Source organism: Cygnus atratus, chromosome 5 (genome assembly GCF_013377495.2).
Source record: "Cygnus atratus isolate AKBS03 ecotype Queensland, Australia chromosome 5, CAtr_DNAZoo_HiC_assembly, whole genome shotgun sequence".
Taxonomy (NCBI): Eukaryota; Metazoa; Chordata; class Aves; order Anseriformes; family Anatidae; genus Cygnus; species Cygnus atratus.
Genome location: NC_066366.1, coordinates 15,851,186 through 15,991,135, shown reverse-complemented (window position 1 = coordinate 15,991,135; position 139,950 = coordinate 15,851,186). Strand labels below are relative to the sequence as shown.

Sequence of the window (139,950 nt, the reverse complement as noted above, 5' to 3'; positions counted from 1 at the left end):
TTTTGCATTGCCCTGTGGTGAAGACCTGGTGCTTCAGCACGTGCTCAGCCTGAGGACTGAGGTCTGCCCTTGCAGTCCTTTTACATCTGCTCACGGGACTGCTGGGCAGTGCCCTGCTGTTGGAAGGTAACTCAAGCAGATAAAGGCCATCACTGAACTTTTCTGGGACATTCTCACAGCCCAGCGTCTGCCAATGGTTCTATGGCAACAGGGGGTGAGGCAGTCTTGTATGGATTTTGTACCCTCGTGTATGACAGGTTTTGTCCTCTGGCTTGTGGCAATGGAGCTGGTCTGGGTTCCTGCACTGCTGTGACTTGACCAGCTTCTTGGTTCTCCTGTCCCACCAGAGATACCCTGCCTGTCATGTCTTTAGGTGGCCGGTGGGAAGAAGGAAGCAAGTGTCATCTCTTCAGAGGCAGCAGGTTGAAGAAGTCTCTCCCAGCAGTACATCAGCTATGGCTTGGTAGCACCAGACATCCCTGGGGGTTGAGGCACCGCTTACCCTGTCTTAATGCAGTGATTTTTCATAGTCAGTGGCCCGTGCAGATAGAAGTAGTAGGATTCTTCTCTGTAAGAAGCCTGGGTTCAGGCTGATTATCAGCGTGTTAGTTACGACGTGTTTGTGTTTTTCAAGTGTCTTGTTTTATCCGGTAGGAAATTATAGCTTTGGCTGTAGTCTGGTGAGTCTAGGAGTCACAGCCTAAGGAAGAACCTTTCAAATCCAGGATCTAAAACTATAAAACATCTGGGATGGTTACTGCTGAGTTAATGGCCCAGTGAAGAAACAAATCACTGTATGCCACTTCATGCTTCTCATCTGCCTGATCTCTGTTTTTCCCCGGCAGTCATGCTGCCCTCACTAATCAAATGCAATCCAATATAATCAAATGCAATGCAATAGTCTCCTTTTCCTCCTCAGGCTGGGTTTATTTTTCATCCTGTGCTACAGAACAAGGGGGCACATGGACATGAAGCTGAATTCATTGCTCTCCATCTGGGTCAGCAAGAAATGACTCGGATCTTTTCCTAGATCAATGAATTGCCATCATGTCCCCGCGACCTTGCACTCCCTGGTAGAGACAAGAAAAACGATCCTTCGTCTTCTGTGTGGCACTGGTACTGTGGCTGAAAAACGCTCCCCTTTTTATGCCTGCATATTTTATGGCATTGTGCGTTTTTCTACATGGGCTGTGTGACGGCCCTCTCGTTAATCAAATGTGTGCCCGCCTGTGAACCGCCAGCCCGGAGCAGTCTCTGCTAGGTTTGACCCCACTGAAGGTGGGATAGAGCGGCTGGTGATTCTGCGATGGTGTCCAGTAGTAACATCGTGTTTCTTTGAGAGCTGAACACTTGGATAAATAAGTGAATCCGTTGAGGATTAGCCTGGTTATTTAACAGCCTGTCTTTGAAATGTGTGAAGCATTTATTCTTCTTTGGTCTGCAAGTCGAGCAGTGATTCTCAGTTAAAGGTAAAAGGGGAGGGGAAAGAATCGAGAAATTGGCATTGGGGTGCTTTTAGGTGGGTCTCTGAAAAACGTCAAAGAATAGCACTTTGTTATTTTCCAGTTGATGAAGTTGGTTCCAAGGCTATTAATTTTTGAATGTTGAATGCCCTGCTAAATACATCCACCCCACAAATGAGGCAGCTAATGAAACAAACAGATGGCAATCTGAATAGAGTAAAAGTACATAATAAAGATGTGCTTTGAAATAGCCAGACAGAGCAAATTATGCAGGAGGTTGGGAGAAGGAAGGCGATGGAAAACTGAGAACAAACCACCACCACTCTTCGTGTTATTCACCAAATGGACCAGCATGCAAGTGGGAAGGTGTTTGATAATCTTTCATAATCTGATATTCAAAAAGAGACATTTTGTTCTGTCCTGAAAATGTTGGGGTGATAGATAGGGAAATAGAGGCATGTCCAAGCACGGGGGTCAGGCAGTGTCTGTGCATCTCGTTGCTGTCCTGGGGGCTGCGTGTATTAGCAATGACATTTGTTTACTTTCTATTTTGAGCATCGCCTGGTGGGGGGGGAAATTGTTTGCCTCTATTGCCAAACTAATGCAATTTGAAATGTTGTGCTAGAGATACTGGGAGGCCTGGGGCAAATGCTAAAACTGCGATCCTCTGAATATTAGACTGTGTTATAGCAAGCAGAACACCTTTCTCCTGGAGTCAAGAAGAGGGCTGGGAGAGCATGGCCCCTGGGCTGGCTGCCTCATTCACTCCCCTCTCCTACTCCCTCCACACCATCTCTGGGCTGCTCCTGCTCCGTGCCAGCAGGCAGGCTGGTGCTGCAACGCGTTGGTCTTCCAGCTCTACTTTCTGGAGACCGCAGAGCGCTTTATGAGCTATGTATTAAGATTTATAAGTCTCTGTGAGGAGGCAGAATGACAAGAAGAAATAATTTACTTACTTCCAGGTCCAAAGTAAAAGCAGGTAGTGGACTGTGCCCTAAGACTGCAGGACATGGCAGTGGGGAAGCCCGTGAGGGATGCTGTAGCTGCTTCCCTCAGCGGTTGTGCTCCTGGAGCAATGGAGCACCTCCCTTTTATGGCCACTTTCCTAGCTCACTGCAGCCCGCTTTGCTGGCCCGTACCACGGTGCTGGAGGCAGTTACTGAGCTGCTGGGCACTTTGGGAAGTTACAAGCGATTCACTTGGACTACGATGAAATTCCTCAGGGTGGGAAGAGGAGAGGTGACACCATTGTTTCAGGCGTAGCTACTAAGGCTGGGAGGGAAAGAATGAGATTTAGAAGTATGTTTAGCTACAGATTAACCCCCTCCCTCATCTGCACTCAGCTACATGGAGGGTGACAAGCAAATCAATAGCCAAGACAAGCACATCTCCAAAGCTTTGTTATTTCAGCATCTGACATTGTGATACATCCAGTAAAAATTAATTGTTCTCTTCTGTTGGCTGAAGTCTCCGCAGCACCCTCATTAGCACACAGCCAAATTTTTCTTTGTTCTGTCCTGCTGGACTAGAAATCTGTTTTGTTTGCTTGGCTTTTGTTTGCTGTGAACAAAAGGCTTCCTTGTGTCTGTGGTGCCTCATTGCACCCTGAAGGGTGGAGGAAGGCAGAGCCCTGTTCAGCGCCTCCGTAATCATCAAAGGACAGTTTTGCAGCCTGCCTGGAAGCATCACCTTGCACCTTCCCTTGCTCTGTGGCAAGTTCCCTGGTTTCCTCCTGCACCCTTTTCTCTGATCGTTAAAATTGTTAGGATCACGTCTCCCACAGCGGAAATAAATAGGAGCCCCGGCTGGCCTGATAGCCCAGCTTGCTGCAACTCAGTTCTGTGCCAAAACAACTGTGACAGCTGCTCACTCTCGCAGAGAAACTTTAGTATCACGTTGTGCTTTCTGCTAGGTTTACTGAATAATAAATATGTAACTTAAGAGCAAATTCCTCATGTCCTCAGCACACGCATCCACTGCTCTCGCTGGAGAGAACTGAAACAACAAGCTAGCTGTGGCTTGAAATCACACAGACTGCTGTGCAGTCCCTTACAGAGAACTAAAGCATTTCAGCTTCTGTGAAAGCAAGGAAGAAGTGACGGGTCCAGCTTTTATCCTGGTGTATCTCACAGGCAGAGAGAGGAGCCACAGCCTGAGCTGTGGGAGCAGGACAGGACCAGTGGATCCTGGCTGGCGTTTCAGTTGCCCGCGTTGTCTGTGTGCCCCTTGGAGAAGAGGGATCACAACAGGAGATCTCCGAAAGCACCCATGGGATTTGGAATTGCAAAGTGTGTTCCAAAGGGTGCTGCTGCCCTGTGCACGCTGAATACACCAGTGCTAAAGCTCTGCCTTCCTACAGGCTGTGTAAAAACTTAGGTTGCCTGCCGTGGTTTTGAGGACAAAAGCTGTGATATTGAGCACCGGGATATCTGAATGTCTAGGCCAAAACACAATTAAGACACGGTTGTTTTTCATTACAAGGAATTAGCTTTTTGCTGATCTGTGCATCGTGAGCCCAATACTGCTGACAGAGACAAGAGAGCTTGCTTTTAGCTAAAGCGAGGTCTCCAATTTACCCCTGCTTTCGCTGCCTGCCATGTGCAGCGCAGTGGGAGCTGAGGCATCCAAGTAGCCGTCAATTAGTAAGAAGTGTTGCTACCTTTTTGGAAACGATAGGGAATCATCACAGTAATGCCTAAAAGTGAATTTTGCTATGCTTTAGAAGACAATTGGTTCACCAGCTCTGAGTATGGTAAAACCTCCAGATAATGTTATTTGAGGCTGGTTTTATTGCCTAGGCTTTCCTAGAGGTTTGGGTGTGGTGCAGTGGTTTTTAACCCCTTCATTTAAGCTTGTCTTGCTTAGACAAACCTTTTTGTGGTCTTCCAGAGCCTTTGCAAAGGGATGGGGCCAGGCAGAAGGACTCCAGGACAGCTAGGACCTCTCCAGTCTTCCAGAAGCATTCCTGCACAGCTCCCCAAGGATGCGTGGCTGCCCTCTGGGATTGCAGGTGAGAAGGAGCCTCTGCGGTGCAGAGAGGAGTGCTGCCAAAAACCTTTTACTGAGGTAGAGGCTTGGAGGATGTCCATAGGACAGGTGCAGTGGGCCTGGGAGCTGAGCTGGAGTCGAGGAAGGCGGTAAAGCTGTGGCCAATGTAAATCACTCCATTTCTGAGTGTCCTCTCTGTAAAACCTTCTCATCTCAGTGCCTTTGAGAGGAGGTGTCTGTTAACAATTACATGGCACACAGGTTAAAACGTGATGGTTTGTGCGGGTAAACCCTGCTGTGTGTTTGGAGAGGCTGGACAAGAAACACTTGGGGCTGCATCCTAACGCTAACCCTTGGGAGGCTGCAGTTCGTTCAGTGTCAAAGTGGAGGGAGCGTTGTTAATCAGGTGGGTATGACCGGTTGTATTTCACAGTGCCCTTTCAAGCAGCCTCGGACGCTGTGAGGGGAGGCATGAGAGGAAACTTCAAACATGTAAAAGGCTGCTGAAAAGAGGGAGAGGATCATTTGTTCTCCCACTGCCTGGATGGGACAAGTAGAAATTGGCTAAAAATTCAGATCCAGGCTGGCGACCAGGGAACATAGCTTTGTTTAATAATAATAATTAAAAAAGTAGAGGGGCACAGGGTTGGGAAGTGTTTAATACCAGTGCAGAGGAAGAGGCGTCAGAAATGACCTTTTATCAGTCTCCTGCTGGAGTTGGTCTGTGGAGACCATCGGCCCAGCTTTCTGCCAGCTTTGATGTGGAGAGATGAGAGATCACGCTCATCCACTGACCCTGTCCTCGTGGTACATTTGCTGGGGAGTCATTTGTGGAGAGACTTCCATGCTTAGGTGCTGTTTTGCTGTTCTTTCTAAACTTTCCCTTGCTTCATGCCTCTCGGCTTACGGTGTGGAAGAAACAGAGAACTCTCTCTCAGCAACCTTTCAGTAACTTTGAGCAGTTTCTAGCCTGGCCTCGTGACACACAGGCAGCTGTTTATTTATAAAGGAAGTTATGCAGACATGGCAAGGAGTTGGCCATTGACCCTTGCAAAGTGTTGTAATAAACTGGTGATGGAAGAAGGATAGGAAAAAATCAAAGCAAATCTTTACATCAAAGGCAGAGAGAGGAGCTGCAATTAACATGGTCAGATGTGGGAGATTCAGCAGGGGAGAGAGCCGGTACCAGAATCTGCACTGATGTCCCCCCTGTCCAGACCCTATCAATCTTGCCAGGGAATTTGACAGGCGAGGGAAGTCAAAGAGCAGCTGAGGGATTCTGAAATCAAAGGACTTTGAAAGCTGGATCAGAGAATGGAGCGCAATTTTCCCATCTGCTTTGAATTTATTGTTGCTAATGAGGAAGCAGCCTCTGGTCTGAGTGAGCATGTTGGACCAGAGGGGTCACTCGACATTTCCATCACATTCAAAGGAGGGTATCGGGGGACTTCTTCCTCCAAGTTAACCCTTTCACTGTTAAGCACATACAAACGAGCAATGTAGAGTGAGATGGCAAAAGGGCAAAACATGTTTACTACTTTGGATTCCCAAACCACAGGGTCCTGTTTGGGTGCCTGACCGGTGGGAGCTCCTGCAGGCGGAGCTGAAAACCCCAGCATCAGTCCCTCCTGCTCACCAACTCAGAAGCGTATCTGTTCCTTCTGCTCTGTTGCCGATGTTTGCCATGTTCAGTCTTTTTCTGCAGAGCCAAAATTACAGGGCTGTGAATCCAAGACCTGCAAGTACCTTTGCTCTGTAACGTGTAATTTATGCACAAAGCTGGAAATGGTTGAGCTGACCACGTATTTGCATCCAGGCTCCACATCCCCTTCAGGTCAGGTGCTGTCCCTGTGAGCAGAATGTGTGTGACCAGGGAAGACCTCTCTTCTCCGCCCCCCCTGCTGTGTTTTCTAAGCAACAGGGACTGCACAGTGTGTGGGTGCAGGAGCAGATGAGAAAATTGGCTGATGAGCCTGAGGCGAGCGTTGGAGCTAATTGTGAGGCCTTTCGCATCCCATGAGAGTTAATCTTGAAATTGGCTGTTTTACATACCAGACGCTGACTTCTCCATCCCCAGATTCCCCAAAACCTTTCTGTGCTTCCTGGCCTTTGCTGCCCACTCATGCTGCTGCCATCACATTTGATGTTCTCTGGCTCCTCCTGATAAAGCTGAAGGCACCAAAAGCCGCGGGGATCTGCTCGCAGAGGTGGTGATCCTTGCCCTGGGCTGAGCCAGTTGTCGCCCTGGGCTGCCACTCACCTGCAGGGCAGGAGCGCTGGCAGAGACTCGCAGAGCTGCAGATCTTCAGCAGGGGACAGAGCGTGCAAGGCAAAATGTTGGTACGAGAGCTGGCTCCCTGGCATACTCTAGGAGCTTGTTCATGCAAGCTGAGGAGCTTTTGTTGCAACAGGGGCTCGGTCGCATGCACACAAACTCCATCTTGTCTTCTGAGCGCTGCAGAGCTCTGAGCCCAGCTGGCTGCTGGGATGGATGGTGGTTGCAAACATTAGTTCAGGGTTTGAATTTGGGAAACTTGCAGAGTGGGTGCCTGGGTGCTTTGAGTGGGTTCACCTCCTGTAAATCCTTTTCTGTTAAAACATGTTAAAACATAGCACGCGGTGAGGCAGATCAGCCCCAGCCATTCAGGAGACACAGCATGGCCTTACCTGGCACTTCCAACCCAACCAGGTCCTGTCTGAATGAGGCATGTCAGAGGCAGTTCATTTTGAGAGACAAAAGTGGTTTCCCAGGTTTCTAATTCTCTCTGGCTCCCTCTTCTGAAAACACTGTGGGTTACTTTTGATTACTTTTCTTTGTCTTACAGAAAGAATTTTTGGGTACTGTTGTTTCTGCTTTAGTTCTTTGTTTCCCTTACGCCATGCCGCTGCAGTGATGTGCTTATCAAACATACAAAACGTGCTGATGTGATTGCTTACTTAACTGTGGTGGGCTGACTGGCTGAACCGGGAGATTTTCATGAGCTTAAAGCTCATTACTCTGACATTACTGACATTACTCTTTAAGGAATCATTCACGAGTAGTCTCAGTTTGCAATCAAACTAAGGTGCGTGACAGTGTCTGCTGTGCCCTTTCCTTCTTACTGCTCTTCTGAAAGACTTTCCCTTTCCTGAGGTATTTCTTCCCTGGTTGTCTCCTTGACTGTCAGGGTATGTGGTTTTAGGGTGATCCATCATCCAGGTTCAGCAGCACTGTGCTGGGTCTCTTAACAGCGCTGCTGAGGCTAGATCAGTGGATTGTGATCATGTAGGAAATACCAAACAGAAAAAGGTCCCAGAGTGGATGCAGGATGCTGGGGCCATTGGTTGCTGTGATATTTAGGATTACGTTTTCAAGTGAAACGTTGGGAATTGGCGAGACTATGAGTTTTCAAGGACATTGTATCTACTGGGAATGTTTAAACCCAGAAATATACAGTTGATAACGTAACAGGATTAAGGCTTGTTGCATCAGAATCAGCACAATTTTGTTGCCAACTAATAGCTAGGCACAAAAGCCCTTATGCAGCAGTTAATGGTCCTATCTGGAGACCTTCCTGCTTACAGCCCACTAAATTGCAAATACTGACTCCTGGTGTCAAAAACTTGTCTCTGAGCTGCCACCCAGCTTGCTGCTGCTGTACCAGCTGGAGGCAGAGCTGACTGAACCAGGCACCGAAACCCATGGGCGCAGACGCATCCTCTGCATGCGCCTAGCACTGCGTGCCTCGGGGGGATCTGACCTTTCAGGGGCAGGCTAGAATTAGTGGGTATATTTTTAATACTAGCTGTGTTTTTTCTGGCGATCTATAGGTATCGATCCTCGAAGCCAAAGGTTTGTCTAAGTCTAATTTTGGTCAGGTGCTAGCAATCCACGAATGTGCTTTGAAATAGCAGCATGGTGTAGGCCAAATCTCAGCCTTCTTGCCATCGCTGGGCTGACTGCCTGATGTCTTCTGTCTCGTTGCTCACAAAGTGTAGTAAAATTGATCCTTCTCCTTCATCCCTCCCTCTCTTTTTTTTCTTTAACGCTCCTAGAGCCAATTAAAAGGAAAGCTGTGGTAATCAGAGCGGCGTTGGTGCTGTCGCTCCCTTACTGCCGAGAGCCCCGTGCTGACCGCAGTCATGGCACAGATGTGCAAAGCTGGGATTAACATCAACAAGTCCCTGGTCCCAGTGGCAGGACTGCCCTCAGAGCAGGCTCCAAACCGCCACGAATGTGCTAGCAACAGGGCAGAGGGCAGCCAGGGAGGCGGCTTGGTCTGTTCTGTGATGTGCTTGGGGCTCCTGGTGGAGCGCTCCCGAGGACGTGAGGGGAGGACGAGAGGCAGAAGCAGTCTGAGGAGCCGTATCAAGGTTTTAAAAGAGCTTGTGACATTTTCTGCCCAAGTCGAGACACAATAGATCTCGAGGGGATAGTAATGGACCCATAAACCTCTTTGTGGGCCAGCCCTAATAAAGGACAACACCTGAGCATAACTGGTTCATTGCAGGCCTTTCTCTGCCAGGTGTGGGATTTCCAAACAGCGTAAATGTGGTAATAAAAGTGGGTTAATAAGGCAATAAATGGCAATCATGAAGTCCCTGGTTGACTTCAGAAAAAAAAAAAGAATCTGTATTTCTGTTTCACCTAGAATGGCTGAGATCTTGTGAGGTCCCTGCCCTTCTCCACCACTGAGGTGCTGCTGGATCTGCAGGCTCTGCAGGCCCCTCCCAAAGGCCTGCTGAGGCTATACCCCCCTCCAGGACAGATTAATCCTGTAGCAAATCCCACAGCAAAGGGCAGGAAACCAGGCAGCTCCAGCCGAACCACCCTGGGCAACAGGGACCTAGCTGTGTGGATGACATTTCTGCCCGTGAGTCAATCTGTATCATCCAGGCTCAGAGCACTCGGAGGCACCACAGCCCCCGCTGCTCTGCAGGGGCACATGCATCACAGGCAGGAGAACCAGGAGAATTCAAATACACAAAATTTCTTACAACCCAGCCAATTCATCTCCCCAGTCACAGATAAGTGAAAGGAGAGGGCAAGGCCAAAGCACAAGAAGCACTGGAGGTAGGGAGAAGAGCAGAGGCTGTATTCAGGAGAACCATCTCGATGGTTGCTGCTTGCTGAAAGCAGCTGCCAGTTTACCTGGAAGGTCTGAAATTGAGATGAGGCAAACGGGGCCTCTTCCGAAACAAACAAATGTGCTGCTACTTCACTGTGGCCTCTATTCACAGCTTCCTTCTGAAGCTTTTCCATATGAATGAGGTGGAAGGACAAACTTGTAAAGTGGGTCAGGGAGAGGTGAAGACTTGCTCTCAGCTATAAACCCCAGCAGGACACGATTCCTTTGAGGAACATTATAATAATGATTTAGGTTTAAGTTCAGGAGTCAAAGCCTGTTGTATTTTCAAAGCTGTGTGGTGCTGTGCTTCTAAGGAACCGGAGAGAGTGATAAATTCTGCACAACACTGTTTTCTTTGTAGGCAGCAGAAAATAATTTCTGCTGCCTGCTCTGTCACAGGGAACACAATGCTCTGGCATTGACATTTTTTCTTGGCAGTATGCTCAGTACTCTTGTAAGTCCCTTTGCCTACACACTTCAAGAGGCTTAATACCAAGTGGATTGGTTAATTATCCCATCTCCCCTAAAATAGGTGTGACTGGCTTTCTACCTGCTAGGCAGGAGACAGAGAGATCAGGTGAGCCATGGCAGAGACAGGCACGCAGCTCAGAAGTCTGCACTTCCACTACCACCAAGGCTGCCCTCTGCAGTTTTCCTGAGGCCCCGGAGGTGACATCAAGTCCCCCAGTCCTGCATGAAGGCCAGGCCCAGCATTGCACACCGCTGATGTGCCTGGGGAGCTGCAGCTCCCCCCCGGGCACATTTTGTTCCCTCATCCAGAGCTGCAGGAGGCGTGCAGAGCTCTGGGTAAAACCAGGCTGAGGGCCAGAGCTGCACCCGTGCCCGCCATCAGAACAGCCCTGTGCTAGATGGTGCTCCCTCCCCAAACGCCTGCTAATGTTAAGCTGCCTCTGCTTAATGATGAGGATCATTAGTGACTGGGGTATTTATTTGGTATGCAGTCATCATCCCCAAAGCTATTTCCCTCTCTTTGGAGAATTACCAATAAATTGAATTCATCACCTGAAAGTCAAGTTCATTTTCAGTCACTAGCAGACTTCATAGCTCTTTTCATTGCTTCAATGGAGGCGTTAAGAGAGTCTGTGTATTTTTTTTTTATTTTGAATGTTGGTACTTTGCATTTATTATTATTGAATTCTTGAAATAGGATGATGTCCTTTCACTGCCAGAGTGCGGTCTGCTCTGGAGTGGAGGATGACAGTGCATTTTGATAGAGAATGATTTGTTGGAGGTGTTGAGGAAGAAGTTTTAACCAAAAATGCTACAAAAATTACTTCTCTCGTTGGGAATAGTCCTGGGACCCCTTCTGATCCTGCAGGCTGGCTGAGCCCGGAGGGAGGGTTATCGCAAGTCTATCAGAAGCATCTGAAGTTCCAACCAAAGGGCTCCATGCCTCTGAAAATGGGACTGCTGCTCCGTGAGCTGTCTCTGGAGACTCAATCTATCCATTACACTGCATAGATCTGTCTTACTTATCTAGCAAAAGATAAAAGACCGCTGCTGTGTCAAGCAACTAGAAAGCCTGAAATCTGATCCTGAAATAACTGAACTGTCTTGTTGATGCATCACAAACAACAGACAGGATCCTTGTTGTTATTGATGGGAGTACTGGGGGCAGCAGCGGCACGCTATGAAGACAAGGTCTCTGCCTCAGAGAACCTGCAGTCTAAAGAGGTGCTGGGCAAACTGGGACAAAAAACGAGAATGACAGGTGCACCTTGATTAGACTTTTTACTTAGGTTTGCTTCTCTTTCTTTCTTTCTTTCTTTCTTTCTTTTTTTTTTTTTTTAGGCATAGGAAAGGTTTTTAATTTGTTTCTTCCCTGAGGACAAGGTAAAAACGTGTACAGCTTTCATTTCACTTTGAGGGTCTTTACTTTCCTGGGAGCTGTTACCACACCCACAAGGGCAGCTTTGAACACGTCTATTTTAGTGCCTTTCGTGTTAGCCAGGAACTTCTAAGTTGGCACCAAAATGAGAAATGAGGTCACTGGAAAGCAATGGATAGAGACTGTAAATAAGATTGCTTACAGGGCTGATGTTGCAGACGAGTGATGGTGATGTTTGAAGTTTACCATCTGTGCCCAGGAAGAGGAAAGCATTCCGAGAGACAGATGGTCAAGTGCGCTTTCATGCTGTCCTTCTCAGAGAGGGGGAAAAAAAAGGTTGTCTTTAAATCCACGTTTCAGCTTTGTGTTGTGCAGTGCACTCAGTCATGATTTTGTGTTTCTTTTATTTCATTCTGATCTTCTGATTATTTATTTGTCAGCAGACATGTCTTTACAAAGGCGCTCAGCTGTCTGTTGACATCCAAGTCAAACTTTCTAGATTTTCCATGACTTTCTGCCTTTCTGGTTTAGCAGAGCATGGACTAACAGTGACTGTTATTAGTGGATTTCCCCCCCAAATATAATCAAAAGTAAGGGTCATGTGTCTTTGTGGACAGATAAATGAGGTAACTGCAGAAACAGGCGTGGGAATGAGGCTCTGAGGCCTAAATCCCACAAAGTGCTAAGGAACCAGAGTACTTCTGACAGTGCGTAACACGCTGATTCCGCTTGTGAATCTGCAAATGAACTTTATTATCCAGGCTGAGCCCTGCTGCTATGCAGAGCAGAGGCACGGCTCAGCAAGTCTTGCTGACTTGTATAGTGCTTTGTGTGGAAGCAGTGATGAAATTTGCCTCAAGTCTTCCTGGTACAGAATGGGGTCTTGGACACCTCTGGAGCTACAGGCACTGATACAGTTGTAAAGATGTCAGCGTTTTCCAATTAGCCCGATTCCCTGTCAGTGCAAAGGCCAGGCACTGGTGTACTTTAGCCTTCTCATTTAGGTTTCTTATCTCATTCTTACAGCATGGTCCAGAGTGTCAAAGCAAATTTGATATTTATTTTTTTTGTAAGAAACTAGAAAGCCTACTGCAAGGCCCAGATTTTCAATGTAAAGTTTTGTCTGCATCTTATTTGCATGGCTGAGTTATAACACTCTAAATTACAAACAGAAGCACTGGCAGACTCTAGCTAACAGCTCTAATGGATGCTATTATATTTCTGCTGCTAGCTGGCACTGAACCTTCACTATCTCATCAGCATAAAGGGACGCTGTCAACTTGAAAAATTGTGTCTTCCTTGGAGGGAAAAAAAGCTATACCTACAATTGTTCCAAGCCTTTGCAACAGCAGTAACTAGGAGAGAAAAAGGAGGGGAAGGAGATTCGAGTTAATTATCTCTGCTCAGTGCGTTTACTTGGGGCATTTGACAGCACTTTGTGGTGAGTCAGTGTTGCTGGTGTGCTTTAGCACCTCCTCTCCAACCAGCAAGACGATGCCTTTTGGGGAGGGGGATACTGTTGTCCCCGGCCTTGTGTTAACAACAGCAAAAGCGAGGTGACATCAGGAAAATGTGCCCATACACAGAGAACAGAGGTCAGCTATGTAGGATGCCGTTCATTGTGCTCAGTACAGGGTTCAAAAATGGTTTGCAACATGCTTGGGTGAGAAGGAACTCTCCCCCACAGCCCCTCATCTGACCTCCTTCTCCAGACATGGTTTTTGCAGCACTCTCTTTGCTGCCATTTAACGACAAAACTGGCATTGTTTGAGGCGGGCCAGTTCTGAAATATTCCAAGTTCTTGGCATCTCTTTAGATACAACACTTATCTTTTCCTTGTGATCCCAAACCTGTCCCTGGAGGAATTTGCATCTAACCTGGCTTAAAAAAAAAAAAAAAAAAAAAAAAAAAGGAAAGAAAAAAGGACGGATTCTTGCTTCTTTGTGATCAAATGACTGGTGTGCTGCAGGGAACCGTCGGCTACTACCATCCCTGCCGGCATCCCGTGAAGCGTGCGCTGCTGCCTTCCCCGCAGCTGTGTTAGCAGATGACAGACCTTTTGCTAACCTGTGCCTGATATCCCCGTCGCCTCTGTTTTGCTGCTGGAGTAAATGGCTCTGTCGGGGATATTGCAGGCACCGATTGCTCCCAGCCCAGGCTGCTGCTGCCTGCGGGAACCGCGGTGGGACAGCGAGGGGAGACCAAGCTCGCCATCTGCTGTGGAAAAGACACATATGCGTGCAGGAAAGTTTTGTGTCTTTCCTTCCTTTCATTCTCGCTCTTTTCTTTGTCAAAGGCTGACTGTAGGAGAAGGTGATTCTCAAACATTTAAAATGGCAAGCGCTGCTTAGTGACTGCCCTGTGGAGCACAGGGAAATTACAAAAGCTACAGCAGATGATCTAGTTGCTGACTAGTCACAGTAAAACAAAAACACCTTAGTTTTCATTGTGTGTCGCTTCAAAAACTGGTGCCTCCCACGAGGCTTGGCAGGGTATTTATGGATTTTTGGGTGTAACTCCAAAATTCATGAGCATGTTCTCATCAGGCTTGCTACAAAAGTCCCTTTGCTGGGGTCTGCGAGGTTTTACTCACCAACGTTGTAATGCAGGTGTAGTGCTCACACACAGGGGCCCTATGGATGCAAACTTAGAGTTGTTTGAAAATGCTGGGCAGGATTACTGGATTCCGGGGTGGGGGGAACAGGTCTCAGACTGGAATGCTGCAGGACTGTGCTAGTGCAGTGATACTCCTGACATGGGTGTTGGAAGGTGGTGAACCAACGGGATACTAAATTACATAACCTCTTAATCGAGTTACATCTCGAAGGTGACAGTTATTCAATCAAACGAGTCCCAAATGTCCCAACCATTATTAACCGTTTATATTAAAAATAGAAAAGTCAGCCACAGGCACAAGGGCTGCGTAGATGGGGGGGGAAATACAAAGATTAGTGCAATTACTGTGTCACAAAATAAGAGTTTCTGACTAAGGGGTCGAGAAGTTAGAAAAGGAACTGGGGAGGTGGGATTTCCAGTGCTGCTACTGATTTACTGCAACCTTGCGCACCTACGTTTATCCCTCTACAGCTTAGTGAGATTAATCTTTTAAGGAATATGTGCTAAAGATTAGCAAAATCTTTAACCAGGTTACTTTTGTAGGGTTTTTGCTGTTGTTTTTATTGAAATATTCTTTAGCCTGTAAACAAAATTATTAGGACTCAGAATTACTACAGTCATAAAGCAGCTGAGGAAATGATGCTGCTAAATATGTTGTTCCTAATACCAAGAACTGACATTAAGCACAGCTTCTGTGATATTTGAAAGAGAGAGTTCATTTAACAAGAGATCTCTCTCAGATTTGCTATCAAAAAGGCCTGTTTCAGCCCTTATCTGGTCAAGGGGCCTGTCATATATTGTTAAATATAAACTATTATCTCCACTGAAATAATGAGATACCAAACGTGTTGTGAAACTAACATATTTCACTTAGGACAAAACTCCAAACGTGTCATTGTGTTACCAGTAATGTTTTTGAGTGAAAGAGTAACACCTCAGTTAAATACAAAGCAAAAACTTTGTATAGGTGATAGTTTTGGACGAGCTTAAACGCGCAAATTTCATACATGGAACCCAAAATTTAAATGCAGAGTAACTATTATAGCTTTACCAAACTATTATGAGTCTTGTAAATTCCTCTGCTACTTTAAAACAATGTTTAAAGAGCATTATGATTCCTAGCTTCCACAACTGAAGGCCTTTCTCTTAAGTTCTTCATGCTTTCACCCACATCATCTATAGAATTTTTAGCCTGAACGCCCTAATGTATAAATTTCCGTTCTGTCACTTTGTGATAAGAAGAAACAAAATTTCATTTTATGGAAGTAGAATTTCATGTTTTAATGCTTTTCCAACACTTTGATACAGCTAGGTCCAACACAATGTCTGAATTTAAATTGTAATTTCATAATTCAATGTGCATACTTGTATTTTACAAACAAATTTTTCACTAAGAGAAATTTGCTTAGAGATAACCCATTTTTACTTTGCTTGGTGTAACTAAGTTTTCACTTGACAAACAGTGTATGTGTAGGTGGTGTTTTCTACTTATCAAATAATACTGGAGTTTTTAAGCTCCACTTCACAATGAGAGCTTGGGTTTTCCTGGGAGGAGGCGTTCACTCAAGTGATTCACTTATGACAGCTCCATTCTTTATTAATGCCCTTGGACCAGACTTCTCCAGAAATGAACAACTGTGGTGACCCCATCCAAGGGAGATGCAAAGTGTAAGTAATAAAGAATAGCCACTGTGATGCTGAAAGGCACAGAAAATAGAGCTTACACTGCTTAGTTGTCACAAGTGCAGGGGAATTTCACTGCTATCTCTAGGCATAAGGGAAAAAGGGAAAGCTGGAAGAGAACTAAGCTAAAGAGGAAAGTGTTGGCACAGGAACAAGCTGGTAATGAACTCATGTTGAACACATTTAGGCTAGCTTTCCAACCATCAGCAGTATGTGGAGGGAAGCTAAAAAACTGATTTTAAGAGAGCAATCGTTATGGAAAAAATCAAATAATTGCCTGGAAGAGCGGGCATGCTATTTTCTCTCTGTGTAGCAGTCTCCATAGCTAGGACTTTAGGAACATTTAATGAAGTACTCTTGCTGGTTGGGTAATGACAGTCCTACTCAGCCTCTCGTGCTTTAAACAGCTTTTTCTGAGTGGTAAGTCTCAGCTCTTCTTGGCAAATGTGCTAAGAACCAACAAGAAAATGCCTAACACTTCATGCAAAGATTTGAAGGGAAGCTCTCTTGTAGCCTCCTACATCTTGAGCTGGAAAATACTGGCATCTCCTTGCAGAATGACTTGAGATATACCTCTTGAAGTCATTAGATGTTTGGCATACCTCTGATTCAGTGGGGAACCTCCTTTATTAAATCTCCATGAGCACTTTTTAGCTACCTGCAGATAGGGCTACTCTGACACAGGGACAGCCTCTTCAGTTCTAAGACTTTTCCTCACAGCTATTCTGTAGCTGTGTAATGGGTTTGTATGAGGACTCTGCACCTATCAGTTCTTCATTTCATTAGTCCTTACAATATTTTGGCTTTAACTTCAAGATTTACCTCAAAGTTTTCCTCTGTGTATTGACCTCCTCTGCTCCTCTAATATTATGAGTGCTTCATGTCATTATTCACCTCCTCAGTTGTTCCTACACCTTCTAAGATAAACAGCATGATATATTTGAGACTTTTAAGGTTAGGCTAGAAAGCAACGAAACTTCCTCAGATTGAAGAAGTCAGTTATAAACATTATCCATAGCTTGAAACTTGTGGAACAGATTCTTGAGCATCTGTCTTCTGCCTTTGGATTTCCCTATTAAATAGGAAGTTTACTGGGTGATCTTGACAGTGCAAGTATTATGAACTTCACTAAGTGGACCCTAACACAGGGCTTGTCATACAGCTTGATGCACAAGCTGTATTACCTCAATCTTTTAAAAGCACGGATTTTATTTACATCTATATTCTAGCCTGCATGGAGATGTATAAAAATAAATAACAAAGCACTGTAGCTTATGTACACATCCCACTTGATTTCATGTTTGCAAACACAAGAGATAATATTTTGTCTTGAAGGAGAGCCAAATGTTTTATGAAAGGTGGGACTTCACCATAAACAAAGCATTTGGATACAGTGTTCCAGTTCGGTGCCTTATACAAGATCATCAGAGAGATGAGCCTGAATTTTGTTCATTTTCTGTGCTTACTTCCCCATACAACGCACATATCTGTAAAAGTTTAGGTCAGGGTCATCACCTGTACCTAGCACAGAGCTGGTACCTGTGCTAAAAGGTGCCCTGAGATGTTACTAAAATGGGATAGAAGACAGTTTAAAAGATGAATCTATTTGAACAGGAAATAAAGAGCCCCTCTTCAGCAACAAAAGTGAACATCCATTACATCAGCCTAGAAACTAGGCACCATCACAAAAAGGCTGAGGTAACCCAGGACAACATCTCTTTTACACAGAAAAGGACTCCAAAAATCAATTAGCAGTTTGCTTTTTAATTAAATGGAGATTTATACAAACAAACATCAGAACACTTTGGGGAAATATAGGCACCAATTGCCATAGAAAGGTTTCCTACACCACAGACAAAGGCCATCAATTCTTTACTTTCCCAGTCTGTTTTCTTCTGCAGGGAAAGCAAAGCTCAAAGTCTAATAAACCCAAACATGAATTATCTGATCTCCTTTATTCTTTTCAGACAGAAGGAGGAAATTACTTGCTGCTAAAGATGTACAGACTAGTCATTTTGCAAATGGTGCTATGAAGCTGATCAGAAGGGAATGTGTTGTAGCATAATTGCCCTATTTCAAAGCATTATCCTGTAATAACAGTCTGCAGCATGGCTGTGCTTCATTGAAAGGGAGAGAGTAAAGGGAGAGAGTGCTACATCTAGCATGCACCTCAGTGCATGCACATTCCAGAGGGAAGTACCCTCCTTGTCTGCTAATGCTGGAAGGCAGCCCATTAACCAGCTTGAGCCTTTTAGATCCTAATTTCAGGGCAGGGAGATAGCACTTGCTTCATTGGTTGCAGCTATTTGCTATTTCCAATTATGACCCTTGTGATTAAACCAAGCTCTGAGCCCTTAAATCCTTTTCCAAAATACAGACCAATTTTTGTTCAACAACAGTATGAAAACACTTTCTGGCACCAGGCCAAAGGAATGTTTAAGAGTTAGCTTTTCAAAAGCTATCTTCTTAATTCAAAAAAGAAATATTCTTAATTTTGTTTGGTTAAAACATAAACCATGTTATACAAAACAAGGCTGCAACTTAGGAAAGCTGTAGGTGTAGAATACTTCCTTTCCTGGTTGCTGGAATTCACGTCCTTGGGTATTCATTTGTTTGCAACAGCGGAAAGTTGGTCCCGGATCCTTCCTAGACCTTCTAACATAGTGTCCAGTGTTTCTTTACTCAGTTCCACAGTCAGTGCAGAAACAACAGGACTATTTCCACATAAGGCAGCATCTTCCTGAATCTGAAAACAGGAATGGAGTTAGGTGTATGAAAAATCCACTGATGTTTTTTCCAGCGCCACTAGGAAAGTCGGTGCTTAATGGACAGATTAAGAGAAAACTTGGCATCCAGCTCCATCCTGAAGCCCAGAACCCATCTCCTTGCTGTGTGCCTTTACCAGTGAAGTGCACTCCCTTTAACAGAGTGCCAGTAAGCACATAGAGCCGTCAATGTGGGGGAATTCTGAAGAGACTCATGGCAGGAAGCCGCATCCCTATCAGAAGCATCTTAGCAGATACCCCACACAACACGTAATCACATCCCACACACAGATTGTTCCTCCTCCTCTGAAGCCTACCCATCCCATTTTTACTGGTTTGGGGGAATCAAGAGTTCTGTAGAATATGAGCAGTAAGCTTGGCTATAGTCCCCGAATGACAGATGTGGACAGTGATGGAAATTATTAGTAATCAGAAGACATCTCCCAACTACCATATTCAGCTAAACATACTGCTGAGTGACTTAGAACTAAAAGCCAATGGCTTGTCTGTAATTTATCTTTCTTTCCATAGAGAACAATGATGACTAGGCAGAAGTATGCTGCTTTCTCTCATCATCATGCAAAGAAATCTCTCCTTCAGCACAAGAAGATGGCTTTCATCTTAGAGATCATTCCCAGGTTCTGTTGTATGTCAAAATCATCTCTGAGAAAGCCTGTTAATTGTTCAGGGCCTCTCTGCTCCCACCCTTCAGGCAGTAAGCAATCACCAGATGCCAAACTATTTTGTGCTGCCACTGGTAAATCAGGTGTTAGACACAGTTATTTTGGTCCTGTACAGGTACTGACATTACCTTTAACTGCAGCAGGCACGTAGGGACTGCCATTCTGTTGATTGTGTCTGACGATGTCTTGATGTCCACCCTCCAGTCCATGTCAACCAGCCGAGGCAAGGAGACTAAGGGATTAAAATACAGGGATCAGTTAGGCGTGGCAGCACATGACGACTCCAAAACCCATGACTGTCACCATAAACACGCCTCTCCACTAACAGAATCCTGCTGGCCCTGTGAAAAATGTACGGTTTTAGTGCTACTACCTGGCTTCACGTTATTTTTATGTTGTAATAAGCCAGTCAACAAGGCCTCCACATGACACTTGAATAACAAACAGGATTCTCCATCATCACAAGCAAGGATGCTAAAATGCAAGACAAGCACAGCTAAATTCAAAGCAGCTAAGAGAAGAGGAGCAATAAGATATCTTCACCTCTTCATACCCTGCCTGCAAGATTCAGTGTTTAAGCATGAGTTACTCTGGGACCTACTATACTCTGTTCTGTAACTGGCAAGAAAGTACATAGGAATCCTAAAAAACAAGCAATACAGAACCGGGAAACCAGAATCTTCACACATCCTGCCCGCTTGTTAAAAATACTGAAGATGTAATTTCAGTTTTATCCTAGTTAGATCTCGCATAAGAGAAGTCATTCAGGAGTCTGATGCAGTACTGACATCCATAGTTCTGGGGCTGGAAATTCCATCAGCCTTCCAATGGGAAGGAACAGGTCCAACTTGGTTGCCCTGCCAAGAAACTTGTGCAGCTATCCCTTGCTGAGAAGAGATGGGGATAGTCACTTGTGATGGCATGTACTGAACGGAGTACTGCACATTGCACTGTGGACCCTTGTCATTTCCACTTTGGAGCTGTTGCATTTATAAGACACAGAACACCTCTCGCATCTTTTTCAACTCAATTTTCTGGTAAAAGCTGAGCTACGCTTCTTGTGTTCAGAAGTGCAGCATCCAATTTCCTGCAAAAACCAGTAAATTCTCACTAGAACAAAGTCTACACTAGGGACATGGGAACAATGACAAACCCTCTCAGTTTGAAAACCGCATTTGCAGCTAGCAGGCTTAACTACTTTGTCAGAACTATGTCAGAACAAATGAGAACCAGGCACACAAGGAAACATTGTTCCTGTGTAGCTCAGGCTTTTGAAATGAGTCTGAAAGAAAGGTAGGACCAACCCCATAAAAAGATCTGTATAGAGATGATAGTTTAAGAATAAACTCAGTTTAAAATCTCAGCTGTGGCGCTTGGTAAGTTTGAGCATATTTGCAAAGCCTTGGCAAATAACTGCTGGCAATCAGGTTTGATATCTATTTAAGGGCATCAGAGGTGGATGAAGAAGCAAAGACTAAACCTGCACTGAGTGCTGCAGAAAGAACTGTCCCAACAGGCAACTACAGCCTGTCTGGATTCTGCATGCCATAAGGTGCCTAGTTTCCTCTCCCCAGGGGCTGATCCCATCTGATCGCTAGCTTTCCTTCTGATTCCTGGTGCTCAGAGGAATTTCTCTTTATCTGGGGAAAGGTTCCTCCTCCCCTCAGAACTCCAGGGGGCACTGCAGAATTGGCTGCCTTGCTCTTGTATTTGGAAGAAATTCCAGTTTACCGTCCATCAGGGCCAGCACTTGGCAGTATTTGCAACAACATAAAATGCATCTGTTTAGTCTTGTATGTTAATTTGCAAAGATTGATTGCTGGCAGCTTGGAGGGACAGGAAACCATCCACATTTTTAGATTAACACAGAAAAATCAGTTGGAATGTCAGTTCTTTAAAACACTGCCTTGGCCCCCGTGTAATATGTGTTGGGTATTTCATGAATATAACATTAAAATAATCCATCATTTCTTAAAAAAATTAATCTCATTACAACAGGGCTAAATATTCATCTAATAAATATAAAAACATGCATCTCAGAGCAAAGCTCCAAGAGCCATACACCTAGCCTTGCTTCTCCTTTGTGAAGGCCTAGCTAGTGTGTCACTGGCATATCATGCTTGTTCTCATTTCCTCTAAGGCATGATAGTGTTAAGGATACAGGAAAAAGCACTGCGTGTCTTGGTAACGCCAGAACAATGTTTAGACTAAGCAACTGCTGTATTTACTGTGTTAGCATTATGCAATAGCTTCCTCCCCCTCCCTATTTTTCTACCATTTATACTATTAAGACTTTTGAGGGACAGTGGTTTTCCGGGTCTTGCTGTACTGTTTACTTCTTGGACATTATCTTCTCTGCAGGCTAAGAGAAAGGCCAAGAGGATCTATGCAGACCTCAGAGTATTCTTATTATGAATCAGCTCTCATTTCTAAGTGCTACAGCTGAAAAGAAAACCTCTTAAGGGAAAAAACAAACCAGTATAGCTGTGTGGAACACTTAACTAGAATGTAACTCACTGGCTGATGCTACTGATAACATTTGCACTGCTTAACTACATCACGCTTTAGAAAGGTGAGGAAAAAGCAAGTTATGAGTATGTGCCACATCTGGAGAGATGTGCGGAAGAGAAAGAATGCACAGAAGTGACTAAATGCGCACAGATAAGGCATTCCCCAATATGTACGTATGCTTTGCAGCTCATAGTTGTTAACTATGGACATCATTTAAAGACCTGAATGGGGAGGTCAGAGTGCTTCATATTCAGAAGTTTGCAGTGTGGACATGGCAACTATTTGCCATTCTGCAATGTAGCAACAGATTGAGCATTAAATGAAATTGCTTGAGGACTGGAAACAATTTAGCACAGTAGCACAGAACTGAATACAAACTTACTGGCCTCTCCTAAGCTCTATGATCCTGCAAGCATACAGCTTCATCTAAGGCAAACAGCGGTATCTTTTGTGCTACACTGCACTGAAACATGCTGCTATGCTCTATTCTAAACTCCAAGCTCTCTCAAATGATCTCAGGAGCATTAATTACATCCGGATGTGAGATACTACTTACTCTGACTTGCTTGTGCCTCATTCCTCCAAGCAGAGCTGTGAAAAGAAGAGAAAAAATGGTATCAGCAACACTTTAAAAAAATAAAAAATAAAGGTAGCGAAAGCATTCAGGGTGGTTTGTCTCTGATAGGAACGCTCCTATAACCAGGGCTCCAGCAGTCAGCAGAACCCCCAGATCTGCAGGGCTGCTCTCCAGCCTCCCGTCCCCAAGTTCGTACACATAGCCAGGGTTGCCCTGTCCCTTTTTAAGGCAAAAGTGCTTTTACGTTATGTGAATTAGGTCCACACCCATTCCAAAAGCCTTGGGAAAGCCCTCCGTGCACACTGCAGCATTGTTTGCCATTCCACGCAGGTGATGTACTTCATTCAACTCAGCTCATCCCGGGCGGTGTGATTAAGCCTGCAGCATACACAAGACTGCCAGAACCAAAACTGAATGCTGCCAACTACCCACATACCAAACCACACAAACACACTTTAACTTTCCAACCAAAAGCAGATGGCAGGTAGGTAACACTCACATATTCTCCAAGATTATCTTAGTTAAAAGGTTTTTCAGGTTTTGGTGGAAGTTTTCTGGAAAGAGAGCGAGGATATCTTCTGCCCTTGTCAAGCCGCGGTACACGACGTGCCTGGTGAGGCTGTGCAAGGCAGACACCAGCTGTAGGAAAGGAAGATGGGAAAAGGACTCCGCAGGGCTGAAAAGCATCGCGTACAGCACAGGACGGGACTCAGTGCCCACACAAGAGGATATCTGCGAGGATATCTGTGCAGCCAGGGCACTGCACACCCCAGGACAGCGACAGCTTTAGCAGGTAGGGAGCCCCACTGCTCTCCCGTCCCACGAGGAGCCCCCTGCCCCTCACGCACGCCCCCTCCGCATCCCTTTACCGCCGGACCCCGGGCGGAGGATCGCCTTCACCGAGCACCTCTCGTTAGGGGCTCCTACCTGCGCGGCCTCCTCGGGGCTGGCGGCGATGGCGGGGCAGGCGCGCTGCGCCAGCGGGCCGAGGCCGGCGGGCGGGCTGGAGAAGCACTCCTGGCACAGCTGCCGCACGGCCTCCTTCGACGGCGCCTGCCGGGGAGCAAAGCGGGACGCGCTCAGCCGCGGCCCGGCAGGAAGCAGCCCCCGCCGCCGGGCTGGGCGCCGCCTCCCCCGGCGGCAGCAGCAGCGCGGCGGCCCCGCGGCCCGCTCACCTTCAGCAGGCTCTGCAGGGCGGCGAACTCCCCCTCACGCAGCGCCGCCATCTTGGCGCCCTCAGCGGGGGCGGGCCCCGCGCCTCCCCTCCCGCCCCGCCGCCATCTTGTTGGGGCGGTGCGGGGCGATAGGGCCGGGCACGCCGGGCGCTGTAGTCCTGCCGCCGGGGCCAGGCGGAGTAACAAGTTCAGGGGCTGCGCTTTTCCTCGGGTTCCTTGCGTGCGTTGACACACACAGGCTAAAAGTGAAAGCTGTGAAATATTTAAGCCTCAGCTCCACGTCCGTAAAACAAGCTGCTGCGACAATTATTGGAGCTGAAATGCAGGATAATGTTTTGCACCAAATTGGTGTGCATCCTGTGTAAAATTTTACAGACCCACGCAACTACAGTACCCTTTTTGAAATACCTGAAGTGATACCTTTTTTCACCATTCAGTGCAATGAAGAGTGAAACCAGACACAGAGCTTAAGCCATGTGTAGCGGCTTAGACTCCCTTACCACAAGGGTAAGGGTGACACCGAGAGGTGCCAGCAAGCTTCACGCCCATCTCCTTGGCTGACTGCAGGCCACTTGCACTCTGAACTCATGGTGTCTGCTCCATGCTGAGAGAGGAAATGACTTGGGACAGCAGTGGGAGGATGGTATTGTGGAGGCCCAGAGCTCGCCTGTGGCGTGCTGCCATGCAGCTCCAAGGAGCAAGAGCTTGCGCTGAGGGGACCGGTCTCCGTTCTTCGAGTGCCTGCAAGCATTTGGCCAAAGTCTGCTCTGGAGCATGTGCAAGGTAGGATGTGTACCATGTGAATGGTGCATGAGTTGGGCTTGAGATCAGAGCCTCAGGTACCTGACAGTGCAGTCATGACCTGTGTCAACAGTGAGATCGCTGGGGTAAGAGTAAGCCCTAAATACTCTGCTTCTCCCTCTCTGATTTAATCAATTTTTTACTGTCAGTGCAAATCCCTTTGTTGGATGCAGAGTTTAGCAGTAAACACTCTATTTTCAGCCAGTGGGAACTGGAGGCAAAAGATTTATCATGGCATTGCTGCAATGATATGGACCATTACCTTAGTAAACTGTGTACGTTTTACGCTTTGTAAAAGATATTCAAATAAATCCTCTTTCTGAGAGAGATATTGTCTCTTTTTTGTCTTGTATAATTCACAGCACATCTGGTACCAGGATATCTGTGTAATCTATGGGCTTTCTCATCACCTTTTCTGTCAAAACATCTTCATTTTCATTTGCATTGTTCTCCTGTAGGCAGAATAATACATGGTAAGAAATGCTAATGGGATGTCATTTGCATTGGGCTCCACAGGTTTGGCAAAGAAAAGGGATGCCTCTCGCAGAGGAACTTATTTTACTTTCTCATGCTGGGAAACCTTCAAGGGCAGAAGAATCCAAAGGGATAGTATTTTATTTTCTATCATTTTTCAGGAGGAACAGGAAATGAGTCTCAGGGGGTACAATTTTGGGGGTATGAGTTTACCATCTGTAGCCTCTTCAAATTACTTAGTATGATTGACCAGTTCAGAGAGCTGCAATATACTTGTGCTGCTTTCTCTAGCACTGTGTTACCAATAAGTTTAACCCAGCGCAGGCAGTACATTATGGAAGGCTGAAGGTCTGCCATATGGAGTCTTCTTGATGGAGATGCCTTCCTGGGAGAACCGATGCGCTGCTGAATTTAGGTGGTAGGACTAAGTGGGCAGTGAGTCTTGTGGATGCCATTTGCTTATCCAGGTGATAGAACTATATAGCTCCTTACTTAGATCAGAAAAGGAAAACTAGCTACACAGGATCAGATTACAGGAACTGTGACATTGTCTATTCCTTCCCAAGAGGAAGAACCTGAAAGATTTGATGATGGTCTCTCTTCCACTGGTGCCACAGCTATCATTTCCCACCTACACAAATACAGCAGTATCTGCAAGCTACACATTAGAACAGACCAGAAGGTGAAGGGAAGGAGCTCCTAGTTTTTGTTTGCAAAATTAAAGGTTTGCAAAGTAAGCGATCTAAACAATTGCATCGCAAAGGAAAAAAATGTAGCAGTGGTTAGAGGTCAGGATTTAAGAGCCAGGAAACTGGAATCGTGTCTTTCTGATTCTGCTTCAGCTTTCACATGAAGCTAGGTAGCTTCATTTTTGTCACCTGAATGACAGGAAGGTAATGTAACTTCTGTGTTACGTAAAGCCCTGCATTAACAAATGCGGGCATTTATTAACATCAGCAGTGAATTTAGAGGTTGTGAAAGCATAAACTGAATGAAAGTGGTATAAAAAGGCAGCACTATGTTACAATCTCTGGGCAAATAAGCCTAAAGGGAAACAGGAGAACTGAATACAGGATATCACTTAATATTGTAATTGTATCAATGATCTCTTAAATTCTTCCTGCTTGTTTTGTTTACAAACCCATAAAACTAGCATTTTCTACAATCAGAGGTAAGCAGAATTTTTCTAACTGTTAAAGCTTCTGAAATGCCATCTCCAGCTGAGGAAGACAGTCACTAAGTTTTGGCAGGGCTCTTCTAAAGCAATCACTTTAAAACACTTACATGAAAGTCAGATTGATTTTAATGCCTAGTTAAGGACTTAATTGTACAGAATAACTTTGTCAGACAAATAGGTGGAGGGCTGCAAAGGGCGGCTGGGGGCGGGGAGCAGAGGGAGTAGATAACTATTATTGCTGTGAAGAAGTATGTGGCAAGGGAGAACATTTACCTGTGAGCCACGTATTCAGAACAAAGATTTTGCCTGCCAGTAAACACTGCTGGCATCATGTTGGATTTGTTCTCCAGTCCACCTCCTATTGTTGTCATTTCCTCACTGTGGGAACCTTCTAATTATGAGGAAATAATGACAGGTTTGATTTAATATCAAAATCAAAGTGCTCCTTGTGTAGCACATGGGTGGTCAGAAGCCAACAGAAGTGCTTAGTAAACATGCTTTATCTGAGGATGAGTAAATTTTTGTTTCAGTTTGGTTTGGTTTTGTCACCGTTTTTCCTTCCTTTGCTACTGTCTGTAGCTGTCCGCAAGGACCAGACCTCCAAAGTCAGATTTCCTGAAGCAGTAGAGGGTGAAGAGTGAGGTTGCATCATGTGAGAAAAGCCGGTCCTGTGATCAGTGTGCTTATCACGAAGTTTTTGAGAAACACCAGCTCAGTTATCTGCTCTGCCAGAGGCAATTCTCTCTGAGTTTGAAAAAAAAATCAGTTAAAGCAATGAGACAGATTGGATGACCTTCCTAGGTCTTCTCACAGCCCTTTTTTTCCATGATTTCATGTCTGCATCACCCAGTGGGACCCAGCTGGGAGCTCTGAGGCTGCCGGTGCTGTAGCACAGCACTCTGTGCAGGAATTGGCTTGGATCTCAGGCTTCTGTTTGTCCAGTCACTGAGTTTGAAAACTAAGCTCTGCTTCTGTGTAGGGCAAATTCACTTGTGCCTAGGTCTGGGTGATACAGCTGTAGTGCTGACTGATTTGGAGCTCTTTTGGTTGAGCCAGCCAGTGTACCTACAAATTGTCCTCCTTCAAATAGTGCAGATATATCCATATAAAAAAATATGCAGGCAACAACAGTTCAGGGGACTGGATAATTAAGCAGCTTGTGAGCCTCTTAGACACTGGTGATAACTGAATTCAACATCTCCCAAATGTGGGGATGTGGGTGTATGGGTATACATACTTGTTACTTGCTGCTAGTGTAACCTCTATTCCCAGCCGTGTTAAAAAGTAAAAAGAAAAAAAAAGCAACAACAAACAAAAACATGTCAGAACTGGTAATTCATATGGGGAGAGAGGATTGGTGACCTTTTTGGCTGGGAATGACTTGAATGAGAAGGGAGGTGAGGCGGGAAAGGATGAATTTGGAAGGGTAGGTGGGAGGTTTCTGGTGGGAATTGGAGACCTCCTGGGGCTTGGAGTAGGAGAATAGTTATTCATTTGCCTTTTTACTTAAAATAGCAAATTATCTTTGTTTTCTGTATCTACTGTTACCTGGCTAGCAGGCTTCATGGTCATGAGAGTCTTTGTGTCCTCACAAATTCATGTAGTTGTAAGAGCAACATGGGTAATTACATGGGGCAAGAAACAGCCATGGGGAATTGCCTTGTTATCAGAAGCATATGCAGCTCTCTCCACTGGTCTCTGAGGTATTTAAATATCTCTGAGGTAATTAAATATTCCTACCTGGAAAATACTGGGAGGGAAGTTGCCTGTCTGCCCTTTGTCTTTTTTTTTTTTTTTTTTTTTTTTTTTCATGGTGGGAAACTGCTGACCTGTTTTTTACAGAAAGAGAGAGAAAGGAGGGGGAGCTAACGGGAAGAACTGGGTATATCTCACATATGAAGCACTGCAAGAACTATGTGTATTTCACATCCAAAGTATTTCTCTTATACAGAAGTCAACTATGGTGACAGAATAAATTCCATGAAACCGCAAGACAAAATCAAGAGATGGAAAACTGAATGGAAGAATTTCAGTAAGTCAGTGTAAAACATGCTTTGTATTTTTAGACATAGCTATATAACTCCAATGACAGATAAACATTTTGCAAAAATGTCATCTTTGTTATAGTCCATCAACTAGAGCAAGCACCCAAAATAAATGTATCTGAGAGGGAATGTGTTGGGAGGAAAAAGTCAGTCTTGCTGTTCCTAACAAGGTAAAAAATAGACATAATAAAGCAAGCAAATAACTTGACAAAACCCATTTCTGCCAGCTTTTTTTCTTCTCTTTCTTTTCTTTTTTTTTTTTTCTTTCCCTTAAGATGTAAAAAAGGAAAGGAATAAATTTAGCTTCCTTACAATTTTTGGTTGTAGAACTTTAACCTTTTATACTCCAGGAAAAGATGCTGACAGTTCTAGCTCACTTTGGCTGTTCAAGGCTCCGTCAGAGAGAAATCCTTGGGATAATAAGGTCCTGATGGGAAGAACCGTTAGGCTTTTCCCTGCAGTTGTAGCCTATATTCACATGGAGCAGAACAATGGTTTCTTCTTTGTGGGCTTTCTGCTGCAAGGCAGGGCTGTGCTGTGTAACCGCACCCTGCTGGGTGTGTGCAATTTCTCTGCTGCAAGGAAAAGTGAAGCTGTTCTCCTGCCTTGCCTAAGAAGAGCTCCATAGTAGGTGATTCTGGATTACACAGCAAGTGAGATAAAGTGTGAGAGACATCTTTTCCTTAGTTACTTCTGCATTATTTGTGTTTTTAACAGTGTTTCTTTAGCAACAAATGAGCAAATAATAGGAAAGAAATTTTCACAGAGCATGCATGCATACTTGGGCTTACTAGTACTAGCTGCCTGCTTGTCATCATATTCTCCAAACAGGACTTTCCTGAAATGTCTCCAACTTTCTAAAGTCCCATTTATACCATCTTACATTTTGATGGACATGTTAGCCTTTCCATTGCAGGGCTATGACAGAAGTTTCTTTTACAGTTGTTGTTACTGGGAATCATGCTTAGATGTTTTACTGGTAGGGCAAATTTCCCCCTAGATGTCTGGCTACATCTATACTAGTAAACTAAACAGTGACAAAGAACATTCCTGAGGCCATTACTGTTAAATTTCTCGTGCTGTTCTTGGCATTGTTTCCCCTCATACTGACTGTCGCTCTCCCAAGCAGCTCCAGGGTATGGGTCAGGAGTTAGCACGGACTAGGAAGTAACCCCAGTGAGCAGTATGCATATGGCCACCCAGCCAAAGAGGCTGAGAGCCACACTGATGAAAACTGTCCCATGTCAGTTGGTGTCTGCAACAGAAACCACTCCAGAGCATGTTTAATTTACTAGCAGTAGGATTAATTTACTAGCACAAATCGAATTTTCACATACTTATCTTCACTTCTTTTGCTCCAGTTGCAATGAGCTTTCCAGAAGACTTGATCTCTGTTTAGTCCACCTAACCCACTACATGAATATCAGTCAACAGAAGCTACAACAGTCCTCCTAAGCTCTTGTGCCTAAGGGCAGAGAGAGACTGCAACACGTAAGCGGGCATGAAAGGTTAAAATCCAGGACTTTAATCCTCAGATTATGAAACCCATGTTATTTTAGGCATGTTGGCAGAGCCCTGTAGGGGAGCCCAACAGTGCAGTGTGAGGCATTTTTTCTACCCATGGGTTATCAGCCTGCAGGCTGACTACGTGGATTAAAAATAAAATAAAATAAAATAAAATAAAATAAAATAAAAATGGTCTTGTATCAAAAAAAAAAAAGAAAAGAAAAAGAAAAAGAGAAAGAGAAAGAAAAAGGGGGCTTTGCTTGTACCTTTTTCTTTTACTTACATTCATGTCACAAGCTAAGAAGCTGGTACAACATCAACACCATCCTAATACCCATAAGAAAAATCATATTCTTAGTAATAAAATTGCTTATCCTTTTCTAATTTGGAAGAGAGAGGTCTTGGCTTTTAAATTAATGCAGCAGAGGCATGGCATCATGTATATGTCAGTTGAACTGGAGGTAGACTACATGGTGACCAAGAGAAAATCTCTGTTCCCCAGCCAGATGGCAAATAAGTCCTGCAGAATTTCAAGGCACAGGATTTTAGGATGGCCACCTATCTGCCTGTCAGCAGTTACCAGCTCACAGAAGAGTCATCAGGAGAAATGCCTGTTTGCGCGGCATCCACTGCAGTGCAGGCTGACACAGCTTCAGGACACCTTTGTCACCAGCAAAAGGACTTGAGGGAATGGCCTGGAACTGTGACAGGGGAGGCACAGGGTGGGTGTTAGGAAAAAGTTCTTCACTGAGAGGGTGGTCGGGCACTGGGACAGACTCCCCAAGAAAGCTGTAACAGCACCAAGCCTGCTGGAGTTCAAGAAGCATTTGGACAATGCTCTCAGACACATGGTCTGATTTTTGGGTGGTCCTGTGTAGAGCAAGGAGTTGGACTCAATGATTCTTGTGTGTCTCTTCCAACTTGGGATGTTCGGTGATTCTGAAGCTGGATAGGAGATATTGCATGGGGGTATCTGAGCATCAGGCATACCTTCCCTGCTGGCAAGGCTTCTGCAGTAATAGCTGTTTCCTATAGAGGGTGAGAGGTTTGGAGTTATAATTTCTCAGGACACTACAGCAAGATTTGTTACAGCTTGCTTGCCAAAGTCCTTAGATTTCTCCTAGGTAAATGACACACAAAACTAATTGTATCTACTTCTGTGATACATTTTGAGATTTAAAGATAGAAAACAACAGGCAAGTACTAAGTATGGCTGTCTTTTTGAAACAAAGCAGTTAAAAATATTGAAAAGTTATGCAAATAAGGCTACTTGACAGCAACCTTTGAATGTACATTGATTTAAAAACCTTTGCAGGCACAAAACCAAGGATCTTGTATTTAGTATTTTGACACATACTTCTTCAATTCAGAGACATTGATTGGTCTGCATGATTCAGGAAAAAATCTGTTTTGATCACTGCACCTGACAGATAATCCTTGCCTTAAGGACTTGTCTATGTTAGACTCTTTTCCTCTTGAAATTTCCACTTTTTATTTTTATTTATTATTTATATATTTTTATTATTATCTGGTGAATCCAGATTTTGTGAGCGTAAGAGTAGGGTAGAACCATTGGAGGCACATTGTTGGCATTAGCAGCGTTGGCCTGACTCTGCATGGCTTTGTGCCCTGTGCATTGTCAGAGTCTGTCATTTGTTCCAGTGGCTAAAAGAGGTCCAAGTAGTGTAGAACTGAGATCTTTCCTGGGCGCACTGATGTGGCATTTGGCTCCAGCTCTGCACACTAGATAGCTGTCATCCTGGCAGGTTTTGAATGTTCTTATGAATTTTTTAGGGATGGACTAAAACCACATGGTTATTACTCAGGTTTGTACTCCTCAGAGTCAATTCTCAGTCATCTTTTTCAGATGACAGTATTCCTTCTTCCCTGGCCTCTCTGCTGAAGCAGCTAGTGCCTTCCCAGTTTCAATTGCTGATACTTGAGACTCTTCAGATGGGACTGCTAATTAGAGGATGAGACCACTGCTGACAGATGTGATCTGTAAAGCTCTGTGCTAACAGATACTCTCCATGTGCTGTGTAAGTGTGTGGACACTTGTCTGTATTAAAACTGGAAACTGAGCAGCTTAACACTGTTGTGAAGAAGCCACTGCACGTTAGTCGTTCATCTAAGGTATTTTCTCCCCCCTGCTGCAATACAGTCCCTATGAAATTTGACAGACAGGTTGGACTGTGTCAGTTCTTGAGATTTATGAATGTGTTCAAACAGCAAAGTATCATAAGAGCTAAAGGAAGCTGAACATTTTGCAGCAGAAAGCATTTGGCCAAGCATAATACCAAGCCTTTACGACTTTCTTTATCCAAGATCTCATCCAGACTTAACAACTATCCATTAATGTTCACAAAACTCCTGGGAGAAAATTTCATGCAACGTATCTTACAGCAGTGGAGCTTCATTTGCTTTTTTAAAGCTAATTAAAGCATTCTTTGAAACATTTTCCCCGAGGTGTTCGCAACCCCGACAGTGTAGCAGAGTCAGAACTGGCAAGACAGAAGGAGCAAACCACCAGGGACAAAAGTGAGACATTTAATCTCTCTTGTAAAAACAAAGAAGCAAACAAACCACAGAGCTGGCAAAGGATAAATACAAAGTTTAAAATTCATGGAAGGGGACATTTCTCTCCTTTTAAATGTATTAGCCTGTTGATGTCGCTCAGCGTGACTTGGCCGTGCTGAGGTTGGGCGGTGAAGCAAAAGCCAACACCAGTATGGGCTCCCAGCCTCCCCCTTTAATGTGGCCACTGCCCCACCCTGCCAGTCACAGTATGGAGGAGAAGGCAGAAAGGGAAAGGCTCAAACCTGTCAAAGTTCATTGGTTAGCTGCAGCTGCCAGCAGCTGCCAGAAAGGGCTCCTTCAAGGCTGATATGTAAAACAGCAAAACTCAAACGTGCTTTTCAGTTGCATGGTTTCTTTCTTCCAACAGAGGCACTTACCTTCAGCAGGCAAGTGGTTAGTAGGTCCTATCACTGGAAAACATTACTAGCAGGAGAGTAGTTTCTGTGTAGACAGTCCCAGCCACTCTGGGGACCTCTAGCCAGTTTAGGCTTCAAAACTGAGTGAAACATCAAGGACTGACTCTGAGAATGCAGCGATGCCAGTATCAACAAACAGACTGTAGAAATATTTCATCAGTTTAGAATTCTGTATTCATTACAAAGTCTTGCTACAGCACAGCCCTTTGGAGTCAGCTGCAGGCACAAACCAAGGTTATGATAATACAACCTGTAATCTCTGCTTAACCATTTTTATTCTGCTCAAGTTTCTTGCTTTCTTTCCACTTTTCCAGTCTAAACCCCACTTGATGACTGTCTTCTGCATTGCCTGCCTTAACCACTGGATGCCAGGGGGCCTCCCAGCAGGGAGCCTCTCATGCACCAACTCATCCTCCTGTGATGGGAATGCTGCCTGCAGGTAAGCAAAGGCATGTGAATACACCAGTGCAGTGTTCTTCAAAGCAAGATGTAGGGCGTAGAGAGCACAGAACTACTCGTTTTTGTAATGTGAATCGCTTGTAAATTTGCAGGGCACTGTACAAAATGCTCCAAGGAAGAGGCCAGTGTTCAACCACTTCATCTAGATGTGGTTGTGCTCAGCTTGTGCTTGTGATAAACGCAGGCTGTTAGGTGCACTGTGGGCAGTGGCAGAGAGAGCTGGCCTCACACACTTATAAGCTTCAAGAAATTGGCTGGTCTTGTGGCTAAGACTGCCTGCAGAGCTGTGAGGTAATGACAGCCGTAAAGTTGTGATCTTGGCTGCAACAAGAAACCCATCAGCTCATTTTGTATCAGAACAGGTGACAGAAGAGTCACCATTACTTTAAATTGCATCTTGGTAAGGAAAAGGATTCATATCCCATTATTAAGGAGTCAATCAGGCCCCTTTGGTTGCAATTCCTGCCTTTTATTGATTTCAAATTGCAATTACAAAGGGCTTATTTTTGTCTAATGAGTTGGAATTGTCTTTTCGTTCTGTGTTAATATACCAACTAGTTCAAAGAAGTCCAAGTTTAAGCAATAAGAAATAATAATCAAGAAACACATAAAACCTCAATTTATTTCAATAATACCTTCATCACACATATGAAACAACAGCAACAAAAAAGAAAACAATCAAAAAGAAGTTTCTTTCTCTAATTGTTTTGGGTGGCTTAAAACCCAGACAAGATGAGGTACACCCCATACACTCAGAAAAATCTCTGTAGAAATGCCTCAAAACAGAAAAGAAGTACTGTAAATACTAAGAAACCAGAATATAAATGATATCCTTCTTTCTTCTGCTCTACCTCATCACAGCCACATTCTTAAATTGCCAAGGCATCATAAGGGTAAATGTCAAGATAAATGCTGTAAAAATGTCCTTCCCTCTGTTATTAACATCACCATGGACTATTAAAATTAAAGGGCACTTTAAAACATAATTGATTTTTCATTATTTATCTGCTATTGCTTAGGTGTGGGTAGTGAATCCCCAGAGGGGGTGTTTCATATATACTAGGTATATCAGATATTTCACCTTTGACCTTTTAGAAATAGCACAAATGTAGTTGTGTTTGTGCACCTACAGTTTCAGGACATGAGCCAGCCTCTAGCAGATGAGACTACAAAAAGAAGCTTCCTGTAGGCAATCTATTTGTTATTGTCTTCTGCCAATTTTTATACATTTTTCTAAAATATCTATTAGTGACCATGGTGTCACTAGCGCTGTGATGAATGCTGTGGATTACTGTCCACTCAGTCATGGAAACTCCTAGCTCAAGTTATCCTGGGGCAAGAGCTGACCTTGAGCTTCTTGAACCTGCCATGGCTGGCCAGTTGTGTCTACAGCCTTTGGGTTTATGCCTGTTTGCACACATACGCTGGGAATAAGGGCTGAATAAGGACCGTGGCAGTATGAAACAAAATGGTTTTAGTGTAGTCAAAAGAAGAAATAATTCCATTTCCTTACTTGGTACTTACCATAAATTAAGAGCACATTGTTTGCTGTGATAGCTCTATAATTTTGTGCTTATATTTCTGTTCACCTCAGAACAGCAGAAATTATCTAATTACTTTAAGACTTCAGATTATGTTAATGCGAAACATTATGCCACAAACAAATTGAATTCAGCTAGCTCTCTGCTGGCCTCTTACCAATAGGATAAGAAATACGAAATAGTACAAAATAATTATCTTTCTTTCAAGGAAAGCTCTTCGAGTGGGTCATGTGAGGTACATGGAAAGAGTCTTCACCCCCAGCCCACAACATGTACTACACATTAAATGAAGCATGTTTAAAAGAAGTTAGTGCCAACTTTCACCAGAAGAAATACCTGTTACCATTGTGTATGCATTCGTTGTACCTCACAGTCCTCATTGCCAAAAATGTGGTTTAGATGGAAACATAATGAGCTACATTTGAAAGCACGGGAGCCCTGAAACTTGCATTTCTTTTGCCAGCATTATGCCTGCATTGGGACTGTTTTAGTCGAAAACAGGCTGGGGTTTTTGGCGAGCATTCTGCAACAGGAAACACCAAGCAGAACAGCCAACAGACAGCTAAAATACCAGCACAAGTGCCCCCAGGGCCAGCAGGGCGTGAGCTCTGCCCTGGAGAGCACAGTGTGGTGGAGGAGAGCTTCTGTGTGTGAGCTGCCCTTGGCAATGCAACACAGGGCTGCTGTACCACACCTTGGGTAGCTGAGGCAGAAATAACCCTGTTGACTTTTCCTGGGTCATGGAGAAACCTGGTAGCAGACAGAAAAATAATATTTGATTTTTTTTTCCTGGCCCCACGGGGGCTACACTTTTACTAAGCAAACACAAAGCTAGATTTGCCCCAAATGTAAAGTATTTCATTTCACTTCAGTCTCTGACAGCTTTTGATGTCCGTTTTGCTATTCCTCTGCAGGAACCAGTACAAGTTCTCTCCTGCTTAAGAAAAGGAGCAGACTGGGAACAGCCAGGTACACTAAGATACACCTGAGTGTATTGTCTGAACTGGGGGACGCTGGCTCTACAATGGCTACAGGCACTGAGTAATGAGAATGATTAGTGCTGTTGGAGCTGAAAACAAATAACACTGTTTCCCACATCTTCTTTCATGATGCTTCAGGCAGCGCTGTCCTGGGTTGCACAGCAGGGCCAGGGCCATGCCCAGCAGCTCTGCCTCTCCAAGGACGGAAGGATGTGCCAGGTGGGTGCCAGCTCCCCAGGGGGATGCAGGATGGCAGCTGTGGCACTGCAAGGGTGTGAAGTGCAAACCAAGGCATGGGGTGGCAGGAGGGGGCCATCGGTGGTGTCACTTTCCCACTCTGTGTGAGGTTGAGCAGGGCTGCTTTGTCGGAGGGCAGGGCTGCAGCAAAGCAGGTGCCGGGGCCGAGGGGCATGCCACCGTGCTGGCCAAGGGGAGAGAGCAAGCTGGTGGAGATGGGAGCTGTCATTGATGGCTTATTTTTTGAAAGCATAAATTTTTTGCTTTGTTTACTAAGTCCCCATTGGTTCTCATTGATTTAATGTTATGTAATTGTTTATTTATTTATTTTTATTCAGAATGTGTTATGGATATGGCCATTTGTGGTGTTTTCCTCTCAGTATAAGGACCATGCAGAATGGAGCTTGCAAAAAACCCCATTCTGTTAGGGCATGCTATCTAGTCCTGACACCTCAGATAGGTAGTTTGATGTGGTAGCCTGGATCTTTTGCCATGCCAAGCAGAGCACGTAAGTATTAGTGTGCTTGTTGTTTTGTTTCCTGTGAAATGGTACATCCGGCAAACAATCTGACTTCATTCCTTTTCCCCACAATGACAGCATTGTGCACTTGAATGAAGCCACAGGTCAGCATCAACAATGGGATTCATGCCTCGTGGTACCAGAGATTGCATTGAAGGGGTACTGATGAGTGTCACAGCCTTAAGAATGGTGCAGCTGAACCTAGAATTTTGTTGTTGCTGTTATTGTTTTTTGTTAATCCTTTTTTTTTTTAATGCCTGTTGTTTAAACCAAACTCCCCAATATTTCTCTGTAAAAACCATCTGCTTCTTACAAGGTTATAAAATTACCTTAGTTGAAGGGTAAACCCAGTGCCTGTGAGTCTAGCATCATCTCTCGGAAGTCATTCCTTGGCTTATAGCTACTGGTGTTGCCCTGTCACCAGGTACTTGGTTGCTTTTACCAAGGCCATGTATCATCACTGTGAAAGATTGTATTGGCAGAGCACCCACTGCCTGGGAGCAGGAGTTCAGAGAAGACAGCTGCAGACACGGCTTCATTGGTAGAGTGTTTCTCTGGTTTTGTGTCAGCTCAGGAAGAGGATTTATTCATGCGACAGAAAGGCTGGACATTGGTAGCTGACATTTATAGTTTCAGTGTGTCTGTTTAGAAACCTGTGATTACACCAGGGAATATAAATATAGCGGAGCAAACCAGGTCTTAACAGACTCTCCAGTTTTGCCTGTAACTCTTCACGCCAGTGCTACATGGGAGCACTACTTCCTGAATCCTCATGTTGTCACGATACTTTGCCAATATAGAGTGATGTAATGTTATGCAACTTCATTATACAGTAGCACAAATACCATGGAGCTGTAGCAATGCTTCCAAGAAAAATTCCTTCCACCAGGAAACATAACGCTTAAATCAACACAAGCCCAGGTTTTTGGTATTAAGTCAACTTAGTGACACCAGCTATTCTGAATCAGCGTGTCTGGAAGTGATGCAGAGTGAATTCTCATATCCTCAGATACAAACCATTACAGTTTAGACAAGTACAGTTACTTAGTCCTTCAGGAGATGCGCCCAGAGGCAGGAGCTTATAACCAATCTGAAAACAGCAGAACTAAGTATGTGTCAGTCATTTATGCCTTTTCTCTACATTGTGGTTGTAATCTGTAGAGAATTAAGGTAAATGTGGGACAGAATATCAGAAACCCCGTTGCAGCAGTCCTGCCAGAACTACTTATGATTTGTCCTCATTAGTGTGAGAGATCTCATGTCTCCTGGTCATCTCCGTTTCCTGTTTTTTTGTTTTGCTTCTCAGGCTGATTTTGGAGTGCATGGAACAGATTATGTTGCAGTGAAACTAAACTGGAACGTGTTCTCAAGAAGTGCACTTAATGTACTCTGACCTCAATAGGTACTCAGCCCAGGAGACCCAGATGAAGATGGTTTGAATTAAAAAAACCTTTAATAAGTATAGTGTGGATTTCAGATCCTCAGCATCAACTCTAGCTCTGCAGATTCTTGGTCTACTGAACTTTACAATGCAGATGTAACCTCATCTGATTTTCAACAGGAGGTGTGAGAGCCTGCAGCTGGCCTCTGAAAATCAGGCTTGTAATTTTTGTTCGTCCTGCCCATATACGAAATGGACTGAGTGAAATTTTTATTCCTCCATTTAGTCATCAGTGAGGTAGTGTGTACACTGCAAATGCCATGTCATTGCTGTAAATGTAGAGGACATTGATTCTGATAACAGCGAGGAAAAGGTGTCATAATAACACTTTTTATTTTATAGCCCCAGAAATGTTTTGCAACATATATAACTGGTAAACACTTGCAGTTGTTGCAGCCACTTCTGGAGTGGAACATGTCAGCACCCAAAATTACACTATACTTGTAGGAAGAGAGGGGAAAAAAGCAATTGCATAAGAAATCCTACCTCCTACGTAAAATCAGCATATTGCAACCCAAATTGGATTTCGTCTAGCATTGGCCTCTGCTTTTATAGTAAGAGTCAGTGTGAATTTTTGAGTAGTCAGGATCCTCCCTGCTACATTTAATTGGGAAATATAGTGTGGAAATTAGCTAACTCAGTAAATTGAAGCAGGGGACAGAACTAGAAAAAAAAAAAGTGCAGTAAGCAAAAATCCTTGATATTTTTCCTGTCTGCCTTTCTAAAAACAAAGAAATCATTTGAGATACCGGTTAATGTAAGGACTTATGTTAATAGGTAAATATTAACCAGTATGTGAAGAAAGTGGGATATTAATTAGTTATTAAATATATTATTATATATGCTGCATTTTCAGCTGTTCATTCTTTTTTTTTTTTTTTTATTATTATTAAGCAGAAGGAAACAGGAAGCATAACTCTTTTGGTATCACTGCTGTTTTGAGTTTGATTCAACTAGGAAAGAAAAGTCTGGAGTAAAAAAAAAAATTTTTTAAATTAAAAGCCCTCTTTCCTTCCTGGAACAGGAAATATAAAAATAGAAATAGTCTACTTCCAAATCCTATGAAAAGAGGTGAAAATACCTCTTTTTTTGCCAAAAGGATTCTACCTTAGTTCTGACAAGGCAAGTATAGTGACCTAATCAGTTTCAGCTATAAATAATGCTTATTTGCTTTTCTTTTTTTTAAAGTGACATAGCAAACACTAAAGCACACAGAGATCCTAACTATCTTGATTTTCAAGATTGCTGTCACATGCTCTAAAACAGTGTCTATCAGCCTGTGAACCCTGGACCACCATCCCTCCGTAAGATATTTCAGTACAGTCAGTGGAGTGCTTGCTGACTTCCACCTACTGAAAGCCAGTTTGCATTATCAGTACTCCAGTTAAAGCATCTACAACTACAACATGTAAATTTTTTTTCTAAAATAATAGCATTTTATTAAATAGATGTCAAACACATTATTTATTAATCTCCTGATTGCTAAATACCATCAGTATAGAAAATGTTACAGAGATTTCCTGTCCCCCCCTTGTTCTATTCTTCCAGAAAATTAGTTGGGCTGTTAATTACAAAAGGTTGAGAACTGCTTTTGTTATGGTCCAGGCTTGGGCTCCGATATTGATTCTGAGTTAGAAACTTCCTGTCCCAACTCTCTCTGTTCTCGTGGCCAGCTTATGTAAAGCCATAGCTTGAAAAATGGATGCCTTAGATTTTCAGATGTCCAAGAGAAGCTTCATTTTCAGAACCAGACAGATTTCTAATCCAAATAGGTATGCCCCAAATACTGCACAGTTCAAAACCCAAGCATCTTGAGCCTCAAATTCTAAAATTCTCCTTCCCTTGGAGTCATGAGATTCCCCATGTTTGTAAAACCATTCCTATTTCTCAAGATAAAGGAGCAGGAGAGGATTTTTGAATTTTTTAGGTCTGGTACATGTCTTGACTAAAGAAGCAGTCAGGTTTATGGGGGCCTGAGGAAAAGATGAATCTCTCCCAAATGCTAAGGCCAACTCTCCTCTCATCTAGTGCAGGAACATTTCTTCCAGAATACCTTCTTGGTTGCATTCAGCAGCATGCATTCATCTCTTGCAAATACAGTCTACATGATTAGCTGGAACTGAGTCACCCCCAGACTAGGGCACAGGATACAGGAGGATTTTATTACAAGTTAGGTTTCCTGGAGGGAAGTCCAGTTAAAGAGGAGGCTCACATTCTCCCCAGTCTATTGTTCAGTCAGACTCGGACCCTGGCCTTTTCTGTTTATTTATCCAAACAGCCCACCGCCTTGCATAGCGTTCTGTATGTGTACAGTAAACACTGGAAGCTCACTGTAGTGGTAATAACATGTTGCAGCTATAAGCATCCACATCTTCCTAGGGTCAGCTGCTAATCTGGGCTCCTTCTGCCCTCTCTTCCCTGTTGCCAGGCTCACGCAAGAAGGTACGTGCATACAGCCTGTATCCTGTGCGCACAGACTTTCTTTCCCCTGAGCACTGCTGCCTACTGGAACTTTCCTCAAATGAAAAAAATACCTTTCTGTCAGCAAAATATCTCTTACAGCGGTAAGGGAGGTGACAGAAGAATTCATTGCTCAAGCTTCTGTATTTATTGGAAAATTTTGGGGGTTAATTTTATGATTTGTATGTATAAAGAAGGGGACAATATGGAATTGGATTATGGTCAGTTAGAATCAACTTCACCGTCTTTGCAGTTCAGGCTGTGACTACATATTTGGTGACAACATTGCTTATCTCATCTTAACCCAGTTATTTCCTTTTGCCTCCTCCCAGAATCAGGTGCCATCATTGTGCCATGGAATTTTCCTCAGCAAGACATCTGCCCTTCACAGACTTGGACAATACAGACGTGGAAATAAATTCAAATATGTCTGCAATTGTAAAGAAGGAGTGAATGAAGAGCAAAGAACATCCCTTGCTAGCTTTAATTTGGCTAACACAGGTAAAAATAGTGATGGAGATCCTTTCTGGCCATTAATATGCTACATTGCCAAGTAACTAAACACAAGGTACCTGGGGTCCCGGATAGCCTGCCTGACCTGAGATTTATGCAGTCAGACAGGTTGCCAATTTTCAGTTGCTTGTAATGACAGCAAAATTAGACTAACCAAGAATCTCTGTCATTGGTAGAACTACTCATTTATAAACAGGTTGATCATTCGTGGTGAAAGTCGATCTGTCTGATGACACATAACTGCGTACCTTTCACTTTTGCCTTTCACTTCAAAAATCCTGTGTAGGCCTGAACATCACCTCTTTCTCACAGAGCAACCCCATGCACTAGATAAAGCCTGACACAGTATCTCTTCACTAGGCATGTTCCCAGGTGCAGGTGAACATCAGTCTGTTGCCCTTTACATATGTGCTGTACTTGACAGACATAGTGACCTGTGATGTAATGTAGCGCTAGCCCAGGCATTGCATTACTGATGTCTCATTAAAGGTATTTTTTCCACAGTTCAGGACTGTGCCTTTCCTTAGCTGTGACCTCAGCAGATGCACTTTGTGTCGCAGAAAGAGGATGTGAGAGAGGACACGTGCTCAGGGCATAGTACACTTGGCACTGGTGAGTGATAATCCAGAGTAAATTACAGTCTAATTGAACTGGTTTTGCCATTTGGATTTCACACATTTCAGCAAGGTGTGCAAATGGTGGGGAAGGGAGGCCGTTTTATTTGTTGTATTTTTTGGTTGCAAAACCTGAGTGTTGGCCTTATGTCTGTTCTAGTGAATTGCCACTGCGCATACACACACACACACACACAAACTTGGATTTCCTTTATGAATAGCTGAAATTCCAGTCTTGCCTGGCACAAGGGTAAGTTTCACATAAAGAACAGCCTCTGTGGAGAGTTTTTGAAAATAAATCAAAAACCTGAGAGACTGAGAAAAATTCTGAGAATTGGAGATGTGACAAACCGCATTGCCCAGCTTCTTATTGGCACGGTTAGGATACGACTCTCATCTACACAAATGTACAGTCCTAGACAAATTCCACAGCTGGTACTCAAACACCCAAGTAAGCTCTCTGCAGGAGAGCATGTCTGTACACACAGCCATTTGGCCACCGTACAGTACTGCTCATATGCAGTACAAATACATGCATATGGGCTTCTCTAGTTCAATACATTCATCCTTGCAATCACAAGCTGGGTTCCACAAGCACACAGGCCCTGCTAGCTTACAGAGTTCTCATACGCAGAAGATTGATGCACAGTCTGCACCCTCATTTAAGTGAAGTAACTCTTTTGTCATGTTATAGCCTTTCTCCCCTACACATACTACCCATCTCAGCTACACTGGTATAGTTTATAGCTTTTTGCTACAAAAGAGCTATCTCATAACAATAGATAATTTGGGATCAGAGGTGTCTGATAACATGGAGGAATATTCCTTGGAGCTGTCCTTCACTTGACCATTCCTATAGTTTTCACAAGCCATGTGTATTCTGGGTATTTGCATCTTACTCCATGTATTCAAATGCAGTCCGTCATTCAAATCCCTCCCTTTGTGCACCAAGCCTTCTCAGCCTCTCTGCTTTAAACTTACAATATAGCCTCACTCATCACTTCTATGCCACTCTAGAGTATCTATATACTTAGAGTTTAACTGGTCAAGAAAAGGGGGTATAGTTGCAGAGTTACAACACGCTAACTCTGATAGTCCCTTTCTCTTTGAGTCGCTAAGGGTTTTCTTCTTCCCTTTTGTGCCCCACCACAGCATTCTCCCCCACAGCATGACCTCCTTCCTGGCAGAGAGACAAACTAAGATCCTTTAGATACTAAAGGCATTGTCCAGTTTAGCTCGAGTAGTACTGCTACGTCTGGAAGAAAGGACCTGGCATTTGCAGTGGGAGTCAAGAGTAGAAGAGTAAATAAGCACTGAACTGAAGACCAGTAAATTCAGACTGTGGCACCTGGCTGGGTTTTGTAGTTCCTCCCATTATCAAGCAAGTTCCAATCATCCCTGAGAGGTGGGGATGATTTGACAGTGACTGTGCTAGTTCAGCAGCACATGCCACGTGACAACAGATGAGAAACCTGCTCAGAGTGGAAAAGGCATGTCTGCCCATCATCCCACCGGTTGTGGGAAGGCTAAAATACAAACATCAGAGCCACTCTGATCACTTCTGATGCAACACATGATTTCTTCTTGGCCTCTGACTAAACTGCTCCTTGTGCCAGTCAGCTCAGGAGGTGAATGTGTCCTTCTGCTGTGTTCACACAGAATCATTGACTTCAGCTGGCTCTGAGAGCTACATAAAAGCACCGCGATGGTGCTGAATGCATTTAGACATTTTAAGGAAGAAAATCTGTATTTCTGACTGAGAGATCTACCCACAGTAAGTGGCTTTCACCACATCGGAATGCTTCTGTCTCAGCCATTTTATACCCACAGAGCGTAGCATGGTCAGCAAGCAAGATGTGGGAAGTAAAAAAAAGACAAACCAAAAACCAACAGATGAATCACAGCAAAGCAGGGATGAATACAGGAAGGCATCTTAGAAGCCTCTTGTTACTAGAACTGTGTGATTTGGCATTTGTTCACCAGTAAGAGTCATCTAACACCTAGTGATTCACTTGTTTTGCCATAAGAAAGATGCCTTATACCACATGCCTTATACCATGTGCATACTCTCTTGGGTGTGCAGCTCTGAAAGAGAATATAACCTCAAGCTGCTGCCAGCAGACAGCTGATACATGAAATGTCAGAACTCTTCACAGCTGGTACCCGAGCCATTGCCCACCTTGCCAAAATTACTTGCTGCAGTGACCTCTATACTGTCACAACTGGCAGGTCCTGAATGACCTGAAAGTGGCCCCATAAAGCAGGCTCACAAGCAGGCAGTGCTAGCAGCAGAGAAACTTGTGTCGCTGCTTTCTGGGGTCTTCCTTGCTCTAAGGGCACACGCTGAGGATCTCAGCTCTCCTGGGCTCTTAGGCTGGTATCACTCACCAGCTCTGGCTAATTTTACAGGAAAATAGTTGATTTGGACTGGGTAAAAGTGAGGTATGAGACCTCCACAAAGAGTTCTCAGTGAGGTAGGCAGAGACACTGTTACAAGCTTGGTTCCTCTTTGCCAGCTTTGTCAGAAGGCAGAGGAAGGAGAGAGTGTGCAGAACAGCGGTGACTTTCTTTGGCAGGGGCTGAGAGCTGTGGTGATAAGTAGAGAACTGTCCAAGAGAGGGATGGAAAGTAAAAGGTATCACACTTGAAGTGAGAGGCTAGGGCAATGATGTTTGTAGCAGTACTCTGCGTGGGTATGAGTGAAGACTCATATCATTTTTGAAAGCTGAAGGAGGAGGTATCACAGTAATTTTGATACGAAGTGACAGGTCAGGCCGAGATGTATTGCTCTGTGAATAAATAAGGACATTATTTGAAAGAAACCACACAAAGTATCAGGAAAATGTAGGCATTGCTCGAATATGAGAATCTAGAGAGGAAATGTCTGAAATGAAGAGGCAGAAGGGTCATATCTTATATACATATATATAATATTATAAACTAGAAAAAGTAGAGAGTACAGCCATGCACTGGAAATTAATTTTTTTGGTGTGTGAAATTACTTGGAGACAAGATGAAGGAAAAGTGACCAAAACAAAAGACCCTCCTTCAGGAAGATAAAATGATGGAGCAATCAAGGAGGTAGAACATGCAGGACAAAAGGATTTTACAAGAGGACAGCAGTGTGTTTCAAAAATGACTGATGCTTCAGAGGTGATGGGAGCTGGACTGAGGACTGACTGAAACATGGCATTTTGAAAATTTTACATACCACTCAGGTCTAGGGTATAGAAACTAGATTTTTGAGAGGATTTAGGGTGGATGTGTAGGATTCTAAGTAATTAATTTAAACATTTAGTTTACTAATTTTGGGGATGAAAGCCAAGAGGGAGATGGAGATGCTAAAGAGACAAGATTGGGAGTAGGGTGGGAAAAATTAAAGCAGGAGGATGGAAAGAAGGGTTTGTTCTGCTTGCTTGTCCTCTTTGGAAATTTATATTATGATTTCTAACAGAGGTCAGTATAAAGAAGGCTTGTTGCCACTCTTTTTGCCTGACTGTGATTCATGGTATGACTGTAAAGCATCACACACAAACATGCTTTAGTTCTTTTCTTCATTTAGATCTTCTCTCCCCAAGGGCTGGTTTGTTTGTCCTCTCCGTCGGAGGTTTGCCACTGACGTGACAAACAGCACTCTACGGAAGAGTAAGCTTTAGAAACACAGAAATTAGAGATGGAAAATTCCTCTGTAAAAGATCAACTAGCCCACTGTGCTTGGTAAGCCAAAGCATAAACACTAGCTTATTTAAAATACCACAAGAAGAAGTGTTCCTGAACAGCTACTCCACCAGGTAGTGGATCTTATAGCCAAGTCATTGTAACAGTACTTATCCTAATCTTTGGTGTCTCATTTCATCCTCTTTTCTCCTTCTTCACAATAACAGTGCTCTTACTTCTGCAAACTCCCACAGTGCCTTATCCCATTTCTGATTTTTGTAGCGTTGCGTCCTATACCTCGTGCACAGCACAACCAGATGTGTTTAGCTCTTTCAGCTCATATGACAATGTCTGTAAATCAGTCCTTATCACTTCTACTTTCTAAAAATGTGTTCCTTTATATTTGTAAATGTCCTTCTGATGAGATGTTCAGAACTGAATGCAATATTCCAGGGGATTATACTATAATACTGCTAACACAGGCCTTTGTTACCGTTTTTGTTTATGAAGCATACTGCCCATTGTGTTTTTTTGTTATTCCTGTTCAGCCCCAATCCACCCATCATCTCATATTACAGGCATGCCTAATTTACTGTCTGCTGTCCTGCTATCCTAGGTCACTTTCGGTGTTACAGCTTCTGAGAATCCTCCTTCCCAATGAATAGTTGTGATTTGAACTATTTCTCTCCAGATGTAATAGAGATGCATTTTTTTTTCTTCTGTGGAATTACATATTGTTTGCTGAATCTCATTTGTGCCAGAGCTTTGAATTGTAAAATTAGTTGAATAATGTACTCTCAACCCCACGCCTTGGAGATGTTTCCCTCCCTTTGCCTCTCCAAGTTTGAAACCATAAAAATTAATATTAGGAAAGAACTAAAGAAAAAAAATGATCTTTTTGCATGAGTTCTTTGAGCTTCATAGCATCTCTGGTACATGGAATTTCCTCTCTGCTGCTCAAAGAGAAAGGTGAAACAATTTTTTAAACAATTTCCACAATGTCACTCCAAGCACTGCTAAACTCATTGTCCTCACAGTGACTGAGCTGGGATAGGAGGTTGCTGTTCCCAGAGTATCCCCAGCCATCTGCCCCACACTCCTTGCTAGAATCTGCAAGTTAACCACAAGCGTAGCTACTCCCTATCCCTCTTCTATCAAAACTACCCACTTCAGTGGAAGTCAATTTTTTATTGCTTCCTTGCGTGCTCTCTGTCTCACTTGCTCATTTGACAGCTAGAGCAAATGCGTGCTGTCCCAGCAGATGGAAAGGGAAAGAGATCTTTGGTGGCTAGAATAAGAGCAGACTGAATGATGGCAACCACTTAACCTGGTTCAGATGCAGCCCTCAGCCCCTTGAAAATTAGTGCCAGAATTAGGAATGTTCTTCAGACATTATGACTCTCCCCATTGCCCTGCTAGACCACCCTGTGTTTTTTTCCCCAGAACTCACTTCTGGGAAGCATATCGTCTTGAAGACCTGTCAGATCACACACACAAAGCAATGGCTATATGCCGTGGATTCTTCCCATCATCAAGTGCATTATAAAGCAAGCCAATTAAAGGTCACATCTGTTAGTCACAACTTTTGTGGTTTGGCTTTTATTGAACACCAAACTGTGTGAGAGCAGGAGGTGTGTGTGCTCGAGGCTGTCTTGCTATCAAGTGTGCTGCAGAGAGGATGTGTGGTGTCAAGGCAGAGTGTCAAAAAACAAAATTAAGGCTGTAGCTATTTTTCACATATCCGTTCAATCTGAATGTTAGTAGCAACATCTTTGATGTTGTCAGTTCGCTTGCTTTTCAGTTCTTTAGGATGATGCTGTAGACTTGAGCAAGGCCAAAGAAGAGAAAATTCCTTGCACACAAAGCAAACAGCAGTTCATTCACACCTCTTCTTGGCTCCAATGCTAAGAACAGACATTTGTAAATTATCACTTATCTGTGGGAAGCAAGGACTTTTCCTCAGAAACCATATTCTTTTCTTTTTGGTCTCACCAAAGCTAAAAGAGAGAATTGAGGTACTGAAGGTCATTTTCCTCACCTGTCAGTCTAGCAGATAGCTCTTTTCTCATCAGATCCCTTCCATTGCAACTCTGTCTCACTCAGGTAAGCTTTAGGGCAGGAGTTACTTAATTTTAGAAGTTAAGTGTGTTGTTTTGGGCAGCATCTTTCATAACCAGCTGAGGCAGAGAGGTGTTTCCAGAGGGCAGTTCTTAACCTAACAGCTGTCTGACCTACATGAGGTGAATTACCTCTGGACATGCCTCTTTCCTCACTAAAGGAGCCCAGACAAGTAGATTACAAGAGGTTTTGTATTCTCTTAGATAGATAAAGTTGGGTAAGATGAATCCCAGTGTAAGCCTTTTATCTTTCTCTTCTGTGCTAACATTTCTAATTATCTTTCTTGTCTGTCCTTGCTGTGTATTAAAGTCTACCCAGTACATATGCTCCTGCATAATCGACAATGGCTGTCTCCTTTACACAGAGGCCTCGCTGCTTCCTAAAGAGTAAACTAAAGTGGCTCCCACCTTCTTCCTGTTGTGGTGGCAGGGATCTTTTCAGCTCTTTTCTCCGTCTTCTCCCACAAGCGGGAGTCCAGCCATGCAACAGGATGGTCACAGCGAGTCTGTGTTGCGGCAATGATGTCTCCTGGTGGTAGTCTTGAAGCTAGAGCCCCAGGTGTCTGGTGAACAGCTTTCCCCTCCTAAACTTGGGGTCTCAGACCTCTGCACATTCAGGTGTTCATCCCACACCTGAAATGTATTTTCAAGTTTTGATTCATAACCATGCGAGTTTAAACCTGGGGAAAGATGCTGGATTGTATGCTTTTTTGCCTTTTTTTTTCTTCTTCTTTTTTTCCCCTAAAAAAAACAACCAACCAACCAAAAAAGAAACAGCAGAGATTTTGCTATGCTCACATAATATCAGAATCTGAGATCTGTCCCAGGGTCTATACTGGTTTTACCTGAATGTTTATTTCTCACACAACCTGCCTGTTTTTTCTTGCAGTGTTTCTCTCAGATGGAGCACACCACTGACCAGGTATGTGAGGTCACCATTTGCTTCATGTGTAAATTCTTTAGGATCTTTGCTGGCCCATGGAGAACAGTTCAGCTGTGATAAGCCACACCCTTGCTTCTCCAGTCTCAGAGCAGCCGTCACTTCCCGGCCCTATCACGAGCCACAGATAGGAGACCACCAGTCAAACTCCATCTCTGCAATGCTGTCTCTGAAAAATTAGTGATTGTTGGCTTGAAAAGCAGATGCAGAATGAATGACAATGTGTGCTTTTAATTGCTGGTAGATTACCAGATGCACTAAAACTTTAAGTGCTGGATAGATACCAGCTGTCATCATATGCCTCATCACTCTGGGACTGGAAGCATGTTTTTGTATGTGCTCATATAGCTTGTAACAAGGCAAGTTCCAAGTTTTCATGCTCATAAGAATGCATCCTATTTGTGCAACTCTGGCCGTACCAGTGGGCAGTACGTAAGGTTCGCAGTGCCTCGGTGACTCTGTTTTACACATCTGGAGATGGAAAAGGAGGAACAGCCTCATGAGAACACCACTCCTACAAGGATGTGTGGTGAGTGGTGTCACCTGAGCTCCCTATGTCTACTTCCAGAACGACTCAGAGCATCAGAGGATCCCAGCATGGACTCGTGGGTTAACCCAGTGCTTCCAGAGTAGCACCAGCTTTTCTGATATTCAGACCAGACCCAGCCCTGTTGTAAAATCATGATTTGAAGACATAAAACTGTCTGCAAAAACGGCGCATTGGGTTGCCAGGCATCAGCAACGCTGTGCGCTAATTCACATAATCCTCTTAAGCACTGGGAGCAAATGACACTGTTTTACAGATTCGGTCTGCCCCCTTCAAGCACTTCAGATCCCAGCACCTTAACCCAAGGAGCAGTTCTCCAAAAGTCGCCGTGACTGCCCGAGTTACGCATTCGATGCAACTGCTTGCTGATTGCACCTACTCTTGTCTTTTCTTTAATCTAGTGAACTTTTCAGCAGTTTCCTGAGCGATACCTGCTGCAGACGGCGACGGCTGAGCAGCACGCACTGCACGGGGCTGCAGGAGGAACCCCAAAAGGTAAGGCGAACCCCCAGCAAGCTCCAACCACTTCGCCGTCGCCGCGAACGTTTCAGCCCGCAGGGAGCAGATGCGGCTCGCTGCGGGGCCAAGCCCCCGGCCGGCGGCTGCGGCATCCCCCGGCCCCTTGGTGCGCCCCGCCGGGCCCGGCACGGGCCCCCCGCTCCCCCGGCCCTTCCCTCCCCGATTTCTTTCCCTCGAGGGCTGAGGAATCCAAACTCCGGGGTCGGAGCCCGGGGAGGGGGGGGGAGCTGTTGCCGCAGCCCCTTGGGGGTGCCCGACCCCGCTCGGCCCGACCCTGTCTTTTGTCTGGGCGGGGAGGAGCCAGCAGAAGGCAGATCGTAAAAAAAAAAAAAAAAAAAAAAAAAAAAAAAAAGAGGGCTGGCCGGGAGCCAGGAAGTGTAAAAATCCTGGCCGGTTGGTGGCAAATTTCGCCAGATCGCGGCGAAGATCGCAGCGCGTCCTTCAGCCCGCGGCGGGCGCGGAGCGGGGCGGAGAGGTGCGGAGCGGCAGCAGCGGGGAGCAGCAGCGCGGAGCAGCCGGGGAGCAGCGGGGAGCAGCGGAGAGCAGCACGGAGCAGCGCCCTTCGCTGCCGCCCGCCCCGCAGAGCGGCGGGGTGAGTGCGGGGGACGCCCCCGGGGTCCCTGCGGAGCGGGGAGCGGGGGCAGCGCGACCACGGGGCGGGGGTTTGTGCCGGGGGGACCCGCGGGAGGCGGCCGGGCCGAGCCCAGCCGTGCTGCCGGGGCAAGTTCTCCATTTAAAAATATTAAAAATAGCCCCTCCGGCTCCATGGTGCTGCCGAGTGAGTCATTTCCAAACCGAATGTCTCAGTCGCAGCCTTCCCCCCGGGAGACACAATAATTCTGAAACCGGGGGTGAAGGGAAAGAGAGTTTTTCCCTCCCCTCTTTTGCTAAATAGATTGAATTAACACGTAGCCGCTGCAGGAGAAGACAAAAGCCGTGAGCAGCGGGCTGCCTGTTAGAAGAAGTGAAGCATAGCTCCATCCTTTTCTCCCTTCCCTCGGGCCTCTCCCTGGTGGTGATGCCACCCGCATTTTCCTGAGAAGCACTGGGAGCCTCTGTGCCCAGGGCTGTCCGTTTTCGTGGACGAAATCTACTTTCCGTTCCTTCGGCTGTCAAACCCGTCCCCGTCCCCTTTGCCGCGGGATGTCAGCTGCAGCCAAGGGTCCTGCCAGCAGTGACCCCAGCCGACGCCGCTCCTGGCTGTCCGTGCTGAAAGAATAGTCCAAAGCAGGGCTATTTTTTTCTGCCTTTTCCAGTCATATGATGATTTGTTCATGTAAGCAGGCTGTCTCGAGCAGAGGGACTTTTTGTTTGTCAGCAACAAGTGCTGAACGTATTTATAGGCGATGCTGCAATTCTGTGGTATGAGAGGTTTCAGTTATGCAGAACTCGAAGGTACCTGGATCAGAGTGCAAGAGCTGTTTACATCTTTCATACAGTGCTGTGTGTGCATGCATATTTGAAGTATACACCCATAGCTCTTATTTCACGGTGAGGCAGCATGTCCTAGATACAGAAGCTGATGCTTAGGCTATGTAGTTTTGATTTGTTTTGTTTTTCTGAAACAGAAGCTACAGTCCAATTGTGCAGTAGTTCCTAATGGTAGACACAGACCATGGGAGACAAGACGCTGCGCTGTCCTGATAAACCGGCTTTCCTTAAACTCGGAAGCCACCTAGCTAGGGGTAAAGTCCTGTCCTCTGACCCCTGTGAACAACTTTGTGAGTGCTTTGGCAACAAAAAATGACCTAGAGCTGAAAATATGTACAGTAAGATATACCAGCTATTTTGCAGCCATGTGAAAGATGTTAGGTTCGAGAATACGATCTGTGGCAGTAACCCAAATCTAATGCCATTGCTGTGCTGGTAAGTAGAGAACTGTGATGCAAAAGCACTTTGCTTTCTTTTTTTGCTCATTACATTCTTTTATTAATGCTATTTATGTGTCTCACAGCCAGGAGAGACCACCATGATTGACTGACTTGTCACACAGGGTGCAGAGCGCTCAGGGATTCCCTCAGCAGGTCTGCGACTTTTTGTTCAGCTGTAACGTGCAGGAGATTCATCACCTTAAAAGTGCAACCAAATTACTAAACTGAAGGATGTAAATACAATTATTTTGTGTTCCAAAACACAAGAAAAAGCAGACTTAACAGCCCATGTAAATGAAAATTTCACAGTAATCCAAGACAAGGTATGGTCATGATACACAGTTCATAGTCAACATATGGCATTGTTGCTAAGAGTTTAGTGCCATGCACTTCGATAACGTAGTGGAGGGAGGAAAACGCTTGGGCTTGGGTCAAAAATCAGCTGCTTTTTGTGAAGCAGCAGGTAAAGCTTGGGAGAAACTTTTCTAGAGGTGGATTATTCTGTATTTGTCTATAATGGGGCTGTTCTGAATCTCTGATTGAAATAGCTGTCCGGTCAGGTATGGCACGTTGCACTGATGGGACTGCAGTGCCGAAGGTGGGCAGGGGAGTTGAAGCACACAAGCCCATATTGAAATCTTTTTTTTCTATGTCAGTTTAGTAGTGTTTCCTTCTGGTAGTTTTACAGCAGACTTAAGGTGACAGTTTAGCTGCGTATAACATTTGTCTTCAGCCTTCAAGATAAAATTCTCTGTAATTATTTTCATGCAGTATGTTTATGGACTGTTTGATGTCAGCTCAGACTCTGATAAGACTTCCAAGGTTCACTTTGAAAGCTCAGCTGGAGCACAGGTAGCATCTACCGACTCCTCAGTTCCTTCTGGAAGAATTTGAACACCTTAAATTTCCAGCAATGAAAGACACAGAATAGGTGAACAGATAGTTAACATTATATTTGAGAAATAAATAAATGTAGCTTCCATTCTTCTGGAAAGAATGGAGGGATGGGACTTGAATAGATCATCAAAGGCTTAGATATAGCAGGCAAATACTCTCTAGAAGAATATCTTTTAAAACTCATTTTCCAGGCATCTTAGTTTTTGTGTTCTTTATTTCCCCCCATTTCTCTCTCTCTCTCTCTCTCTCTCTCTCTCTCTTTCTGTAATGTATGGCCTTTTGTATCCACTGTTTCTGCTGATGTGAATTCAAGCATAAATATACATTGACTAAGTATGTTCTGGGTTCCAGGGCTTATTCAGTAGGGCGTAACAACCCATTCTTACTCCGTGAGATAGGGCTAAGTGTAACTCAGAGGAAGGAAGATTGTGCTGAAGATTTTAGCAAAAGCCGTGTGATACAAGACCTGGCTGAGGGTGGGCTGTAATGTAAAATCAGGCTACTTGACTGCCGTGTTTTGTAGTCCTAGGGTTAAAAATATGGGGTGTACTTCTGTTTCTAATAACAACAGTAGGAACTCTGGAAAAAAAAAAAAAAAAAAGGAAAAAGCATGAAGTGCAAGAAAGCACGGGGAAGATAGATTGTCGTTCTACTTGCAGCATAGACAGTTCCTAAAGTAATTGCAGTTGCTGATGTTTTGTTTGGTCTTAAAGAGGTGTATCTTGCCAGCTTCCTGATTAACATTCCTAGAAAATTAAACGTCATTACATTTAGACTGATACAACTTTTTGCTTCCCCTGAGAACCTGTGTTCTCCCCTCCGCCTCATCTTTTCAAAATGAGTGACCTTCGGCTTGGTGTCTTTAGGAAAGCATTGCTGTGGCTCTCCTTTGTCTGTTCCCCTCTAGTAACTTTATGAATTACTGAATTTCGCTGCATTTGACCAAAGAAGGAAAAGTCTAAAAGGATAATGTTTCTCTGAGCTTTGTGAAAGTGTTTTTAGAGCCTGTGCTGAAGGAAGGGCTCCGGGGAGGGTTATCCCCTCCTGCACATGTGAAACCCAGGAGGGAGTGTGATGTGGGAGATCAGGCCTGTTTTAGTTCTGCTGCTCATGTAACTGGTGAATATGAAGTTTATTTGTTGAACAGCTACATTTTTCATTCCCACAACAGCCCAAAGCTTCTCCATATGGTGAGCAAAACTGCTATGGTCTCTACAGACTGCCAATGTACTTTGTAGTTTGTTTTGAAATAGTTAATACAAGTATTTCCTGATTTTTGCAGCAGATGCTACTGGGGAGTTATTGGATACAGGTTGAAGCTGCTAAAAGTTAATTTCTAGGTTTGAAAACACATTTGTCAATTCAATCTTAAAGCCTTTTCTACAGCTAAAAGCCTGATAGCTTGCTCATACTGTTGTCATTCAAGTGATACATTCCTGGCCTGCAGTGCTCCAGGAGGGATGCACTTACTAGTGCATCTACCAAATGCTATTCCTGACAGTGGAAGGAAATAACTATTTATGTGTGTGTCATCCTTTTTTCCTGGTATAAATGTTTTCATGCTGTTGCTTGTTCCAGTGTAGCTGTGCTCATTAAAAGTCATTCTGGTAATCAGCAGAGTTTAAGGCTTCTAGGCCTAGGAATAAAATAGGCCATCGAACTTGCAGGCAGCTTTGGGGACTGAGCAACTTGGAGTACTATTTTCCTTTTAAATCGGTTATGTTTTTTAGAGTGTAATAGCATGAGATGTAGTATAGAACTGGAGAAAAAACAATGGGGAATTTAACTCTTCTGTTGGAAGCTGGCTACAACGTTATGGGTGAAGCTCCGCAGAGGGATGCAGATAAGCTTTCCGTTGATCAGGAAATGGTGATACGTCTCCATTTGTTCCCTCTTATCCCTTCCTCCTCTCTTGTGGATGCGGTTCTTATTTAACCAAAGACATGAGTGGATTTTTTCAGTCCCAATTCAGTCCATCAGTTTTATCATTCTGAAACTGCTACATTTCTGCTTCTTGCCTTCCCTAGCTAGGTCTTTGGTGTGGTTGTTACTTCCACGGGGAGTACAATAGTTTTCAACCAGATTAAGTCACTTGTTCATGCATCTAATTCAAATTTGTATCTAACTTCACACTGATCAGCTAAGTGATTCTTATGAGATGTTCTTTTCTATTTTCCACCCAAGCATTTCAAAGCGTTTCATGAATATGTGGAGCCTTTTAACAGCCTTAACAATTTTCTCCATTTCCGAATGTGAGTTCAAAGAATTAAGTAAGGTTTCTAAGATAATACAGAAAACCTGTGATAGAGAACTAAGTACCTTTGTTGTCCTAGATGCTACTCCTATGTTATAAGATGCTTCTTTTTCTGTAAGTTCTTTCCTATGACTTGATCTCTTTAGTTCACGTTATACTGGTTTGTTCTGTGCCAGTCCTGTTTGCATATATATTTTTGTAAGAAATTGTACTATCATTTGTATAGATTTGAATTTGTCTTATTTCTAACAGTCCATCAACTCTAAAGGGGCTGCAATGGTCTCTGAATTACAGAGGAGCTTCTCAGACTGTGGTGGGCTCTAAGCAAAGGTTTTTCCCCCTCCTCTTCTCATATATTTCCTTCACTCTAACCAGAGTTTCACTTTGAGTTTCAGGTTTGCTTTAACCTCAAGAACTCAAAGCACAACTAAGTGGAAACCACGGAGTTTCTTTTCAAATGCTACATGGCTCTGGTACCAAAGCCAAGTTAGAGAGGTCTTTCTGTTAGGGAATTTGTTTGGGATGTATAATGAAAAACGGCATGATGTGGCTCCAGTTGGAGGAAGGAAATATGCAGAAGGAGGCAGGGACCCTGGGCTCATTTGTGAGAGGTGGGTGTGTAATAGGAGGACAGGGAAAGTGAGATCTTGCTTTGGGCGGTTAAAGAGTAGCAACAAAATTGCGGCTATATGGGTACATACCAGAGGTCAACAAACTATTGGGAGGGGTGTATTCCCATATTCTGCAGTTGCCACTTTCTTTTTTTTTTAACGTACTGTATCTCCATACTTAAAATCTATCAGGGTTAATTAAGGATAGGTGAGCACAGTAGAACACCTCCAGACTCTTTATAGGGCACCAAGTTGCTGCCTTCATGGTGGGTGGCCCAGCAGAAAAAAAAATAAATTAAAAATTGACACCTTTTGGTATAGAGCCAGCTGCGGAAAGAAGAGGTAGATCAGGTGATTCCTCGTTCTTTACAACAGTGTGGAATCCTTTGAAAAGTTTCATTAAAGGAGCTTAGAGGTATATGTTTTTTTGGTGAATAGGATCCTGGCTTGGGAGGTGGAAGACCTGGGTGAGTCATTTCACTGGCTTTGCAGCTTCATTTCCTCAGCCAGAAAATGGAGATAATGATTTTTACTCTCCTTATTAATAATCCTCCTAGAGCTCTCGATGAAAGGAGCGTTTTGCAGGGCTGAGTGGCCCATCCACCCGGGGCTGAGCCTGCCTGGGCCGCCTCGGGGCTTTCCCATGGCGCGGTGTGGGGCGGGCAGGCATCCCTGCGGCGCTTGGCACTGCGCGCACTGGGGCCAGCCGGGGCTGCGAGGCCATCCGCTGGGGCTGCAGGTAGTGCGCTTTGGCTGGCTGAGGTCCTGCCTTTGCCAGCTGGCGTGGACTGTGCTCCGAGAGCTTGAGGAACCGACCGGTGCTCCCTGCGGGACAGCAGCTCGGGCACAGCCCGGTGAGATGCTGGTGGAGCACTTGGCTTCTCCCCGCCCCGAGTGTGCCTGCGGTCTGCGATCCTCGATTGCAGCTTAACGACAGAGTTTCTGCTTGGTGAAGTTCTGAGCTGGGCTTGGCACTGGGATCTCAGAAACAGGTAGCATTAACATATGGGTCTGTCTTCTAAAGGCTGTAACTGGAGTCAGTCCTGCCGACAAGATTGCCATACCTGAAGGCTGGCCTTGCACCCTTCCATTTACCTCTCTGAACTGGGAATGTCTCTTAGCAGGGGCTGTGCCCCCACTGCTGGCATGAGCACATCTGACGATACGTTGCTGCGTATGTGAGGGGCTGCTAATATGACAAATTATCCACACTTTGCCTTGTTGTTTTGGAATTGATCCAAAACACGAACGCCAACATTTAGATTCTTATTGCTTTTGATGGGCTGTGAGTTAAGCACTAAAATTTTCATGAATCAGATTTCCAAAGGCGTAAAGGCATGCTGAGGATGTAGGAAAGACTGTGCCTTGAGACTGGGACCCAGCCTGCCTTCAAACAAATTTTTAGACTCTTAGTAACCTCTGACATATATGAGACACATCTTCTGATCAGTGCTGTCCAGAAGGAAATTTATTAGTTATGGAGTAAATCTTGATTTGATCATCTCTCTTTCTGAAAAGCAAAACTTTTTTTTTTTTTTTAATTAAGAATCTGAGCAACTGGGGGCTCTAAGAGGAACCAAATGTGTTGCAAATTTAACGGTAGCAAATGCTGTCTGTTTTCTTAGTTCTTAGTTTCTAGGTTCATGCATGTGTGTGTGTAGTTTTGACGAATTAAAAGCCTTGAAGTTACAGGTTGTGCCCTGCTTTTCCACTTCTCACTATGGCTGTGTAACAAATAAATGAGGGATTTTTGTCAGAAGTAATGTTGTCTTGAGATGTTGTCAGTTGAACTGAAAAAAGGATTTTGCCAATCACATAGTTTGTTAAAGATTTGCGGGGCTGGAGGGAGAAGCAGCTAATACGAATCTAGATACTCTTCTGTGAATTTTTGTGTCTGAGGTGGGGTGAAACTGCTCATGATGGATCTGTAGGTCTAATATGGGCGGATTTTTCTTAAGATTATGCTTCTTCCATGCCCAAAGTCCTTACAAAAAATTCTGGCACATGTTGCAGTATCCAGACTCATAGGCCATCAATGTCACAATTGCACAAAGCATATAAAGGAGAAGAAAGTGGGCGAACCTCTATCTTTCTTCATGAAGGGGGCGAGTTTTCTACCATTAAAAAAATTCAAATGGCACGACATCACTTATACCTGGATAACCCCTCATCCTTTGTTGCGGTATTTCAGGAGATCTGGGAAATGCTTCTTTGGATGAATAGAGCATCCTGTGTTTTCCCCCCTCTCCCCTTCCCTCCCTTGCCATCTGGTTTAGACCTGTGGCTTTTTGGTGTGAATGTGAAGTAGCATTGGTGCAAGTTACCCTCTAAGAAGAAAAAGAGTTGTAGTTCTTGCTGTTCCATCACTTCCATTAGCGGCTGTTGCTCTAAGAACTGCAGAGAAGGCATCAAAGTAAATTTAAAATGGCCTGTTCCTTTGTTAAGTCTTGGTTACCAGGGGCTTTTGGTTCTTTGGCCCAGGATTACCAAGAAGATTCATAATTTGGCGGAAGCGCTGCCAACCTACTCTTTGGGTTATACTTTTTTTTGTTTAGAGAGAGAACTAGGTTTATTGCCTGATCTTGCTTTTCCTCCAGACAGACACTGGTGTTTTGGTCTGTTGGAAGGAAAAAGTCTTTTCATTAAACCTTTTTAAAATGATTTCTCTGTTTGTTTTCATGGCTAGCAGGAAACAAATTACAAAAATTCCTAGTTTGATGACTAATGTTTTTATATATGTCTATATCTATCTGTGTGAGTGTGTGTGTGTTGGAAAAAGGTTTGTCTCCTTGTTTGATTCCTCTATTGAAAGATTCAAATTAATTCTCAAAGTGTTTACTCAGATGCGATGAATTAAAAGTGGATAAAATTACATTGTTGTCAGATTGCCTCATAGTCCTGCTCTCTCCCTCAATTTTGAACACTGACATCCAGCTCTGAGTTATTTGCTCACTCCAAGACCTGGGTTTTACACAGTTGACATTTGCCTTGTTAGAGATCTAGTGGGTTTTGATAGCTGAGTTTTGAGCTGACAATCACAGATAAGTGAAAAAGAGACCAGGGGTAGGACAGCTGGAAGAGAAGGAAGAGCAATACATCTTTCTCTGACTTACGACAAGCTCCTTGCCAAAAAAGACTTTCAGGATCGTTGAGTGAGAGGAGGAGAGTGGGGAATCCTTTATCAGCTGGCAAGCAGTCTGAAATGCCCTGATGCCACCTGAAGTGCTGCCCCAGCAGCTGGGGCATGTGGCAGTGAGAGATTATCTTGGTACGGCTGTGTCTCTTACACAGCCGCTGCACTTTTGTCTCCAGGTTTTTGTGCCTTTTATAATCAGTGGTGAGAGGTAGTGCTGCTTGGTGGCTACAACAACTGACATCCTGGTGTCTCCTTTCTCACAGTGGAAGTGATCCTGGTGTCTCCCTTCTCTCTTTTTCTTCTTTAGTAATTGCATCTCTAAAGCTTTTTCTAGTTCTGTGGTAGAAAAATAGTAGGACCGTGATTATTAGATGCAGGTTTTATTTTATAATCTTCTAAACCACTTTAATCTTGGGAAGAGGAGATGTGAGGGAGTTTGGACTGAAGGCCTCTAGGAGAACAATAACCGTTTCTGAATATTTTTGCATAATTCTTTGAGAGTTTTCAGGGCAAACTGGAGAGGACAATTTTTCCTTGATGTACTTAGCACTTTGCCCAATAGTGTTCATTCCCACTAGATGAAATAGCCCAAATACCACAAGAGCTTAATGCTAACCTGCATGAATGCTTCACTTGCCACAAGGCAAGTTTTCTCTCAGCAAAAAGGAAGAAAAAAACCAACAAACTATTGAATGCACAACACGGACGTTACCAACAAACTGCTAATGGAACTTCCCTGCAAAAATGAAGCAGCATTTACAAGGGTGCCTTGTTCTTGGGAAAACTTTGAGTGGAAACTAGTTGCTGAGAAAGGAAAATCTGGTCTGATGGAAGTGTGGGCGGGCGATGGAGTACTTCTGCAGCGATTGCAGAGAAACTACTTGAGGTTGGGGTCTGGTTCGGGGGCCTTGTCGTATGTTCAGATGCCTGCAAAATGCAAACGTTGTGCCAAAAGTCTGTTTTCTAGTGAGCACTCTCTTACCTCTGGCTTTAGGAAGTTCTGAAAATAGTTCAAGCAGGCTCTGGGCATGGGGAGAGGACAGTTCTTCTCACAGACCTTGGCATTTCAGTTCTGGTAACAGGACTGTCAGTTATATTTGGATACCATTTGGCTAGCTGGCATCCAGAGGAACAGTTTACTATGCCTGCTGTCTAACAGTTGCCATTTTAGGTAAGACAGATTTGTATCTTTGAATCCTGAAGAAATTAAATTCAGACTTTGGATCTGGCCTAATGCTGAAGATTTTTTCTTAAATTCCTGATGAGAAACTGAAATAAAGCTGACTTGACAGTAACACGGGATTGCAGACTGCGAGGCTGGGAGAAAAATGGGGAAGAGGGACGTCTTATCTGCTTCTCACACACAAGAGCTTGTTATTATCTGTCCGGGTGACTTTAGCAGAGGTTAAGGAAAACAACGTGTATGTTTCCGTGAGCAGAGGCAAGCACGTTCCCTTGGTAAGAAGTGTTCAGGAAATTTGTCGGGGGGCCCCGTGTTTTGCTGTTGTGGAGTCAGTCTCGTAAATCCATAGACCAAGCTCAGGAGAGACCTTCGTGATGGCATTGTTTCACCTCTGCACAGATGTGCCAAAGAATTTCCTGTGCAGAATTCAAATATCTGTATGTTTAGGCACGAAGTCTGTTCTCCTGTTTTACACTTCCGAATTTAAACTTGCAACCTTGCAACTTAGTCTAACTGAAATTAATAGAAAGGCAGCTTTATAAAATGCTTTCATTGCCGGGGATAAGGGTGCTTGTATGCAGTTACAGCCTCTGGAGTAGTGAGAGGAGGATTGAGGGCTAACACAGGCATCTTAACCACTGCTTTCTAGCCCTGCTAAATGTCTATGCCTGGTCTAAAGTAACAAATGTCTTACTATACAGCTCCGAAAATATATATGCTCTTTTCCCTGTATAAAAAATGATTGAAATAGAAATTTTACTGCACTGCTGGGAGAAGTCAGCTGCCACTCTTTCAGCTCTTCACGCTGTCAGCTTTGGGACTTCAAGATGACAAATACTGGCACGATTACTTGTTTTGCAACAGAAGCATCCCTTACAGTGACTCTGTGCTTCCCAGACACCTCTTGGTGAGTTATGAGAGAAGTCTGCCCTCGGGTCTCCAAGGTGCTGTAGCTTTTTTCCTCTGACAATTTCTGATGTGGTTAGAATTGGCAATAGAGACATTGCTAGCAGATTGAAAATATGTAGGCAATGCGAAATGAACTGAGTATTATTTCAAAATGCACACAGAAGGCAGTGCTGATTTAGTTGTATTATTTTATATTTGTTCGTAGTCTGTAAACGTTATGGTGGGTTTGTTGTTGCTGTTGTTTGTTTTTCTAATTGGAAGAGAGCAGCCACCAAGTCTGCAGCTTGCTGCCCTTTCAAGCAACACCTGTCAGGGCTCCGTTTTCTTCATGAAAGTCTGTCTGGGCTTTGTCATCTTGTGAGACAGCAAAGAGTTGTCTAAACATCTACCCAAACCGTAGTCAGCTTGTGGGGGATAACAAGTGTATTTATTTCTTGAATAGTACCAAGAACAACAGTACCTCACGTTCCAGTGCCTAACAAGTGAGGCGTTTGCTCTCTGTTTTCTCCTGTAACATCCCTGGCGGTGGGGCCTGTGGTGGCCGTGGCCGGGCTGAGGGCTTGCTCGGGCTTCACAGCGGGTGATCAGAACCAACGAGGCGATGTGGAGGCAGGGGTGGTGAGGTGAGCTCAGCACAACATGGGGCTGGCCTGGCCACGTGGGAAGAAAGCTGTTCTTTTACATGTAAAACGGTTAATTACAGTTTGTGGAGTGCAAAAAAAATTTCTGAAGCTGAGCACTAGCTAAATTAGAAGCACTATGCAGATACACAACATGCCTTTAGCTGATCGTATCTCTTTTCCCCCTGTGCTGAAGATGTAGTGGAAAAGACAAGATTTTGCTTTACATCTTCCATGTGCAGTTCAGTTACACAACTTTTTTTCTTTTTCTGTCTCTCTCTCTTCTCCCACATCTTCATTCTTCAAACTGCCAGCTGCATCTACTGCTTTTATTCGTCTGAAGTGGGAAGATTTTGAAGTGCAGAAGCTTTGCCAGAGTTCTTGTGTGGTTTTTATCCAAGTTCATTCTAACTTATTCTGTTTCTGTGGTTTACTTGGGGCTACGTATTCATCTATATGGAGATGATGATCAGAGGGGAAAGTACGGGTATTTCGTATTTGGCCAGCAACTACTTCTCGTTTTATAGAGAACTGAACAAACAAAACAGTCCTGCTTACCCTCAAAATATCTGGTTGTCAGACCTCTTTCACAGAAGCTCCTTGCGGTATCTTTTGGTAAAGGACTGATAATGAGTGGGTTTTATTCCCTTGCACAACCCTTCTCAAAAACCATAGTGTTTGTCTTTTCATCTTTTCTTCTGTCGTTCATCTTTTGTCCCTTTCTTCTTTCTGATGACATAGATTTCTTTTTCTCCAGTTTCTCTAGTTTTATACTGGCCAAATGGCTGATTGTATTTAAAGGTATTTGTAAAGTGCCTCTGGCTGAAGAGTTTAGGCACCTCTGCTAATAGAAGTGGGAAGAGAGACCACGCTTGTTTTTCTGGCTGGCTGTGTTGGGTTGTTCTTTAAGGGGCAAGATGGGAAAGGGAGCTGCTGTTGAAGAGCTCCTGAAGATTTGCCCAAGTCTGCTGTTAGGATATTTTCACTCCTCCCTTTTCTGTCTTGCTCTTTTCCTTTCTCTTCACTTTGCAGGACTGCTTCAATTCTTGCAGTGCAAGTCCATGCCACAACCTGATGTGGTGGAGAACTGCTAGTCTGAGGCTGATTCTTTGCTTTAGTTGCAGGCTGAGTCCTTGGATTTGACGACTTGATGCCAGTGAGATTCACACTTGGACCTTCAAGAGGAGAGACTTTCTGACAGCCCTGCTCCACTCCACCTGACCCTATGACTGGGGGGTTCACCATAGCTCCATCCTTTGCTCTCCAGTTCCACAAGATGGGTTCTTTCAGAAGGCCACGGCCTCGCTTCATGAGCTCCCCAGTCCTCAGTGACCTGCCACGTTTCCAGGCAGCCCGGCAGGCTCTGCAGCTCAGCTCCAACTCGGCGTGGAACAGGTGAGCAGCACCCGCTCAGGACAAGCCCTCTCTGTGCAGCAGCCCCTCCGTAGTGACTGTGCGTGGCTGGTCTTTGTACTTCAGAACATTTATGGCCAAGCTTATTTGTTTATAAGCATGCATGAGTTTCTGGCATGCCCAAGCTTTGACAGCATTTAAAACCTCTGTGGAGGTGACAAGTTAGACCTAGTAGCTTTTAGCCAGCCTTGGTTTTGGCCAGTGTTTTTTGGAGGTATTGTCTTGAAGTAAAACAGAATAGCTCTGTGTTAACAGTTCCTTTTTTTTTCATTACCTTTTAGGCGAACACATTGTTATTAATGTAACAGAGGTCAGTTTCTTAATGCAAAGCAGGAATTTACTTGCATATTAAGAAGCTTTTATTGTGGTCCAATTCTTCCGGGCAGGTACTAAGCTTGTGGCTTCTACTTCTACCAGCATTTCATACCGACAGTCCAGTCCTTTCTGCAGTGCATGTCACGCAGCAATGGCCACTGGAGAAATGATGTGTAGGGTGAAGCGTAAGATGTCCTGAGCTGATCTAATGGCCTGCTGTTACCAAAGGTGGATGTTCTCACCTTTCCCTCTGCTGCTTTGCAGCAGCTCTGTGCTCTGCAGAGCCCTTTCTCTTGCTGACCTAACTCAGCTTAATAATGTTGCACAGAAGAAGCCCAGCAAAAGCACCACATAGTTGGTGACCTGAGGTCAGTGAAGTGTACAAGTGCCATAACTTGCTCACAAAAGGAAAGGCCTATCAAGAGAATGATACCTCCTCTTGTTGGGTGTGGCAAGCTTTTAGACCTGGCAAGCCGTCCTGTATACTGTCACTTCATCACTTCCTTTGCACTGATCAGAGAAGTATTAGTTAGAAGATCCTCTAACAGCTGTTGCCACACCTTACAAGCATTAGCAGGGCTTAAAATTGTGTCTGACTGAAGTGATGCTGGCTGCAGAATGTGCCTCAGCACAGCCAGGATCCTGCCAAATGCTGCAGGCCGGGTGGCTGTGGCTCAGCTAGTCGTGCCAGCATTGCTGGATAATGCAATGTGATGTGCTTGGCAAATATTGCCAAAAATCTATTTGTTCTCATAGCCACTAGCCTGTGGCACCTAGCAGAGATCTCCTAAATGTTCATTTTGAAGATATGTTTTGTGTGAACATGTTCTTTGTGAATGGTGTCCTTATAATGACTTTCCCTTGCTTACTCTAGGCACAGTTTAAGGTTGGTTCTGCTCTGTCTTCCGTGAGAGATGTAGGTAAATAAGAGCGATGATTTCCAGGGGAGAAAAAGTGGAAGTATTTAAGTGCAATTAACCTCTCCACCTCGTTATAACCACTCAGCTTTTGGCGGCTAGCTCACGTTGCTCTCTGTGTTAAATCATACTGGCGGCTATTATTTATGGATTTTGTACTGTCTCATTTCTTTTTTGGCAGCGTTCAAACAGCAGTGATAAATGTGTTCAAAGGGGGAGGCTTGCAGAACAATGAACTTTACACCCTCAATGAAAATATCAGGTAGGTTGCTGAAATGTATGGAAAATGGATTTTTGTTGCTGCTTGTTCAGTATTTGCTTGGTTTTGTTTCCTACAGAACTGTAGTTAGAGGACATTGCTGGGAGGAATGGGGTGGGAGCAAAGTTAGGCACAGCTTGAGAGTTTTGAGCTATCTTCCCTCATTTTTGCCATTGGGTGGTGTGAACAGCATGGGGCTTTTGGGTGATGTTTCTCTGGCTTATGTGGATGCGTAGCTTTGACAAGTAGAGGGTATGTATTGACTTGGGTTAGAAGGGTCTTGTCCCTTCCTAGGGAGTTTTCCTGTTCCGTCTGTTTTTTTCCCCCATATTTTTATCAGGACATTCATAATGGTAGTAGCAAGTTTTTTTTTTTTTTTCTCTAAAGCCAAATTTCTCAGAACCACGGAGCATTTAAAAAGAAAGTAAAACACAGCATTTCATATAAAAGCTTAATCTTCACATGATGATTGCAGAGCAAGACCTGAAAATACGAACCCTAAAGATTAAAAAACTAGAATTCTAACAAGCAGTTTCTAACAGTGACGATAAAAGTATCATTTTTTATTTTAGGCAGCTCTCATGGTTATCTGTGGTTTCATTCTGATTGTTTGGAAACTTTACTTAGCAATAGACAGGATTATAGAGCAGATAAAGAGCAATCTATTCTTGTGCTGGTTCCAAGTGGTGCTCAGAGGAATATTGACAGAGGTCATGAGTGTAGTCCATCCTTCCTGTCTCTTTCCCACTACATCCATACTCATCCATCATGAATGTTGTCATATAGGTCTCAACTTCCACGTTTGTATGCTTGCCCTATCCCTGTTGCATTTTAGCTGTGTGCCAAGTTAAAGTGTCTATTAGGGCCAAGCACTTACTCAGCAGAAAACTACCCCTTTCCCTAATTTCAACATAAATGCAGCTTGCAGGGCATGAGACTCTGTCCTACTTGACCTGGTCCCAAAGGTGAAAGCTTTCTAAAATTCCTTTTGACAGCTGAGTAAGGGCAGTGTCTTGTGCCCTTACTTAGCAATATTTAAGTGTGTTCAAAGCAGAAGTCCTCAAGTTAGATTTAAGTACTTGCAGCAGTCTAAATTCTTCTAAATTCAGCAGTCTAAATGGGATGAAGATTTCTGTATGTGAAAGGAAAAACAAATGTCGTAAGGCTTTGGAAACACCCTAACCCACAGCCCACTGGCAGACATGGGGACTGGCTTTGGGTTTTGTGGCTCGTCTCCCAGGCTGCTGCCCGCTGCGGTGGCTGCAGCCTGCTTTCCCACCCTGGTGCAAGCAGGTGCTCCTTCCCAGCCTCGTGGGGAGGAGGTATGGCGGAGAGAAATAGCTCGTTGGCTGGGCTTGGTCCCTGTGGTTGGACCTTGCTGTGTCTGTGTTGGTCACTGAAGTCAGTCTGCACTGTCAAGAGCTGGGTGAAGAGCAGGAAGTTCTTTGTGAAATGTGTGTGCTTTGCGAGCACTTCTGGTGGTGGGATGGGAAATTGGGTTTTCCACACACAGGCACTCACAGGCTGCACTTGGAAGCACTCACCTTGAAATACGTGATTGATGTTCCTACAGGTGCTCTGAGCACTGCTTACGTCTCAAAATGTCATTCTCTAAATAGGCTGCATAAACATCCAAGTAGCTTATTAGTCGCACACTAAGGAGGAAAGGACGTGCATCTGCATGCATGTTTGTGCGCACATCTGCAGCTTCACACCTGCGGTTCTTGATATAACTCCCAACAAAATGTCGGTGCTGGGCGTGCAAGGCGAGCTGCTAGCCTGACACTGGGCAAGGAGCCAAACCTGTCAGCCTGCTCTTTTGTGCCATTAGATTGAGCTGCTGCGTCTTCCTCCTTTGTATTCCTCTACTCAGATCATTAGTGGAAGTTAGCAAATGCACTACTTCAGTAGTCACAGACTCTGCACAGTGCTTAATTGCTTGACAGTGGAGCACAGGAGAGTTTTAAAGTCATAATGACAGGCCCAGAGACAAGCAGGCGGTAACATTTTGCTTTGGATCGCTGCCACAAAGTTTTTATCTTGCTGTGATTTGATATCATCCCACTGGATACTTTTTTTTTCTTTTTTTTTCTCCACTGCTCTGAAAGCTAGTTGTGACAGCAAGAGGAAATGTCAGAAATGCCATCAGGATGTGGGATTTCAGGAACGAAGGGGTGACCTTGCCATGGTTAGGGGGAGACTCCCCCAGGTTCTCTCTGGAGCACAAGCCTCTGGTTGCAGGTGCAGATGATCTTCCTGAGGGAGCCAAAGTCCTGCCAGGGTCTGTGAATTAGCTGATCAAAAGCCCTCAGGAGCCTGCTGAAGCCAGTAGAAGAGAGTCTCACAAACAGGCCCTCAAAGATTTATCTGGTTTATCCATCTCATAGAGATAGAAATGTGCTTTAGGATGGGTGGGGTGAATATAACTGATCTGAGAGAGAAAGAGTAGAGGTGTGTTTACATCTGAATAATAAAGAAGTTTTGCAAAATGTTTGAGGAGGAAGGTCAGTGTCAGCAGCTACTTTCACAAAAGGTTAGAAAAAAGAGCTGTAGTTTGTTAGTAAGATCCCAGCCCAAGAACTGGATGGTCCCTGACTCAAATACTATTTTTGAGCACTCTTGGTAATTCTTTGGTGAAAAGTGAAACTCCTAAACCAGCAGAAAACGCAATGTTTTACAGAGGGAAATGTTGAGCACCTTTTAAATTTTAGGCAGAATTTACTGCTGCAAAATTTACCATCACAGTTACTGAAAGCTGAAAGTTGATATGCTCTGAACTTTGTGAGTTTTTTTTTTAATGCTTCTTCTGATTTAAAACAAACCTGTTTTTCATAGCAGAATTTTGAGCTATAAATATATATAGGAACTAAAAATGTTTATCATAGACTGATTTAAAATCCAACAGTTTTTAATCAGAAATACTTGTTAGGAGCGCCTTCTGCTTGCATGTACATAAAACAGATTTTGTTAAATTTCTAGAACTCTTTTCTTGAAAATTGTGCCTTTCTTAAAAAATATTTTTTAACGCAGTAGTCATGGGGAAGCCGCAGCTTCTGCTTGCATTGTTTACTTTGTTGCTCCTCTCCTTATCCACCCACCTTCTACTTCCAAGAGAAAAGGAAGTATTACATTGGGGAGATATGCTATTTTCAATAAAACGAAAGGTTGCTTTGTTTAAAGGAAAAACCAGAAGAAATGATGAATTTCAAACTAAATGAAAACTTGAAGTTATCATCCCAGCCTTTTGTGGATTTGGGGGTGTCAGTGGTTTTTTTTTGCTTGTTCTAAATGCGTGGCTTATAAATAGAAGACTTCAGGGACACGATTTCATTCCTTCATAATTTTACAACAGCTTTTGTAAGCATTAGTAGAATATATACTTAGATGTAAAAGAAATCTAAATGTGGCCAAAATGACACATTCATATATATTCATGTATCTTTGGTACGACTGGTAGTAAAGCGGGGATATACCTGTTAGAAACGACCAGCAATGGCTGTTACTTCATGGATGTGTTCCTTCTGTCTACAGACGACTGCTGAAGAGTGAACTGGGATCCTTCATCACTGATTACTTTCAGGTAGTATTACACGATTTACTTGCTTACTTTAAGATTTGGTCTCTTCAGCTTTTTAGCATACAGAACTCCTTATTACAAGCATGTAGCCTACAAGTTTCATTTCTGTTTTTCTGCAGAAGGTCCTGGAGGTCCTGAATTTTTTTAACATGGACCATATAGCCCTGAGGTTAACTGTATTTATGGGTGCATATGCTAAATTAGGAATAATCTTCCTTTGCACTAAAGAAAGGTTGCTAACAGCCTGCCACGGTCAAGAAGGAATTCGCTTTTTTTTTTTTTAAGGATGGGATGCCTATTCCTAGTTTCTTATACTCTATTTCTATAGTGTAGAGAATTCTGGAGTAGATTTTCTGAAACAGGGGCCAGGAAAGGGGAAGAGAACAGATAACGGCTTTCTGTTTTGGGGGGGGGGGCACGGAAGGAAGTCCCTATCAGCAGGAAATCAACCTGGTTACTGTTTGCCTTTTAGTCCTATAAATATAAACGCAATCTATGAAAAAGCAAAAGATGAAGGATGAGGGAAGACCTAATCGATCACAAATCTGTTATTGCCTTTTCCTGATACTGTCCAGATAGACAGAAGTTCACGTGCAACCACATGAAAGCGTGTGTAAGATGATTTTGAGAGAATGCTGATGGCTTTCAGTATTGCAAGTTGTTCAGTTGATTTAAAAAAAAAGAAGAAGGAGGCTTCTGAAAACAAGAGGGATTTTTGTGTCAGTTTTATTCCCTTCGAGTAAGAGAGAGAGAATTTCAGTACTTTCTGAAGTGGCTGACACCGCTGTGTAGCGTGCCAATAGTTTAGAAAGGGGAAAAAAAAGACTTGTGTTGTTTCCTATCAGTATTAGATTACTTGATTTAAAAAAATCCCCCCACACTGTGCTGTCAAGTGAGAAGCAAACTCCTGCCCTGGGGGTAGTTACGTTTCGCTTCTTTAGGCCCTATCTGCACAAGTCATTTACTGGAAAGAGGCAGTTTCTGGTGGGACATTTCCTAGAATGGGAGCGCAGCAGAAAGGTGGTGAGCCCGTGGTACAAGCCTATAGTACAGCAGGCTGAAGTGGAAAGCTGCTGCTGCTCCAGCAAGCTTGAATACGTTTGAAATTTTGCACCTAAATATACGTGGCAACTTGAAATCTGAAAATGCTTCATCAGGCACTGAGGTACTGTGGTGTTAGGCAAGGCGTGGAGGTCTGGAACAAGCAGAAAATTTCCAGAGACAGCTTTGTGCGTCTTTAAGACTGAGCAGAGCACAGGGCCGTGCATGTTCCTGAGGGATGCAAGGTGCTGACGCACGACTGTTATCTGGTTTTGAAGATTCAGTGCATACTGGAGAAGGCCTGGGTGGCTTCCAGCACTGACCAGATGCAGCTGCATTGTGTTGCTGTGCAAGACGGGCCCAGGATGCCTGGGGACTGGATGGCTCTGAGCGCTGGGGTTTGGATGAGTTGTTCTCTTCCTTCAGCTTATAGATCTCCAGCCTGTTCTGATCATGCCAGAGCCAGTGGTGTTAACTGATGCTCCTCAGATCTCTTAGTTGTAGAGCTAAGGACTGAAGAGACTGCTTGCTGCTGAGGGCCACGCTGCTGGACCTGCTTTGTGTTGCTGTTAGCAAGCAGAAGGCACCTGAGCTTGTCCTGGGAGAAGGAGCTTATCACCAGCACTGTTTCCTGCAAAAGCAGGAGTAAAAAAAGTGCTCTTTCGCCCCAATGGCGGGGCTGTATTACTTCACTGGAAAGCCACAATCACAATGTATGCACTCAGCACTACGCTGTTACAGTGGCCTTTGCCTTAGAGAGCTTGCAGTGCAAGGGTTTGGCTGCAGTCTGTTCTGAATTTGTTTTTCTGTCAGTCTATCTGCTCACACTTCTGGAAATACCTCAGCCTATATGTAGTAGTTCAGCTGCAGCTGCTGTTCTCCCACTGAAGTCACTGGGACTAAAATTTATTTTTGGGGGGATTTTTTTAACTCAACTTTAAAAGAAGTAACTTGGCATCCATCTGACTTAGCCTGAAGCAAAACTCTCAGTACTGGCAAGACATGAGACAAACAATGTAAGATAAAGGCTATTGTAGGAAACGAGCTTTTTTCCCCGCTCTGAGCTAAGATGCAGGCATATTTCTGATTCTAGACTGAGAGCATGTGCCAGTGGTAAAAGTTACCATTCCCTCCTGAATGCCTTTACTAAAAATCCTAGGGCTGTGGAATGGAGAAAGACTATTCATGTGCTAAAGAAGAGCTGACAAAACTATTTCATTTGTCTGTGGATTCTGTTTCACTGTTGATGCCAGCTGATTTAAAGATATATTGCTCCACCAAATGAGCAGAGTTGAATCAGCCTGTTTATTTGGCTGAAAACAAAGGAAAAGGGGGAAAAAAAGGAAATATATATTTTTTTTCTGTTGGGTCAGCTACCTCATTTTGGCTCCCTCTGACATGAGGGAGGTGATGGGAGCAGGTGACCAGCGTGGGGAGAGGAGTGAAATGCATCTTTTGGCAGGAACTTCCTCCTACATCTCTTAAAGCCTGTCGAGAAACTGTCCTGAGATCCAAATTTACTCTTCTCTTAGGTTGAAATGAACCCTGAAAGATCTGCTCTCATGTGTAACCAGGCAGTTTTAAATATTCTAGCAGCAATTCGAACATCTAATTGGATCATGTAATATTTGGATACAACAAAACGACTTAAATATTTTCCATTTCTTATGCCACAGCACTTGTAATGGAAGCCACTAAGCTCATTTTTGTACAACGCATTTTCCATTGTTTTAGAGTCCTGGCTCTTACATAATGTATGTTTTATACCCATATGAACACTTTTTTTTTTCTTTTCCTAACCATTGATATTTAAGACTAAAATGGAGCAAAGGTTTTTTTTAGTGAGACGAACTGCTTTGGGGATCAATTTGAACTGATTGCTCACAAGCCATTTTCACCAGTGCTCGTGGAAATTACCGATTTTTAGCTCCTGAAGTTGCTAAAGGAATGTTTAGGAATCTGCTGGGGTTTAAGAAGTTGTTCTCTGTGACCAAACCTTCATCGTACCAGAGTCTGGTTTGTATTTGAAAGAGAAATGTAATTCCTACAAGGGTTCTGGTGGAAACTCAGATGTTTCCTTCTCAAGGAGATTTGTGTTTATAAATCTGCTGCTTTAGCAACCCTGTTAGATATACAAGCCATATCCTTGGATCAGAGTCTGAGTGTAAATGCCAGATAGCTGGGGCTCGGCACACTCGGTATTTGTTGCAGATCTGCCTTAACACAGTGCTCCCACGCTCCAGGCTTTCCAGTACTGCATTTGCCCATGTCCTGATGCAATGGTTTCCTGCTGCTGCCAAGGGGCACTTCGCACCCTCTCCTCTCTCTGCCCTGCTCAGTAACCCAGCAGGGCACCATCTGCTCCCGCGGCTGGGTTAGCTGGCTGGCGGGTCAGTAAGCTGAGCCGCAGCAGGGAGGAGTCCCGTGGTAAGTGGCTGGGATTTGGAGGAACGTGGTGTACCGGGGACTGGGACTTCTCTGGGGCAGCTGTAAGATTTTTCAGGTAGGCTCCCTTCGTTTTCCTCCTGTCTGACCCTCGTGGTTGCGAAGAAGATTTCTGACATATAAAATTAGCGAGCGTTGGTAAATTGATGCGTTATCTTCCTGATTCTGCACGCAGCCTGAACCAGCACCTTTGGAGAGGATCAACTGTTTCTTTTCACTCTCTGGGGCTTGTTAATCTTGAAACTCACAGAGGAAAATGGAAATGTTAGCCATTTCACAGCTAACTGCTTTAGCAGAACTGCCTGGTTTGTGCACGTTAACTCCAAGCTGTCTCCCCCCGAAGCAGAGGGACCCCGTCCTTGCCGGGGGCTGCACGTGTGGGCCAGGAGCCTGACGATCTGTTGGCAGAGCGGGCAGCTGAAGAAGGCAAGTTGGATGTGTTTGCTCATTTGCTTCAATGAGAGCTTTGGCATCTCAGAAACAGAAGTGAAGCTATTACATAATTTCCAGCCTGTTGCAGTGGAGGGCCCCAGGAGGCAAGAAGTCTTGACTCAGAGTTAGGCCTGGCTTTCTGTTTACATGCAAAACCATATTAACCACAGTGTACAAGACTCATGTCACTGGGGTGTCAAAGTCAGAATAACAAGATCAGAGCGGATAACTGCAAAAGCAAGCGGCAACAGCCACGGCACAAGCCCTGACCCGAGCCAAAATCGATTTTCTGTCCCCTGCCTTAGCACCGTTAGAAGTGCAGCTGGCAGGGCTACCTGGGCAGTCAGCAAGGAGCTCCTCTGGCTCCTGTGCTGGGTGGCCCCTTCTTAACCCCCTGCTGCATCCCTTCCCAGGACTCTAGCCCGGCGGATAGCTCTTGATGCTTTTTCTCCCTTGAAAGCCTGCTTTTTAAAGTCGTGCTAGCAGCAGCAAACATCGTGTGTCCCTCTTTCTTGCCCAGTCAAACAGAAAGCTGGCATGCGTGACATTTCTCTTCCTGGCGCCAGGCTCCTATTTCTGCCCGTTTCACGGTAAGGTGAGGAAAGTTGTGCGGGTGTTGAAGTGACTGTGGCTGCTCGGTGTTTGTCCGGCGAGTGCCGGCGGCTGGAGCCCCTGCGCGAAGGAAGGAGGGACCTTCAGCCTGGCGCGGTTTGCGGAGCTCAGCTGCGCGCCTGCAAGGGGCTGTTGGGTCAAGCTGCTCTTTGCTATTGTCTCTCTCTGCTCGCTGGCTGGGAACCCCTGTTCAGGCAGGTCTGCTAATTGCTTCTGCTTCGCCTGGCGCTTTCTAGGACGGAACTCGCATGGAGCAGCTCCAGAGGCTCCGTAGCGACTGTCCAGCTCTCTTAGCAGCTCGTCCCCTTACCGTGAGCCCAGCAGAAGACCTGATCCTGGGTGGCACTGGTAGGAGATGCACCTGCCTTCAGGCCTCGTGCACCTCTGCTCCGTGGACGTGCATGATTCATTGGGTGTTTCATACAAAACTTCCTGCGGGGCTGCACACAGGGCTGTCCCGCAGCGGGGCTCCGTGCAGAGCCATGCTTGCGGCACCCCAGCTGCGTGGGCACGGGCATGGGATTTTCCTGTAGCCGCTGCCAGAGCAGAGACGTTGTGGTCTAGGTTGCAGCAGTGCTGCCCACTCGTCTGCCTGGTCTGCTCTCCTTCTTACTCCCTCTGCTTCACTTTCTCTTTTTACGTGGGGTTTCTCTTTCAATCTGTATTTTGAGCATGGCTATCTCTATAGTCTTTTTTAGGACATTATATCATTTTTCTCTTACAATTTGTTCTCTATGTAGGATCAAAATGACCTCCCTGTTGCTATCATCATTTTCACCTCTTTTTAGAAAGAACAAATGGGGGCATGCTTCAGGTATGAAATTCTGCGGCTCACAGAGGTTTGCTTTTCTTAAACACTGTAAAAAAAACTAGGTATGTGCTTGTGAGCTACTGGCAATAACTGGTTAGAAAATATCAGGTAAATATGTTTGGATTATGCTTTTTTCTCAAATTAATGCCAGAGCATCCAAGAAAGAGTGGCAGTGTGCCTGTAGAGCCTCTAGAAGTGTAGTTTAACGGTAGATTACATAGCCCCAGTTGGTTCAAAGAGGGAGTTTGCATTTCAGAAATGGTGAAATGTTTAGATTATAAACCTTTTTTTTTTTTTTTTTTTTCCAACCAGCAAAATTAGGTCAATTATTTTGAGTTTGCTCTGGACCAGCATACTTGTGTTCTAAGCTTTTGTTTCTGATCAATGAATTAGTATTAATTTGTTAATATTAATGTGGCTTTTAAAAGTCATACTGGCCATCTTCAGCTTGGAGAGCTGAAAGGAAAATAAAATTTGTCTGTAATTAAACGGGTGTCCAGGTAAACCTTTTTCCCCCCAAGCGTGGTGGCTTATTGGGAAATAGTAATATTTTGTTGATTTGGGAGAATTCTGTTTTGCCTCGCTAAGGCTGCTAGTCACGGTGCTCAGACAAGATGCGACATCTCCTGTGACAGGTTAAGCTTCCTTGATGTTTTCTGTGGAGCTCTTGTCAAAACCTACTCGGCTGCTGTTGACCACCTTCTGCTCGAGTACACCGCCCGCAGCAGAGCAAGGCACGCTAGTGGCAGGACCGCTGCCCAGAACAGATCCTGCTGGCTCTGCATAAAGGCTTTGTTTTAGCCACATTTACGAGCGGTGGACCTGAAACAGCTATTGTGGTTTTCTGCACTTCGCGAAAACAGGCGGCTTTCAACCTGTACGATTTCACCAGTTCACTTTTACCAGCTGCAGAACACCTCTCTCCAAATGTATCAGCAGCTGTGCTTCCTTGCGGGGGTCAGCTCGGGGCTTTGCTTTGCAGGGCAGGTGCTGCAGCGGGAGCAGCGGCGGGCCTGCGGCACCCAGAATGAGCACACAGCAGGGCCGGGGCTTCGCGGTGGGGAGCCAGGGAAAGCTGATTTGGGAAGGGAGGGAATAACTGCCTAGTTAGCCTGTAATTGCATAGAGACGGGAGGTGGCAGCTGAACTTTTTCAGATAAATGCATCCTTCAAGCTTGCGTGGTGCACGTCTTAACCTGGTCCTGCTTGTAAATGTAGCATTTATTCTTCCTCTCGGCTCTGTGCCCCTATATTGCCTCTGGCAACAGGGGATAAAGCAGTAATGAGACACGTAACCTGGACAAGTCTGGTCAGGCCTCCACTGTGGCTGCATTTATTGAATTGTATTGATAAGTCAGCAAACCGTGTAGGATTTCTTCATGAAAAAACCTGTCTTGCTTGATTCAAGGGGGTAGTATTTGGACTGAATCCATTTTTAAGCCTGTGACTTCCGTAGAAAAGACAAAGAAATAACATTTCCAAAAAATTTTCAGATGGGGAGAAGGGAAATGATTTTTTTTTGTAGTTGATTTTTTTTTTAAAGTTTCCCTCTTCCATAGGAAAAGGGAAAATGTGAGAGGATGAAACATCTGCAGTAACTGTATGCTGTGGAACTCAACTTTTTCTTAGAAACCCTAAGAATGAGATTATGCAACCCATTTAGCACATGGAAAAAATGAGAGAGATTTTTATTAAAACCATTATAAATTCCTTGCATCGGGATAATGATTAATATATCTGTTTTTAATTGATAAAACCGTGCTGCCCCTGAAGGTATACAGATGTATCTGCTGGCAGAGCTGTAAAACACAAAAATGACTCTGAAAGTAGAAAGCATCAGTAACACAAACTTATGACCAAAGTAGTTGGAAAATTGTGTCTACAGTGCTCAGAAAGAGTATGTAAATTGAAACCTAATGTTCTAGTGCAGATAGAGAAGGCATTCATATTTCTCGAGACGCACACAGGAAAATAAGCGTGACATCCTCATATATATTTATATATACCGTTTTATCATGTAATAGTTTAAAATGCCACATTATTAAAGACTAACTGTAAATTTTCCCTGCAGTATATAAGATCTGTAATTACCTAGAGCTATAGGTTGGAAAATAAAGGCTTGAAATATTTTATTAATAAACAGAAAGCATTTGGAAGAATTAAAATGCAATATCACTCCAAGCATTACCTTATCGTTCAGGCAGAAAAACGTTTACAGTGTAAGTGGCTCTCATTTTTTCTTTTTTCCCCATAATTTTTTTCATTCCAGATTTCTTCCTCCCTCCTTTTTCACATTTTTTCTTTTTTTCCTGGAAAGTTTTCTCAGGCCTTTTTTTGTGTGTGTGTGTCCAGAGCCCGACACATGTAGTTGACACGTAGGCAATTATTTCTGCCAAAGCAATCTAAAGTTTGAATGGAGAGCCCAACAATTTTCACCTCTCTCCAAAGCCCTTATTTCTGCTAGAGAAAATTTGCAAAATATTTACCTTCCTTTAGCTGGTGCAAGGTTTGGAAGTGCTGCAATTGTTTTCACTGCGTGAACATCTTTATCCCTCTGCTGCTGGTGTCACCGCCCAGGAGGCAAGCTTTTCCCAGCCGCCTTCTCTCTTCAGCTTGCCCCATCCTTTGGCAGCCCCTTGCTCCCCGCTCTGGTGGGAACTCAGGCTTTCCATTTCTCTCAACCCTAACGCTCACCCCAGCCCAGGAGTGAGCCTTAGTCAAGGCTCCCAGCCACTGCCTAGATGAAACGTTTCTCACCGACAAGTTCCCCTTGCTCCCCGCAGTTTCCTTTGGCAGCCCGTTGTCACCTCGGTGATGATGACTAAATCAGAAAATAGGCATCTGCAGGGAAAAAAAACAAAAAGAGTTTCAATCTGCGGATATCGAAAGTCCAGAAAAGTAGGCTTTTATTTATTTATTTTCAGAAGTTTCTGCTGGGCAGGTGGGCACCTCTGTGTGGACGTGGCACCAGAGACCAGAGCCTGCCCTCCTCAACTGGAAACCACGCATGGTCTGAGACTTGGAAGCAGCTGCTTTGCTGTCTGTAGCACTACCAGAGTGCTGTGTTGGCAGCCACTGCATTTTAACCGCGGTTAATGAGAGTCATTTGTACACTATTTGTGAGCAGGTTCAGAAGGTCACATGCAAAAGTCCTTTGGGCTCCTGTCTCCATGTAGTCGCCTGTGTGCAGAATGGCAATTTTAGCCATGTTCCCGTGCCAGACAGGACTGCTCAGGTCAGCTCTGATTCCTGTGCTGGAATCACTGGTGTTGGTGGATAGGAGACTATGGAAATTTTTAGTAGTTTGACTGTACTGCATGGATAGGATTGCTTTTGCACTTGTGCCAGCGCTAGGGAAGGTCAAAGTCTTGTGACTTGGATGGGCAATTCAAATACAGCTTCATCCTGTGTGATGACCCTAAAGTGCTCTGGTTTTGTTGTGTAACTAATTTAAAAGGAACCTAAATTCTACGTTACTTTGGGAATAAGAATGTTCTAAATATTTTTGGTTTTGAATTCCAAAAAAACGAGCACTCCTGCTAGCAGGGCTAAATTAGCTTAAAACAAGCACGACCATTAACTGCTTCCCTCTTGGATGCGCTGTATGGTATTTAACCATCACTGCTACTAACAGAGTTTACCACTGGTAGAATGGGTGGTCATTCCTCCCTGTGTCATGTCTCAACTCTGGATTCTCATAAGGGGATTCCCAACCAATACAGTGCATCTGGAGATGTTTCCTTACTGGTAGGATGTATGGGGGTGTCTCTTCAGTCCATTAGCCTCAATCTACTTGCAAAAGACTTTTGATTAGACATATTACTTAAAGAAGAGCCCTTCCTTTTCTACACGTTTCAATGATACCTGATGCTAACAAGTAGGACTTGTAAGTGGAAAGTTTTTTGCTTGTTCTGGAAAGTGAAGCACAAGCAGAGAATATCACAGAGCAATGTTTCTGTTTTTTTAGTTATTTTTCCCCCTTCAGCCAGTTTAGTGTAGTTTCTTGTTGTAGGGAGGATGCAGAGGCGTGCTGCTCTCTTTGCTTGGGCTGACTGGTGCTGTGACCTGCTCGCGTATATCATGACCGAACCAGGCTGGTGCGTGGTTACAATGGGAAGCAGCTCTAACGCCCAGAGCAGCAGCACAAGGGCAGGTTTGTGATATGGCAGCTGTCAGGAGGCTGCAGCACTGTGGCAGAATATTGTAAAGGCAATGTCCATGGGGACTGAAAACAGATGTGCCTTGCTTCTAGGCTGATAAGGGGGTTGAGAGGTGCAACTTTGACCAGGTTAGCCATTAAGAATAAAAGCTGAAGGATGAACATGAGAGAGCAAGAGACCTCTGAATATTGTGTGTTACCCTGATATTAAATCCTTTCAAAGGCTTTATTTTCTATCAGTATGATCTCTGTGGTGGGACTGAACCTTCTGGGATGCAGTAATAGCATGTTACCCTTCCGCAGCTCCTTTCTCTAGGATTCTCAAAGCATTTCAGAATAACTGATTTTCCTCATGCTTTTGGGAGAACAAAAAGGTGGGTATCGTTTTTTTTGCACCAATTTTACATTTGGGGAAATGGGACCTGAATGCCTATCGGATATTTAGAATTACAGATATTAATTAATTAATATCTTGTTCTGTCTGATCCTTGATAGTTAAGACTGTTTAGAAAGACTGTAGCTCCTGCCTCTTTCTTCTGCAGCTTGACACTGCACCCTGAGATGATTCAACTGCTCAATATAGGAAAAAAGAAAAAGAAAAAAAAAGCCTCATAGAAAGGGAATAGGTAGGGAAAGACGGAAAGATATGGGAGCTGATTTGGCTTACTGTGCAGGCAAGCAGTGAGCTAGTGGAAAGGAAAAAGAAAGTGGGACTTTAACGTAGCATTTGGCCTTTTGATCACCTCTGTCATACGGCTGAGATGTAGCTAATGTGGCTGCACTCTTAGGTTAAGAACCATTTTATTTTTTTCACTCCCTCTCCATGACCCAGGACAGGGTCTTTCCTCCCGCTTTTGGCAAACAGTGTGCAAAACTCACAGTGAGACCAGGTCTGGTGGCGGTGCTGGGAGCAAGAACCGTGGCATGACTAATCGTTGGATAACTGCATGTAAAGTGGGTAACATCTGAAAAAAACACATATTCTTCCATGTTTATTTTAAATCTTGGAAAAGGCAAATGCATGTCTCTCTCTTCTCTCTTGGCAGAACCAGCTCCTTGCGAAAGGCTTGCTGTTTATAGAGGAGAAGGTTAAGCTGTGTGAAGGCAAGTATAGAAAGAAACCCATTTTGGAGTGGGCTCTTGGAGCGCCCTTTTGAGTCGCGCTTTGATGTTTGGCCAGAGGAGGTGATTTGCATGGCTGAAATGCCTGCAGCCCTTTCCAGTACCCCCTGAGAGGGTCACACAACCTCTTGGGGGCCAGGTTGCACTGCAGTCTGTGCTGCTTATGGGTGGCGGGCTGTTAGAATAACCGTGTGGCTGAAGCCACATCAGCCATGGCTTCACCACAAGAGCAGGAGTGTGGGTCCTGAGTGGCATTTGAACCTGAGCTCAAAGCAGTTCTAGGCTGGACATGTATCCTGTTGCAAAACTGTGCTGAGAGCCTTCTGCCTGTTATTTCTCAATGTGATTCGCAGCTCTGCAGTCCGGCTGTTTGCACTCTTGGAAGCATGATTTTGGTTACAGCAATACTGTGTCATTATGCTTTTGAGAGCTGAACCAACAGGCCTTGTGTAAATGTAAAGAAAAAAACGGTCACTTGGGTGGGAATGAAATCCTTCAGTAAAGAAGCCAACCATAGATGAAGTTCTGTTCAAACCACTGCGGCACAGACGCTTGCTACCACAGAGCCTGTGGACCAAGGCCAGCTTGGAGCAGCGACTCTCGGGGGTGGCTGTGGGGGGAGTTAGTCATGTTATGAATGGCTTGCTCAAGCAGAGAGTGCTGCTCAGAGCACGGCTTTATTCAAAACCAGGCTGCCGTCTGATTTGACCCAGTTTTGTAGCCTGTAGGGAAGATCCCTTGCTAATCGTCAACCTGCCGTATCTGGGTCATTAAATGCCAATAGACGCTTATAATCTCGTGTCATTATTGGTGCTGGATTCCTCCACACTGTTCTTCATCAAGTGAGTTCTCCATTTGGCCAGCACACTGTGGGACCGGACCTTGATGGAGCTGTGCGGTTGCCAGCCTCCTGCTTGGTGTGTGCTTCTTGGCACAGACTCTGTAATGAAGGGAAGAAAGGCAGATTTGTACATTTTCATGAACATGGGTGCCTGTCCTGCTGCTGCCAGCTCCTCAGAAAAGGAGCCATGCAGCATATCATAGGTTTTGTTTTATGTGTATTCATATAAAATTATTCCAATTTCTGCTTTAGCATGAAGAACATTGAGTTCCAGCCTGCAATAAGCTGAGAGCAGCCCAGAAGTAGTTTGCAGCTGCTCAGGTAGATTGGGTAGGATAAGATTTCCCAGGGAGACAGCAAAACCCCCTTCCTATGCCTTGTTTTTTCCCCCAGTTTGAAGTGACACTGGAGCCACTTTACCTGTGCAAGCTGGCATCTCTGCAGGAGATGACTCTTGTCACCTTTCTTTCACAACACGTAGGCTTGTTCCAGGTCTTGTGGTCTCAGCAACAAGAACTTGTATGTGCTTCTCAGCTTGTGCTCTCTTCCTGGAAAATTTCTCCCGTCCCAGTACTCAATGATGGAATCATGTTCCTGCTGCAGGGCATGGCAATGTTTCATTATGTCTGTTTTTCAAATCTCATCCTCTTATTTTAATACAATTTTTCTTGATACAGCCTGTCAGAATCTCTTTCAATGCCTGTAGGATTATGATTTCTTGAAGAAACAAACCATTCTCTGTTTCCCTTCAGAAGGAAAAGGAATCTATGCCATTTCATTTCTAGCTCCACATACCAAAGCATTACAGTCATGGGGAAGAGACAGAAGAGGGAGAAGTTTAAGAATTCAATTCATCTGTTTCCTGTTGTCTTTTTCATTTACGGTTGTCAGTTTCTGGCAGTGGGTAGCTGTTACGGGGGTGTTGGGTAGGTGCTTGTGTGCCTGGAGCTCCAGTTTTGAAGCTGGTGTCGTATCTGAGAGATGCTTCCCTCTCAGCCCTCCTGCAGTCAGTGAGGTCTCTGCTTGAAAGGAAACATCTGCAGAACCTGGCCCTGCTGCCTCTGCCCTCTGGCTGTGTTGTACACAACATGACCCATTGTCAACCACACTGAAAGCCCACGTGGAGGTCTCCAGATGGGGAAAACACTAACGTATAGTGATAAGGCTCCCTTGAGTTGCAGTTTTGTGTGTTCCAGTTCCTCATGTAAGCTTGAGGCTGAGACTCCAAAGCTGCCTTGAGCAGCTGCTTCCCTTGCTGCTCCTTGAGTCCTGACTACTTGTGAGCCCCATCTGAGGCTCTGTGAAAGGTATCCTGGAAAATGATTTTGTCAGAAAACTTATGTTGTTAAACGTGGGTCTGTATTTGCACCTGAAATTTCTGGGGGTTTTATATAAAACTTGAAAAAAACATTGCAAAACTTTGTCCTTTGGGGTTGGAAAAATCCCCTAAAAAGCTCAGAGTTTTTTTGGGCCTAAATGCTGAGAAACATAGAGCTCTGTAAGTCAAGCCTAGGAGAATAATTTAAAACGTCTATTCAAACTATTATGTTCAGTAAAGCATTTTTTGTTAATAATAGGCTTTTGACCACAGTTGTATTCTTATTATGGGAGTCATGAGTTGCATAACTTAGTCTGCCTTCATTTTAAATATCCACTTATGTTTGGGGATGTTTGTTGGAGTCGGATTCGCATGAGGGGTAACCACAAGTGGATTTCACTTGGGAGCCTTCCAAATTGCCACGTTTGAGAGGAGAAGCCCTGAGAGGAGCACGGTGGCTTTGTGGCTTGTCAGAGCTGTGGGTGAACAGCCTGCAGGAGTTCTTGACTTCTGTGTCTGTGCTTGAGGCTGCTGAGATGGTGGAGAGGGGTTGGCTCTTATGAATGGTCTGACTCGGTTGCTGCAGGACAGCTAATGCTGGCTTTCATACGGAGCTGTTAGCATGCAGCCGTGCTCCCCTGCTAGTTTAGTAATTAGCTAATTTGGTAATTTAGAACAGCGAGACTACCCAGTCCTTTGCTGAGGAGGTAAAGCCCCCTCTCGAAGTCATTCTTCACACTTTTGTTGGAGCTGGTCTCATGTTTTGCTCAGAGCTGTCCTCTTTGCAGTAAGTGACAGAGCAATCCATGGTTGCAGCCTGGTGTCTCTGTCAGTTAAGGCAAAGCTTTGCCGGGTTACGTCTGCTTTCTGGGAAGAAACTGGGAACATGAAGGGTGGGTTTGTATCTCTTACCTGGGGACACACGGAGTAGTGGGAAAATTCAACTTGATTTTAGTGTCCCTTTTGCTAAAGCTCTTTCTTGCTCTCAATCTCTGTTTGTGTAGGTGAGGATCGCATTGATATCCTGTCTGAAATTTGGGATCACTACTTTACAGAGACTCTTCCAACACTCCAGGCAATATTCTACCCTGTCCAGGTAATCTCAATTAAAATTCAGTCTTCAGGTGAAGCAATATAACTACAGTGTCTCCTAACAGCGCATCAAAACTTCTGTTTCAGCAGTACTGTTTGTCTGGTGGCTATACAGGCCTCAAAACCTTTAAACTACATCTGGGAGGAAGCAGAGTTTGCCCAAGTCAACGTTAGTTATCTGAGAAGGGCTGCTAAAACCAACCAGGCCTTCTGAGCTGAGTTTATTCCCATCTGTCTATCCACTCTCTGTTCTTAGCTAAGGTTGTACACCGAAATTATCAGACTGTACTTTGTCTAGACTGAAGCTCTGGACCATTTGCAATTGTAAGTTCTTCCATTTTTAAATCTCTGGAGCTCTGTTGGTGCACCTGACAACACTGACAACTTGTATTCAGATTTCTTCCTCTGAACACTAGAACAGAAACCAATATGTCTGACTTGTCCAAACTACTTTTGGAGGGCTTATATCCAAGTTGTGGCTTTTGAAAAGCCTCTTTTTTTTTTTTTAATCTTTAATACAGGGGCAAGTAAGCTTCTGGGTAGAGGACAAATGAACAACTTTATGTAAGACCCATTTACACTGGATATTTTACAGCTGATTATTCCATTGGAATTGTTGAGCTGTGTCAGTTTTTCCTGTAGTTTTGGTCAGGGTTTCCATACAAGCAGTCTGAATACCTCCCCAGTCTATTTTGATCTTCTGTCCCATCAGAGGAGAAGCAAAAACGTACTTCATGAGTAGACTGACATACTGAGAAATGCTAGCTGCCTCCTCCTGACTTTTGCCTGTTCCATGAGATGTGCTTTCTGGAGCCTTTTTTTTATTTGTTTATAATATTATTTTCCCCTTGTATTGTTTGAAAGGCAGCATGTAAAGCTCAAAGGTTGCCCTTTTTCTCTAATCCTATTAAAGCTGGCATTTCCTAAAAGAGCGAAGGACTTCTGTAAAGACAGACACTAACCTTTTTACTGTGTTTATTTTTATTCTTTCCTTGCTGCAGATGCTTAAAGGTAGGTGTTCGGCAGCTCAGACTGCACAATTATAATATCCTCCATTTTTTTTTCTCCTTTTGCAACTAACTCCCAGTCATAGAGTGACCTAATCTATTTACGTAGGGGTTTGTCCGCACTGCAGCTATCCGTGAATTGTAGAAACAGCTGAGCTAACTGTGTGTGATGTCTGCAGATGCTAATAATTCTTCCACTTAACAGAAAAATCTCCTCCGGTGCTATTAAATGTCTCTAATGAGAGTCTGAACAAAAACTACTGCACGGTTGGTGCAGCTTTTGGAAGTAGCTTGATGGTGGTGGTGATGAAACCATGACTATGGGATGCTGAGACTCTTTGAAATCTTAACTTTCTTACTGCATCTATGTTGTCACAAAATCTGCGTCCAAACTATTTTATAGAAGCTGTAAAGTTAAGGACGTATTGTTATTTTATAAATGAGGAACTGAAAGGTTACAGACCACATATTTAAAGCTTTGCAAGCATCTAAGTCCTACACAAATGTATGGATTTAAACACCCTAAATAAATACATCTAAGAATCTGACTCAAAGTAAGCTGCCTTAGGCTACAACAAAGGGAATTGCCAGTGCCACGAGAAACTGAATCCTGATTGCTCTTATTCCAGAGCAGTGCCCTGATAACAAGGTTGGCCTTTTCCTACAAATAATAAGAAACTGTATGTGCCTATTTATCTGGTGCATCACCAAATGTAAAAAGAGGTCATCTAGCAAATCCCTTTCACCAAGTTGGAGTTCTCCATGAGCTACTCTGGTAGCTGAGGAAGCCTTTGCGTTGTTGGTTCCCCATCACCTGTGACTCCTTTGTTGTAAATGCCAACGCCAATGTAAACATTTTGTTGTGTCTTCTGTGATCCCAGCAACTCTCCATTCAGAATGAAAGTAAGTCACCCAAACTTGTGAGTCTGTTACCAATGGTAGTAACTAGAAGTAACTTCCTATCTCAGCTAAGTTTAAACCTGAGGCTCAGAGCTGTTGCAGGAATATGACCTTTAAGCAGCCAAGTTGGTTAAATTGCTGTACAGAGGGAAACTATGTAAACAGGTCACTGACTTTTATATAGTTTCAGCTGTTGATGTAACTACCTGGTGTGGAAAAAGAATAGCAAGTCTTGTTTTGTTTGGCACAGTGAGATGTTTGCATTTTGAAATGGGATACGAACTTAATGGGACTGAACTGCATGATATAAATAAAGTGTGCAGCTGCTGAAATACAGTTTAGAGATATGAACCGGTCCTTTCTACACCTTGATGATTCTAAACATGCAGCGATGGTTTAAACAGCAAAGTGCTTTTACTGTGGCCAAGCTGCCTGCCAGACCACTTGCTTTAGGTCATATTTACATATTGATGATGCTGTTAATTATGACATTAAACCCATTATGAATTAATGATTAACTGGTGTTAATTCCTTCCAGCTAAATATTTGCCTCGATGGTTGTGTTATGGAGACTATAAAATGGCTCCAAAAAGGAGCTCAGGGCACAGATTAACAGGCTGGAGAGAACTAGGAAAACTCTTCAGGCTGGAAAGTGCTGGGCAGGGCTGGGAGGAAAATTTCTGTGTTAAGTGGGACAAGAGGAAATCATATGTACGTTAAGCCTTACAGAAGGAAAGACAAACACCAGAATGACCAATGGAGTCCAACAATGTCTAAGTGCACTAAGAAAAACTACAACGTCTTCATCTGTTAACCCTGCTCACTTGTGTTGTTGATGCTAAAGGCCACAGAACATCTTGTGGTGGAAATTAAATCTGTTGCTTTCATTATCTGTCCATTTTTTAATTTTATTTTTTTTAAATTTTGTTGGTACAAGCAGTCCAATTAGCTTTGTTCTAGCCTAAACCCTAACATCTGCAGTGGACTGCATTCTGGATTTTTGTCTTATCAGCAAGGTCTAAAGTGCAGATGTTGAACAGAAAGAGAATCCAACACAGACCAGAGGTAGGCTTGGCTAAGGAATATTATGTACCAGCCTCTTTCTTTGCCAAATCTTTTGCAGTTTCTCAGCTCCAATTGTCAAATGTACCAGCTGCATCTGTCTTCAGATGTTTGTGACCAGATCTGCTGTCAGTTGGGTTTCATGAATATGCAGCCTTTTGTTGAAATACAGGTCCCTGTTTGGCTTCACTCCAAACCTAGTGGCACCTCAGATGAGGTGTTACTCATTTCAGAATTTATGTGGGACAGAGACTGAGTGGGAAGCTACCAAAGAGTGCCGAAAGTCCTCACACCGAGCAGCTGAGGAGCTTCACCACAGCAGCGATGGGCAGGATAGGCCCTTTCTGTCTGTGTGCATGTATGTATTGGTGTGGTGCTCCCATGGCCTTTTACTCACTCTTGGGTTTTTGCCTACTGTGTTTTTCAGGGTCAGGAGTTGACTATCCGTCAGATTGCTCTTCTTGGCTTCAGAGACTTGGTGTTGCTAAAAGTGAAGTTGGAAGAAATTCTTCCTCTGGTCCAGACAAAGCTCCCAGCTTCCATTGTCCAGATGCTGTTGATTCTGCAGGTGGGGAGCCTCTCGTTTTCTTCATCTGACTCCGCTAGTGATTCTTGTCCTCACCTAGCTGAAACAAATCTTGGAATGGAGAATGGGGAAGGCAGAGGGTGTAATGAATGGGGAATTGTGTGCTTATTTGGGAATGGTAAACATAGAAATGAGAGCTAAATTTGAATAGTTAGTGCCCTGAACTTTCCTGGAAATGGGCAAGGATATTTCTGAGAGGGACAGGTTCTGCTCTTCTGTGTTTGCATTTTCCTTGGTACCTTGTCTCCCCAGCTAGGAACAGTCCCACAACTCTTATTTCCACATCGTCATCTACCAGCTTCTCCGAATGCCTCTTTGTGCCCCAGTTCTCTTGGTTTGTCAGCTTTGTAATGACCCGGTGAGTCTTACTCAAAGTCATGTAAGGGTAACATTGGCTTTTCGTGTTTGAATTTCAGAGTGTCCATGAGCCCACTGGCCCTAGTGAGGGCTACCTACAGCTGGAAGAACTGGTCAAGCAGGTGGTGTCACCGTACTTGGGTTTGTGTGAGGATCACAGCTTCTCTGGTGGCACCTGCTTGCTTGGTAAGATGTGTGTACTATACACAAGCTCTTTCAAACACTCTTATTGGGGTACATATGTCAGCTGATGTGAGGCAGTGCACATCTGCTAGAAAAGGAGACAGTGCATGACTACATGAGAGAGAAAGCAAAGGTTAAAGCACTTCCAAGAAGGTCCTGATTAATATGTTTCTGAATGGTGTGGTTTTTATTTTCCATCAGTGAGTGAACTATAAAGGTCCCACCACTGCCCACACATGCAAAATCTCCCCTCTTTCTGAAGGCAGTTGGGATTTTAAAGCTGCTCTCTCTGGTCCATGCCTGATGTGCTGCCCTCACCCTCTCTTGCTGGTGAGAAATTGCACCCATCCCTTGTCTGCCTGCTCGCTGTTGCTCGCTAACCTGCATTGACTGCCTCAACTCCACCACCCTTCACAGCCAGCTAAATTCGTGTTTACTCATCCTGAGAGATTACTCTTGTATTTTTTTTTTCATGGAGTCTTTCTTCAATCTGAGGACTCTTTAAAAAGAAAATCTGTATTTAAATGGTGGATAGATGGGGCTAGGAGAGAGAACTGGCACTGCATTTCAGAAAGGGGGTGCTTACTGTGGAAAACTTTAGACCTGATCCAGGAGCTCTGCTCACAATTATGGTGAGCAAGAAAAGATTGACCACCTAAGAAATAGTTATGGCAATACTGTTTTGGTAACTATGAAGATTTAAATGGTGCAAGTGAAGAAAGCTTTGGTCCCCCTACTATTTTGCGGCACTTTATAAGCTGTAGCCTCTATCTGGATACACTCATGACAGCCCCAAGTTAGCTGAAGACATGCAGCCTGTCTTGTACTATGCCTCAGTAGCACAGGGTAAAGGATGGTGTTATGGTAGAAGGACTTTTCAGGATTCGGATGATCTGTGTCAGCTCTTGTAGTTGTTGGGCAAATAAATACAATATCTTTTATACAAGTTAACATGGTTAGATTCTTCAGCATTGAGCTGCAGACCTGATCTGAGGCTAGATCTAGACCACAAACCTCCATAAACATTGAGCAAATTTGTTTGGCTGTTTATGGATGCCTGCATGCTGCTGGGATAGTGTGAAGTGTAGCTGCCTGATTTGTGCTGATGTTCCTAGCCATCCTGGATTTCTGCCAGCTGAACAAAGCACTAGTGTCATGAAACAAAAATTCACATGAACTGGCCTTGTAAAGTTTATGTGCCTCAAAATCATTGTGCTTGCTTTGATTTTAGCTCTGATTTATTTGTGTATATTTCCAGGGTGGCCTTTTGCCCCTGCTCCACCCTGTGCTGAGCAGAAGGAAAGAAAAAACTTGTGTTTGCATTACACAGCACTGACAAAAGAGCAGCACCTTTCTGCAGATAATCTTGTCGTTTTCAAAGTGCTCCTGTGGTGGTCATTTCTTTTAATAACTGCCATTTCTCATCAAATTTCTTTCTCTTCCTCTTTCTCTCTTTCTGTCACCTTTGTGCTTTCTCAGAACCAGTTTATTCTCCCACTGGGCAGTCAGTAATGATGAGAATCCCAGTAGGTTCCTTGCCAAACAGTGGCTCTGTAGCAGCTCTTGTGAAACACGCAGTTGGGCGTCAGGTGTGCTTGTGTTCTCTTTGGATGCTGTGGAGTCCAAACTGCCATCTGGACCACAGCCTTCGAGATGCATGGGTGTTGGGAAATGTGATTGAAGAAGGTATCTTGTCATGGCTGCAAATAAACGCTAGGCTTCAGCCTTCAAGGCTGCAGTATGTTAAACTTGATTTAAATCGAGAGAGGAGTGCGGCAGGAATAGTTGTGAAAGGGAGCAGAGAAGCTCACAGAAGGGATTCAAAGAAGGCGGCCTTCCTAATCAAACCAACAAATTACGAAGTCAAGATGGAGCATGGGGAAGAATGTTGTATCCCCAAACCCAACCCAGATACCAAAGGCAGGTTGAACTGTGCCCACTTTAACCTCTGAGCTCTGTTGTTACCACTGCATTGGCAGAAGCATTGGGGTGTAGTTGCTTCAGTTGGTTTATGTTCCTTTTGCTGTGCTGTGGCACTCACCTGTTATCCATCCTTCTTGCTTCTTCCATGTAAATAAGCCACAGCCTGCATTGTAAGGATGGAGTATGCTGAATGGATCCAGTTGTCTAAGAAACAATGTTTAAAGTATGAATGGGGAAGAAGATAAAGCATTCACCCTATTTCCCCCATGTATTAAACCTAATATTATTGCTGATTTGAGTTTGCCTGCAAAAAATCCCTGAAAAACTGCATGACAGTTCCCTTAGGAGAGCATCTTTTGTGGCCATTGGCAAGGTGCACAACAGTCCCTGAGAGGTGAGATGACTTCCTTTCCTCTAGAAGCCCATGGGAACCCAAAAATTAATGTTTGCGTTCTCTGCCAGCTCCTTTGCCTTCTACACCACGATGTGGTTGTGGTTGAACTTCAGTCACGGAGCATGCTGGAGCATAGTTCTGGGCAGCGGGGTTTGGGAGCATTAACCTGAGATTCTTTTCTCCCCAGAGGACTACTCCGAGGAAGATTTTTGAATGAGAAAGCTCCTAGGACAAGACCAGCATGCTTTATGTCAGCACTCAGCTGCTTTGTGCTTCTTTTCCTTTTAGACTTTGTCTACCTGGATGGAGTTCTGTGCATTACTGCTCTTATGGTGACTTGGTACGATGCATACATAGCATTACAGAGGTGAGGCAGTGCCCCACTGCATAATGAGATAAGAGAGAGATAAAGGACAGGTGGCTTGCAGAAAACAAAGCTGGAAGGTATCACACAGTCTGATGCTTCTCGGCCATCGGTTCATAGCTGGACGTTGTGCAAGAGTTGCAGGCTGTTTTAAATTTTACAGGGAACTGTGATTGCTCTATCAAGCAATTAAAGGGGGAAAAGTAAAACAATAAATGTATATTCAGAGGTTAGCTTAATTTTTATCTGACTCTCATCATAAAGGATTTTACCTTTGTTGCACAAAAATCATCTGTGGATATTTTTTCCTCAAGAGTCTGTTGATTGCAGTCCTTATGTTTGGCACTGGAAGGCATTGCTTAATGTCTTTGCTGCTGTGGGGAGAAAATACCACACGTGGATGCACGTTCTTCCTGATTCATGGGTGTTTTTGCGAACTCAGCTGCAGTGTGCCTTCTGTGCCCTGGCAGTGTATCTGGGTTATGGCGGTTACTTCAGTGTCACGGAGCTCAGGACCTTTGCTTTATTTGTGCACACAGCAGGCAGCACACTACGCCTGTTCCCATGCTGGTGTAGGTCTGGGGGGAAGTGTGTCATCTTCTGCTTTGCTGTCCATGTTCCCTTCAATACCAGCAGGTTTTTGCAATCTGCCCGTCCAGATGCTGGTTAGATTTCAAGAGCTGAATGATGTCAGATTTTGAGGCACCGACTCACGCATCAGGTCTGTACAGTCTGCTCCGCAGTGAGTACTTGTGTGCGCACAGATGCTCACGTGCACGAGTACACACGTGGTGCACAAGCCTCTGAAATGATGAATACAGAGCGGCTGGCTGGAGTGCAAACTGCTGCAGTAGTTGATGGAACAAGGGACACTTGTTGACCATTTTGCCACAGAAGCCAGGGATGTACCAGAAGAGCATGTCAGGACCAATTTTCCAGCGTACGTGCTGGCAGGGTAGCCAGGCTGGGCAGGAGTAATTAAATGTTATTGCTTCCTTCTCTATGCTTGCTCTCAGTGGACTTTAATCTCTCAGGTCATCGGGCTTGGCTGTTTCAGCAGCACTAAAAGTTTACACGCAAACTGGCATTTTTTTCTCACGGGAATATTTTTGTTTATTAGGTGAACATCAGGCCATGATCATGATTTTTCTTTTTCCTGTGTATCCCAGCTTTTTGGGAAGTGTTGCAAGCTGTCTCTGTTTAAATGAAGCATGTTTTCATTTTTAAATTTGCTGTTTAGGAACAGAGAAGAGCAAAGATTTTGCCTTTGCCTGCAAAACCTTCAGCGATGGAGTCTGGAGAATTGGCAGCTTTGTGCGTGGCTCAGTTCAGCTTAATCTCCTCAGGCCTCTCTCGCTAGCCAAGAGACCTCTGCATAGCTGAAGCCAAGGCAGGACAGACATAATGTAAACGTTAATTTGTGGAATGGGGCATTGTGATGAACACAACCTCAAGAAGCTACTGGCCTCCCTTTATCCTCTCAGCCACAGAGCTGAGCAGGTCTTAAAGGTGGCTGAGTTCCTAACTGAGACATGAGAGGGGCACCTAAGTTCATTTAGGAATCTCGGCCTGGATCAATCCTGTTACAGGTAAATCACTGCCCCTACCGCTGCCTGCTCTCTTCTGGCATCAGTACCTGACTTAATTCAGAGCAGTTAGAAATGAAACAGCCCTAAAAACTACTGGGGAAGCTGGAGAACCAGCCAATGACTCCTGTGTTACCTGAGTCTCGTCTATGTCAGAGCAACTTTTTGTGACCCAGGCGCGGGCAGCAGCAGAACACAAGTGCTGTGCGCGGGGTTTGGCAGTGCCGGTGCTCAAAACCTTGTTTGTGCATACTCTTAAGGGCAGAATGAACCATCTTAATGAACGCATTACTGAGAGCAGCGGGGTGAAGTGTTGTCATCGCCTGGCTGCTGCCAGTGGTGGGGTTTTGGCTGCTCAGCCATTCTTCTTTGTAACAATATCAAGCTTGTTTTCTGCCTTTCTTACTGATGCAAGCTTCCAAAACTGTTTCATAACCTTCAGCGATGAGCGCTCTGCTTTGAATTTTGTTACTGTCTCTTACGCTTTGTGGTCTTGGGGGAAGTATTGTACACAGTCTGAAAGGCTTCTGACTTCAGGAAATGAGACCCTGTGCTTCAAGGAAGTTGGTGAGATACACAGACAGGCTGGGAATAGCTTTGTCAGCTGCCCTGGGGACAGATCACATGAGGTGTTTACCACCACACAGCGATGCTGCATGGCGGTGGAAGACAGGAGGTGCAAAGTGATGCTGTCTGATTAAACCTGCCAGGGGACCCAAGGCAAAAACCCAGGTGCCAGCTTTTCTTAAAATTTTCAGTGTCAGAACTGAAATGGCGCCCGTGAAGCGGGGCTGGGGACCGTGCCTGGGGCTCAAGTTTTAAACCAAGACTCATTTGTCCCCCTGAACAGTCTGTCCCCCCAGACTGTTGTGCTGTGCACTGTGTTAGGTGTTTTCAGTGTCTAGCCCCAAATGCAGGCGTGTTTCAGAAGTGGATGAAATGTTCTTTTCCTTGCATGATCTTTAAAAAAAATACAGTGGGATGGTGCTACCAGCACAGCCTTTCCAAGCAGCCAGAGAGGCAATGCAATGTTGGCGTCGGGAACGTCATGTTGACACCAGCTGATGGCATCTCCTGAGAGAAATTTTCCAGATAAAAGGATGGCGAGTCAGGTCCTCACCAAATGTTTCTCTGAGAACTTGCGGCACTTAAATGCCGCTGATTTTAGAGAACTTGCACATGAGAGCTTCTGCTCTGTCCTCACCCGCTCTGTACGTAAGAGGACAATCAGGAAGCTGAAGAAGGCTCCTTTGCTGCACCCATTGCTTTTTGGCTTGCTTCTCTTGCAGGCAGCAGCTCTGCTGCCTGGCAGTGGAGTGGCAGGTGTTTCCTTACTGCAGGAGAGGCAGATCTCCTTTCCAAACCCCTGGCAGGATGAACTGCAGAGCATCTGAACAGTGGCACCAGGATGGGAAACTCAGCGTGGCTGCAAGCTGAGCCCTCTCTGTTCCCTGTGGCCAGCCTAGCAGTTCAGACAAGGCTTTGCCTGTGCCCTACTGATCGTTCCTGCTTCCTTCTTCTCTTCCAGAGAGACGGTACTCCAGATCCCGTCCTAAGGCTGGTGCACTGAATTATTCGTCTCACCTGGTGACGAGTCGGCAGCCCAGCGAGATGGCCCTGACGCCGCTGACAGAGCAGGAGGGGGAGGCTTATCTGGAGAAATGTGGCAGCATCCGGCGCCACACCGTTGCCAACGCTCACTCGGATATTCAGCTCCTGGCGATGGCCTCCATGATGCACACAGGGATGGTGATCGAGGAGTCAGACAGTAACGACAAATGCCTCCTCCTGCAGCCCAGCTTCAGCCACAGGCAGTGCTCCAGCGAGCCCAGTATTGCTGACGGGCCAGAGGGAGTCATGGCCGCAGGTAGGCAGGACTCTGCAGAGCTGAACTGCACGTCGGTCAGCTAGAAGAAGCCTTGCTGAGGAGAGGAGAACTGTATGCACTAAGCTGGACAAACTGTCTTGTCATCCGCGCTGGGAAAAGAGGAAAACTCATGTTTTGCTCCAGTCATTGAAATGGCCTTGTGGGACCTAATGTCTCTTTGGGAATGCTAGATTTGTTTTTCTTTCCTGTTCGTGATCGTTGTTGATAGAGGTACCAGCCTGCTCCCGAACGAGCACTGAGGGCTGCAAAGTTGAACATTGCAGTCTACTTTATATAAGCTTTCGTTCTGTACCAGCCCAAACCTTCTGGTCTCAGGTTTCCTTCTGTTTCCTTGGTATGATATAAATTAGCCTCTTTCTGCTTTTCTCTGTCTTTCCCGGTTTCATGCTACTTGTTTGCTCTTTGCTCCTGCAGTATAAAGCCCTGTGCTGAATGTTCTGGCTGCTTCTGGCACTGGAGTGGGAATGGCTGAGGACTGCATTTTTTTCTTTTTAAGTTGAACTCAGGGGTGAAACCACTTGTCTTGCAGAAAGGTCTGCTCAGGTGGCTTGTGAGAGATCCTTTGGATCCTTTGCTTGCCTCCCATGGGTGTGGGTTTCAAGTCCAAATCTGAAGAAACCAGATTTTTTCCCCCCGTACCTGAACAGAAGTGAATATACGTGGCATCTCAGACAAGCACTTCAAGTGTACTTTATTTAGTTCCAGTAATGGTGGTGTAAATTGGGTGCAGAGGAGGGAGGTGTAAATTAGGGACAAAATGCAGTCCTGAGCATCCTGGCACTTGGCATTAATTTTCTCTCAAAATTTTGGCAGTGGTAGGGCTGCAATGAAAGGAGAAACCTAAGTGGATCCCTCCAGAAAGGCAATGCTCAGCAGTGTCTGTGCTTCTGTTGTGAGAGAGAACTGAAGGTTCTCCAGGCTGGGCCATCCCCATTCCAGCCCAGGAGGTGACATACAGGATTTCATCCTTGGGCTGCGCTGGGTACTCCCTGCACGTGCAGATTTCGTGAGACCAAAGACAACCAGCTGGGTGCAGGAAGGAGCCTGTCTCTGTAGTACATTCGTGAAGTGCTTCTGACCTCCAGTGGTATCTGGTTCAGTGCAGCGTTTCTCTTAAGGTAAAGCAAGGGCTGTTTGCAGCCTTTGTTTCTGTTTTTATTCTGAAGATCAGGAGTGGGTCCAGCTTGCCAGTGTCTTTGTGTGCCAGGCGCTGCAGCCCGCAGTGCTTGCGTTGTAGCCCCACTCGGCACTCAAACGCTGCTTCTATGGGAACAGACCCGATCTGTTCGAGCAGTCCCCTGGGATGCTCTGCTGATGTCTTGCTAAGCAGATTTGCAAGTGTAATTACAGGCTTAGAGGTGAACTGAAATGCTGCCTTAAATGTCAAATCCCATTAAAAAATATGGGTATAACACCACTGCCACTAGAATCCAGTCCCTGTGGTACTGACTGCAAATAAATCTATCCTGACAAGGAAACAGAAGGTTAGGATGAGAGCCTTCAGGACGTTTCTTTTTCGCACGCTATGACATCAGTTAGAGTTTGCCCTGCTGCTGTTGGGCATTAAGCACCCTTTGCTGCACTGAGAGTACAGCTCAGACCTGTCAGGAACTGGCCTTAGGAGCACATGCAGCAAAACACAAGCAGATTATTTTGTAACAAAGCATCTGAAATAGCAAAGCATTGCTGAGCATCAGCTCACGCTGATAAATAAGGGTGTTGCTTTGCTTCCTGTGGTTTGCAAGCCTTGAAATACTTGAAGAGGCTTCCATTTTCTTGCAGTCACCTACGGCACCCTCGCTACTGGCCTTTGTGGAAATGCAGCGCTCTGATCGCCAGCTGTGCCTACGTGCTGAAGGACAGAGATTTAGCCGAGCTGCCTGCCTGCTAGGAGGAGCACACACAGTCTGGGGGGCAGGAAGACATGGCTGTAAGCAGTCTTTCCTTTAGGGGGATTCTAGGTGAAACTGCCTTCCTATTCCTAAATTGGACTGATCAGGCCAACTTACTTGATGCTGTCTGCCCCAGGATGGCTGTGGGTTGTGGTGGAACTGCAGAATGCCCGTGGTGGCAGCCAAGCCCAGCAGACCATGCTGGTCTCACCTTGCATGGTCCTTCCAGCACGGGGCAGGTGGTGGCATCCTGCTCAAAAGGAATTTATTTGGCTACTTGCAGCCTTCTCTGAGCTGTGGTGGGGCACGTGGGGCAGTGGTATCCTCGCAGCATTTCAGTTCATTCTTACAAATGCTTGTCTTCTCTTTTCTTCTCCTCTCACTCCCCTTCTGTAAATACCCAAACCATTTGGATAAGTGAGCAGCGCCCTCTTTTATGATGAAAATAAGAATGATTTATTTATTTCCTGACATACTCTTGGATCATCTCTAGGGCTAATAGGAATCCAGTCCTGGTTTTAACTTGAATTTCTTTTATTTTACATGTATGTATAATTTGAGTTATTTTGATTTTGTACCTGTTATTTTGCAAAAATTTGCACCGAGCCACTCTGAATCGTGCACTTCCCCAGTTGTTTTGATTTTTAGGGAAAATTAAAGCTGGTGGCTTTCCTTTGTAAATTGAAGTAAACAAAACTTGTTCTGTAAACGACACTGAGGGTCTGGTCGTGAGCACTGCTTCTACAGGCGCGTGGGAGGCACAAGCCTCTGCCAGCACCTACCTGTTACCAGCAGACTGGGTGCACCTGGAAGCCTTTGGAAAGGCTGCCGTGATGGTGGCAGGAGGCTGGCACCAAAGGACCACTGGGGAAGACTGGGGGGCAGCTCGACGTCCTGCGCTCCACTAAGGATGTTCGCAGTCTGCTGAGGCCAAGCCCCTGGCAGCAAAGAGCAGAGACTGCCTCTGGGTGAGTGCAGCACGAGAAAAACTTTCATTTTGCATATGGGTATCTGGTCTGGCGTTGCACCTCCTCTCAGCTCACTGTGTTGCACAGCCACGGCAAGGGTGCAGGGCGGATCTTTGCTATCCTGTGTTCGTCCACTTTAGAAAACCTCCTGAATAAGCTGTCAGGATGGGAAGAAGGGATTTCTCTCACCACTTCCAAAAGCCTGTGCGTTACTTTCTAATTAGATATGTATCTAGATTAAGTTACTTCCCACCTCACTGAATCTTCCTTTTGTCAGTGTTAGACCCTGCTGCCTTCTCTTTCTAAGGTGATTCACTCTCTAAGTCCATGAGACTCTGTCATACACGTACTGAGAGGACCTCAGCAGAAGGCTGTTCCCAGTATAACCAGCCTCTCCCCCTGCATGCCTGACATGCAAGCAGCATGGTTTATTGCCATCAAGCAGAGCTTCTTCAGCCCCCAGCTGTTTGGGCAGCAACGTCTGAGCCACAGGCTGCCATTTCCTTTAGAAACAAGCCCCAGTGCCCACCTAGGGCTGTGAACAGCAGAGCAGGTGAGCCACGAGCCAGCCCCTTCCCCACAGACTCATGAATCCTCCATGTGTTCTGGTGAGCAGCTTGTTTCAACAATGTTTGGGGGAAGATGGGAACGTACACGTTCCCATGAGCCTGCCCTTTGTGGCAAACCACCCTGTTGTGAGAGAGACGTGTGCCTTGTACCAAGGTTGGGGGCTCAGCCCACAGCCGGCTGCCTTCTCTCTCACAAACACCAACCTCCATAGGAATGTCGTTGTGAATTGTGCTCTTTATTTAAAGTGGCTGCTGGTCCTTCCTTGCCTATAGAATATACCCAAAGATACCTTGAGCATCTGTGTGAGCTACATCCAGTCGCTGTTCCCAGCTAAGACAGTGTGCTGTGTAATTGTTGTGTCAGGTTACTTCTCCCCGGTATGTAAGTTAAACCCCTCCAGGGGATGCAGCCTGCCCCCAAGCACTTCTCCAGGTCTGGTGAGAGCTGTCCCAAGCACAGGAGTGGTATCTCAGGATGTATGACTAGTTTGGGCTGTGTTTGTCAAGTCCAAATGATAAAAAGAAATAGTAATTACAGTGAGGAAATAAGTAAATTGAAAATTGTTGTCAGTTGATAGTTTTTAGATGCATATAGCCAACACCCTCTCTGGGCCACAAATACGGGTGTGTGTGTGTGCAGGAGACACCTCCACGTATGGGAGGATGTACTGGGAGAGGGCAAGGAAGAAGAAGAAACACATTCAGGCAAAGGAAATAGAGGGCTGGATTAATTTTTTCACAGAGAACTGGCATAGCACAAGGTGACGTAGAATTACTGTTTGGTCATTAGACTTTTTAATCAGCAAAAGGAAAGCAAACCTCTTAAAAAGACCAAAACAATATCTTAGGGTCTCATCTACCCTGAACTCATACCACAATACAGAGCAGCTTTGCAGTAGCTGTAAATTGTAGCAATATTCAGGGAGCTGCTCTTTAAAGTGTCTGTCATTAGGCTTCAGAGCTAACTCCCACTTATGCCAAGAGCCAGTTCATAATTCTTGCGGAATAATTATTATGGACTGTATAGCAACAACCTCTGTTACATTGGCAAATTGACTGGAGTCACGGAATCATTCTTTCTGAGCTAAATATTTATGAAGACAGCTGCATTGGCTCACACCCAGAAGTTTGCTGCAGTTGCTATTATCATTGGAAAAAAAAAAAACACATTTTTTTTCTTTAAACCTGAGAACATGAGTTCTGTGAGGATTGCTTGGGCTCCTCAAAGAGTAGACAGGCTGGTTATGAGATGCTCAGGGTTAAAGTCAGTGATGCAGCAGGACTAGCTGGAAAGTAATGGAGTTTATGTATATTAAATGTCAGTGAGAAACCACAAGATTGGTGCCATACGTCCTCTTCACTGTACGACTCTTAGAATGATTTATAACCATCATTGGTAAGCAAGCCCCCTTTTCCACTGTGGATTTTTAATCCACTTCACACTAAACAGCTATTGACTAATATATATTGATGGTTCTTGGAGTAGAAACAAGAAGTCCTCCCTTCACTCTTGTGTGTTTCAAAGGGGCAGTTTCACTATTACAAGAGCTATCTGCTGCCTTTCTTCAGGTTCATCTCAGCTCAATGAATTATCGTTTATCTGCTGTGTGGTTGCAAATGAAAAGGTGGGAGAGGCTGTTGTGAAGGAGGGAACTGATGGCATGTGTACCTGGAAAGCTCCTGCATAAGCAGATTTGGGTCTGAGTCCTCCTGGGTGTTACCAGGTTGAATGAGGAAGGTCCAGGTCATGAATGAAGATGGTGGGGGGGGGAAGGACTGTGTGTGTGTGTGCAAAAAGTCCACCTTAATTGGTATATGCACTGTGTTTATGAGAAATACCCTACTCTAATCCTGTTTTTTGCCTTGGTGGGGATGGGAGGATGGGAAGGGAGCTCAAATGAGGATCTGGGACTTTTAATCTTGGGGATTCAAAATGACTCTCCTTTACAAATTTGCGGTAGTGCTGGGCAGAGGAGAGAGGAGGGGGATTTCTTGTGGTTTTCCCCTGTCCTCAGTTTCTTCTCAAAAGATAGCAGGGGGCAGCTATTACATGCTGAGCAACGCATTTTTTGATAGCTCTTAGGAGATGGAGCTCCTCCATGCTGTGCAGCCTGGTGCTGCCTATCAATATCTTCTGAGGCCCTTAAACGCAAGGTGTCTTTCTCCCTGAAATCTGGTGGCAGGCTGGAGGGGCAGAGATGGATGCCCAGGTCCTGAGCACAGACCAGCTGGAGCTGCTGGCCAGGGCTGCTGGGGCTGTGACACTGGGAGGTAAGGTCCCCAGCAGCTCTGCTTGTGGCAGGCTGCAGGGGTTGTGCAAACACAGACGTGAGGTTTTGAGGCTGTACTGCGATAAATAATTATGTTGTGGCTTGGTAAGCTTCCCCAGAGGCTATTGAGCTGGCAGCAATGCACTGGGATGAAGTAGGTCACACGGTGCTGCTGCTGCTGCCCGATTCCTTCCCACCCCAAACTTTGCTGTTACCCCAAATCCCATCCCCTGCAGCATGCAGCCTCTCACCTTCCCCTTTGTCCCCTCCTGGCTTATTGAACTGCACAAGCTGGCCTGACCAAGGCCCCTAGAGAAACAGAAAAGCCCATCTTCATAAGCTTATTCCTTTGTCTTTCCATGATGCTTAAGCTAATTCACTGGCTGCCCGCATCATTATTGCCATCCTCCTTTGCTCCTGGTGTACAATGTGGAGCGGAAATTGGTTAAGATCTGCCCCCTCTATGTCTCTCCTTTTTTTTCCCCAACCAGTTGTCATCATCAGGCTCACCTGCAGAGAGTGATGCCTTCAGAGGGCAACAGCAGCCCTCTGCCCATACCTCTGGCTTGGTGGAGGTCGTGAAAACTCAGCTCCATGTTCACGAGCTGCAAGGGTGCGTGCAGCAGCAGGCGCTCCTGTCTGCTATGGCTGTGGAGGTGGCTGTTTTGGGGGAGGAGAGCACCCACAGGCCAAGCCTCCCAGTGCTCAATGCCGCAGGCAGTCTCTGAGGCAAAAGCGAGGTGATATGCAGGAGATCACATTTTTGGGTTAGCCACAGCTGTGCCTGTAGTCAGTACGTCCTTGCAAATCGCCTCCTGTCCCCCACCTTCCTGGTCCTGCCACTAATGCTGGCATCTCGGGTTTGCTTCAGACATGGGTAATTGATAGCAAAACCTGCAACACTGTTAGAAAGCTGCCAGTGAGGAATGTACCATGAAAGGCTTGGATGGGAGAGGCCTATTATTTAGGTCACTGGACAGCAGGGGGATGCTGTTGTGAGAGCAAATTACCCATTGGCCCTCTCAGGGATTCAGCATGCAGGGTACACAAGGGTGCCTCATGGCCTTGAAGGGAAGAAGCAAATGGAGGGGTAAACCAACTGTAACAGATTGGCTGAAGGGCAATCGGTGGAGCTCAGCAGCAGGCACAGGGTAGCTCTGCAGGCTGAAGGCCACACAACAGAGGGGAAACCCCTGTTCCTGCCTTGCTTCGTGTCAGAACTGCTCATCCAGAGCTGTCCCTTCCTGTGCCTCCCACCACAGCTCAGGGATGAGCTGTGGCCTTGGGGCCTGGTCTGAGAAACAGCATCTGGGAAACCAGACAAGGAAATGGGTTAGGAAATTCATCAACTGAAAATCTGAGAGAACGAACACTCCCCCACAGCCCCAGGCTCCGGCCGTGCAGGAGATCCAGGGCTGGGGATGGGTTTTGCACATGTTTGTGACAGCGGAGGTGTGCTGGTGCCTGCACCTCACTGCTGCTGGATCAAACAGGACAGGAAATGGGCCTGGCCTCCTGGCCTTTTTTTTTTTTTTTTTTCCACAGCCCAAAGAGACGCTGCTTGTTGGAGGGGATGGGGGTTAAAAAAAAACCACAACCGTGTGATTTTTGTCTGTGGAAAAACTCAACTCAGTAAAGACATTCTGCCCAGGCAAAAATAAAAATCTCCCTGCTGGGCGCCAGCATGTCCTATCAGGAGATGGGGTGTGATGGCGGCTGGCGGGCCGAGGGGAGCCGTGCGTGCCTGCAGGACAGGCCGGCCGTGCTGTAGTGACACGTCGGGCATGTGGCCTTGTAGCGCCAGCTCAAGTCGATCAGCGCTGCGAGCTGAGGCAGGCCAAAAGGGCTGGCAGTTATATCTTCAGTGCAACATTATATTATCAGCTCTCAGCTGATGAGAAAGATTTGGCATGATGGGCCCCAGGCTGCGAAAAGCTGTTGCAACTGAGACCAAACTAAAATATTCCACATCTCAGACCTTGAGGCCTAAATGAGAGGGGAAATATATCCATACCATCTTTCTGGGCTATTTAGAGAAATTGTGACAAATTAGACAATGACCAAGCCCTTTCTATCCTGGAAATGACTTCCAAGAAAATGATTTCTTTTGTCAGGGAAGTTTTAGGTGTTTTTAAATTAGGCCTGCTTAAGCAGTCTTCTGAAGAGACATATTCAGTGTGAATTATGGTGCTCAAGACACACCGAGGGCAGGATACTTCACTGGTAATGTGTGTTTTCTCCTCAGCATCAACTGGATCTATTGATGTTTTGGTGTGTTGGAAGACCCCCCCAGCTCTGAATTTGTTAGAAATTGTCTGTCATGCTGTCTGCAGGAACAGCAGGATGGGTGTAGGTTACATGCTTATGGTTTTGCAGGCTACATCCTGCTAGATCCTGGAGAAGATTGTTCATGAGCTGGGATTCTCTGTCCTGTGACAAGTACTTGTGTTTTGGCAGTGAACTTTGCAGGTCAGCACACCTTCTTTCTGAAAAGGCCACATTACTTTGACTCTTTGTTAGCATTCACAGACTTTCAGGAGTTGAATTTAACTTTGCAGTAGGAATCCTAGACCAAAATGGGTGCAAAGGTAGTAGTAAATTGACAAAAACTTTTCAGGAGTAACTGAGAGAGAGGGTGAGGTCTGGACACCCTGTACATTGCTCCATTCCTTGAGGTGGTCTCTGTAAATGGCATCATCCTCACTTCATGCGGCCTGGTGGTGCTTTATTCAGCTATCTTTTCAAGGAGCAACAAGCTTTGTCCAGTGACGATGATTAAAATTAAGAGAGAAAATTTAGGCACAGGATCTTTGAAATACATTTTGATACCCTCCAGCAGTCTGACTCCATAATTCCAGTGAAGCACTTCACTGCAGATGCTGGAAAAGAATCAAGAGGTCTCAGCCCTGTTTTACCTTCTCTGATTCAGGTAGGGATGTGTGATGGCGTGGGACACACAGATCTGGCTCAGAGGGACAGACCCAGGGATGATCAGTGCCTACGGTTGGACTGAGAATATTGTTAGGATCAGAAACAGGCAGAAGTTACGGTATGGTTCCTTTGCATTCACATGCTTGCTTCTATTGCAGTCTGAAATGGTTCTGGTCTTCCTGCCGCAAATCAGCTCATCTGTGCGGAAAGGCAGAACCCAATTTGATTTTTAAAACCTATTTAAGAGCAGCTAAATCTTTCCTGTCAAAGGCACCATTTTCTTGTACTGTCTCGAGTCAAATTTTAAATATTGATTCACTTTTTTTTTTTTAATCTGGATGTATGAGGACAGGCATATGCCTATACAAAGAGTATTGGCATGAAGAATCCACAACTTTAGCCCAAGGAGCTGTTTCTAGGAGGTGAATCATACCGGAGGCACTTACTGAAGTAAGTCTGAACTTCACTTTATGTGAAGTTTATTGCACCTGGTGTAATACGGAAACTGGGAGAACTTGCGTGTGCCACTATTCCTTAGCAGTAGCTTGGTTGCTTGATGCAGTGCTGGCAAAGTCACGATTCATGTAGCTGGTACTACCCCTTTCTTAAAAGCATCAACAGAAACAAAGGTAAATCTTAGATGAAACAATAGAATGCGTGCATGACTGAATACCAACATGGAAATTACAAGTCTAAGCTATAGCACACTGTTCTAGGGCTTGACAAGTCACGCTCACTGACTTCACGTTTAAGAACAGAACAAGTTGTAGGCACCCTGGTGCCCTCACACCCACTGCTACGGAGCTGGTGCTGGCAGTCACAGAGAGGGATGTTTTGTTCTGAAGGCAGAAAGGAAAACCAAGAAGGAACCAACATGAGTGCAGCAGAACTGCCAGGACTCTGCAAAAACCACCCTTCTCTGCAAATCAGCTGAGATGAGGTAAGGTTTCTCTTGTTGCCTTATTATTTTTTTAAGCACATTAAATAGCAAGCAAGTTGCATGGAAATTGGTTTCTGTACAGGGAGATAAGGAAACAAAAATTTTTTGGACAGTTCATCAGAAGGTATTTAGTGAGCTAGCACTTCTACTTTTAATAAGGTGAGAGAATGCAGGATTTTTTTTCCAAAACTGTCACTACCCAACTGCTAAAACACTGCTCCAATTAAACATTGCCCTCCTGGAGCCTTTGACCTTTCATTTTTAAATAAGACTCTCAAAAAAAGCCACCAGAAAATATACGTATGGCCTATTAATTCATTTAATTACAGGCCTGCATCTGCCAGCTCTGGCTGAGCTAGGTCAACCCAGCTGGTAGCTCAGAGAAAAACTATCAACCAGTCTCAAGGATCTTTAGGAATTTGAGTAGACCAGGGCTTTCCTGTGCTGCAGCTCTTGAAGAATGGCTGAGGAGAGGGCCGTGTGCCAACCTAAATAATTATCCATGGTCACATTAGCAAGCTGCTCACTCTCAGCTGCAGTTAAGATCTGGTTGTGACAAAAGAGCAGGAAAGCAGCAGCTCCAGCTGTCCTCCTCCACTAAAACAAAATCACTGATCTCAGGAACCTTCACGGGCTGCATTGGCTCAGATGAGTCAGAGCACAAACTGAAAGGAAAAGGTAGCTCATGCGTTGGAGTTTAGACTAAAGCTACCAGGGAAATGATTTTCCTCTTTCACTGCCTCCTCCTCTCAGTTTGAAAAATTTCCCCATTCCATCCGAGAGGGGGGAAAAAAACACCTGACAACCTAAACCTTTTAGAGTTGCAAATCCCAAGTGCTTCTTTGAATGGAACAAATGGGTTCAGTCACAATCCCCAAAAAAATAGACAGGGGAGTAGGGCTCCAGGTTTTCAGCAAAAAAAAAAAAATAGCTTCACAGTGCTGTATTATCTGCTGTCTTTATCTGTCCCTCCCACCCCCTCCATCACAAAGCAGGAAGGTAAATTCATTTAGGCAATACTGTGTATTTTTCCCAAATGGAGAAAAAGTGCAGTCTTCTAGAGGGAATGAGAAGCCATGGTAATAATGGTTCTGCTTGGAATAAACATTAGTTAGGGTGGACTCAGGCAATGATTACTACATTAGAATCCCTTTCTGCTTCCTTGCAGGCAAGGGGAAAAGAAAAAAAGGAGAGACAGTTTTTTATTTTTATTGTTACTTGTGAACTGGAAGAGACAGCAGTAAGCAAAAAAATCTTCACACATTCTGAGACCTGACAAGCTTATAGGAACTGTTAAATAGTTACCTGTTTCACAGGAATGTATTTTTATCAGATAAGTGAGGTTTAATATATACATATAGTTTTAATATTAAAGCCAGCGAAGAAAAAAAGACATGAGGACCACAGATCCTGGAATTTTGTGTTCTAGGTCACGAAAACTCAAATCGTGAATGGGGGTGGTGGCACCAGAACCCATTCTGTCCAGGACAGACTGACTTTGTCCTTCCAAGTAGAACTGACAAAGTCTCAGTGGTGGGAAAATTAAGAGGGTGAGACTGGGGTGGTAACGGTGAAGTGTTTCCTTTGGTCATGGTCATTCTTCCTGCTAGCTATTTCCTCTTTCAGTGGTAGGAGTGTGGTTCTCTCCCTCTCCCCCTTTCTCTTTTTTTTCTTCTTTCTCTTTTGAGCCAAAAGGTGCAAGACTCACCAGCCATCATCCTTATTTCATCCAGACTGAAATATAAATCATACTTAACTGCGCTGTATTAGACATTATCTCTAGTAAATACCACCACATTTCCTCAGAGGAATTTGAGTCTTGAAAATTATACACTCCAAAGGGCATGGAGCCTGAGATCAAGTTTCTCCTACCTGCAGCTGCTGTTAAAAAGACAAGTCCAGAAGAATGTTGCAGGTGAAATAAATTAGCAGATTGCCACAAAACAAGCATTTATTTCTCTTACTGACAGAGAAACTCCCTTTGACTTCTGAGCATCTTGCAACAAAGCTTCAAATCATTGTCTTTGCTACTAACATAACAAGCAAGCAGGATGTGGCCACAGGTGATAATGTTAATTATTTTTCAGAGCTGCATCTTAAATTACAGGATGATCACACAAACAGTTTACTATCAATTACACGATCTCTGTCTTCTAGTAATGACTTGCACTAGCTGTATCTTCTAGTAATGACTAAAGCTATCACTACCCTTTATAAATTACAGAAATCTTTTAATCTTGAAATACTCTTTTCAGTTTTAGTGTTTGACCGCTCTATGATACACGATCACCCTCAATTATAAACCAGCCACCTCTGAAATCCACAAGACAGAGAGCAAATCCTTTATCCGTACATCTTTTTAAGCAGCCCTCCATCTGAATAAAGATGCAAGATACACTGCACAGTTTAATTACTTTATTTTTTTAAAATCCTGTCAGAAATATAGCTGTGCATTAATTACAAAATATATTAAACAATCTATTGATACTTCAAAAGGAACAGGAGTACTTTCATTCTGTTCAAATGCAAACCAATACAAACCTTTAACACTGACCCCAGAATAATCTTTTGCATCCATCATCATCTAGCTGATAAGAAAGCGTCTCTAAATAAGAACAGAAAGGCCACCCTGATTTTATTTCATTAGCAAGTCTAATCCCTTGACAGCAAACATGACCAGGCATATCATGAGACCAGTTAAAAAAACAAGTCTATATATCTCACATTATCTGAGCTCCCACATATACATTACATACCAACATTTTTAGTAAAATAATTTTCCCTGCCCTGCAGGGGAAGACATTCAAAGGCAAAAAGAAAACACATTTGCAATATATTATAATTGGAAAATATGTGCCATAGCAGCTGTGCAAATACATATACTAAGAGTATCTGACTTTTAACACGTTCAAGACAACAAATTTGGAAGATAAGCTAAGCCACTTACTAAAACATCTTGAGATCTAACAATGCTGCAAAGCATCATGAGTGACAGACCTAGAGAACATCATTCCTGAAGAAATTATACATGAAACTGATTAAATCCTTGTATTACTTCATGTTTGTTTTAGAGACAACTATCAAGGCTGCATACCATTCTGCTTCCATTGAGGAGTTCTCCTAATTATACCTCAATCCACCATGGTATAATGATTTCTCAAAAAAAAAATTCTGTAAGAAGGGGACAAGATGCTGTTTCACACAAACCTATTTTTACATAGAAACTGAATTGCTTAGGAAAGTTTGAATTAGAGATATTAGTCATGAAGACTATACATTGAGATGGTACCAATCCAGACTCGTAAGTTCTTCCATTAGCTGAAGATGATATTCTTACTTGGAAGAGAAAGCTCTGGGAACTGCAGTTGAAGTGAACAGCAGTTTGGAAGATGGGTAAAGAATGAGGAAACTGGAACATATATGAATAAACACTTCACTGACATTTATGTGACAGAAATATTTAACTTTAAAAAAAGTAAATTCATATTTAGCAAGTTAGCTCTCAAAGTTTCTCATGTAAAACTCTGGCATTACAGTAATTTGGCATCACTCAGAGTTCTACTTGGTGATATTAAAATACAAAACCAGTAGAATAGCAGCAGTGACTAAAGCATTCATATTACTGTGGTTGATACAGAATTATACATGCACTAGCTTTCTATTCACTATTGGGTTGTGCTATCGTACAATACTAACCTGAATCATTTAAACTCCTGAACCTGCCACCAAGCTGAGTTTCTTCCCAAGGCAGAACTCTGTCAGATGTAGCAGATCAGGCTCAAAGCAAAAATTCAGCGTGTTGTACTTGAGGGTTCATAATACAAAGCTTCAAAAGTACAGGAAGTATTAATGCACTTAGTGGGTCTTGGTTATAAACACTTAGAACATAGACTGAGGTCGTTTTTGTTAACAACACTAGGGCTGAGAAAGGAACTGTGCCAGGAAGAAGCTCTCAAATTGCAAGCCCTTCTTCTACCTTTCTCCCCTAACACACACAGAAAAAGGATAATGGCCATCTCTGAACATCTTGGAAAAAGGATGGATACCGAACATAGCCTGAAAGTGACTGGGGAACTGGCATACAGTGTTAGGAACTGTCATCTGTATGCAGCGGATCTGGGCACTGTTAGATGTATGAAAAGATCTTCGTTAAGAATGGTTTAACTACCAACGCTGCTCTGATTGGAGACACTTCAAAACAATTCAGCTAACAGGATGAGGCTATTCAGTATAAAAACTACTTAAGAAGTTTAAAAGTTTTAAAGCACGGATCTTTTCCTGTTTTCGAGTAATATATGTTCACCTGTCCTCTGAACTCACAGAACACACCAAGTCAGTCCCGACTATCACGTTTACCATGAGCCAGAACGTTCAGGTTTCAGTAGTGACAATGCTCAGCTACATACAGTCCGTCTTCAATTAGTAGGCTCTACCTGAAAATTAAATTTTGTTCAGCTGGATATGACGAACAATCAGTAAGGTTGGGTCCTGGAAATTTTAAGCTCATGCTGGTAGGCAGAGAATTAACCCATATCAATATCCTATAGTATTATTTCATGGAGTTTTATGTATGGCTTAGTTCTTTCTTTTGTATCAGACTGTGTACTTAAGTTATAGGGTGAACAAAATTTTCTTCTTCCCCCTTTTGAAAGGAGAAGATTCAGAACCTCATCAGCACCATGGTAAATTACTAGCACCAGTGAACTTAACTACTCTGTTTTGACTGGTCAAAACTAACATTTATATGGCATACAAACAAGCAGTATAGAAAACTAATACGTGCAGCACGAGGAAGCTCATGAATCCTTGAAATATTGAATTTAGTGTTTGGTTAAAGAGATGCTAAGGAAGCCAGATTTTTTTTTTCCGGAGAGCAAATGGGATTGCAGTTTTTCCTCAAACTAATTAATAGACTTTTCTTCCTTTCTGAAGTGTTGAGGGTGGCCCAGTTCCTATTGTCTAATGGGACAGGAAATGGCCACAACAGCTGGATGTTGATATGGCTGGCTGTCCACCGAGAATTAAGAGGAAATGATGTAGGTCATACATCACCCAGAACATCAAGGCATCACTCAAACAGATGCAGATCAAAAGTTAAACTTGGTACAAATTCAGGTTTCAACAACAGTAAAACAAATTCTGCAAGACGCTGTTTAGTTACTATACACCTTTGCTCACATATCCACCCGCAACCTGAAAAACGTCCAGTGCTAGCAGGAGATCCTATCCGCACAAAGGTATCTCATTCTAATGCCACACTTTTACCGCTCTGCTGACAGTGATCCACGTTCTGGGCTTGGATCACACATTTATAAAAAAGATTGGTCAAAATAGAGAGAATTAGGGGGGGCACTTTCAGACATTTCTTCAGTGAGCTTGACTCATAGTCATTTCACCTTCTTCACAATGCTACCACACACCTTTCAGCAATTCTATTATCAACTTTATATCGACATGCAACTCCCTGAAGCTAACTTCAGGAAGTTTGACCTTCTCAGCAGAGAAGGGTCAAAGCATCTCACTCTAGGTGATGTCAGCAAAGCCTTAAACTAACTTCAGATTTCAAGAGAAGCATAGCCAATTCAAAGTTCTAGATAAGCCAATATAGAAACTGTCTGAACTCCAAAACAAAGCTTCCCCAAGCTCTGTGTAAATAATAAAAAAACAAACAGAACAATCAAACCCTCATCTTTATTAATTAGGCACTTTCCCTGCTACAGTATCTATTCCAAGGCACTGTGGCTCAAAGATTTACAGGTCTTTTCTGATATGACGTACGCTTGGCCAAACACAAATGTCTAGGTACTTCAGTAGGATTTTCTTGTAGGCAGTTAAGTTTTGATTAACCACACTTCATTTAGTTAGCTTGCTACAGAAGTTGCTTATTACTTTAATAGAGAACAATAAGTAGTATTTGAACACATTACCTCATAGGAAAAAAAAAGTGTAGCAACAACAGAGTTCGATTCAGGTGAAGATCAACTATGTTGGCAACTATGATCTTTTTTACACATTCAGCCTATTGGACAATGAAGCATGCGTGTAATCTGTGGTGGAAGAGCATGACCAGGGGCTCCGTTCCTCTGGTTAAGACTTACAGGTTACACAGCACCATCAGTACTGCGAGCCTGAAATCCTTCTCTGCGAAGGCTGTTCAAATCCAGCCGTGTTAGAACTTCACAGCGTACCAGAAGGGTGTCATCTTTTACGAAGGTTCTTTGCTCCAAGTTCTGCAGGTGCATGAAAGTCACATAACCAAAACCTTTTGGATTGCGGTGAATTGTTGGTCTCTGGAAGGCTAGCAACTCTGGCTTGGCTTCCATTACTTCTTCATGATTCTGCCGTTCAGGGCCTTCTGATTGATCCAAAATAGAAAGTCGTATAGTGCCTTGGAAAGGCCAAGGCAGATGGCTGTCGTATTCTCCTTGCATAGTGTGGACAAACAGAGATATAAAATTAGCACAACGCTGAGCATTTGGTAACTGGATATGCAAGCGCAAACACAGCTTGTAGCCAGGTTTTCCAGTATAGAAGCCAGGACTGTGCATCACAACAGGTCTCTCTTCCTTCTGTGCTTTCTGAAGTCCACTGAAGTTTTCAATCTTCCATATATAAATACCATTACATTGCTGTGCCTCCATTTCAGTAATTTTTCCCTCCAAATTTCGAATGGTACGTTTGAGTTCTGCCATGTGAATGTTCTGAGTCTCCATTTTAGCAATGAGTTCTCTGATTTGGTGATCTTGTCTTACCAGGCGACCTTCCAACTGCTGAATAGTTTCTTTGAAGTTTTCAACTTCCGGATTACAATTATATGGGGTATGTGACACATGGGAGAAGAGGGCAGGCTCAAATGGTAGTCCATTGATAAAGGGTACAGGATTTGTAGCCGTAACACTGATATTTTGAAAACTCTGAGCCATCATTCTCATGTGAACCTGAGTGAACTCCTGCATATGTCGTGCCAGTTCATTCCTCTGCATCTAGAATTTAAGAGACGTAGCATTAAAAATATATCCCACATCATCTCTAATCACATCCTAAATGTGGCTCTGAAGAAAATCAAACAAGTTGCTTCTGTTACGTGAGAAAAACCGGAATGTAAATCAAAGAAAGGTGATGTGACAAAGTAGCACTACCAATGGAGGGCTTAAAATTTAAGATCACTTATGTCAAATGAAAAAATATTTTCAAATGGCAGTGGGCAAATACTGTTCAACTCAAAATTGACATGGTGTAAAAGTGTTAGTGATAAACAGGTATTTTTCTGTGTGCTAAATCAGCACTGTATTTCCTTCATTGATTTGTTGAAATGGCTCCACAGTACCAAATAATAAAGATGTATGAAAACCAGTGGGGAAAGGATGAAAAGATAAATTTTTAGAGTTATTGCACAACTAAAAATGAGAGTATCTAGATTAAATAATTTTGGATTTAATCAAATTTAAAACATTCTCAAGTTTTCTTTACCAAACTCTAAAAGCCATAATTGCATTTGGTCACAACTTTTCAAGAAATGTTAGAAGAAGCTACTTTATTATTATGAAAGCTGAGAATACTCTCATGGATTAATAAAAGTATGTCCGTCAAGCAAATAATTCACTTTTCTAAATCTGACAAGGACTTTTGAAAGGCACTGCATCAGCACATACTGCTTTATAATTAAAATACTTCAGAACAAAAAAAAAACATACTCCACAAATCAGTGAAGATTTGGACAGGGAGATGAGATGAGAACAGAAAAAGACATTAAAAAAAAGAAAGGTCTGCAACTCTTGATTACGATTAAAGGCTTACCTTTTCAGGACACCCAAAGGCACTATAAAAACATGGTACTGGGGCAGTAGGACAATCATTATCGTAATGGTTAGGCATCTAAAACAAACCAGATTTGCAATTAATTTTCCCATTAGGAGTATTCTCTTATAACATCCTAAAAGAATAGGGCTGGATGGACTCTGATTATGTACCTGAAGCCAGATCAGTTTATTCCTGTATCAGTTCTCAAAGAAATATGGAAGCTTTGAACACAAATGTTAGTTAATGATACAAGTTCTGTATCCTCCTTGCATGTACTTTAACACTTCATTGCCTTATAGTTTTTACATTATGCATCAGAAAGCATTCAGGTTTTTCCTCACATGAATGTAGGCCTTTTGTTTCTAACCTATACTCCAGCTAGATCACAATCTGTTTCTTTCCCTTCTGCAGGGCTATTTGCATATACTTATAAACAACTGTGGCACTCTTCATTATCTTCTTCTTCAGAAAGTCCACATTTATTTCAGTTTTTCTTATGGTCCATGTCTTCCAGACCCAATTATCTCACTGCTCTGAACACTCCCTATCCATCCTCACCCCAAAAGCTGAACAGCTTCAGCTGATACCCTACCAGCCCTAATCAGAGCAAAAGATAATTCTGTGTTTCTCAGGCAAAATACTAGCTTATGTAACCCAAAACGTCTTGTCTAAATATCATGATGCAGTAGAGCACAAGCTTAACACAGGTCATCTGTTAATTCTAAATCGATACCTATTTTAGCATTCTCTGTTTCACAGTCTCACGACTCATTATTTGATCCAGTGACACATTTTTGCCGTTGCCATTACTGAACTCACTCCTGTTTTTCAGAGTACTTCTCTGATTTTTCAATATCATTCTTTATTTTAATCTGAGTCATTAACACAGTTGCCATTCCATTCAAACAGATAGGCTGCAAATTAAGTAACATTTATCATTTTCCTGTCAATGAAGTAAGTTGTTACTGAATAGAAGAAATAGCAATGATTATTATGATAGTAATGGACATGCAGAATTCTACCCAGCATCTACAGTTCAGTAGTGAATTATTTAGAGCGACTTTCCAATAAGGACTTTCCAGTTAAAAATATTCTCCCTCTTTGCCCAAATTAAAGCTTTCTCTTCTAACATCAGCCATAATCACAAGCTGCTATTTGGTATTCTTTAACCCCCATTCAAGATCAGAAACACGCAGCATGGCAACTGTCAAGAAGCAGCATACCCAAACAATGTGATTTACACTTAGAAATCCTACAGTGGATGCAACTTTTTCAAAGAGAGGCAAGGAGACATTTATTAGCCAGCAGACAAACTATTTCTTCAAATTTAATTTCAGATTAAAGCAGCAATGTAAATACAAAACATCTGATGCAGATTAAGCACAGAAAGCTACTCTCTTACCTGCTGTCTGATGAGCATTGTGTTGCAATATTCACAAAATACGTTGGCAAGGGGACAGGTTTGGTCATGAAGCTGTTATCGAACAGAGAAAAGAGAGGAAAAAGAATTAATAATGTTATGTCATTTAAAAGAATGCTAATCACTTCTAATGAGATGTTTTTATCTACATTTCAAATTTTGCATTTAGGTGAATGCACCTGTAAAACAAAGTTTAAAAAAAAGCATAGCAAGGAGAAAACTTTAGTAGTGACCTAGGTCTTGTCTTGTGTTTTAGCACGTATTCCCCAAAAGATGCATCTCCTGACATCCTTTCTGCCAGGAATAAAAGCTGTAAATGTGTGATATTGCTTTGTATGTTATGCTACCCCTTACCCCTCTCTGGTGGTAAGGCCAAAAATCAATGGTTGTTACACAAGTCTTTTTGCAGCACAGGGTTTCCGAGAACGGTGTATCTAAGCACAGCCTCTGCCCAGCTTTTGCCTGTTCTAGGCTAATGCCCTGGAGTTTGTAGCTTCTCACCTCTGCAGCTAAAACAGCTCTTCTAGACCATTTTTTTTTTTAATTGATGTCACATTTAAAAGCAAACCCTTGCAAGTGGAGGCTGGAAGACTAAGTACCTCTTTATCTTCATAAGCCATAGATGTGGCACAGTTGGGACAACAGACTTGACGCCGCAGACACTCCTGTGTCATGTGCTCTTTCAGATGGTTCTTCTGAAAGGCTCCTTGGCACTGCGGGCATTCCACGGTGGAGAAATCACAATGCGACTGGTGGTCCTGAACGTGGACAAAAGAGGGATCTCATACTACAAATAGGTACAAACTGCTTACCTGTTTTTCAGATAAAGCACAGTACAAGAGAAACAAACAGCAATCTTTCCTTCTTTCCTTCCAAGAAAACCCTCAGATGCTTACCCTGACTTTACTGGCAGTGTCGCATTAATAAGATCAGGACTTCATATATTCAGAGTGAACACGTTCACATATTAAGAGTACTCGCTGGTAAAATTCAGCTTTATGTTTTTTTCCTAATAACTGGGTATGTTATTTCCAAAACAATTACTTCAACTAATGTATCTAGCTGCTTTCAAGGAATATTAAACTGACCTTAGAGAACTTGTGTGAAGTACAGATAAAGCTGATCAAAAGATAAACATGAATGATCCTAAAGAGCTAGCTGCATTAGTACAATTTTCATGCACTACCATGTTCACTTGAGAATCACCTAATTACAACTAAACACTCATTAAAAAAAACCAAACATGCAGCTATCGGGTTGAATGAACAACACACTGAATCAGCATGAAGAGGTATCAGGTATGCTCATCTATATTATTTTGAATTTTTTACGTGTTCATGAAAGCAAGGTTCCATATTTTCAGAACTAATTCTCACCTCTAAATGCCTCAGCTCCATCTTCATGCAGCAGCCCTTGTTGGGACACTTCACCGTTAATGAAAGGATTTCCCGTTTAGCAAAGTTGTCAGGAAAAAGTTGATTTTCGAGCAGAATTTCGTTGTCTACTGGACATTTGTGACCTGCATCTCTACAATGCCAGAAAAAAGGGAAAAAGAGATTGAGTTTCCTTTGCCCTTAATTTAAAATATTTTTACACTAGCAAGACATAAGCGGGCAAATTAATAACACATTAAAATAGTCCTTGAAAACAACGGCATTTATGTGACAATTACCAGAAGTTATGTAAATCAGAAATGTAAACCAGAAAAATAGTCAGTACACAATTTCACTTGGGGTAGAACTATTGGGATCATAGAGCTGTTCTAGCTCAGTAGCTTTTAACTGACCAAAGGGCATGACAGATACCTTGCAAATAAACTTGAGGAGGATGTTGAGAACCTAAGAACTTACGGTCTCGTTTCTGTAAGTACTTCACATAGCTCAAACACAAAAGTATTATTTCAATACTATTTCAAAACAGTTCTTTAAAGGTTCTTAGACATTCTCTCCCTTCTTCCTCACTTGGGATATTCTATGATTCTATTTTCTTCTCACTTGGAAATATCAGTAATATGGAAAAATACATGGGGTGGAAAAATGTGAGAAAGCACTTGTGCTGCAAAGATCAAGTGTCAGATCATTGTCGTCGCTTGCAAGCGGGAGGGGAAGTAGAACTTAGTGGGCTGTGGAGGACAGGAGGGAATTTGTGCTCTTTGTTGGAAAAGGAAATAATTGGTCAGCACCTCCTTCATTAGCAATGCTGCTAGAGGAAGTGGGGGTAATGTTTAGACTTTAGAAAGAGACAATGAACTTCCTTTCCGAGGTTTTGCTCGCAAGAGTTAGATTGCCACAAGTCTGATAGTCATACTTCTAAACAAATGGAAAAGAGAAAATAACCTCGTGTGCCATTCTGTGTCACAGCTCACTGAGCAGCGTGCTGATCTTTGTCACAACTCAGAAGCGTTCCCCCAACGCACACACAATCCACAGGCAGCCACTTTTTAACGGGTATAACTTGGTTACAAACACCTTGCTTGATGCAGTATAATGGTAGTTTGGTACACCTGCTGCTAAGACAGTAGCTTTACTTCTACACATGAAAGATAACCACCTATAATAATAGCCAACAATATATTCATTATAAATAATGACACTAGATCTCCAGCTTAAATAACCAGCAGTCTAAGGGTAAAGTAAGAATGAATGGCAATTTTATAAAGATTATAAAAAGGAAAGAGCAAAGACATTGTGTAGAATATTAAACAGATATTAAAAAGTATTGGAATTGTGTTTAAAAGGCTGCTTATATCCATCCACAGACAAAGATGTGCTATACATTTCCTATCACAGAACTGAGTTTATGTACCTCTGTTCTAAGGTACTTTACAGTGGAGGTTTTCCTGTGCAGGAATTATTTATCAGGTTGAGTTGTGCCACCCACAACAGTAACTGTGAAACAGTAATCATCTACCATGAGGTACAATGAATATTCCTATGATTTCTGTTGCATTTTAAACATAGGTATGAAAAGCCAAGCCAGGATAATTTAGTTTAAAGAAAAAGACTGCTCCATGATTTTAACAACTGAGCAGTTTAGCCTAGAAGCAAAATAGTCGGCATATACTTTAATTGGAGCCATGTAGGTTGTCTAATGAACTGCCAGCACCCAAAGTTTTCCTTGCTGACCCTTGCCAGCTCACAATTCTGCTTATCAGATAAAAGAGGTTCTGCTGTTTGGTCAGCCCTACTACAAGCCCTGAGTTAGCTTTGACCTAAGACAGGAGAAGAAAGATGAGACTGAAGTTTAATTAGCTATTGCATCTGAACTTAGTTCTTCCAAATTTTCTAATCAACTATTTTGTAGACAGCAATGTTTGTAAACTATTATTTGTAGTTACCACAGCAGATAAACTTCTTCACTCCCATGACTCATAGCACTTTAAAGCACTTCAGGCTGCCTTACTTAAAATGATAACAGGACTTGCTGGGAAGCAAACACTTACTGTGATTGAAACCCATCACGTCCCTCCCATTACAAGATCTAAGGCTAGAGTGCTTAACCCCCCCCCCCTTTTTTTTTTGTTAATGCAAATCTTTCTAGCTGCAGGCACAGCATCTTCAGCATGGGCAACCACAACTGCTGCCTGAGCGGCAAGAAGCAATTACTCAACAACTGTGTGTCCATCCTGTATCACTTAAAGTCCTCAATCAGTGTTCAATCAGACTAGGCAGTGGGAAAATTAGTAAGAAAACAGAAACACTTTTTTCCTGACCACATAAAGGCTGTGACAATCACTTAATGAAAAAAATAGCACTTAAGACAATGTAAAAATCACTTTCAATTCTCATTTTAGTTCTGTACAAACTTCTCAATGACATCCATCAATACTGTACTGTAGACACTCCAAATCAATACTGTACTGTGGAGACTACAGTGATAGTCCAAATCAATAGCTCAATCCACGTATCCCAATTAAGCGTGCAATTCAGCCCTTCAGAAGGGCCTGGCAACCCAAGTTCTGCTCTGCTTTTACAAGCATTCACTGCACTCCAAAGACAGATTCCAGTGGGGAATGAGGGAAAATATATACTACTACTGCAACATTTGAAATATCACAGTGATGATCTATTGTCTCCAAGATCAAAAAAGCTTGCCATCTGTGCTCAGTATTCAGGTGAATTGTAAGTTTACCTCTGGAGGTTAAGTAAAAAGCGGAAAGTATACAAGAAGGAAAAACTTCTGGTTATGAGAACTGTTTATAGACCAAAAAGTGTGAGTAGAGCAAATAGTCTGTTAATTTAACAGAGAAGAGAAGAGACACCATTTCCTATGCCTGAGGTTTAAGAAGGAAGTTTCTCTACCCGCTCTGAGATGTTATGTTGTGAGCACAAGCTTGCTGCAGTTCCTCACTAAGTACCAAGGAAAGTTCTAACCAATGACCACAACTGTGCAGCTCTTCAGCAGAAGCGTTATAAAACAACATCACCATGCAGGATCCAAAAGACTGGATCCAAGACATCCACTTTTGGTAATTTTACGTTTAGTTATCATAGGAATATGACTGTCTTTGAAATGCCTAGTGAATAGAAATTGCTAATGCTCACAATACTTCAGTACTGACTAATTTACCTTCAGGATTTACAGGCATCATCCTCCTGTGAGAAGGTTTAAAGATTTCTTACCTCTTCTTTCTTCCAGAAATTCCCAAATTAAAGAAGAGTATAAAAACCACTATTGCCAAAAAAAGCATAGTAAGCTCAGAGAGAGTAAGGAATTCCAAAATGCCTTTTGTAAGTACAAAAGTCTAATTTGATACTTACAAGGACACATGAATTTATGTATAATAATCTATTGAAATAATTTAGGGTGGAATCTGCAAAGTGAAGGCCAGAAAGTGAAGCCAAGTGCTTGTGCCTGGGAAGTTGGATACATACAATCAAAGCCAACAAGTTTACTTTCATTTTTGCTTTCTTCCACGCTTTTGGCTGACGTGAATGTCACTGAACAATGCAGTTGGGTAAGATCTGACTTACCCTTTATTTTTTTAAGGGATGTAGTGAATGAGGCAAGACACTGTGGGATTGGGGTGATCTCATGGTGTGATTACTAGAGAACAGAGTATCTCTTAGCTTCCCTCAGCAGAATATACAGGAGAGTTACTTTTCACGGGTGAACGATTTTGGTATTCTGCATTTTCTGGATAACGAACTTGTATCCTGTTCTCAGAAATGCTGATGAAACTAAATGTTAAAAAGAACTGTGCTGCAAACACAAAGTTTTGTGCTCTCTAGAGGAAAATAACTTGAACTTTTGCAAGTAGGGAATAACAGTAATAAGTAGGGAATGCAAAATTAAGTTCATCCTCTTGTACTGAGCTCCAACACTTTCCTCCTTGGTGTAAAAGGGATGTCATGAAGAAATACATTAGCATCAGACACAACAGTGCAGAAACTACAGAGAAGCCTACAAAACCCACAAACCCTCTGTGTTCAGAGAATACCGCTGCTGGCATACCATATATTTGGTGAGCTACAAATGATGAACTATGGATAAAAAGAAATGGAACAGAACTATGAATAAATGGTATGGAAAACCAATCAAGAAAGCACTGCTCATTTTGCATGCTAAAAATAACTGCACGTGAAAAAAAAGTAATGAAGTAATGCTGAAGATGATTTAATGATCTTATACACAAAGGTGTGCAAAGTAAGGTGGGAAATTAACCACCTCCACAGGTGGGTCGCACAGCGCTAAATAGATTCCTACCAAACTACTGTGACATTTGAGCTAAGGGAGCGATTTACAAGAAAACAATCTGGCTTATGCCGAGTAGAAAAAACAGCATAATATCTAGCTTTCTATCAATGTGTTCCAATACTCACTGGCATGTGTGGGACAGTGACGACTGTACTCCAGGTCTGAGGGAAGTTCGCTGTGCAGGTCTGCGTGCTTTCTGGTTTTGCATCCTCTTTCAACCGTTCAGTTTTATGACTTCGGCTTATTCTTGCCTTCACATCTCATTCCTACCCTCCCCATATGCCATTTCCCTCTCTCAACTCTTTGTCCCAGACTATTCCCTCCTTACCATCTCCAGACCAACAAGGACGCAGATTGCAAGCAGAGAACTGAAAGCATGAATTGCCCATCTGTGCCAAGAAATCAAATTGTTGGCAGTTGCCTGTAGTTATCAAGAGAAACAATCACAGGGGAAGGACAGGTATTTTAATCCCGGGCTGAAGATGGGATTTATTTGGAGGATTTGGCTACCAAGTTTTATTATTTTTATTTAACATTTACTCAAGTGAATTTCTTCTTAAAAACACTTTCCCTAAGTTTTCCCTTACCTTATTGATTTGACAATGCAGCCTTTGCAGAAACGGTGTCCACATGGCGTCTGCACCGCTTCCCGAAGAGCCATCAGACAGATTGGACACTCATATTTACTTTCCAAGGGCGGATCAAACTCCACATCGTATCCTTGTGTTTCCTCTGTAAACGAACTTGGAGGGTTTCCAGTCCCGCTGCTGACGCTTACACTATCTTCTTTCGCTCCTACGCTGCAGGCGCTGGCCATGGCTGCACAGCAGCCGCTTTCCAGGTCTCGGGCTCCACAACTGTTATTGCTCTGTAGCAAGCTCATAGTAGCTGATCAAGTACCACACGGAAACGCTCTGCAAGATGACAAAAAGATGTGTTAATTTAAAATATTCCAAGACCTTCCCTTCCAGACACGAACAGAGCTTATTTCTGGCCACAAGCACTGGAACAGCACTGCACATTCGGTTCTGCTCACAATCACCAGTTTTGAATTGTCCCAGTTTCTCTGCTATATATCTTTTTTACTTATCTTGTGATATAAGGAAAGAGCACCGCATCCTGTCAGCCTGGTTCAAAAACACAAACACCTTTCTGTAATCTCTTTCATCTACCCAATTTTAGTAAATGGAGGAATATTCTCTCTCCTTGCTGCACTTACTAAAAATGCCTCTACCCCTTCAGTATTATTTACTTCTAAAGCATTCCTAGTTTCATTGAAAAGTGCTGGAAAAATACAAGTTTTACTTGATAGCAGTAGCTCAACTCCATCTTTTCCTTGCAGTGACTAAACATTATATTTTCTGTACACAGAGATTTGTAGTATAGGTTTCCAATCAGTTGAGGTGCATATCCACAAACAAAACGTAAGCCTGGGTACCCAAACCTAGCAGGTGACACACTGCAAATGAAATTCAAATGCACAGCGCTGTTAGTAACGTTTTAAAACCATCAATAGGAGTAAGAAGCTGCACATGAGATAAGGCTAATATTTCTGCAGCTCAAAAAGCTATCTACAAACTAGTAGTACTCAACAGGTTTCTTGCTCTCCTCTCCCTCCTCTGGTACAGCAGGGAGGGAGGACAAGTGACATGACCATAAGAACAGAAGATAAAAATCACACTTCCCTGAAGCAGAGTAGGGCCTATTTTTAAAATACAGCTCACAAAGCAGGTTGAATTCATGGGTATGAAATTAAAAAATGCTGGTATCCCCAGCCTGTCGATATTTCTACACTGAATGAAGGAACTTTAAAGAAAGGTTTAAACAACAAATACCAATTGTGAAACTCCAAGAAACTTTCCTCTATCCCAGTTGTTTAATTGTTACAAACATTTCCCTAGAACCCTATTGTGGTTAATTGTCTTTAATTGACAACACCAAGTTGTCAATTAAATTATTCGGAGGTGCAAGGCAGCGTGAGCAGGCTGAGGGCTGCAGGGCCAGGCACACAAAGCCAAGTGCCCACTAACAGGAGCGCAGACAAAGGTCTTTGGAGATGTTCACCTAGTGCACTCACTGCAATACCGTCGCGTCTTTTAAAGCCTACTGGAGGTAGAAGCCTAAGGATTAGTTGAGAGCTGGGCTGTGAGGACCATTGATCTGCATCACTTCTGCAGAATCTGGGGGCGGCAAGGATGCAGAATGAGTAGGGTCTGAAGTATCTGAAAAGTAGTGTTCCTGCCACTTCCAAATTACCGTTGTGGTGCAGTCTCAAAGCACCGTTTGACCGCCTGGAGCTGTACCGCACCAGGCAGCAATGCCTGCTTCACGCAGAAATAATTCCATCGCACGGCCGTCTGGAACTGCACCCAAGGGATGAAGCTTACGTCTTCTCCAGCTCTCTGTCCCCACGCATTTATTATTCCTGTATGTCATCTACCTCAACAAGCTTTACAGTCAAGGCTCCTAAATACAGCAAATACAAACTAAACCACCAAACAACTTTCCAGCAGTTGCTTGGGGCATAGTCCCAGAATTCCGAGTTTAATCCCATGGAACTGAACACAAGTACTTAGAATGGAAACAGAAGAATCAATGCTTAGAAAGATGCCCCGTGAAAGAAAGTTTTTTTAGGCTGTCACCAACAGGTCTCTTTTATTTAAGAGCTGCTGCAGAGGATGATTAGTCCAGAGGCCACACTTCATGAAAAAAATTCCAGGAACTAAGTTGGGCCAACGGAGTGTGAATGTGGGTGTGCAGGATATTGCACGGAGCAATATTGCACTGGAGCCCACAGGCCAGTCTGGGTCTGAAGACCTCGCATTCTTCTATACCACAAGGGTATATTTAGTGAGGCTAAGAAAGGGAAGAGGAACACGCATCCCTTTAGCCATGTCACAAAGGAACTCAGGAAGTCACAAGGAGGAAAACATCACAGCTTTACTTAAATTCAGCTGTCATATTCATTGCAAAGCGAGCTGCTCTTCCCTTGGGCTGTTTCTAGAAATAAAACCTACAATTTGAAATACTGTTCTTGTAAGGAAGAAAACAGGACCTGACTCTTGATAGTTGAACACTTTGTAGATTTAAGTGCTGTCCTCTTTGCCCATTTAAACTGTTTCTACAGACAGAGCAGATATGTATATTCAGTCTATGGAAACAAAAATCCTATACCAGAGTCATTTTAACAAATGAGTCAGTGCAACCAGTCAACATCCCAGTCTCACACAAAAATCCCCCTATTCAGTGATACTCTCCACTCCTACATGGAGCTTTTTGTCCGCATTATGACCAAAGGGTTCGCAAAAAAGAAGTGCAAGTATCATTATCTCTTTATGGCTGAATTTCCCTATCTGTAAAGAGGTGAAAATTAAAAAAGGTGATTAAGAGCCAGATCTTGAATTTTGTTCATGTTTTACATAAGGTGTGTAATAGGATTCCTCCTTCTACTCAGCTCCACTTCATTTTATCTCTAAGGAAACCTCTTCCTCCATATGCATTTATAGGCATGGGACAAGGCACAGGTTTCCAAATCAAAATCCACACACACTGCTGTTACTCAGACTAGTAACCAAAGCCCAATTACTTCATCACAGTTTAAAGCAATTCCTTCAAAAGTTGTAAATGCTGTAATAGGAATTTTCTGTTCCATTTTGCCCTCCAGGAGCAGAAGATAGACTCATTCTTCTTGAACAAAGCAGTGTGAGGGCAAAACCAATTAGAGAAGAATAAAATGTTAATGTTGATGGCAGGTCTTTCCCCTGACCAAGATGTAGAAGACAGTTTGTAAGCCTACTGTGGCAGTTATGCAAGTTTCTTCCCTGGGGAATTTAAAAAAAATTTCAGGTTAGAAAAGGATGGCCTTTAAAACCCAGTGTACATCCCAAAATTTACATCAAATTGCTTTCATTTTAATTATGAAATAGATTACCAGTGAAGGAAAACCTAGCAAACATTCCCCGAAACCACACCAGCTTTTTGTCCCATTAACAGTAGTTACTCTTTTTCCTCTGTGCTGAACAAAGTTTCTCGAGTCAAATACGACTACATGTACATATTAATTTGAATACCCTGTCTACACCAGAGCCTTTAGAATTCATCCAGCTTTTTGACATGGGTAGTGTAATGCAATAAACACTCTGCTAGCCTATTCTGTGACTTTTGTTTGGACAACATCAACCTACCAGCCCTCACTTCGAGGAACAACTGAAATTAAAAGGGAGCACTGCGTGGCAATTCTAACTCTTGCTAGGATGAAGTTTCTCTGGCAGAGGAAACCTGAACACTATGTTTGATAATGCACCTGAAACGCCGTTCCCTAGAGCTAGGAAGTCCCATCACACTCGCTGAGCAGTCAGATAGTGGTTTTGGCTTGCATATATGGGGTACCCAAAGTCCTTGGGCCACCAAAGGCTGTTTTTTGTTTTTATTTTTCTCTCCAAGGCAACAGCTTTATATCGTTTGGCCACAGAAAAGAAGGTGCTTTCCAGGCTAACTGGTAATGGTCAGAATGTTTGATCATTATTTATACCGCAGAAACCTGGAATGATCCATCTCTAAAGATCAAACCTTCATGTCCCCAAACCAGAGCAGACACAGGAGTCCCAATCCCTTTTTTCCAAATTCAAGACTAAACCATAACGAAACCTTTCTTCAGTAGGTAACCTGCGCTATGTTGCTATTTACACTCTGCATTACAAAATGATAAGGTTAATCTGTGATAGCATGGTCAGGCCAGAACAGCAAACTCCTGCGAGCATAATGTACCTTATGATTCACAATTAAATTAAAAACCTTCTACACTTTAAATTACCGTGTCCAATAAAGCTCTGTAGTCTGACTTGCGAAGCCCCAAAGTAAAATGGAATTTAGCTCGGATTTTTAGAGATGTTCAAGCTCCACCTAAGAGCCACAGGATTAATTTATAAACTTTTCTAAATCAAAAGCCATTAGTGGTACAGAAGATACCTTCCAATTGCCTGGAAAATTACACAACAATTTGAGTAATAGGGAGGGGATAAGACTAGGCATTGTACCCTATTTACACTGAAACATGAAATCGTATCTTTGTGCTTTTGACAAACGTGAAGGAACGCTGTACAGGGAGCGCAGCAGTTGTCATGAAGCAGAAAAATTTGAATATTAATCCATAAATATTGAATAGAATTAATTTCTATGTGATCTTTGCTAGAAAGTTCATACTGAGTAGCCACATAAAGAAGGAAATCAATACAGAGAACTATTCCAAATCCCTTTCCGTACTTGAGGTCCATAAACCTAACTAAACTGCTTTCAGCCTGGCCGACACATAGCCAGCAGAGGGCAATGCTCCAGGCAAAACTCTGCGTTTTCTCCTTCTGCCTCGTTAAGAACAGTTCTGTACGTACAGATTTCTGGGTCATGAGACTGACAGACCAGTGGAGTGACTTTGGGTGATTTGTTTATGAAGCAATACGTGCAATGCTTATTCTCAGGCATATCAATCAATGGTCTCCTGACAACTGATAAGCACTATGCTCGGCAGCATTCGTAATATCTGCTTTACAATTATCATCACCATGGCCCCATCCTGGCAAAAACATAAAATGATGTAAGTTCATTTTAATTAATACCTATAAAGCACTTTCATTTCAAAGCAAATAGCTAGACAAGAAAAAGCAGCAGCAGATTCAGGCAGAACTAATAACTGCAAAAAACAGCTTCTGTTTCTTGTAAAAACCTGCAAGCATCTTACAAGCATTTTGTTATCAACCTTTTTTTTTCCCCCCCTCTAATATCCATACCTATTAAGGCTTCCAAGTCCCTTGGAGAACCCATATGCTTACTATTCCTCCATGTGAAACTAAACACTAAATAAAATCTTCTGTTTGAGGTGCATACAGCCTACCAACAATATGAGAAGTTCATCAGGCACTATCACTGCTCCAGTCACCGGCATGGAGTGACCTTTGGGGGCTTTCTGAACCTTTGTAGGTGGTTTCTCTTAGCTTGGAGAGAATGCTGTCAGACTTTAATCACGTGTATCATTTACATTAGGAGACTAGATGGAGGCATCTTCCAAGTTATGAATGTATTTTATCCTACCTAACTATGTCAAAACAAATTTAATTTTATTAAGCACTGGAAGTGCCATACGCTGTATTTAACACCAAAATATTCCATGGGTCTTTCCCTAATTAAAAAACAAAACAAAACCCCAAGCCCTTCAGCTGACTAAATTCTAGAGATATTTCACTGAGAATTGTTCAGATTAGCAAAAACAAGGCAAGCATTATTAGTGAGAAAAACAATACTATTCAAATTCTTTACTTTGGCAGAGACTCTGCTCTCTTTGGCCTCTGCTCTCCTGTTGCACATTGTGATACGTGTTGTGCCTTTCTGTATTCCTCAACAGATCTGCTGAGAAGTTAAGATGCTGTCACAATGCGGACAAGGTAAACATTAGGACAGAAAGTACTTCAAAAAGAGGTAGGGAAAAGTAGAGCTACGAACAAATGTAATTTCCACAAGGCACAGGCTGCAGAGTGGATTTAATTATCATCTACCTCAACAAGCAGTCAGCCTGTATGCGGTATTAGTAAAATTATTTGAGACACTGGGAAAGTAAATAGCGAGTTAGGCACACATCCTGAAACAGCTCAAGCATTTCCCCTTTTCACTCTGCCTTACGTTTACTTTTATTTTCTTTTTGAAGTGCTTTATACTCCGAAGCCTGTATCATTAGCTTTAACAGTGCGGATCTAAAACCTTTTTATATTCACTCAGCTAACGCGTGCCATTTCTTCACTCTGAAGTTCTGGCAGCAAGTATCCATTGTGCGTATTTGCTTTTTAAATACAGTAGGACATCATTTAAATAGAAAGCAGAGTTGCAAAGTTACAGTGCTACAGACCTCAGCCAGCCACGTATATGCCTTGGCTTCTCATTCAACGGAGCCTGAGCGAGCTCCACAGATCACCTGCCAGCGCTGCCACCACCGGCGGCTCGCACTTTTCCAGTCCCTAGCAGCATCCTAGCGGCGTGCAGAACTTGTCAGAAGCAAACAGGGAGAAATACTTTCGGTTAGCTCTAACTGCTGGGTGTAAGGGATATAATTAGCACATCTTCCTTTCACCTACAGCTGAGACTTCCGTTCACATCCGAACAGACTCGGCCTGACCTATCTAAACCAGACGAAAGCGATGGAGAGCACTACTGAAGTAATAACTGCTGGCTGGCGTTAGGAAGGAAGCCTGTTATAAACGCATGGTGCTGCTGGGTACAAAACCCAGCTCTCCGTTTCAGCAGCAGTCCGGCCTCCTGCAAACGCCTCCCACCAGGCACCTCGGCACGCTAACGCGTCCCGGAGCACTCGCTAAGGGGGGCTGAGCCCTTCCCAGGCCCCAGAGAAGCCGCCGGCCGCCTGCCGGGCCCCGGCCGGGCGCAGCTCCCCGCATGGAGCCCCGCGGCCCCGGGCCGAGCCCTGTTCCCGTGTGGGCGCCGCTCAGGCCGAGCCCCAGCCCCAGCAGCCGCCCGCTCCCCGCTAAGCCCCGGCGCGAGTCGAGGCCCCGCGCCCCGCTCCCTCCGCCCGGGCAGCGCCGCGGCCGCCGGCCGCCCCCCGCTCGCCGCCGGCCGCCCCCCGCTCGCCGCCGGCCGCCCCCCGCTCACCGCCGGCCCCGCCGGCCGCTCCCCGCCGGCGCCGCTTCCGCCTTCTCCTCGGGAGGCACCGGGGCGGCGGCCGCCCGGCCCGAGCGAGGGCCCGGCCCCGCGGCAGCGCCGCCTGTCGGCGCGGGGTCCCGCAGCCAGCGCCGGGGGCCGGGGGCCGAGCCCCGCGCCCCGAGCCGGCCGCTGCTGCCCGGACGGGCGCCCGCGGGCAGAGCTGGGCCGCGGCGAGGCGCAGCGAGTGTGGGTGCCCCCCGGTGCAGCGTGCGGGGCCGTGCTTAGGGACCTGTGCCGCCTGGGGACGCTGCGCTGCTGCCCCCAAGCCTGGGAGCGCCTCCGCTCTCCAGCAAGGCCTCGGTGGGACCCCTCCGCTCGGGCTGCGCGGCAGGGAAATGCCCGCTGCAGGAGAGCCCCGAGCAGCGGGGTTCCCGCGGCACCAGGCCGCGGTGTCCCAGCGGGCACGGCCGTGCCCCCGCACCAGGCCCGCCGGACAAGGCGGTGCTGGCCTGGGGCGGTGGGGACGTTGGCTTCTAACACAGCTCGCCACAGCAGGCGGCTCTAAGAAGTGAAAAAGCGGGCAGCGTGAACGCGAGCACAGCTTCATTTCCTTAAACACCAGGAGGGGGAATTTCGCTGTTTGCCTCGGTGACTTTCCTTGGCGAGCATCCCAGGCAAGCACGAATTTCAACCCAGGAAGCTCTCCTGTTCCCTGGGTCAGAGGAGCAGGCACTGGGAGTCCCGGCTCTGTGGTGATGTGAGGGGTCCCTGGTAGAGCTGCAGGCTCCTGCCCTCACCAAAACTGCCCATCTGCCCCGAGTGCTGAGCAGGCAGCGGGCAGGATGCTGCCTCTGGAGAAAAGGCTTACGGCAGCCCCTAAGACGCCCCTCCGTGTGCTGCTTTTGTCCTCAGGATTACTGAGGACATCTGCCAGGACCCACGAGGGAGCGAACAGAGGAGAGAGACAGAAATCGCAGCAGCCGGGGTCCTCGTATGGGGCTCTGAAGTGTGACATAAAACAGTTATATTAAGTGTAATTCCACAAACTTTGTGCACCCTTTGCTGGGCAACTGGCAAAATTTCAGAGCCATCTTTTTTTTTTTTTTTTTTTTTTTTTTTTTTTTTCCCTGCTGAATGGACAAACTATTATGTTATTTTCATTATCTGTAAAATGAGGAAATTTATCATTCCATACCTCTGTAAAACAGATACCCTCAGATGGACAGTTTTCTATGGCCCAAATCTACAGTTTTTAGCAATCTGTTAGGCAGTCAGAGCACTGATGCCCAGTTTATTTGGGTTGGGAAGGAATCTAAGGAACGGATCTGGAGTTTCTGCTCCAAATGTAAATGAAATGCCTTTTTTTTCAGTGCAGTTGCCAAATCTGTATGGTTTATGGCAAGCTTAGGCCCACAGTCACGTATCAATGCCCATATTGCAACATAAAGCAGTGCAGAAATCCTGTTCTCCACGTGGTGGTGCCAGTTGCACAGGGAAAACATTTTCCAGCACTGGATCAGTGCAGCTCGAGCTGTTGGGCAATTATGCTCATACAGATATAAAACACACCTAAAGCTGTAGCAATTTGAGATCAATTAAAGCCTTGTTTGCCTGCAGTATCCCTACAAGACAATATTTTTTCACGACGATTTCCTGGGTACACTGGAAGTAAAGTGCTTGACTACGCTCACGTGTGCTCACCTGGCTGATTTGATGATCTGGGGCTGTTCGCACCAGCCCTTGAGCTCGCAGGGAATGGGGCCAGTAGCTAGCTACCAAGGTGAAGTTTTGAATAAGCACCCCAGAGGGATGGATTTGCTAAACTACTTCTCAAAGAGCCCCATATCCCTCAACGCTAACAATGCATATTGTCAGTGAGCGGCATCTGCTGTTTCAAGATAAGGGAGGAAACCAGCATGTGCCTGCAGCGAGTGATGTTGATTGATATCTGGCGTCGCAGCCTGACCTGATATCTTTTTGAAAAGGTCTCTCCAAATACCAGTGAGTGGATAGTGAAAACAAGCAGGTTGTTAAGAAGTCCTGGCAAAACAGGGAGGGCAGAATTGCTGGGCTCAGGACCGAACCACATGATCTTCTGCATGGTCAAGAAACGCCTCAGTCAGGATATCCTTGTCCTAACCTGCCTTGGCCTGGGAACAACCTCTGGGATTTCTGTTCCACCTTGCCCTGACACATGCAGTTGTTTCTACTGCCACACTGGGACTTTGTGTGAGTCAGAATCTGAGCAAGGTTATCAGGGTTTGGCCCCAAACTTTGTTTTCTTTGCCCTTACATCACTTGTTTCGGCATGAATCATTGCACTTGGTTACAGGAGGTGTTGGCCTCTCATGTGGCACAGTACAGGTGACTGACTGAGGTCTAACTACACTTCTCTAAGACTTGTCATCTTACAAGTCTTACAACCATCTTACAACCAGGAGCAATTGATGTTCTACAAGATCAAAGGTGATAATTGGGAGGGAATCCTCCCACCTTTTTTACCTGTAGCAAGTGTTGCTATTGCAAGCTCCTACTTCCGGAGTGTGAGTGTATGTTCACTTTTGGAAGGGCTTGGTGGATCATTAAAATCTGTTGCACGACGTTATGTGTGGAGACCGAAATCTTTCAGGGTGTTGTTGTGTGGCAGAATTGGTTTTCTTCTCACATGGAGATAGTTTCTGAGACAGTAGCTGTGTGGAAACTAAGCATGGGTGTTCAACTCTACTGCCCACTCTTTGTGGACCCTTGAGGTCTGCACCTGGTGTAGTATGTACAAGTCACTCAGAATATATAACAGTTTTTTACATTGGTGATTTGTTCCCCTGTCTGGGCTTTTCAAGATGTCGCCAGAGGGGTAATATCCCTGAAGGTGAGATAACTTGTATCAGCATAAAGGACACCACTGTCTATTTACCCAAACCCCAGAAGCTTGGCTGACCTAGGAAGCAGGCTGCTAGCCTTCAGTGAGATAGCTTTGGTGTGTGACAGTAGTGTGACCAGACACCAGGGGCTCCTCTCTGATAGCTGACAGAGAAGAAACTAGCTCTGAAGCTAGAAAGAAGAAAGCTGAATGCAAAACTTTGTGTTAACAAACAGTGCAGGTGCTCCTCAGAGAGGCTCTGCATACTTATCTCAGAGCCCAGGAGCCTCACACAAGAAGACCTTGTTTTTATGAATTTTGTGGTTAAGCCTCACAAATTGCCAGGTGCCACCTGGATTCGAGAGTTCTGTATTGTGTTTAGTTGAAGTAACCTGTGGTTAGCAGCAGGGTGGTACTGGGAGCTCGAAGGGACAGGGATAAGTGAGATAAACAGCACTGCAGTGTCTTTAAAAAGCAGAGGGGCAAAGAAGGAGTGAGAGCACGCATGAGAGAGAGCACGCAAGCTTGACATTTGGAGCAAACTGAGCAGACATAGCTGCAGCTCTGCGCTCTTGACAGTGAGCTAAAGGTAGGCTGGCAGTACTAATGACAGTAACCCAGGTGCTTGTAGGACACCTGAGTGTTGATTCATTTTTCCTGTTTTAATGTGCAGGTCAATTATTTTATTTTATATGTGCAGTGAGACTATTCATAAAGCAAGGTCTTCCTTGGCATGAGTAAAAGTATTATAATCTTGCTCTTCTTCAGAACTGTATGAAATATTGTGAGCTGGGAAGGGATTTCTTTTCCCTTTTCAAGGTAAAAAGAGGTGATACTGAACACAGCTGTCAGAGTTGATTAAATAACCGTGGCTGGGGTTCATGGCTGGGGTTCACTCTGTAAGAATCTGAGTGGGATAAATAGCAAGGAGAAAGATTGTTTGCTGTGACCCTCAACTAGAATAACAGACCAAAGGCAAATCTATCAGGAAATATTCCCAGCACTGGGAATAGTTCTAGCTCTCCTGAGAGAGCTGCTGAAAACTCCACTGCCTGGGAGCCAGGCAATTCAAAGTGTTTGATGAGTAGCCTGTTGGCAGATATTATCTCCTGCAGAAGATGAAGGTCGGGTGACCTGAAAGGGCTTGTTGGTCATTCATTTATTGTGGGGCATGTTCAATGAAGGCAAAACAAAAACAAAAACAAAAAACCAACAACCAACCAACCAAAAAAAAAAAAAACAAAGAAAAAAAACACACAACAAAACCCACAAGAAACTGTTTGAACTTTTCTTGAGCAGAAGTAAACCCTGTCAGATTCATTTGAGTTGGCGATTAATAGCATTGGTCATGGGTTTGGAGGTCAGTACAGTACCACAGTGGCACTTAGTCAAAAGGCTAGATGAGGAGAGATAGTATTAAATATTTTGCTCTAAATGTATTCGGTGCTGGTTATTTCTTTACAATGAATTAGATATCACCCTGAGGAGGCATTGCTTGTGGTTTGAGACACTCTGAAGTTGCTGTGGGAGATGGTGAAACTGCACAAATTTGCGTAGGTGATATGTGGCAGAAAGGGATCTGTGACCAGCACAGGGCACCTAGCTCTGCAGGTAACAGAGCATACGTACTATCTGTAGGAACGCAGGACTATTCAGGGGCAAGCAGGTTATTGCTCAGTGGATAGATTTTACCAAGTCTGCCATAGGACCCAGACAAGAAAGTGGGACAGTAGCAATGCTGTGAATGTATCTGGGCACAGCTGCGCCTCGCAGATCTGTGGGCAGCAGAGCACAAGCAAGCATGTTGCCAGGCTGCCTCAGCGATGGCAGCAGGGGATGCAGTGCAGACAGTGATGTTCAGCAGCACAGGCAGCTAGACGGAGCAATGCAGGCAGATGGGGACAGTGGTATGGGCAGCTTGTTCTCACTGGGCTGAAATGAAGAGAAGCTGGGAAGGAAAAAAACCTTACTTTTAGTTGCCAAGGCCTAATGAACGATTTTGAACTTAAACACAACTCTTAAGGAAAAAGCTGAGTAGACCGACTTGTCATTCTGTGTCTGGAACTTTATCAAAACATGCTGTCCTTTCCCAACTGACTCTGAAAGGTTGTGCAGAAATGTTGCTTTATTGAAGGGTTATAAATGAAATAATCTCAGAAACACCCTGAGCATCATCACTTTAGACCATGGCTTGGATGTATTTCTTATGAAGGACACCTTCCAAATAGACACAGAACTGAGATTTCTAGCAAGTTAAGTGAATTGTTAAGTGGGGATATAATCAGTCAGAGAAACCAAAGCCATACCCATGTCATTTCTCATTCAACATATATAGTCTTAATGTTTAGTTTTTCTATTTTTTTTTCTCACACCAATCATATTAGGAAATATGATTTAATCTTCTCTATACTGTTTGTTCACCTTCAGCACTTCTCATAGTCAGGTAATGAAAAACAGGTTAGTCACTTTTGTGTTTGTTTCTACATGATTTTGTTTTCTAAGTCTGATGCAGTAGCACAAAGTTGCAGTGTTTGAAGTGAAAGTCTTGTATTTATTTTTATACAATACCATATTCCCATGGCAACCACATTGATATTACTTTTGGTTGCGTCTCTATGAAAGCTAAAATTGGGGTCAAATTTGAACAGACATTTACAGCTTTCCAGTACCAGTAATCCTTACAAACAGAGTTCTCAGCAGGGTACTTAAACAGATGACTAACTTGAAATGTATAAATATTCTCTCTAGAGCAAATATGCAGCCAGTATAAATTGCTGTATCTCGTTTAGAATCCAGGGAACTATAGTGCTTTACATTGACAGAGGATACACTCCTACAGCTTTAATGGAGCCACTCACATTCAGCATGCACATACTAAAGTACCTTACAAAATTGAGGTCTGAATAAAGTCTACATAGAGACTGAGTCGTGTGTGCTGCTCTGCCTGTGTAGAAGGGCATGCATTAGACACTTCAGCTCAGAATCAAGGACTAAGAAGTGGTGTGAGAGCAGTGGTCTCGGTGACTTAAATAATATAGCATGAGACAGACAAAATTGTGTCTTGAATTGGCCACGCTGGTTCAGTTTCATGTGAAAAAGTCACCACACTTTCAAAATGTAATTCTGCTTTCTGATAGCTTTACTTATGGCAAGACCAGTCAGGTATAAGAAGAAAGAGGCAGATTGGGATATTAGTATATGATGTCTAAAGGCTCAATGCAGTGTGCATTGGTGTTGTAATGGACTGTGGATGCCTCAGCATGAAAGACAAAACACAGTCAGGTACTGATCTGAGGTACTGAGTGGACATCCACATCTGGGCCCCTCAGTTCAGTAGGTGTCTTGGGTGAGAAGGTAACTTAACCTTCAAAGCATTTCTCAGTTAAAGTGATTAGAGTTGTTCTATAAAAAAACATGTGCTTGTGTACTGGCATTATTTCTCATTTTCCAGTATAACTTACAGCTTTCTTCTCTTTCTCAGGTGATTTGGTTTCTGACACACCGGAGATGTCGATAGCATCACAAATGGACCTGCCTGAAGAGATTCAGCATCCTTATACAAAATTTTCTGAATGGAAATTCAAGCTGTTTAAAGTGAGACCATTTGAAAAAACATCTTCTAATAACAGCCAGTGCATAAACAAGGATCAAGCAGAAGAGGTAGCTTCTACAGACAAAGGCATCATGCTGCATAAAGATGAAGGAGTTCCAAGAGGAGAAAACTTAATTCTGACACAGACGGACTTAATGGGCAATAGGCAGGCACTTGGGAAAGATGCCAATGACATGAAAATACAAGACAACACAGATCATCAGAACAACCTGAAGCAACTTTGCCGCATCTGTGGAGTTTCATTTAAAACTGATTGTAACAAGAGAAGTCATCCAGTACATGGGCCAGTGGACAATGAAACTCTGTGTCTTCTGAGAAAGAAAGAGAAAAAAGCAACCTCTTGGCCAGATCTTATTGCTAAGGTTTTTAAGATTGATGTGAGAGGGGATGTTGACACTATCCATCCCACTCGATTTTGTCACAACTGCTGGAGTATTATCCACAGGAAATTCAGTAACTCTCCATGTGAAGTATATTTTCCTAGGAACAGCACGATGGAGTGGCAACCCCACTCTGCAAACTGTGATGTGTGCCATGGTACCAGTCGGGGAGTCAAAAGAAAAAGCCAGCCAGCCACCGTACAACATGGCAAACGTGTGAAGACCATTGCAGAACGTGCTCGAGTTAACAGAGGCATAAAGAACCAAGCACAGATAAAGAACAAAAATGTAATGAAAGAGATCACCAATTGCAAGAATACACATCTCAGTACCAAGCTGCTTGCAGTTGATTACCCAGTAGATTTCATTAAATCCATTTCTTGCCAGATTTGTGAACATATTTTGGCAGATCCAGTGGAAACAACATGTAGACACTTGTTTTGCAGAACTTGCATCCTTAAATGCATCAAAGTTATGGGCAGCTATTGCCCCTCCTGCTGGTATCCTTGCTTCCCTACTGATCTGGTTACCCCAGTGAGATCGTTCCTGAACATCCTTGATAGCCTGAGTATAAGATGCCCTGTAAAGGAATGTGATGAAGAGATCTTGCATGGAAAATATGGCCAGCACCTCTCCAGCCACAAGGAGATGAAAGATAGAGAGCTCTATAGCCACATAAATAAAGGTGGCCGACCGAGGCAGCATCTTCTGTCTTTGACCAGGAGAGCTCAGAAACATCGTCTGAGAGAACTGAAACGTCAAGTCAAGGCTTTTGCTGAGAAAGAAGAGGGTGGTGATATAAAGGCTGTATGCATGACTTTGTTCCTGCTAGCTTTAAGAGCAAAAAATGAACACAAACAAGCAGACGAATTGGAGGCTATAATGCAAGGGAGGGGATCTGGACTTCACCCTGCTGTCTGCCTGGCGATCCGAGTCAACACGTTTCTCAGCTGTAGCCAATATCACAAAATGTATAGAACTGTAAAAGCTGTCAGTGGGAGGCAGATTTTCCAGCCACTGCATGCTCTTCGCACTGCTGAGAAAGCTCTCTTACCAGGTTATCATCCATTCGAGTGGAAACCTCCCTTGAAAAGTGTCTCCACTAACACAGAAGTGGGAATTATAGATGGACTATCAGGATTGCCACTCTCAATTGATGACTACCCGGTAGACACAATTGCGAAGAGATTTCGATATGATACAGCCTTGGTTTCTGCCTTAAAGGACATGGAAGAAGAGATCTTGGAGGGCATGAAAGCAAAAAACCTGGATGACTACTTGAATGGTCCCTTCACTGTGGTAGTAAAAGAGTCCTGTGATGGAATGGGAGATGTCAGTGAGAAGCACGGAAATGGGCCTGCTGTCCCAGAGAAGGCCGTTCGCTTTTCTTTTACAGTTATGAACATTTCTATAGCCCATGGGAACGAAAGGATAAGGATCTTTGAAGAAGTAAAGCCCAATTCAGAGTTATGTTGCAAGCCCTTGTGCCTTATGCTGGCCGACGAATCGGATCATGAAACTCTGACGGCGATCCTGAGCCCTCTCATAGCAGAAAGAGAGGCTATGAAGAACAGCGAACTGCTACTTGAAATGGGAGGCATCCTGAGAACATTCAAATTCATCTTTCGGGGTACAGGATATGATGAGAAACTTGTACGGGAAGTGGAAGGGCTGGAGGCCTCAGGTTCCACTTACATCTGTACCCTCTGTGACGCGACCCGCCTGGAGGCATCCCAGAATTTGGTCTTCCACTCCATCACCAGGAGCCACGCTGAAAATCTGGAGAGATATGAAATATGGAGGTCCAACCCTTATCATGAATCTGTTGATGAGCTCCGTGACAGAGTGAAGGGTGTTTCAGCCAAACCTTTTATTGAGACTGTTCCCTCCATAGATGCGTTGCACTGTGACATTGGCAATGCAACGGAGTTCTACAGGATTTTCCAGATGGAGATCGGTGAAGTCTACAAGAATCCTGATGCATCTAAAGAGGAGAGGAAGAGATGGCAGTTTACTCTTGACAAACACCTCAGGAAGAAGATGAACTTAAAACCTATGATGAGGATGAGTGGAAACTTCGCGAGAAAGCTCATGTCCAAAGAGACGGTAGAGGCAGTATGTGAATTAATAAAGTGTGAGGAAAGGCATGAAGCCCTGAAAGAACTAATGGACCTTTATCTGAAAATGAAACCAGTGTGGCGATCTTCATGTCCTGCCAAGGAGTGCCCAGAATTGCTGTGCCAGTACAGCTACAATTCACAGCGTTTTGCTGAGCTCCTATCTACAAAGTTCAAGTACCGATATGAAGGCAAGATTACAAATTATTTCCACAAAACCCTTGCTCATGTTCCTGAAATCATTGAAAGAGATGGGTCCATTGGTGCCTGGGCAAGTGAAGGAAACGAGTCTGGAAACAAACTGTTTAGGAGGTTCCGAAAAATGAATGCCAGGCAGTCCAAATTCTATGAAATGGAGGATGTCTTGAAGCATCACTGGCTATATACATCTAAGTACCTCCAGAAGTTCATGAATGCTCATAAAACATTAAGAAGCCAGGGCTTCACCATTGATCCAGAGGATAGTTTGGGTGATTCCTTGCCGCAGGAGGTCTCTTTGGAAAGCAATGATTCAGAGGAACTCTAAACGTAAAGTGTGCTTGGTGTTGGGTTTGTGATGGTGTTTTCCTGTGAGGAGACAGCTTCCTTCTCAGGCCTGTAGAGGTACAGGGAAGTGTGAAACTATCATCTTTATACTCTATATAAAGGTGCTGAGTGGAGTTTAATAAAATACCATGTCTGTTGGGAGCTTCCAAAAGAGGCAATGCAGTGGTGCATTTACCAGTTATTATGTGAGCGGGAAGTGGAAACAAATTGCAAAGAAGCATCTCCAGTTTATTTTGGTCTCAGCGTTGTTTATACATGAGAAACCCAAAGTAAACGAGGTTTTATAGAGAGCAATACTTTGGAATGAATATGATTCTGGAGAGTTATGACACTTGCTGAAGAAGTGAGCATGGCTATTTGTTCTGTTTGCATTTTTTAAACTATTTTGCTATTTACTTTTCAAGAGGGTTTGATTATTTTATTGATGGTTATTTGGCTTTTATAAGTCAAGGTCTGGCAGTGAGACACTTGGGTAATTGTTCTGGGATAAAGTTCAGGTATTTTTATATGATATATTGACTAAAGATGCAAACTGATTTCAAACATTTAAAAATATTATTTAACACGTAGATTGTAGTACTGCTTAGGAGCAGGTGGTGGTATCGGCAAGGTAATTTACTATATGAAGATATAGGAAGGTAACTATAATATTTTAAAGATATTTTTATCATAGTCCATTTACTCTAAAATGCAAACCAGTTCTTGTGCTCCTAAATCAGCATTTGCAGTGTCTTGTGCTTATCTCACTATTCAAAGTACACTCAAGCTCTGCTGTGCAGCTTGTTGCTTGATATGCATTTTAGATTTTGATGGTAACCTTGGTATATAGTATAATTTGTATCAGTGTGATTTTAATGGGTGGATTCCTGGCCTTACTGAAGTCACCAGTAAATCGTCATGAATACCCACAGTTTCACCAGGTGACTACAAGTCACAGCAGAGTGGTTTCTCAGGGGATGGGCATTAACTTGATTAGGTACATGTCAGTGTTCTGATTTTCTGTATTAGAACAGTTCACTGACCACTTGCGATATGCTCTAACAGTATGCCATGCTGAGCTTTTTCACATCTGGGATATATCACTTACAGTCTCATTTTCTAGATATATAAAACGGGAATGACATTTATTAACCTCAAGGATAGTTTGCATAAAGGCGTAGTGAGAAAACAATGAGCTGCCTTGAAATTACTGCATAGCATATTTTACATCATTACAACAATGTTTAGTTAGCATTCCTCTACTTATCTTATACTATATTAGGAGCACCATTATGTTGGTGGTATTTGCCTTTCTGAAGTGTCATTGCTACGTGACTGAAGGCCACTTAGATCAGATGAGATTGCACTGGTAATCCTTGTGGATAATGTAGTTTTTCATTAGCAGCCATGGGTAAAAGGGTTTCAAAGTTAACTTGTATAAGCTTTGAGATTTGGAACCTAAATTATTCCTGGACCTATCATCTCTGTAAAGGAGCAGGTCTAGACCTTCATTCAGCAAAGTGTTCAAGTGCAAGCTTAAATTCAAGTGTGTGAGTTGACCGTTGAATGCAAGCATGCTTACATCTTAAAAATATTTTTAAATATTAAAATTATATGAATTTCATTTAATGATATGGTCAAGAAATATACTCAGAAGTATCTGAGATACCTCTAAATCACCTAGCCTTTCTGAAACAAGAATAAATGCATGAACAATCAAAGCAGAGATCTAAAGGAACCTGCTTTTTGTTTTTATTTTGATGTGGCAGGAGCTGGTTTGTGAGTGTGGAGATACAACAGATTTAAAGAATGGATGGTCTGAGGTTCGGGTAGTAGTATCTTGCTCATGTTATTTAATACATCTTTGAAAGTCTGGTATTTACTGTTTATGGACTATGAAAATGTAGGATTAAGTGTTAGTAACTAGTACAAATATTAATAACGTTCTGATTATGCCTTTCTTTTGATTTTATTATTTTAAATCCTAATTTTTAAAATATTTTGTAATTTAGGATTTAGTTTTTATATGTTGTCTTTAAACATAGTTTAATATTATGTCAAAATTTTGGGCTGGAAATAATGCCTTTTGCTTAAAATATTTTCTTGTCTAAGCAGTCATAAGAACTGCAGTCTTTTGTATGGTTTACCATATACATCTGCACTTACTGAGTATTCATTTGGAGATTAAATTATTTCTTTCAATTCTTTGAATAAAACAAGTATTTCCCATAGAGCATAACTGCCAGGTTTACATAAGTATCGTTTTTTACCAATAAATGCAGGCAACAAGAACTGCTGTTTCCCATGGAGTAAAAATATCAGGTATATGATAAAGGACATCCTTTAGATGTAAATGCAGACAAAATTTGTATTTTTTTCATCTACTATGTTTCATTATGCAAATACTTGCACGCTTCTTCTTTTTTTTTTCTTTTTTTCTATTTTTTTCTTTTTTTCCCTTGTGTGCCTATTTGGGGCAACTGTATTACCTTAAGTTTTATTCTTGCCTCTACACGAATAACCTACAGCCTGGTTTAACAGTACTGACTCAGCTCATGGTGGCTTTCGCCCCCTTTAAATGGTTTATATATTCATGCTGCCTTTGCACAGGAGTGAACTTCACCCACAAGAAATCCTGACCTGCTCCTTGCATTGCATATGCGCCACTGGAGAGACAGGCCAGACTTTGGTCATTTTGCACATGTAATTTCAATGACTTTGCTGACATTTTCAAATTCCGAATTCACTTTTACAAGCTGCTTATACAAGAGCAAGCGATTCGTCTCACTACCTTCAAAAGGGTTGAGTAAATGTTATCCATATGTGTGTGATTTCTCAAGACCAGCCTTAGATCCTGGCTGAACTCAACAGGCTGAACTGCGCATGGACCGGGCCATGGGCATTCAGGGACATGCAAAATTATTCTTTTGTGAGATTTTATTGAGCCGTCAAGACACATTTCACATTCCACCAAGTATGGTAAGAACAGTTGACACAGACAACTATTACTATTCTTTTTCCTTTTCCTTAGACTTGAATCTAGTTTAATCTTTTCTTCTTTTTCCCATTGTTGACGTTTCCTGTAAATCAAGAGACTCTCTTTGAGAGTTTTGAACTCATTAAAACAAACAGCACTGAAAGAATAGGTACCTGCAAGTGAAGCTTTGTAAACAGGAATAAAATAACAATGCTGCTTGCACACTGGCATGCATCTGAAGGCAAACAAATTTTGACTGCAGACAGGTGCATCATTTGTTTACTCAGGCTATTGTTAAGCATTTTGGTTTTGAAGAGGCTTTAGAAAAGTGGAGACACTTTTATTCATGGCACTCTCTCAAACCTTCACATTTTCTTTTTTAATGCTAATACTTGGTACAAATCCTTCAGTAGTTACTTCATGGTGAATGCTTTTCTTATTTTGAAATTGTATTGACTGCATTTTTTTATACAATGACATTATGTATCTTGTTTTGTTTGGTTTTATTCAAGGGCTCCATATTGTGAATTGCTTTGTTATGAAACAATGTGAACTATGTTGGAAGCCATGATTCTGGTTTCATGTATTTTTTCCTCACAGGACTAATTCTATCGACTTTAAGCAAATCAGCATTGACTTCTAGTCAGGTAGTTCGGACACAAATTCTGGATATTTACAGCGTCCTGATTTCTGACTGCGCTGAGTTCTGTGTGATGTCTCACAGCATGGCTTCATCATTTTGCTTTTTCTTATTGTACTGCAGTTACTTTATTCATAAAATCCGTTTAAAATAAATGCCTTGCAAATATTGAAGTTTCTGGATTTTGATTTCTTATCAGTTTTTCACCTGTGCACATAATTCCATGATAACAGTCTCGCTTTTCATTCAAATTGTGGATGCTTTTCATATTTGGACAGTTCTAATACTCAGAGACTACAGCTAGGATCTCAGTCCTGTTCCGGAAGTCACCAAGTTAACATAAATGAAGATTGCTCTGTGCATCTCAATAGTCCTTTTAGCACCTTTCTTCACAGGCAGCTGTTTGAGAGAAAAATAAAACCAGTTTCATTTAGTCTGTAAATTACTTCTGCTTCATTTACAAATGCCACCCCAGTGTTTGTTTAAAACCAGCCTTGCACTGTTACATCCATACTGCTATGTTAAGCTTCTTTACTGGCTTCTATGCATCCTTCACATCCAATTTTGGCTCCCTGACACAGACTTAGCTGCAAAAATTAGTTTCAATCTACCTTTTAGTTCATGATTTTTAGTTCCCCTTTACTCCAGTTAGGAAAATCTTTCTTACTTCCCCTGCAATGATATCTCAGGGTCAAAAAACATACATAAACCACCTAGTCTGGATGGAATTAATGATAAGCAAATTGAGCATTTACATTATTAGCTACCTGATTTCCTCCTGCAATCAGGTAATTAGACATCTAATTCCTAGACTTTATATAACCGACTTAGTTCCTTAAGCTGACCATGAATAAAATTTGCTGGATGGAAAAAATTGGAAACCATAAAAAAACAAACAAACCCAATCCCCAGAGAGCTTCCTGGTAAATTAGGATGATTTAATTCCTTTATTCCTAAATCCATAATAACTGACTGAACTTTACTTTCCATGTATTCTCATTAGAACCAGAATCAGATGAAGAATGATGAGGCCTAACATCGTTCTTCTTCAGAGCACAGCTTCAGATGACCGAATATGGCACGATTTTCAGAGCTTACCAGCTGCAACTCCTGAATGTGGCAGCTTCTCTACCTTCCGCATCAAGCTTAATATTCTCCGTAGTTCAAAAAGACACAATAGAAACGATTTAATCAGCACTTTTTCTAGCAGCACCAGGAGAGGCCAAGAGGTGAAATCGCTGTATTTTCAGTGCCTGGCTCTTCCTGTGAAGATGGGCATTTTGAGCCAGTGGACAAGGGAATAGAAGTATAGCTACCAACTGAAGGTGGCCCTGCACATGTGGTAGTGGCCAGTGTTCTCTTCTTCCTATGTACATGCATGTTTTGTGAAACCTGAAGGTTTATAACATGATTATCTTGCTTTTTGTTAAAGAAAAGAGGGGCTTTGGTGTCACAATTTTCAAATGCCAAATACAGATACCAAACTGGAGTTTGATTTTCAGGAGCTGTTGCTCAATATATTCTCAGAAGTTTAGTTTTGTTTGAAATGGGAGAGGGTAGGAATAAAATGTGAAGGGAGCTATAGTCACCTATCATTAAAAACAGAAGTAAGCAAGTCCTGTCTGCACTGCACCAAATCTACCAGGAAATATTTTTACAGATTCTGTTTCAATCTGAATTCAACTTTTTCCTTTGGGCTTCCGGTAGCGGTATTTCCACTTCTTTCAGTGGTCTATTGGTGCAATGAGTCACTCCAAACTATGACACATGCTTTAGTGCTACCACTAAATTTTGTTCCATGCCTTTCCTGTAGATTAATCAGGTGCTTCGGAGTCCAAGTACTTTTCACAAGCAGTAAAACCCATATATTATTCTCTTAAAAGCTGATAATAACAACATAGTGTTACTAAAATGTGACTGGGAACCCTGATGCTGCTTGTTGTGGTTACAAAACACATAGGTCAGTTGGATGCAGATACAATAGCGATTTACTTCAGCACTCAAATCTGCTTCATTTTATCCTCTAATTCTACCCTGCATGAGGAAGAAACATCTTGTATTGATCAGCTGGTTTTTAAGACGATCAATACTCTAACAAGCGCATGCCTCAAAAGCATCATCAGAATTATTAGGGAATTAAATATTTTCTGCAATCTTGAATGCTATGTCAGGTGTCTTCACTACAGGTTGTTGATCATATACCTCTGTACGTTTGAGTCCTTAGGAATATTATATTTTACCTTTCTTATTACTTTCTTTTCCAGCAGTAACTCTAAGCTGTGATTTAATGCTTGTTGTACTACCCTTTGCTGTGAGGCTGGGACATGGTTTGACTAAGCAATTTCTCCCTCCTTGCCAAATAACACATACATTTAAAAAAGGCACAGACCAAACAAATTCATCGCTCAATGTTGGGCCTCAGGACTTTGAGATATCGACGGTAATTGGGAGAGGTAACAGGCAAAACACAGACTGGGCATTGCCAGGGAGTGGAATAATTGTGAGGAGTCTTTTGCTGTTGTAAAATGGTGAAGGGACTTGTTGTGTGTGCATATCGTCCACCTGTTGGTGTTGTGATGATGTTCTTTAATTTTTGCTGAGGGTATTTTCTGTTTTTGATGCAAATGAAGTTTGTCACGTGTGCTGAATGTATATTTTAAAGACAATTGAGCTGAGTAAGACCTATGACATGTAAGGGGATGTTTATTGAATTTCACCAGTTTGAAGGGACTTCACACGGCCATAATTTTCATGTATTCCTTTGGAAAACATATAGCATTACGTACTCTGAGCTCAGAAAGGAGCATGACAAAGGAAACAAGAAACTGGCATTAAAATCTATGGGTTTATACTAGTATCAAACTGATGAGAGGGGTCTCAGGATGACCTACCTCCCACTCTTAAGCTCTTCCCATATTATATAACCTCCCTCAGCATATAAATAGGTTGGAAACTGAAATTTTGTCTTGTTGCCCTTTACTATCCTCCACTGTTGACTCGTGAAGGTGTCAAGGGGAGTACTGTGCATACACATTTGTGTTGATGGGAACACATTGGTGCTTTGTAAAGGAGTGGCTGCTCAGGGTCTGCACGTACTGATCTGGTGGCTGACAGCTGCTCCTGTTGCTTTTCTGTTTTATTCAGGGGTCCAGCATGAGAACTAGAATGTGGATGCTGAGCTATTAATGTTGGTTCACAAAAGTTCAGAGGATAGTATTGATTTTTTGAAAAGATGTTTGGAACAGTAATAAAAATAAGAAATAGTCAAGAGTGATGAGGCTTTACAGATAGCCAATAAAAGAATCCACAAAAAAGTTAGTAAACTCTTGGGTTATTCAACCTTGACAACATCCTTTTCAATCTGAATCCAATCTTGTCCTCATGCTTTGAGCAGCCAGCTGCATTTGTTTCCACCTTCACAATGCTCCACTGGCTCAATGAGTCATTCTGAGCAGCAGCTTGTACTTTCATACTTTCACACTCTACACAGTCACCCTTGGGGGAGCAGACAAAGTTTAGTGGAGTACCTGAAGTAAACAATAAAAGTTATGTTGATCAGAAGGGACTTCTTCTGAAGTCAATGGAAGCTCACAGCATGGGGCAGCTGTGAAGCCAGACTCCTTATTAGACTTCAGATGGACCTCCCAAGCACACATGTTGTCCTGTCAT

The 139,950-nt window shown here is 43.7% G+C and overlaps 4 protein-coding genes across 10 annotated transcripts; 2 read left to right on the top strand and 2 right to left on the bottom strand.

The window, feature by feature from the left end:
• Positions 1 to 17,451: 17,451 nt before the first annotated feature.
• Positions 17,452 to 23,546, bottom strand: COMMD9 (COMM domain containing 9). Its single transcript, XM_035552174.2, has 6 exons — positions 23,419 to 23,546; positions 23,171 to 23,296; positions 22,743 to 22,882; positions 22,223 to 22,257; positions 19,284 to 19,387; positions 17,452 to 18,453 (listed from the first exon to the last, which is right to left on the bottom strand). Exons 1-6 carry the CDS (start codon positions 23,467 to 23,469, stop codon positions 18,313 to 18,315), a joined length of 597 nt encoding a protein of 198 aa, XP_035408067.1. The 5' UTR covers positions 23,470 to 23,546; the 3' UTR covers positions 17,452 to 18,312.
• Positions 23,547 to 48,880: 25,334 nt separating this feature from the next.
• PRR5L (proline rich 5 like) lies at positions 48,881 to 93,652 on the top strand. 6 transcript variants are annotated; one of them, XM_050711076.1, is made up of 10 exons: positions 48,881 to 48,935; positions 49,374 to 49,551; positions 61,559 to 61,835; positions 63,267 to 63,347; positions 66,876 to 66,924; positions 77,468 to 77,525; positions 80,707 to 80,798; positions 84,191 to 84,331; positions 84,766 to 84,892; positions 90,685 to 93,652. In XM_050711076.1, the coding sequence occupies exons 3-10, from the start codon at positions 61,666 to 61,668 to the stop codon at positions 91,065 to 91,067; spliced, it is 1,101 nt and encodes a 366-aa protein (XP_050567033.1). In that variant the 5' UTR covers positions 48,881 to 48,935; positions 49,374 to 49,551; positions 61,559 to 61,665; the 3' UTR covers positions 91,068 to 93,652. The 6 variants fall into 6 exon arrangements, with proteins under 6 accessions (XP_050567033.1, XP_050567034.1, XP_050567032.1 ...); XM_050711077.1 differs by lacking the exon at positions 48,881 to 48,935 and adding an exon at positions 50,914 to 51,153 and having other exon boundaries at positions 49,369 to 49,551; positions 90,685 to 93,648; XM_050711075.1 differs by lacking the exon at positions 48,881 to 48,935 and having other exon boundaries at positions 49,397 to 49,551; positions 61,565 to 61,835; positions 90,685 to 93,648.
• Positions 93,653 to 101,830: 8,178 nt separating this feature from the next.
• Positions 101,831 to 123,277, bottom strand: TRAF6 (TNF receptor associated factor 6). Of its 2 annotated transcripts, none has more exons than XM_035552169.2 (7): positions 123,179 to 123,277; positions 116,119 to 116,445; positions 111,211 to 111,361; positions 110,434 to 110,592; positions 109,817 to 109,888; positions 108,412 to 108,489; positions 101,831 to 107,597 (listed from the first exon to the last, which is right to left on the bottom strand). In XM_035552169.2, exons 2-7 carry the CDS (start codon positions 116,412 to 116,414, stop codon positions 106,716 to 106,718), a joined length of 1,638 nt encoding a protein of 545 aa, XP_035408062.1. In that variant the 5' UTR covers positions 116,415 to 116,445; positions 123,179 to 123,277; the 3' UTR covers positions 101,831 to 106,715. The 2 variants fall into 2 exon arrangements, with proteins under 2 accessions (XP_035408062.1, XP_035408063.1); XM_035552170.2 differs by lacking the exon at positions 123,179 to 123,277 and adding an exon at positions 122,424 to 122,903 and having other exon boundaries at positions 101,992 to 107,597.
• Positions 123,278 to 129,536: 6,259 nt separating this feature from the next.
• RAG1 (recombination activating 1) lies at positions 129,537 to 132,665 on the top strand. Its single transcript, XM_035552328.1, has one exon. It carries the CDS (start codon positions 129,537 to 129,539, stop codon positions 132,663 to 132,665), a length of 3,129 nt encoding a protein of 1,042 aa, XP_035408221.1.
• The last annotated feature ends 7,285 nt before the right edge of the window (positions 132,666 to 139,950 follow it).

Bases quoted from the DNA above. Each gene is read 5' to 3' on its own strand.
- PRR5L (XM_050711076.1), top strand. From the start codon at position 61,666: ATGACTGGGGGGTTCACCATAGCTCCATCCTTTGCTCTCCAGTTCCAC. The intron at 66,925-77,467 runs GTAGTATTACAC...CTCTCTTGGCAG, and splicing joins TCATCACTGATTACTTTCAG to AACCAGCTCCTTGCGAAAGG. The intron at 84,332-84,765 runs GTGGGGAGCCTC...TTTGAATTTCAG, and splicing joins AGATGCTGTTGATTCTGCAG to AGTGTCCATGAGCCCACTGG.
- COMMD9 (XM_035552174.2), bottom strand. From the start codon at position 23,469: ATGGCGGCGCTGCGTGAGGGGGAGTTCGCCGCCCTGCAGAGCCTGCTG. The intron at 23,297-23,418 runs GTGAGCGGGCCG...GCTCCCCGGCAG, and splicing joins CCCTGCAGAGCCTGCTGAAG to GCGCCGTCGAAGGAGGCCGT. The intron at 22,258-22,742 runs GTGAGTGTTACC...TTCTTTTCACAG, and splicing joins AAGATAATCTTGGAGAATAT to CTCTGCTTGGAGGAATGAGG.
- TRAF6 (XM_035552169.2), bottom strand. From the start codon at position 116,414: ATGAGCTTGCTACAGAGCAATAACAGTTGTGGAGCCCGAGACCTGGAA. The intron at 108,490-109,816 runs GTAAGAGAGTAG...GGTTTGTTTTAG, and splicing joins CAATGCTCATCAGACAGCAG to ATGCCTAACCATTACGATAA. The intron at 107,598-108,411 runs GTAAGCCTTTAA...CTTAAATTCTAG, and splicing joins CCTTTGGGTGTCCTGAAAAG to ATGCAGAGGAATGAACTGGC.
- RAG1 (XM_035552328.1), top strand. From the start codon at position 129,537: ATGTCGATAGCATCACAAATGGACCTGCCTGAAGAGATTCAGCATCCT.